The 115,563-nt window shown below is 42.8% G+C and overlaps 3 protein-coding genes and 4 long non-coding RNA genes across 8 annotated transcripts; 4 read left to right on the top strand and 3 right to left on the bottom strand.

Moving 5' to 3' along the window:
• The first annotated feature begins 10,062 nt into the window (after window positions 1–10,062).
• On the top strand, window positions 10,063–20,203 carry LOC138972011 (uncharacterized). The gene is made up of 5 exons (XM_070344855.1): window positions 10,063–10,633; window positions 11,563–11,630; window positions 13,396–13,536; window positions 18,353–18,776; window positions 18,980–20,203. The coding sequence occupies exons 1-5, from the start codon at window positions 10,555–10,557 to the stop codon at window positions 19,327–19,329; spliced, it is 1,062 nt and encodes a 353-aa protein (XP_070200956.1). The 5' UTR covers window positions 10,063–10,554; the 3' UTR covers window positions 19,330–20,203.
• Window positions 20,204–20,830: 627 nt separating this feature from the next.
• LOC138971993 (Wilms tumor protein 1-interacting protein homolog) lies at window positions 20,831–76,047 on the bottom strand. Its single transcript, XM_070344839.1, has 8 exons — window positions 73,834–76,047; window positions 55,181–55,282; window positions 41,629–41,696; window positions 36,901–36,963; window positions 35,856–35,986; window positions 35,196–35,247; window positions 33,849–33,917; window positions 20,831–29,170 (listed from the first exon to the last, which is right to left on the bottom strand). Exons 1-8 carry the CDS (start codon window positions 75,386–75,388, stop codon window positions 28,436–28,438), a joined length of 2,775 nt encoding a protein of 924 aa, XP_070200940.1. The 5' UTR covers window positions 75,389–76,047; the 3' UTR covers window positions 20,831–28,435.
• LOC138972004 (uncharacterized) lies at window positions 66,002–67,413 on the top strand. Its single transcript, XR_011457432.1, has 2 exons — window positions 66,002–67,012; window positions 67,258–67,413. It is a non-coding gene; the product is annotated as an uncharacterized lncRNA (long non-coding RNA).
• A 2,654-nt stretch (window positions 76,048–78,701) lies between the features above and the next one.
• Window positions 78,702–84,208, top strand: LOC138971985 (uncharacterized). Its single transcript, XR_011457431.1, has 3 exons — window positions 78,702–79,365; window positions 80,280–80,444; window positions 81,768–84,208. It is a non-coding gene; the product is annotated as an uncharacterized lncRNA (long non-coding RNA).
• Window positions 84,209–88,405: 4,197 nt separating this feature from the next.
• LOC138971964 (uncharacterized) lies at window positions 88,406–101,845 on the bottom strand. The gene is made up of 4 exons (XM_070344812.1): window positions 101,748–101,845; window positions 93,348–93,514; window positions 91,443–91,557; window positions 88,406–90,601 (listed from the first exon to the last, which is right to left on the bottom strand). Exons 3-4 carry the CDS (start codon window positions 91,538–91,540, stop codon window positions 90,265–90,267), a joined length of 435 nt encoding a protein of 144 aa, XP_070200913.1. The 5' UTR covers window positions 91,541–91,557; window positions 93,348–93,514; window positions 101,748–101,845; the 3' UTR covers window positions 88,406–90,264.
• Window positions 94,110–96,559, top strand: LOC138971975 (uncharacterized). Of its 2 annotated transcripts, none has more exons than XR_011457430.1 (3): window positions 94,110–94,672; window positions 95,181–95,287; window positions 95,724–96,559. It is a non-coding gene; the product is annotated as an uncharacterized lncRNA (long non-coding RNA). The 2 variants fall into 2 exon arrangements; XR_011457429.1 differs by having other exon boundaries at window positions 95,174–95,287.
• Window positions 101,846–110,903: 9,058 nt separating the features above from the next.
• LOC138971956 (uncharacterized) lies at window positions 110,904–113,174 on the bottom strand. The gene is made up of 3 exons (XR_011457428.1): window positions 112,612–113,174; window positions 111,969–112,082; window positions 110,904–111,548 (listed from the first exon to the last, which is right to left on the bottom strand). It is a non-coding gene; the product is annotated as an uncharacterized lncRNA (long non-coding RNA).
• Window positions 113,175–115,563: the final 2,389 nt, after the last annotated feature.

Below are 115,563 nucleotides of genomic sequence, written 5' to 3'. Positions count from 1 at the left end.
GATTGACGCCCTCCCAAAGTCTAATTGAAGCCCTCCGTCGCTTCGCTCCGTCGGGCTTCAATTACCTTTGGTCGGGCGTCAATTACACATTAACATGCTTCCATTTGAAACTTCGAGGTCTTCATCGGGGATTGACGCCCGACCAAAGGTAATTGAAGCCCGACGGAGCGAAGCGACGGAGGGCTTCAATTAGACTTTGGGAGGGCGTCAATCCACGATGATGACCGAGAAGTTTCAAATGGAAGCATGTTAATGTTATTGTAATTCAATCTGACGACGATCTCTTTCCTGCTTTCATGCGATGGTAAACAGACAGAATTGGTTCTGTTCTGTTCACACACTACTTTCAGTCCACCTACCTGCAAGGGTCAAGTCCCAAGAAATATGTCTCTGTATTCCTATTTCATCGCTCTGCTCCTGTTTTGTTTTCTTTCACATACATTTTCCCTTCTTTTTTGACGGGTTTCAGGACAGCAAACTCTAAAACACATTCTTTTCATCACAAAAGCGATCTTTGGAATTGACTGACGTAGTCCGGAAGAATTCATGCATCAACCTACATCACGTATTCGACGTCATCACTTCGCATACCTTATGGTCTCGGTATTTCGTTGGCCTTGATATTTCCTACTTGTAACACGACCCTCAAAGCTAACCGAGACTAGTTGAGGTTGTATCAATGCGCCTCGCCAGCAGGTGGTTAATGGCTTTTTTAGCGAGTGGTTATCGACAATTAATGACCGGTAATTTTTAATGAGTTGTGGCGTAAACTAACGAGCCTTTGTCTTTCAACGTGCAGCAGGTGGGGCTAGTTGTAATGAAAATGTGCTTCCGACGAGTATACGGTCTTGCTGCGTTGCATTGCGTTCAGTTTCATTCTGTGAGTTCGACAGCTACTTGACTAAATGTTGTATTTTCGCCTTACGCGACTTGTTTAATTTTTTTATGCTTAGTATTTTTAATCTGAAGGTTAAAAAAAAAATGTAATCAAACACTTTAAATTTCATCAAGCATGGTTGGTTGACACAAATCTATATTTGGAGTCGGATATCTCATCGTCCTTGTGTTTAAGTGCTGCCATTTTAAAGTTAACAAAATCCGAAACGGAGTGCTCTCAAGCGTAAAGAGGAGATATACCATTTGATATTCTAGCTCTTTGTTTTTATAATGCATGACGCCAAAGTGACAAAGAACGTAAAACGCGTCATTTAAACTACAGAGCTTTCCGAATATTCATACTGACATACGAGCACCATTGGACCTTCGCAATACCAGCGCAGATGCATTGTTGAACCATATCAGGAGCCAACGTGCTAACGTAGGGGAAGGGCTCCTAATATAGACCACTTTTTGTTTCATGCTGATAACTAGCTTGTTTTCTTGCGAAGAAGTTTCATTTTGTGTTTGGTAGTCCTTCTCTCTTAGGTTAACCGTTAGGCCTAATTAGAGTGAAATAGCTTTGATAGACATTCAGCAAAAATTAAATACAGAAAAACTCACAAATGGTCCATAATAGGAGCCTGGGCGCCTAATATGGACCAGTGAAGCGGCCTTCACGAATCACTGTAAAAAGCCCCCTATACTTCAAAATAACATAATACAACTTAGTGTACAAGTCAGATTAATTAAAATATGCTTTAGATTTATCTGTTTCGGGTCGATGAGAGCATTATTTGAAGCACACCAGGAAACTAAAGAAGCTTATCAAAAACAGAGTGAAAATAAGTGAAATTATCAACTTCCACGAAAAGAAGACTTTTTGTTATATTTTTTTTTTAATCTCGAGGGCTAGTTATAGGTTATTTCCAGCAAGCTTCTTAATGAATTAATGAAAATAGCCTTTAGCTTTTATTTTCTTCGATTTGTGTGAAGGTGGTCCATATTAGGGGACTCGCACATACTTTGAGATTTTGCTAGTATGTTTTATTTGCAGGAGAAACTCGGGGTCAACACTGCTAAAATGTAACAAATACCGTCTTAGCTGTCATATATAGCAATTTTTGTGTGATAAAAGCTTTGGCTGTGGACAGAAACGAGTCCGTTTTAGGCGGCAAATTTAGAGTGAACGCTGCCAAAAGTAAAAACAAGTCGCGTAAGGCGAAAATACAATATTTAGTCAAGTAGCTGCCATTTTTCAGCAAGACCGTATACTCGTAGCATCGTCAGTCCACCGCTCATGGCAAAGGCAGTGAAATTGACAAGAAGAGCGGGGTAGTAGTTGCGCTAAGAAGAATAGCACGCTTTTCTGTACCTCTCTTTGTTTTAACTTTCTGAGCGTGTTTTTAATCCAAACATATCATATCTATATGTTTTTGGAATCAGGAACCGACAAGGAATAAGATGAAAGTGTTTTTAAATTGATTTGGAACATTTAATTTTGATAATAATTTTTATATATTTAATTTTCAGAGCTTGTTTTGAATCCGAATATAACATATTTACATGTTTTTGGAATCAGCAAATGATGGAGAATAAGATAAACGTAAATTTGGATCGTTTTATAAATTTTTATTTTTTTTTACAATTTTCAGATTTTTAATGACCAAAGTCATTAATTAATTTTTAAGCCACCAAGCTGAAATGCAATACCGAACCCCGGGCTTCGTCGAAGATTACTTGACCACATCCTCATTTTTCAATAAAATTGATTGAAATTTTGGCCAAGCAATCTTCGACAAAGGCCGGACTTTGGTATTGAATTTCAGCTTGGAGGCTTAAAAATTAATTTATGACTTTGGTCATTAAAAATCTGAAAATTGTAAATAAAAATATTTTGTTATAATACGATCCAAAATTACGTTTATTTTATTTTTCGTCATTTTCTGATTCCAAAAACATATACATATGTTATATTCGGATTAAAAACAAGCTCTGAAAAATAAAAATATAACAATTATGAATAAATTAAATTTCCGAAATCGATTTAAAAACAATTTCATCTTATTCCTTGTCTGTTCCTGATTCCACAAACATATAGACATAATATGTTTGGATTAAAAACACGTTCAGAAAGTTAAAAAAAAAAAAAATAGAGATATAGAAAAGCGTGCTATCCTTCTCAGCGCTACCGCTACCGCGCTTTTATGGATTGTCAATTTCAGTGCCTTTGCCACGAAAATGCAGTGCGTTCAGTTCTGTGAGTTCGACTGAGCTTGACTAAATGTTGTATTTTCGCCTTACGCGACTTGTTGTTGTTGAATTTTGCCATGCACATCTTTCAGTGGGGCTTTTAATCCATAAACATGTATCCCTCAGTACATACAACCAAACACTGTAGTTTCTTTGATACAACTTTCCATTCATACATGAGCATTTACGGCAGTTGGAAAAAATATGACATGATTTATAATCATTCATTTGGATAATAAAATTTCCTAAATTATCCGTGTGGGTTTCTTGTTTTACATGTAAACATATGTTTTTGGTGTACATGGCTAGCTGACAACAGAACACAACAAGTCGCGTAAGGCGAAATTACTACATTTAGTCAAGCTGTGGAACTCACAGAATGAAACTGAACGCACTGCATTTTTTCACAATGTCTATAGTCCGCCGCTCGTGCAAAAGGCAGTGAAATTGACGAGCCTGTTTAGCGCGGTAATGGTTGCGCTGTGCTGCATAGCATGCTTTTCTGTACCTCTCTTCCTTTTAACTTTCTGAGCGTGTTTTTAATCAAAACATATCATATCTATATGTTTTTGGAATCAGGAACCGACAAGGAATAAGATGAAAGTGTTTTTAAATTGATTTCGAAAATTTGATTTTGATAATAATTTTTATATATTTAATTTTCAGAGCTTGTTTTTAATCCAAATATAACATATTTATATGTTTTTGGAATCAGCAAATGATGGAGAATAAGATGAACGTAAATTTGGATCGTTTTATTTTTTTTTAATTTTTTTTTTCAATTTTCAGATTTTTAATGACCAATGTCATTAATTAATTTTAAGCCACCAAGCTGAAATGCAATACCGAAGTCGGGCTTCGTCGAAGATTACTTGACCAAAATTTCAACCAATTTGGTTGAAAAATGAGGGCGTGACAGTGCCGCCTCAACTTTCACGAAAAGCCGGATATGACGTCATCAAAGACATTTATCAAAAAAAAGGAAAAAAACGTTCGGGGATTTCATACCCAGGAACTCTCATGTCAAATTTCATAAAGATCGGTCCAGTAGTTTAGTCTGAATCGCTCTACACACACACACAGACACACACACACACACGCACACACACACGCACATACACCACGACCCTCGTTTCGATTCCCCCTCGATGTTAAAATATTTAGTCAAAACTTGACTAAATATAACAAGTCGCGCAAGGCGAAAATACAATATTTAATCAAGTAGCTGTCGAACTCACAGAATGAAACTGAACGCAATGCAACCCAGCAAGACCGTATACTCGTAGCATCGTCACTCCACCGCCCGTGGCAAAGGCAGTGCCCGTGGAATTGACAAGAAGAGCGGGGTATTCGTTGCGCTGAGAAGGATAGCACGCTTTTCTGTACCTCTCTTCGTTTTAACTTTCTGAGCGTGTTTTTAATCCAAACATATCATATCTATATGTTTTTGGAATCAGGAACCAACAAGGAATAAGATGAAAGTGTTTTTAAATTGATTTCGAAAAAAAAAATTGATAATAATTTTTATATATTTAATTTTCAGAGCTTGTTTTTAATCCGAATATAACATATTTATATGTTTTTGGAATCAGAAAATGATGGAGAATAAGATAAACGTAAATTTGGATCGTTTTATAATTTTTTATTTTTTTTTACAATTTTCAGATTTTTAATGACCAAAGTCATTAATTAATTTTTAAGCCACCAAGCTGAAATGCAATACCGAAGTCCGGGCTTCGTCGAAGATTACTTGACCAAAATTTCAACCAATTTGGTTGAAAAATGAGGGCGTGACAGTGCCGCCTCAACTTTCACGAAAAGCCGGATATGACGTCATCAAAGACATTTATCAAAAAAATGAAAAAAACGTTCGGGGATTTCATACCCAGGAACTCTCATGTCAAATTTCATAAAGATCGGTCCAGTAGTTTAGTCTGAATCGCTCTACACACACACACAGACACACACACAGACACACACACAGACACACGCACATACACCACGACCCTCGTTTCGATTCCCCCTCGATGTTAAAATATTTAGTCAAAACTTGACTAAATATAAAAAAAGAGAGAGAGAGTGAGAGAGCTTTCTGAACAAGAAAGAAGCAACTGATAAGTAATAAGAAAATCATCGATCGATCCGGCAAGATTCTTTAAAGCTTGGTCACAAGAATGTTGTTTAAGTTGCTGTATTTTACAGTTTTCCTTACATGATAACTTCTTAGCTCCGTGTAATTGACTACCCATTTCAATTTCGAGGTGCTGGGACGACGCCAAATTGACTAAATGCCTTACGGTTACCGATTTAACCGGGACTACTATTTCGTTAAACGATTTATTCCTGACACATTTGGGTAATAAACCACCAGTACATGCAAGTACACCCCAACAAGGGAAATGAATAATAGTCATCTATAAATGATTATTCTCAATCGAGAAACAAAATGATGAGAATATGGGTTTGAATAGTTGTCCCCTGACGAGGTGGGAAGGTCGGGTGGAAGGACAAGGATATATAGCACAGGCAGAGGAGCATACAATTAAGACACCGAAGACAGAGGTTGCTTTAACTTATCTTTTATTAAAGCAAAATGTAACTAAGAATAACCACTCAGGTAGCTTATCTAAATCAGAAATGTTCCAAAACAGTTTAGCTAAATCTGGAAGCAACCAGAGACAATGCTATAAGTTATAATTTAGAAACAATGAACAGAACTCTAATACAAGAAATAGCAATGCTTACATAAAACCAGAAATAGCAATTATGAATTCTGATATCTACCAGTACCAGAATCAGCTAGAAACAATAATAGAACCAGAAACAATATATGTAAGACCAGAATTTCTGGTGTAAACCAGAAAGCAGTGAAAAAAAGGTTATTATTCTGGTAGCAACCAGAAAGCAGTGTAAAGAAGGCACTAAAAAGAAAAGAAAATACAATTATAAACAACATGCCTTCTAAGTCACACATGACATAATACAAAGCACAAACCAATGAATGTAACATTGTACAAAATAATCATGACAAATATAGACAAGTAACAATACAGCCAAAATCCTGCAGACACAGCATTCTCTGAAAGATAATCCACAATTATACTGTTCAAAAAAAGAAACGCATAGTTGCTACTTGCCAAATTTGTTTTATTTTTCGAAAAAATTAACAGAAAATCCAATATTTAGATTATTTGTTTGAAATTTGGTATGGACACAGTTGAATGCACACACAGTTCATTTGCATCTTCAAATCAATCAGTCAATCAATACGATTGGGTGCCGAGGCTGTCAAGTCAGTAGGGGGTGTGACTGCCTTGAGCAGCAACAACTGCCCGGCACCTTCTGGGCATGGACTGGATCAGATGCCGGATATCTTGCTGTGGGATGGTGTCCCACTCCTCCTGAAGTGCCTGCAATAGATCGCGGTGATTTGCTGGCGCTTCTTCTCGCCTGCGCACACGTCTGTCCAATTCATCCCAGAGGTGTTCTATCGGGTTCATGTCTGGCGACATGGATGGCCAGGGAAGCACCTGGACATGGTGGTCGGTGAGGAACTGGGTGGTGAGTCGTGCTGTGTGCGGGCGAGCGTTGTCCTGCTGGAATATGGCATCCTGGTCAGCCAGAAGAGGAAGTGCGTGTGGGCGCAGAATTTCCTCCACATATCGCTGGGCAGTTATGCGCCCTTGGACGTGCACCAGGGTGCTCCTTCCAGCGGTATTGATCGCCCCCCACACCATGACGCCTCCACCACCATGAACGGGTGCCTCATCCACACAGTTGGGCGCGTAACGTTCGTTTACTCTCCGGTAGACCCTCCTCCGACCATCATGTCGCTGGAGCAGGAAGTAGGACTCGTCGCTGAACCACACGTGTCTCCAGTGATTCCGGACGGTCCAGCGAAGGTGCTGGTTGCCCCACTGCACTCGGTTCTGGCGATGGCGGCGGGTGAGGACAGCTCCTCTGTGAGGTCTGCGAGCTCTCAAACCAGCTTCATGCAGGCGGTTCCGCACGGTCTGGTCCGATAATCGGTGTGGCCCGGGGAGAGCCTGGACAGAAGATGAGGCCGACAGGAAACGATTCCGGAGGTGGCGGAGCCGTATGAAGCGGTCGTGAGCAGCAGTTGTCGCCCTTGGTCTTCCCGCTCGTGGCAAGTCAGCAACGGAGCCAGTGGCTTGAAACCTGACCCACAGTCTACTGATGGTGCTCTGGGACACGTGGAAGTGCCTGGCGATTGCACTTTGACTTTGGCCTGCTTGTAAACGACCCAATGCAATTTGGCGGTCTTCTCTGCTCAATCGGGCCATCTTTCGTCGCTGAATTGTCGTCTGATTTCTTTGTGGCGAACAATCCGCTTTTATGGGTTTTGGAAGACATGGTGAGAGCTCAATATTCCCCGAGTTTCACGAGATTACACTGAAGCATGACGAGTGGTCATGCCAAATGAGCAATTTTGACATTGTAGCCACTGATAACGCATGCGTCACGTGCAGAGCTCACTTGTGGCAATGGACGAAAGGTCGACGACCAGATAAACATTTTCTGCAGTTTGGTGGATATCCTTGTAGCCATATAACTAAATTAACCAAATATTACAAGCTATGCGTTTCTTTTTTTGAACAGTATAGTTTAACAACTCCAAAAAGCTAATGTCAAGGGAAGTAACCAACATCTTCCCTTTGGCCTAAGCCTTGCATAGGAAAATGCTTTACATAAATTAACCAACTGCATGAACCGCACCTGCAAAATAACTGTTATTATTAAGCATGTTCATCGCCATGAAGACACATCTTCATCGAGTTGAATAATAACGACAAGATTAAGAAAGATAACTCAGGCATGGGGTAAGCGCGCGCTCCCATGCTTCAAAATGAAGCGTTAGACAACAGTCTATTACTTTACAGGGAAGCGCGACTAAATCGTATCGCTTTAGATTAAAAGTCTGTAATGCACCTATGCGACTGCACAAAATGTTAGGTTTTTATCAGTCGCAAAGCTCTTCTGTATGTGTCTTTTTTTTGGCTTCCTTATTTTCATTTTCAAGAAGATGCACCCATGCAAAGGCCTTCACAAGAAAGTATCCTTTTTTGATTATGATAAATAAAGCCACATACATAACAGGGTATGTTACAATGTTCAGCAAAACATCAGCACACACAAGAAAGTTGAAACACATTTAGCGACAAGTTTGGTATTTTGCTGCAAAATTCTCTGCCACTGTCAAAATACAGAAAGCACTGTACCAAATCATGACAGTGCTATACTATCAGGGGGGAGCATCTCGTTACTCCCCCGGCTTAATTGTTACTGTTCATAACCCTAACCCTAAGGGGGAGTAACGAGCTGATCCCCTATCAGGGTTAGTCACTACTCATTGAACTGCCTTCTTTGAGTTTTTTTCTCAAGCCTTTTGTTTGCTTGCTGACCCTTGACATGGAATTCAATTTCTCCTTGAATGTTTTGCACTCATGGTGCACCCTAATCTTAAAAAAAAATAGTGTGACTTTTGAAAACACAACCTCTTTGGTTGTTGTTGAGGCCTCAGCAGTGAAACTGTGAAAAGCTGATGTGATGGTTTCATCAGCTGCACACATTTCCTCAAAATCAGACAATTTGCAACCATTCAGATTTCTAGCACTGCAAACATTTCTCATTTTGATTTCTAAAAGAAGAAAAAACTTCTCGGCTTGTGGTTTCAGGTAAACCAGCCTACCCCTATCCATGGTAGAAGTGAAAAGTTGGTTTTGTGCCTTTTCTTTTGTGGTCAAAAAGTCATCAAGGCATGTTGAAATAGCCTCATTTGTGTCATTTTTGGTAAACTTTGCCAATCTCTGCTTCAGTTTGGAAAGTATATGCCCCCCTATGTAGCTGACAATGTCCCTCCCCTCGACACCCAAATCCTCGCATTCTTGGTCTTTTTCTTGTCTTTCTGTTGGTGATGACAGAGGATAGTTCTCATGTAACAGTGTCTCGAATAGTCTTTGACACAGCCATGTGGCTGCTTGCGGAGATCCTGTTGCTGTAATCACATAAGGCATGTTGGTCACATAGAAAAAGTGTAAACAGGTTTTCTGCAGTAAAACAACAGCACCGTTTTACTGCAGCATTCTTGATTTCAATTTTACTGCAGTAAAATGTTTTGCTCCAGAAAAACCCGTTGCTTCGGCGAAAGATGACATTATGCAGAAATGCTGCAGAAAAGACAGTTTTTCTCCAGCATTTCTGTTTTTCTGCAGAATAACTGAATAATGCCAAAATGCTGAAGAAAAGGTGTAAACAGTTTATCTGCAGTAAAACAACATCACCGTTTTACTGCAGCATTCTTGATTTCAATTTTACTGCAGTAAAACTGTTTTACTGCAGAAAAAAAACGTTGCTCTCGCGAAAGATGACATTATGCAGAAATGCTGCAGAAAAGACAGTTTTTCTCCAGCATTTCTCCAGCATTTCGGTTTTTCTCCAGAATAACTGAATAATGTCATAATCCGCCAAGAGCCAGTACAAAATGCTGCAGAAAACGTGTAAACAGGTTTTCTGCAGTAAAACAACAGCACCGTTTTACTGCAGCATTCTTAATTTCAATTTTACTGCAGTAAAATGTTTTGCTGCAGAAAAAAACGCTGCTTCGGCGAAAGATGACATTATGCAGAAATGCTACAGAAAAGACAGTTTTTCTCCAGCATTTTGGTTTTTCTGCAGAATAACTGAATAATGTCATAATCCGCCAAGGATAGTACTGTTGGTTAGCATTGTCAGACTCCCTCTGCGGGCCCACTGGTGCTGTATTTATCAACAGAATACGATCATGAGATATCAGATCAGATCAGTTTACAAGGTGGCATTGCATGATGTACAGTATATGATATGACCTATCCTCATTCAGTTCTCTTCCGCAAAATATTCAGAAACCTCAAATTGCTTGGTTTTAACAATTCAAGGGAAAGAATCCATGTCGCACATGATCCTCATGATGTCTGGGTACTAGCGATCGTTTACTACGGCCACCATCACGTCTTCGTCGACATCAGATGATGCTTAGATTCATTACTCTGTTCAACAGCACCCTTGCATTGCCACGCTTTTGCTTTTCGTGACGGAGATCAGTCATTTTGCTCTGCTGTGCTATTCGGCAATTCCCGAACACCTTACTTTCGTTTTCGCGTATGCTGGCATTGGAAATGTAGATGGGAATTTTCCATTATGTAAGTGGTCCTGAAACGAAACTGCCTTGATGTGCTCCGTGTGTTCTCCATGAAGTTAGTCATTGGTAATATTACTGCAGCAACACCTTTGCTACGGCAGTGGGGAGCACAGGAAGAGTGTGTGTGGGTAAAACAGGGCACGGTAAAAGAGACACATTCCACAGAGCTGTGTATAATCTACGTACAGATACTGTTCAGTGTGGGAGTCAGGCGAAAAGTGTGAAACATGGCGACGAGCATGCCAAGCAAACTGGACAAAGTCAAAGATATCGAGAAGCCTGATGAATACCTGGGAAAGATCATTGGTATGTTTTCACACTTCTTCTTCTGTTAGAATATTATGTTTATTCCATGCAAAATACACACACACACACACACACACACACACACACACACACACACACACACACACACACACACACACACAGAACTGCTATGAAGATAGTTTTGATGCTAACAGATTATCAAAACACACACACGGATGTGCTGAACACAGAAGCTGAAGGTATTTTGTGTTCCCAGTTTGTGTTGATTGTCTTGGACACATTTACATCGAGTTTTGAGTTACAGAGTCTTGTCGCAAGTTTTTTGTTGTCTATTCTCGAGTCAGTATACTAGTGGTTGTATAGAATACCCTTTCCTTCATGCTGGCTTGTTAAGACTGGGAGGGCCATTAGTGTCTGAAGCTCTGCCCTGACTTTAACTGCGGGCCTCCAGAGAAGCAAATTAAAATCAGAAAAATGTAGGTAAACTTCACCAAAACCTCTAGGTGTGTATTTTAATTCATTCTGCAGTGACAACGACGAAAGTCATATAGCGCAACACGTCTTCATGGGATATGGTAGCGATGGCAATAATAACATTGCTTATCACTTGTTCTATTTCTTACGTTTCCATTCATAAGCACGGCCGAGTTAACTAATCATGAAGGTGAGGCAGTGATTTTCTCCCCTAGCAGAATCAAAACGAATGACTTCAAAGAAGATGGCACTGGCAGATCAGACTTCGTACGTAGTGGGGAGCCAAGTTGAACTGCATAATGAACATTCCTTGTGGCCACTCTGCATAATACCGCTCAATGGAAAAGTTAATGAGGCGATGCATGAGCCGTTAACCGTAATTTCAGATGTACGTGGCCACTGCTTAACTTGGTACTTGTTTATACTGTTTTATGAGACTGAGAGTCATTATAACTATTCTTCTCTTATTTGAATTGTTCTAATTTGCTTGACAGAGGCGTTCAAACCCTTTCTGCTGGAAACACTGCGGGTGTCACATCTCCTGTGTCTGTTACACATCCAGGTGGGTTCCACAGTCTGTACTCTCTATCAGGGTCAGTGGGGGAGGAGGGGGGATCCTGTGTCTGTTACACATCCAGGTTGGTTCCACAGTCTGTACTCTCTATCAGGGTCAGTGGGGGAGGAGGGGGGATCATGTGTCTGTTACACATCCAGGTTGGTTCCACAGTCTGTACTCTCTATCAGGGTCAGTGGGGGAGGAGGGGGGATCATGTGTCTGTTGCACATCCAGGTGGGTTCCACAGTCTGTACTCTCTAACATAGTCATTGGAGGGGGGGACGAGGGTAGAGCTTTGATACTCACCTGTACGTTGATTTAGAATAAGCTTTACTATTATTTTGTTTGTCCATTGGCTGGTACATGTAGTTACAACTGCTGTTTTAGAGGGCAGTCACACACGCGATTCAATCGTGAGATTTACCCTGTCACACGGGCGACTGAGTCGTGGAAAATAGCTATGACAAGTCTGCGACTCAGTCTCATGCGATTCCCTCGTAGCTTTGAGCTTTAGAACTTGATCTATTACTGCGACCCAGTCGTCAGTCAATTGCAGGGGCAGAGCCAATCAGAACGCGTCGTTGCAGCCTTCACGCCGTGACGTAAAATAATGTCGGACAGGGGCGGACAGCGTCTCTTCGTCGATTCAAAACTTTTTGGAAGAACAGTTTCTTACTCAGATATAAAGGAGACGTTTTAGGCGTGTACAGCGGTCGGGAAACATTAATTGCAACTGCAATTAATTGTCTGGAAACTTTATTTCTCGCAAAGGCGAAATGCTGAAAGGTATTTTTCAGAAAGGTAGAGCGATGTTCGAACATTAGCGTCTGCTCTCGCAAAGCGCGTTTGCCGTGTTCACTGTGACACGTCACTTCCGCCCCGCTCGCGTGGAGTTATCGTTCGTCAATCGTTCGTCTATCGTTCATCATGTGACAGGTCAATGGCCTACGATGTGATGTGCGATCGGCTCAAGATTGAATCGCGCGATTGAATCTCAACGATTGAATCGCGTGTGTGACTGAAAATTATGAGCATTTTTTTGGTTTTGTGGGCTTTACCTTAGACTGAACTTGTTGTTATTAAAGGTCCACTCCGCCTCGTGAAAACAGTTCACCTCACTGTCTCAGGTCAGGCCAGGCTTTTACATGGGATAAGACCATCGCTCCACTTGGTCGCAGCCAATAATGAACAGCCTTGGTGCTCTCTGTGCACAGTGTTTTTGTTTTATTTTAAATGAATTGGTCAAAGGCACTGCAGACCTCTGCTTTTTTCAGAAATCAATTCATAAAAAATAAAAACTCCCCACAACAAGCAGTCAGGGTGTTCATTTTTTGTATGTGACCGAATGGTCTTATCCCATGTTACAATCTGGCAAGATCTGAGACAGTGATCGAGGTGAACTGTTTTCACGAGGCGGAGTGGGCCTTTAACCTCACTCGCTTTGTTTTGATCTGTCCATGCATGTATTGTATTTGTAAAGAGTGTGTTTAAAAATCATGCTGCCCACACCAGGACAATTACTGATGGCTTTTATGCTATAATGTATATATGGCAACATAGATCTTATCTTATTTTATCTTATCTTGTTGTCTTCTCTTGTTATCTTATCTTGTTATCTTATCTTGTTATCTTAATAACTTATCTTATCTTCAATCTTATCTTGTTATCTTATCTTCAATCTTATCTTGTTATCTTATCTTGTTATCTTATCATATTATCTCATCTTCAATCTTACCGTGTTATCTCATCTTGCTATTGTTTATTTGGTCAGGAGGTGAAGGACGTGGCGCCTATGGTCCATAAGAAGGAGAATTGCAACGACTTCAGGGGAGCGTCCAAACTCCTGCTGGACGCCATCTCCTCGTCGGACGAGCCGGGCAAATGGAGGATGTTCCTCGACGCCCTCAGAGAGGTTGGTCACACGCACCAGTGCTCTCACTTGATCACATCTTAAGGCCAAACAACAAAATATGTTGGTTTAGGGTAACCCAACCGACCCTATTTTTTCCCGCCAACCCTGAATTTTTTTTTTTTCATTTCTCCAAAAACATTTAAAAAAATGTAAAACAATAAAAAAAATTGGCACATTTTGTGAACCATACCAAGACTAAAAATAAAAAAATAAAAAGCCGACCTACCGACCCTATTTTGGGGGGTCATGTTACCTTAACCAACATATATTTTGTTTTGGCCTAAAAGACAAATTCCAGAAATAACTGTCGGGTTTGTATGGGGTGTGAAAGAGTGAGTAGGATATTTCTCGACGCCCTCATAGAGGTTGGTGACACCAGCGCTCTCGCATGATCACATCTTAAGAGACGAGTTCCAGAAATAATTGTTTGGTGTGTATGGGTTGTGAAAGAGTGAATACTCTTGCTTTTGTTGAGGCAAACTTTCCATTATTGGCTAGTCACTAGCAAGGGATATGTCTCAAGCATGTGGACAAGGAGCATGTGTGGAAAGGTTGACTCAATAAAAGCAAGAGAATTTTCTCACAACATAACACAAACCCGACACAGTTATGTGTGATGCAGGTGTTGTAAGAGCGATACAGGTGTTGTAAGAGTGGTGCAGGTATTGTAAGAGTGATACTGGTGTTGTAAGAGTGTTCTGTAGGGCAGGTGTTGTAAGAGTGATGTGTGGTGCAGGTATTGTAAGTGATACTGGTGTTGTAAGAGTGTTGTGAAGGGCAGGTATTGTAAGAGAGATACATGTCGTAAGAGTGATATGGTCAGGAATCTGTCAAGGTGTCCAAATGCAAAAATCCTGTTCTGGATACTTTTATTACTTTGTATTTTATTCTGTTTTTAAATGACTACAATATAAACAATACAGTTATGAAGTATTCCTCATGCAGATTCTATCCATACCAAATTTATGTCTGTCAGTCGTCTGGATGCTGAGAAAATTGACTTTGTTCAAGAAAAAAAGCACCTTTTTGGGCACACAAGGCGTTACGCGAAACGCATGGTACATTGGGCATTGAATAACCAAGTTACTGATAAGGGTATCATCTCAATCTAATTTTTAATAGGTCCAGAAATGGATGGAGAAACATATGTTAGATTAATGAAAGTTTGATCTGAACATAGGTTTTCGATTTTGAACGTTCTTTTTTAGCTGGTCAGTACGTTACATTTGGTGTAAATAATCATGAAACAAGTCGCGTAAGGCGAAAATACAACATTTAGTCAAGTAGCTGTCGAACTCACAGAATGAAACTGAACGCAATGCAACGCAGCAAGACCATATACTCGTAGCATCGTCTGTCCACCGCGCACGGCAAAGGCAGTGAAATTGTCAAGAAGAGCGGGGTAGTACTTGCGCTGAGAAGGATAGCACGCTTTTCTGTACCTCACTTCGTTTTAACTTTCTGAGCGTGTTTTTAATCCAAACATATCATATCTATATGTTTTTGGAATCAGGAACCGACAAGGAATAAGATGAAGGTGTTTTTAATATGATTTGGACAATTTAATTTTGATAATAATTTTTATATTTTTAATTTTCAGAGCTTGTTTTTAATCAAAATATAACATATTTATATATTTTTGGAATCAGAAAATGATGGAGAATAAGATGTACGTAAATTTGGATCGTTTTATAAAAAATTTTTTTTTTTTACAATTTTCAGATTTTTAATGACCAAACTCACTCATTAGTTTTTAAGCCACCAAGCTGAAATGCAATACCAAACCCCGGCCTTCGTCGAAGATTACTTGACCAAAATTTCAACCAATTTGGTTGAAAAATGAGAGCGTGACAGTGCCGCCTCAACTTTCACGAAAAGCCGGATATGACGTCATCAAAGACATTTATCAAAAAAATGAAAACAATGTATGGGGATTTCATACCCAGGAACTCTCATGTCAAATTTCATAAAGATCGGTCCAGTAGTTTAGTCTGAATCGCTCTACACACACACACAGACAGACAGACAGACAGACAGACACACACACATACACCACGACCCTCGTCAAAGGGAAACTATCTTAAAAAAATGTTTCTGGTCAAACTTACTTAAAAATCATTGCAGAGGAAAGTCATTAGGTAGGATGATTGTATTTTTTTTTAAATTGAGCGAAAAAGTTGTTTGATGTAATTTAATTGTACTTCTAAGTTAAAAATATGCGTTTGGTGTAAATGAAATTGTATCTACTTGCCCAAACAAGTTTTGTCACAGTCTTTAAATAATGCCATAATACACAAAAGTGTGTGTTTTCTTATACCTCAGACACCTGGTAGTTAAACTATGGTCACAGGATTCCTAGTGCTTGCACCTGTTGGCTTGTAGAGAGACTTAAAGGCATACTAACGCACTCCCGTGTTTACAAAGTGTAGTTTGCCCACAATCGATGTCAAACGCACCATAAGACCATATAATGACGATACGTCACCATGCGCGGACCATAATACATGCATTACAGCTTGTTCTAGCCTCTGAAAAAGTGAGGATGTCAACAAAGCCGCGGTGTTCTCTCCCTTGCATCAACGTTACATGTGTTGCCAAATCTATAAATAGGACGATCCAGATCAAAATGAAAATTCAAATATCTCAACATTTAAGGGGTCCTAGACCACAATATTTTGCAGGGAACTTAATTTAGTCTGTCTCCAGCTGTTGGTAAAGCAATTAGCGTGTATAGTCATCGAGTACATATGGCTTTAAGTGAGGCCATCTGACAAGGGTGTAAATGTAACGTACATACTGAGAATACTTGAAAATGACAATGAATTTGTTTTAGAGACAGAAGATAACTTATCAGTGCTTAAGAACAACCAGCAAGACCAAACCTTTGTTTCAACATGAAAACAAGCACACTGAATGACAAAATTTACCTCAGAAGGACCACTGTTGGGACATTTTGGTGTAAATGTAACATACATCACCTTGTTTTTTTACTGAGACCATATGCAGCACATAATAATGCTAAAAACAGCACATCACAGTCTGTTGAGGGTTTATGAGCTAAATAAAAGATAAATTACCCTTCAAATGGACCTGCAGATCTTCGGAGCCTTCTGTATGTTACTTTACACCATACTTTTGTGTAAAGATGTACACACAACCAAAAAGGTACAACCATTAATTTAACCCTTTATTTTGACTTGAGACAGGTAGCTCAGAACAAACAAGTTAGAAATACTGTTTAACTGATGTGAGCATAGCCCATTAAATGTAAATTCAGTACCTTGTACTTGCTGTTTGGTGTAAAGTAACGTACAGATCATGGGTAAAATTAACATTTGGTACCGTAGTGGAGTACCAACCTGACTATTCTATCGTGAAAAGGATTTGTTATGATTTCTTGTTTGTAACTCAAAAAAATGCAGACCAAAATAGTGTAAAAATATTTAAAGAGGGTGATTTGATAATAATTTCTACACCGCTGACCGTGCTTTTTTCAAATTAAGTAATAACCTGATGATTGAGGTTATGGTTTGCAAAACAAATGACATGAAAATTTACTGGAACCTTTTCTGCACTTCCATAGAGAATTTCATTGTTTTAAAAACAGTGTAAATAGGTAAATGTTGAATTGTAACTTTGATTCTGGGCTTTGGTGTAAAGTAACTAACGGATAAATGATTTTGCTTATATTGAGACAGGAGAAACTTTTTTCAAGTGTTGCTTTAGTACAGATCAACTCTACATTCAGCCATCAAGCCATTGGATAGTGAAACAGTTGCCAAAAGCTGAACCTAAGAAAATGACAGCACCTTGAAATTATGTTATGGTGTAAATGTAACATACAGTCATTTGTGCTTTATCTGCAAATATTTGATAAACCGAACACTTGACTGGAAAATAAAATGCTGCAATTGAAGGACAGGAATACTGAGATGTTTATTCATGTAAATTTAAGGAGGTTTAAAAAAGTCTAAAAATTGTAACACTTTTTGGAGTCCTTGACAGATTCTTGGCCATATACAGGTGTTGTAAGAGTGTTGTGTAGGACAGGTGTTGTGAGAGTGATACAGGTGTTGTAAGAGTGATACTTGTGAATGTGATGTAAGAGTGTTGTGTAGTGGAGGTATTGTAAGAGTGGTGTAGTTGTTGTAAGAGTGATACAGGTGTTGTGTAGGACAGGTGTTGTAAGAGTGATACAGGTGTTGTAAGAGTGATACAGGTGTTGTAAGAGTGATACAGGTGTTGTAAGAGTGATACAGTTGTTGTAAGAGTGATACTGGTGTTGTAAGAGTGATGCAGGTGTTGTAAGAGTGATACTGGTGCTGTAAGAGTGATACAGGTATAGTAAGAGTGATGTGTGGTGCAGTTGTTGTAAATGTGATACAGGTGTTGTAAGAGTGATGCAGGTGTTGTAAGAGTGATACAGGAGTTGTAAATGTTGTGTAATGCTGGTTTTGTAAGAGTGATCGACGGGCGCAGTGGCGAGGTGGTAAGATGTCGGCCTCCTAATCGGGAGGTCGTGAGTTCGAATCCCAGTCGCTGCCGCCTGGTGGGTTAAGAGTGAAGATTTTTCCGATCTCCCAGGTCAACTTATGTGCAGACCTGCCAGTGACTTAACCCCCTTCGTGTGTACATGCAAGCACAAGACCAAGTGCGCACGGAAAAGATCCTGTAATCCATGTCAGAGTTCGGTGGGTTATAGATAAAGGTGTTGTCAGAGTGTTGTGTGATAAAGATTTTGTAAGAGTAATGTGTGATAAAGGTGTTGTACGAGTAATGTGTGATAAAGGTGTTGTCAGAGTGTTGTGTGATACAGGTTGAGGACACAGTGATACTGTCCACTCTACTTGAGGAAAAAGGGCGGGAGGATGACGACTGGTTGGACAACCAGGACAACGTCAAGCTGATCGACTGGTTCAGCCAGGACATCGAGCAGCACCTCAAGCTGGAGGAGCTGCTGCCCATGATGGTACAGAAAAAGCTCATCCTGGAAGACGACAAGAAGAAACTGTGCGGCTTGCTGCGGGAGGGGAGTGATCGCTATGCCAATGCGGTGGTGCTGATGTTGATGCACCGCCACACCAGCGACTGGTACAAGGTCTTCCTCACCACTCTCTATGATGCCGATGATCACCACCGCGAGCTGGCCAAGCTGATCGACCCCGGCTTCTGCCAAAAGAGGATAGAACAGCAGAAAGCAGCGTCACAAGCAGTGTCGCACGATGAAGAGGCCAGGAGTGGTCAGTCTAAAATTGTTTTTGTATTTTTCTTTCTTCCCTCTCCCCCATTGTTCATGTATATTGTTGGGATAGTTGCTTTAACTGTATTAATTGGGTTTTATCTGTCTGTCAGTGTGTGTGTGTGTGCTTTGCTATTGTACATCGCGGTTAGCTCTACTGAGAAGAGGGGTTTCCATAAATGTTCATTATTATTATTTTAACAGCAAGGCCGCGGCCAGCAGTGTCCACCATTAGGGCGTCCGGTGGAGTAGCGCCGGAGGGGTCAACAAGCCTTGTCGTCAACATGGGTGGCCGTTCTGGCGCCAGAGAGAAAGACATGGGGGACAAGTCGGTCCTGCAGACTGACCACTCTGACCCCCAACCCTCTGACCAGCGCGCGGCCTGTGGCTGTCGATGCTGCGTCCAGGTCTTGTCAGAAGTCCAGTCCCTCCGCTCGGAGGTGGCTGAGATAAAGACTTTGCTTCAACATGTGATCAAGAGTCAGGGCCCCAACAATGGAATTGGCGCAAACCAAAACTTGACTACAACACACCATCGGCAGTCAGGGCCCTGAACGTGGAATTGGCACAGATAGAGACTTTGACCGATTCGTTGGTTTTTACGTCCTCTTAGGACCAATTGGTCTCTCCTGGGACAAAATGGAGACTTTGCCGCAGCATGCCTTAAGCAGTGTCAGCCTTAAGTGCGGAATTATCACATGTAAATGGAGACTAAGAGTTTTTCTTCATACTGTCTGTAAATTTACCTCTTTTTTGAAGACTGAATTGAGTGAATACTTCACTATGTGTGATCAGTAAACAAAACAAACAAACAAAATACAGTAAAGACTCAACTGTGTCGTATGATAAATAAAAACTGATACAGGTTTACCATAATAATAATAATAATAATAATGGACATTTGTTATAGCGCATAATCATATATATGCTCAATGCGCTTTACATATTAATTTCTGCCGTGTGAGATGGAATTTTTTACACAATATATCACGCATTCACATCGGCCAGCAAACCTCAAGCCTATTAGGGCGAGCATTCACCTTTCACGGGCCTTTATTCCAAGTCACACAGGTATTTGGTGGACATTTTTATCTATGCCTATACAATTTTGCCAGGAAAGACCCTTTTGTCAATCGTGGGATCTTTAACGTGCACACCCCAATGTAGTGTACACGAAGGGGACCTCGGTTTTTCGTCTCATCCGAGTGATAGGACAAATAATAGAGTGAAGACATAACTATGGCGAGTGATACAAAAAACTACAGCGTGAAGACTTTACTATGGCCTGTGATAAGCATTCAGGAACTTGACAAGAGGAACAGAAGAGACCAAGACTTTGCTACACTATGTGGTGAATAGTCAGACAGAAGTAACAGTTGAAAACCTTATTAAGTGTCAAATAAATCATCAAATTTGTACAGACAGAAAGGTGTATCTGTCTTGTTTGTCCTTGTCATTACGTCTAGCCTCTCTGTGTGTGTGTTTGTTTTTGTGTGTGACTGCATCTATCCTTACAACTTTGTGAGCCTTTCTTTATTTGTTCTGTATTTGGTGTTTAACGTCGTTTTCAACCGTTCAAGGTTATATCGCGACGGGGAAAGGGGGGGGGGGGGATGAGATAGAGCCACTTGTTAATTGTTTCTTGTTCACAAAAGCACTAATCAAAAAATTGCTGGACAGGGGCTTGCAACGTAGTACAATATATGACCTTACTGGGAGAATGCAAGTTTCCAGTACAAAGGACTTAACATTTCTTACATACTGAGTATGCTTGACTAAAATCTTTACAAACATTGACTATATTCTATACAAGAAACACTTAACAAGGGTAAAAGGAGAAACAGAATCCGTTAGTCGCCTCTTACGACATGCTGGGGAGCATCGGGTAAATTCTTCCCCCAAACCCGCGGTGGGACTTTGTGAGCCTACTTGTATTCATATCCATAGACAGCACATCTGCACACACACACACACACACACATAACTGGAGCATGTAAGTACAGAAACGCACACATTTGCACACTCAATCTCCATCATTCTCTCTCTGAACACTCCTTTTATGTTCAAAAATATTTATTCCAGAAAATCTGTACAGCTTTTGGCAGAAACTGTACAACACTTGTTTCTTCCACAAGACAAAATAGAAATGTTTAAAAAGATGCTAAAAGTGCAAATCACAAGTAAAAGAATAAAAAGGTAAAATGAAAAAGACAAAACATAACGAGACACCCTTGTACAAAACTGTCAAAATGAGAAGCGTACCCTATCATCCTCATCGCACACATACGGACACACACACTGTACTGTACATTAACATGTAAATTGTTAAATGCTTTTTGTTTTTCTCTTTTCAAGGTTAAAACCAAAAGAACAAGTACAACTAAACTCTGCTATATATTGCTCCACAAATTTAAAAAATGCTGGTACCTAAATAAACACAGGGGCATTTGACGCTTACTTAAAAGTACTGTTCTTCCCGAGTACATGTACTCTGATCGTGTTCACAGCCACAGATCTAACCAGGCTTTCACATGGAATAACAGCACCCTTTGTTTGGACACAAACCCAAAATCACGAGCGTGGCTGCATTCTCAAAGTGCACATTTTTGTCTGAATTAAATTTCTGACTGACAAAGGTGTCATTATGAAATTATTTCAACAAATAATTCTCACTCGGCACAGGAAGCTGCATGATAGTGTTTAATGTTGGCGTATGCTCTTACCCGTGTAAAAGCCCGATGATATCTGTGGTGGTGGTGAACACGATCGCTTTCTTTCTTTATTTGGTGTTTAACGTCGTTTTCAACCGTTCAAGGTTACACGATCGCTTACAGAAGCAGGAATGTACCTGTGAACTGTAAGCGACACACAATGGAACAGAAACCCTGCACTGGGCTGTTGAAGCATGAAGTTTCTCACCAACCCATCGTCACAAAAGCGAGAAGAAAAAAGGGAGAAAGCTGAAGACGACTGGTATGTGGGAACTAGTCCCTGTGAACTCTATGTCAGCATATCATCTCTGGGAGTGTACGGACTACTTCTGGTGAGCAATAAGTCAATATATATCATCTGTGTGAGTGTAGACACTACTGAATGTGAACGATTTGTCAGTACAGTGGAACCTCCCTTTTAAGACCTCCAAAAATCGGTCTTAAAAAGGAGGGAGTCTTAAAATGGGGGTAGATTTACAGAGGCTATGAACAGAAAGTCCTAGAAAAGAGGGTCTTAAATTGGGGGGTCTTCCACTGTATATTATCTATTTGAATGTGCACACAACCTGACCTGTTTATGTGCCTGCGTTTACTATCACTGCACTTGGACAATAGTTACAAGCAGGCGTTTCTTTTAAAATACATCCTCTCTTCTTCTTAGTGTGCGTTTGCATGTACCTCTGTATGTGCATGTGTGGGTGTGTTTAGAGGAAGACTGTATTGTCAGTAATGCTGATGACCAGGGGTTGTAGACGTGCACTGAGCTAGTGTATCTGACTGGAGGACCATGAAATGTGAAACACGTACACATTGAACTTGGTGGCAGTTTGCCTCAGTCTCATCAAACAAGCTAAGATTCTTTCTTTCTTTATTTGGTGTTTAACGTCGTTTTCAACCGTTCAAGGTTATATCGCGACGGGGAAAGGGGGGAGATGGGATAGAGCCACTTGTTAATAAACAAGCTAAGATGCTACAGTGGCCTAGCTAGCTAATCACAAAACACTCATAACTAACTATATTTCAACATTGTACCAGTTCAGTGAGCAAAACCACCCTACAAGGGTGGGGAGGGGGGTGGTGGGGAGGGGGGTGGGGGGGGGTATGTACAAACATCAAAGAGACAGATCACAGCACTGAGCTAAGGCAACCACACTCCGACTGACTTCAGCGTTCCACCCCTAGGCAAGGAGGGCCAGTAACTGAAGGGGGTGGGAGACGGGGTGGGTGGAAAGGGGTGTTTGGAAGACATAAGGGGTATCAATTCTAAAGTGTTATGCCTCATAAAGCCAAAAGCAAGGCACAATATCTCGCGCAATAAAAAAGAAAAAATCTAAACAGTATCTCACAGAAAATACAAAAGCAAAAACAAACCCCTGGAAATATTTGTTTAAATGACAAGGGAAGGTGGGAGTAATAGCACTAAAAGTAAAAGAACTTTGCACTGAGCATATGATGCCCCGACAAGACATCACTAGCTGTTCCTTTCACTCAGGACAGCCGATGCCCGACTAACAAACTGAGCACAACTACAGCTCATCTCACAAGCTGAGCACAACTGAAGTCCAGCTTACAAACTGAGCACAACTGAATCCCAGCTCACAAACTGAGCACAACTGAATCCCAGCTCACAAACTGAGCACAACTGAAGCACAGCTTACAAACTGAGCACATCTGAAGCACAGCTCACAAACTGAGCACAACTGAAGCACAGCTCACAAACTGAGCACAACTGAAGCACAGCTCACAAACTGAGCACAACTGAAGCACAGCTTACAAACTGAGCACAACTGAAGCACAGCTTACAAACTGAGCACAACTGAAGCCCAGCTCACAAACTGACCACAACTGATGCCCGGCTAACAAACTGAGCACAACTAAAGCTCATCTCACAAGCTGAGCACAACTGAAGTCCAGCTTATTACAAACTGAGCACAACTGAATCCCAGCTCAAAAACTGAGTACAACTGAAGTCCAGATCACAAACTGAGCACAACTGATGCCCAGCTTACAAACTGAGCACAACTGATGCCCAGCTTACAAACTGAGCACAACTGAAGCACAGCTTACAAACTGAGCACAACTGAAGCACAGCTCACAAACTGAGCACAACTGAAGCACAGCTCACAAACTGAGCACAACTGAAGCACAGCTTACAAACTGAGCACAACTGAAGCACAGCTTACAAACTGAGCACAACTGAAGCCCAGCTCACAAACTGACCACAACTGATGCCCGGCTAACAAACTGAGCACAACTAAAGCTCATCTCACAAGCTGAGCACAACTGAAGTCCAGCTTATTACAAACTGAGCACAACTGAATCCCAGCTCAAAAACTGAGTACAACTGAAGTCCAGATCACAAACTGAGCACAACTGATGCCCAGCTTACAAACTGAGCACAACTGATGCCCAGCTTACAAACTGAGCACAACTGAAGCACAGCTTACAAACTGAGCACAACTGAAGCACAGCTTACAAACTGAGCACAACTGAAGCCCAGCTCACAAACTGAGCACAACTGAATCCCAGCTCACAAACTGAGCACAACTGAAGCACAGCTTACAAACTGAGCACATCTGAAGCACAGCTCACAAACTGAGCACAACTGAAGCACAGCTCACAAACTGAGCACAACTGAAGCACAGCTCACAAACTGAGCACAACTGAAGTCCAGCTCACAAACTGAGCACAACTGAAGCACAGCTCACACACTGAGCACAACTGAATCCCAGCTCACAAACTGAGCACAACTACAGCACAGCTCACACATTGAGCACAACTGAAGCCAGGCTCACAAACTGAGCACAACTGAAGCTCAGCTCACAAACTGTGCACAACTGAAGTCTAGCTCACAAACTGAGCACAACTGAAGCCCAACTCACAAACTGAGCACAACTGAAGCCCAGCTCACAAACTGAGCACAACTGAAGCCCAGCTCACAAACTGAGCACAACTACAGCACAGCTCACAAACTGAGCACAGAGAGGAGAGGGTGGCAACAGCTTGAATTTGCTTCCAAAAACACAGTAGCACTAGCAGCCTCAAGCCTATCTGACTGGATTTTTCATGGATTTCATCTCTTACACTGACTGGACAGTGGGGTGAGAGGGGGGCAGTGTTATGGAGAAAGCACAAAGGCCAGGAACTGGTCAAAAGTTAGTCCTCTGTGCAGACCTGTTTGAGAAGAGAAAGCAAGCAGTGTACAAAGACAGACCAGCCCAAGAGCCCAGAAAACCGTCACAACAAGTCCAAGGCAAACACAAACCACTGCTCACCCTGCATTAGCAAAGTAGAGGCGACGCTGAACATAGTAAAAGTGTTCATTGCTGCGTTTCAAGTGTTGATACATGTTTGAGACAGAATAAACTATTTCCACTGTACGACTAGACTGAAGAGAAAATACAGACGGCAGAGATTTGTTAAGAACAGATCTATTATCCCTTCTTGACAGAGGACCTTTGTGTGTACTGAACTTCACTCTCCTCCAAAAGAGTAGCTTCTGCCATTGCCACAAACAATGGAACATTGCTGAACACAACACCTTGAAATAAGTACTGAAGACTCTTGTTCCTCAGAATTCTTTCACAATGTTGTTATCAAAACATCGTCAGCTGGTTGAAGAGGCAAGATAGTAATATCCAAGCCCCATCAAACACTATCATCCTCCAGCTTAAAAATATCAACACATGTCTTCTTCTTGTCGTTCGCTGTTAGATCGTCAGTCCGGACTGCAGGGCGAAACGTGCTGTCCTCTAACACATGTCTAACCTGCAACTTACGTTACTGCAAAAATAACTAATAACAACAGTTCACACTAAATACTCCTCTAATGATGTCTACAAGAAAATAGCAAAAACGCAAAAATAATTACTATAATTGCAGAGGATAGTCCATGAATGTTCAACTGAAGTTCAACAATATTGGCCAGTGACAAGAAATTCACGAGAACAGTACATTTTGTAATTTGTATAGAGCATGCACCAGTCCGCACTCAGGTAAGGGGAGACAAAAACAAAAGACAAGAAGAAAAGACGGATTCAGATCTTGAGAACTGAAGGCCCTGAACGACCACAACGGTCCAACCTGGGGCAACAAGTAAGGGAGACAAGGGAAGGGAGACAAACAAGGGAAGCAAGAAGAAAAGGGGAAAACAAGAAGGGAGACAAGCATGGAAGAAGGTAAATTGTGAAGAGCTGAACACAGTGCATTGCATTATGACTGACTATCGCGCCGGCTCTCTACAAGGCCGCACGCCACTCTGAGAGAAGGTGCCATGGATTTAGCAATCAATAAATTACAGTCAATAAATAAACACAATATAAATCAGTAAGCAACAAAGTAGGATCAGCCAGCATGGTGACTATGCCCACAGCAGGGCAATATCAATGATGCACACACTCTGCAGTCTTCATTGCAAAAATCTTTCAACCACTCACACATTCTCACAGGCTTGATCAAGACAATATCAATGATACAGACACACTGAAGTCTTCACTGCAAAAATCTTTCAACCACTCACACATTCTCACAGGCTTGATCCAGACAATATCAATGATACAGACACACTGCAGTCTTCACTGCAAAACTCTCCCAGGCTTGATCAGTCGATCATTCCTGCTCACACACGGATCATGCAATCTCACCGAGTACAACACTCTTTCACCCTCACATTCTTCACAATGACTGTTCATTGTCATAATATGTTGAAGAACCCAAACACTGAGTGTCACTTCAACTTTTAGTGTTCATTTCCAAAACAGCCAGACTGTTTCAACTCTTCACGTGTGGGATATCATTCAGTATTAACCTCATTCACTCGGACAGTACAGACAGTCAGTCCTCCTGGGGTCCTTTCAATCCATTCTGCACACACACAGCTAGCATGGTGTCCAACATGAAAACAAAGCTCAACATATGGTGCTACACAAGAGCTGAGATCTACAACATAGGCTTTATACACAACACTGCTTACCTCACACAGAGAAGCACTGACTGGCAAACACACCAGCCAGTAATGAATCCATGAAAACACGGGGCATGCACTGCACCCTCTGTCATTACCATGTGATACAAGACAGCCGCAACAGATCTACATTTCCCCACAATCTCATCCAGAGCACACACACACACACACACACAGTAGACCTACAAGGCCTACAAAATATAACAGCAGTCATGGCCGCTGTTCTGTTCATGAAGAAAGCAGCATCAACAGAAAGGATGACACAAAATATCAGTGATTATTTTCATACAGGCAAAAATGCTTTTTTTTCATAGATCGATCAAACATTTGATTAAATTAGCTTTTCAACAACTGTACACGTACATCCATCGTACACAAAAAAGTTAGCAACTTTGAACTCAGGCCCCACCCCAGCATGAAGACAGCGTGTGATATTGTTATACCCAGAGGCAAAGCAGCGCCACAAAATGGCCGACTGCAGGCCCAGTGACCCAACAGCTACTTGAGATTCTGGACTGCGGTACACAGTGATATGACGTCTGTTGGTCGCCTGGCTCCCATGATACACTGCTGATGATGATAATGACTGAAAGACTCGCCCCGCTTCCTCCACAACACTCGCCCATCTCTCTAGTAACAAATGCTAAATGCGTAAAGCCTAAAAACAACATATAACTTAGAAGAAGAAAAAAATAGGTTACAAAAACAACAATGAAATGTAAATGTTACAAAATATGTGTGAGAAGTGTACCAAGTGAACTAACTGATGCACGATTTCACACCCCTATATTTTCAAAGTTTGATGTGGCACACTTTCTTCTTCTCGTCATAAAAAAAGCTTTTGATGTGAAGCGTCTCTTTGTAACAGTTGACAGTAATTCAAAGACATTTGTATATATATATATATATACACAACAAAAACAACTTGTTGTATTGTTCAGACAATTGTACATGATCAGAGTCCACAATTCAGCAGTGAGTAAAGCCCTCCCTCATGATGTGACATGCCACCACAAAAAGCACAAACCCAAAGTGACCAAGTGTGACTGGAACTGCGCCATAAGTGCCAGTGAGACAGTTGTCTGACCAGCCAGCCAGAAAATGGCAGGCACTGAATGGCAACAGAAACAATGCAACACAGGATTATGGCCTTGACACAATGTGCAATACACCCACCATAACACAGGATTATGGCCTTGACACAATGTGCAAAACACCCACCATAACACAGGATTATGGCCTTGACACAATGTGCAACACACCCACCATAACACAGAATTATGGCCTCGACACAATGTGCAACACATCCCCCATAACACACCTCTCCTACCCTCCCTCTCAAATGAGCAGCTGCACTTTGGGAGCACAGAAAACATTACTGTTACTGTAATACTCAATAGTAATAGCTCTACCAACCATTTAGGACACCCCGGCCCCAAACATCAAAATCATGACTGTTAACTTCATGCAACACGCAAGACTCCATCCAAAGCATGGATGTTACTGTTAGCTTTTTGTTATTTGTTCTTTGTGTCCATATATCAACCCACTTGCACTGCCCACAGGCAGCCAACAATGAATTAGCAGCGAGCGGAATGATACCCACAGGGCACTACACACTGTGTTACAACTGCACGCACAAACCAGCTCTAGCAAAGACACACATCACCGTTTTACAGGTGAAGGGCTAGCAGGAGAGAAGAAGGGGGAAGGGTGTGGGGAGGTGAGGGGGTTGAATTAAGGGTGGAGTTTGAGACAGAGAGCCAGATCATAGAGACCCGTTGCAATTCAAGATGGCCACTAAAAACACCTGCCTTCACACACACTCACACACATACACGCACACACACTTACACTTGTAAACAGTCACTTGTAAAGCCACACACAGAGACAGAGTGGGATGGATTGTTCAATTCCTCCCCTGACACGCAGAAGGTATAAGACCCAGCACTGGACATGAGCAAAGCAAGCTGCAGACGCTGAGCTCTACAAGTCTGTAATAGTGTAGGTGGCAGGCTTGGCCGAGCTGGGGCGGGGAGGGGGAAGGGGAGGGCCCCCGCTGTACCCGTTCCCCCTCATCCCCATCCCTCCTCCTGTTGGGGAGGAGTAGGGGGGAGGGGCGGGGGGAGAGGGGTATCCTCCATTCTGCACTGCCATTATGCCGTTCCCGTAATGTGAGCCCACTGAGTTAGGGCTGGAGGCATAATGTCCGTGATGGTTGGGGGAGGGTCCCATTTGAGTATTCTGGTAGAGTCCAGATTCCAAAGAAGGATGCTGGTTTGAAGGCGATCCCACGTGGGCATTCTGGTAGAAGCCGGAATCTAAAGAGGGATGAGGGAGAGAAGCAGATCCCATGTGGGCATTCTGGTATGGGCCAGATTCCAAGGAGGGATGATGATTTGGGTAGGAGAAGCCGCTGCTGGTACTGGACGTATCCCCGTTGCTTGAGCCGCCCGCCGAGCCGGACATCATGACCGGGGGTCCGGCCGAGTTGTGCATGGCCACAGCAGTGTAGGAGGAGGGGGCGGTGGCCGGCAGCGACATGCTGTGGCGTGGGTCGCGCGCAGCGTTGTGGATGTTGTGCGTGGTGGGGTCCACGTAGAACGTCTGGTGGGGGTACTGCGCAGTCAGCCGTGCGATGTGACACAGGTGACACAGCAACCGCTCGCCAAGAGGGTAGCAACGCTTATCCGGCTCGTCCGTCAGCTGCAACCCACAGTCCTGAAAGACACAAACACACACCTGTTACACTCACGCCATGGCAACATGCATGTGTTTCATGCACAAGACAGCAACACACACAACTTGTCCATGTCTGTTTTACACGTGTGCTTCACTGCCACCTTTACAGCTGCTAACAGGGCAGCATTTGACACCTTACGTCCTGTCATTTGACATGTCTCACAGCTGCTGTTCAGCCTCAACTCATTGCCCACATTTTTTCCAAAAGCAACATGGTTCTACAGCCAACACTTGCATGGTCAATACACGTTCTGATCTGTCTCATTGACATCACAAAAACATACCTCATTTGGTTTGCTCACAAAATCAACATTTGCATTCTTGAACAAAACTCTTTCATACATTACTGATGTAAATTAACATATATTAAACCCCAAAATTAAAATACAACATTAACATTAAATATGCAACTTTGTGCTAGAAAATCGCTAAAATCAACGACATCATCCCTTTTCTCCCTGCCTCCTGCCCCCTGAGTGTGTTGAGAGCTAGTGCTTTGGTCATGCAGCAGCACATCTTGCGTCTATGTGGGGTCTATGTGGGGTCTATATGGGGTCTTTATCCCTGCCTCCTACCCCCAGAGTGTGGCATTAGTGTAGAGAGTGAGTGCTTAGGTCTGTGTGAGGTTTGTGTGGGGTTAATGTGAGGTCTAGTTGGGGTTTATGTGGGATATTTGGAGAGTCTATGTGGGGGGTCTTTGCAAGGTCTATGTGGGGTAACTGTACCTGACTTAATAACACTGTAATCAGCAGGCATGCTGCAGTTCTATCTCAACAGAACAGTAATCAACCATCCCATCACACAACTATCAACCAGCCACTGCTATACTCCAATCAAACACACTGGCTTTAAGAGAAAACACTGTGGATCTGCTGACATGCATCTGTTAACCAAAAAGTGGAATTTAACACACACACACACACACACACACACACACACACACACACACACACACACACACACACACATCCTCTACAGATCCTGTACAACCCCCCACCCACCCCAACACTCGCACACACTCTCTCTATTCACTGCCCTCTCCTTTCCCCAGCCCAATTCCCATTCCACCCCTTGATACAGCAATGACACTAAGCTGCAGTAACATTAATACTAATAACTTGCTCTTCACGATGAAAAGAGTACCAAGAAACAAACTGAGGTACAGGCAAGATATCAACAAATGGAAGAGAATCAGCTGAGAGAAACAGTCAAGTATAGTCTCTTCACTAGTTTTAACCCGTAATAATTCTCCACTGCAAAGTGTTTCAAGTATGACAGTGGTACAGGTCTCAACATAAACCCACAAACTGAAATATTCCAATAATGCAATAATCCACTAATGCAAAATAAATTGTTGGTATGATGCAAGAAACGCAATGCCATTCCCCTTGATGCCGAACACCCAAACACAATGCAAGTAGTCACTGATGCACAAAGCACCCTCTCACTCTCAGGAGAGGGGAGAGAAGAGAGGGGAGGGAGGGAAGGACGGGGGGAAGGGAGGGAACAAGAAGTGGATTCAAGGACTGATGGGCACCAGAAAGTTACCACCTGGGTGGGAGCTAGCCGCGAGGTCGGATAGGTTGAAATCATAAACAAACCCTATAGTATCAGACTCCACACCTGGTTCCCTCCCACCTGGTTGGTAACTTTCTCATGCACATATCAGCCCAGATCTGGGTGGGGGATTGGGTATCAATCATGCACAATCCAGCATTCCCATGTCTCCACAACCAAGGACAAATAGAAACTGTTTTAATTTTAAACGTGTCAAGCGCAAAGAGCATAATTGTAAAGTTATTATGTTGCGCTACATAAATGCTCATTTATTATTATTATTATTATTATTATTATAAGAGCGTATGAGAAGGTCTCGGGTACAGAGAACCGGGGCCATCTGGTTGCCGTATTAAAACACTGTCTGGGTTGTATGGGCGTAACCCCTGGTGTCACTGTCAGCCATGACGAATCCTTCCAGGCGTTTACATGGGATGAGAGCATCCTTTCCCTTGGACTCACACCCTAACAGCCTGGCTACATTTTGTGTCGGGTGGGGAAGTTTTGCTCAAATCATATTGTAAGTGAGGGGAAAATTGGCACTGTGCGCAGAAAGAAGGCTGGCTGTTGATATTGTGTATGTGTTCAAGTGGAAGGATGCCTTTCTCCTACCGAGAGCTTGGAAGGATTGCGAGGGTTAGACATGACACAGTGTCAAGGGTTGTCTGGACTATTTTCAGGGGACAAGATCAACCAAACCACACACCAATATCATAATGGGCAATCAGTACATGTCTTTCGTTACATTTCACATGTCAGTGTTGACATTGACACAAAGAGGGGGGAGTTGGAAGGGGGGGGTGGTGGTGGTGATGGTGGTGGTGGGGGGGGGGGGGGAGTTCAAACTGAACCATGGACACACAACTGAAGAGGGCAGCGGCAGGTGACAGACAAGAAATAAAATAGGATTATGCCTCAAATAAAAAGAATGGTAACTGAAACAGAACAGAAAAGAACCATGCCTCAAACAGCATTCATGCACATAAATATCTACAGGCACTGTTCAGCAAACGTCCAACTCAAAGTAACAGGGCAAGGAAATCAAAATCCACAAGCTAAAGTAGGTCACACCCAGCATGCACTTGGTCTGTCTGAAAGGGTAAAGGTCAACCAAAGATAAGCCATAAGGTCAAGGTCAAAACCAAATCATTGCTTACGTTGCTCATCGTTTTCCTACACTCTGTAGAAGGAATCACATAAAAACATGGTAAACTGAAAGTCACATTTCATTCAACAACCAAGTACACACTTAAGTTTACTGACAGTGACACGATACTCAACATACAAAAAAACACTGAAATAACAAATGTGAACACACAAAAAGACCAGACAGACAAAGAAAAGAAAAGTATCCTTCAGCATCAACAGTAAAACTGCTGCTGTGTGCACCATTAGCTTTACCAAAACATCTTCAGCAAGGTGTGGCTTTTGATCAAGGACGAAGACAGAGAAAAAGAAAAGAGACTGAAGAAATGACTGAAACAAATGATCAACAAATACAAAGCACTGACGTAGCACAACAAGGAACACTCATTCCAACAAACATCATGCACATACTGCGTAGACTGTCCCAGCAATGACACAGGAACATACTTCATGTACATGTTTCCATCATCAATCAATCATTCACACATACACAATCCAGCGCTAAAGACTTCAGAGGTTCTTTTCATTTATCTGAGACTCTTCTTGCCTCGTCACATTCACTGTGCCCACATTAGGTGCTTGCGACTCAAAATGATAAAACTGAAGCTAATTGTCTGACCCAGAATATATGTTCCTCAGAGCTGATGATCCCTTACCCAGCCCTTCATGTAAACTCCTCAATTTGCACAGCAGTAACATGCGATCAACTACTTGCCTTGCAGTGTTGTTCCCAGCTCTTGGTCTTTGGTTATTTATGCATACTTTTTTGACCAAAGGCATTGTCCTGACTACAGGCTGGTTGATTGTCTGATAGCTTTGACAGGTGGGATTTATTTTGATGCATCCATTTTTTTGCGGTCAGTACATTTTGACCGATATAATTTTTTCTGAATCCAGGTCCAACTGACCTATTGTCTTTTGTGTCTGGGAACAACACTGGACTTGCAGTCAAACATGAATGATTTTTTTACAAAAAACATTGTGGGTAACTTATGGAATTTGTCACCCTGACCCATTCATTATCTGCAGAACAAAGACAACTCTGCAGAAATAATTAATAATAATGAAGGGGAGATGAACTAATGAATGTTGCAAACATATGAGGCATGTTTTTTTAGGTCGCAGGGTGTTTTGTGTGTTAAAAATATATCTACAGATGCATTAGACTAAGATATTTCTGCTCACAACATGCAAGTCAGCAATGAGAGTTGTTAGTACTGTATGATATTGAGATGCCCAGCTGACAGTGTAATGATGCAAGTACGTACTAATGTCCAGACAAACCATCACTGGCTACTGTTGGCTCTTACGTCACAACGGCAATACGTACTATGTTTTTGTGTAATGGTGTGCATCTCATTACTCATTAGCTTCTTTGGTCATAATTCTTATCATGTCAATATAGGATGTTTTACAAAAGTATGAATTCTTTTACTTCTAGCGTATATAATATGCAACTTATCAGTAATACAATATTAATTTATTTTCTAACGATGTAAACTCATTTTCAAGTTGTAGCACTAAGAGTATGCTGGAACAACTTGCACTGCAATCGTCAAGTGCTCGTTCCTTTCAATGATGTCTTGCACCAAGCTGTCAAGACGCCAGACAAGCATGTCACACTGTGACTCACAGAAACACAACTAGCATCACACTCATCTGGAGACAAGCTGTGGAAGGCACATGACTGACTAACAGTGACAGCATACTGACTGACCACCATCACCAGACTTTTGGCATCATGCAGGTACCCGACACTGCTACAACATCGATGAATGCACTCAGGTGACAGTAGAACTCAATGAAGGAGGTGAGGTGGGGGTGATAGGGGGTTGAAGTGAAGGCATCAGGCAGTGATGTGATGTGGGGGTGGGGTGGGGGTGATAGGGGATGGGGTAGGAGACACAAGAGTTGTGAGAGGAGTGATGTGAAGCAAACAGCAGAGAGTACTGACCTCGCAGTGGTAGCAGTCGACGTGGTAATCCTTGTCCATGGACACAACCCGTACAGTCTCCTCCGTTCCCTGACACACAACAACACAGAGAATGTTCATCCCTGCTGGCATATCAACAGCCACTCAAACATCTGTCACTACATCAGCATCACCCACCTCTCTTGCTGCAGGTATGTGAACCTTTATCCCCCGCCACACACCACCAAAGATTGCTAACAAGTGCTGGTACATCCACAGGAAACATTAAACTAACTACAAGTCAGCCTCAACCCCCCTGCTTGTTGCAGACTTGTAAAGCCTCTGTCAGCCGAACAAGCAGCCATCAGACAAGACGTTCTTCTGACCAGCCCAGTGCCCGAGTGTGTTCATCTAACACACCATACAACGGATATGGCACGTGCCCGCTGATAACCAACTATTCTGTCCTGTTCTGTCTGATGGTGTGGTGGACAAACGACATAATTCCCTCCCTTTGCTGTAATGGTCAATTATAGACACTGGTGTTTAACCTAAAACTGTTCATTTCCATCTGTGCATGTGACTGTCTGCATGTGCGTGTATCAATCCATCAGTGCATGTGCTTGTCTGTTTGTCTACATGTTTGCCACCTATCCATCTGTGCATGTGCTTGTCCGTGTGTCTACATGTCACAATGATGTGTGCGTATCTATCCATCGGTGCATGTGCTTGTCCATGTGTCTACATGTGAGTATCTATCCATCTGTGCATGTGCTTGTCCGTGTGTCTACAAGTGTGTGCAAGTGTGTGTGTATCTATCCATCGGTGTTTGCGCTTGTCCATGTGTCTACATGTGAGTGTATCTATCCATCTGTGCATGTGCTTGTCCGTGTGTCTACATGTGTGTGCACGTGTATCTATCCATCTGTGCATGTGCTTGTCCGTGTGTCTACATGTGAGTGTATCTATCCATTTGTGCATGTGCTTGTGCATGTCTACATGTGTGTGCACGTGTATCTATCCATCAGTGCATGAGCTTGTCCATGTGTCTACATGTGAGTGTATCTATCCATTTGTGCATGTGCTTGTGCATGTCTACATGTGTGTGCACGTGTATCTATCCATCTGTGCATGTACTTGTGCATGTCTACATGTGTGTGCACGTGTATCTATCCATCTGTGCATGTGCTTGTGCATGTCTACATGTGTGTGCACGTGTATCTATCCATCTGTGCATGTGCTTGTCCGTGTGTCTACATGTGAGTGTATCTATCCATTTGTGCATGTGCTTGTGCATGTCTACATGTGTGTGCACGTGTATCTATCCATCTGTGCATGTACTCGTCTGTGTGTCTTAACATGTGTGTGCATTTGTGTGTGCATACTCACATCCACGGGAGTGATGGCCTGGCCACAGGCAGCACACTTGGGAGCATACACCCTGCAACAAGACAAAAATCATTACAGTCCGAAGCCTTGTCACCCAGACCAACCATTATTACTTTGCTACACTGACGGAAGCGACTCACAGTCACAAAGCTCAACGCACAGCTTGTCTGCCCCGCAGGCAAACCCTGCGTATTCCTATCATTTTGTTTTTTGACACCGTTTCACTTTACACTGTGTTATGTACTGGTGAATTGCCCTGATATCTTTTCATTACATTCACCATTGTGGGAGTCAGTTGTGTTGGCTGTTCTGACATCACTATGGAATTGGAACAGCTAGCATTTCTTACATCACTATCACCGACAACAGTTTGGAATTGGAACAGTTACCTCCACTGACATCACTATGAAATTGCAACAGTTAGCACCTTTGACAATACTTTCAAATGGAAACAGTTTTTCTGACATTATGGAATTGGAACAATTAGCTTATTGACATCACTATAGAATTAAAACAGTTTGCTTTTCTGACTTCACTATGGAATTGGAACAGTCAGCTTTGCTGACATCACCATGGAATAGGGACAGAATTGAGCTGACCAGAGGAAGACATTCGGCATTTGACTGTCACAAAAAGCTTGAAAGAGGGGGGTGGGGGTACCTGTGATAGTCAGCAACACAGTAGATTTTGTTGTCCACGTCAATAGTGAAGGGGACGCCATCCAGACACTCGTTGCAGATACAACACCGGAAACATCCCGGGTGGTACGACTTGCCCATAGCTTGTAGGATCTGTCACACACAATATCCATTAGTACTAGGTGATTTACACTGACACACACACACACACACATGCAAGCACATGCAGAAGGCCAAAACTGATAAATTGTATTATGAAATAGTGTTTATATCTGTACCTGGTATGGTTAGAAATATAAAAGAATGTTAAATCATGTATTGTCCATCGTATTTTAGAGAATATTTCTCATTGAGAAAGCACAAAAACATGAAAATCGCCAAAAATCGAGTTAAGCCAAAATTCCAGGACAAAGATGAGTAGTCCTCCCCACAATCATGACATACATTTGGCTGTCAATCTTTCTACCTAAAATTGTAAACAGTTATGTAAAAGATACAGCAAGTTGTTGACAAAATGAACTGGTTTTTGTGTAGAACTGGCTTGCACAATGTTAAGAGAAGGAGTGTTTGAGTATTGTTTTGTCCATCCTTGCACACTGTCATTGCATAGACATAAATATCTAAGTCTTCAGGGTTCCTGCAGGGCAGAGCTGATACAATTCAAGGAGTTTTCAAGGACATTTCCAGGACCAAATAAATGCTTTTCAAGGACATGATTTTCCCCAAATTAATGCAAAGCACCAAGCTTACCTTCAGGAAGGGAAGCAACTACAGGTGACTAGTAATAGTTAGTTCGTCTGCTTTTGTTTTTACTCGATCTTTTATTCTCCCAAAATGTGTGTACTGTATTTGACGGAAAAAAAAAGGGGGTTGCATTTTTTTTTTAAATAAGACAAGCTGCTGACGAAATGTATAGGCAACAATTTGGAAAAATCAAGTACTTTTCAATGACTATTTAACAAAACTCTATTTTCAAGCACTTTTCAAGGCCTGAAAAAGGTTTTCCAATTTTCAAGGAGTTTTCCAGGGTTCAAGGACTCTGTACGAACCCTGCTAAGTGCACTGACCATTTCCATGATGAGATGTCCACACATGACACACTTCTCTGCAGTCTGCTGGAAGCCAGAATACTGAAACAGCATACAGTGACATCGTTATCATCACACTGTATTTAAAAACTCTTGTCTACAAAGAGACATGATATGCTGACCATGACATTGTGATTCAATGAGGCAGAGAAGTAACAAGGAACACACTTCACAATTATCAAGACACCATGGGGGCTGGTCAGATCAAATATTGCCATACAACAAAAGCAGGGTCTCGGTAACTCGGAACGTACAACAAAATCTACGTCAGCCGGTTTACTCAGATGAACTGCAGCACTCTAGATACCAGGAAATAATTATGTGCACATATTGAATCACCCTAAAAACTAATCTGAGCAGCTATCCTACAGCTAATAGACATGCACATGAGCAGCAAAAGCAGTTTTACTAGCTGAACATGAATGAAACATACGCAGATCAAGAATTAAGTCTGGCTTAGTGTCAAGCAAAAATAAAAACCTCTTTCCATAAATACTTACAGAACTGGGTTAAGATGGGAGGGGGGGGGGGGGGGATATACACATTGACAAGAGTAGTGCTGCCAAACACACTACAGTTAACTCCCTTTGCATGGGTGAAACTGATCAGAATTGAAAATGAGGCCGGGGTCCAGGGGCCGCCCAGGCCCTGGTGGGGTGCAGGGGCAACGCCCTGCTAGGGGGCCCAGGGGGGCAAAGCCCCCCGGAAGAAAACGAAAAATCAGGCTTTTAAGGGTAAAAGTAGGCCTCTCCTGGTATCTCAAACACACAAATTTGCACATTAAACAATGGTAACAAATGCCAAGCTGTAGCCCGATAATTTGCGCGCTCAGTGAAACAAAGACTAAGCGATGTCCGGTCACTGTGTTAGGGGAAATACGGAACGGATCGCCGGCAAAACAACAACAACAACAAAAAAAATTTTTTAAACATTTTTAAAATAAGGAATTCCTTATTTGACCAATTTCATTTGGCGGATTTCCGCCCTGAGGCGGAAAAGTTTCACCCATGTCTTTGTCAATGCTTATGCTTGAAGTGTACAGTCATCTATATTGTGAAGAACCCTTCTAAACTGACTCTATTTTCGTGGTTTAAAAAATCAAGCCATTTAAATTGCAGTGCAATGGACCAGCTAACTACAGAAAGAGCAATAGGCCTGACAAGACAACACACACAATCAGTTGTGACAGGTGTAACAGCAGTTTGCCAGACATGATGCTTATCAGCAATGTGCAACAGGTGTGTAAACACCACTGACTGACAGAGGCGTGAAAATAGACCTAATAATCAACTATACTTCACAGAGAGCTGAAATAGCTCTAGTAATCCACTGTGTTTCACAGAGAGCAGAAATAGACCTGGTAATCTACTATGTCTCACAGAGAGCAGAAATAGACCTGGTAATCCACTATGTCTCACAGAGAGCAGAAATAGACCTGGTAATCCACTATGTCTCACAGAGAGCAGAAATAGACCTGGTAATCCACTATGTCTCACAGAGAGCAGAACTAGACCTGGTAATCCACTATGTCTCACAGAGAGCAGAAATAGACCTGGTAATCCACTATGTCTCACAGAGAGCAGAAATAGACCTGGTAATCCACTATGTCTCACAGAGAGCAGAAATAGACCTGGTAATCCACTATGTCTCACAGAGAGCAGAAATAGACCTGGTAATCCACTATGTCTCCCAGAGAGCAGAAATAGACCTGGTAATCCACTATGTCTCACTGAGAGCAGAAATAGACCTGGTAATCCACTATGTCTCACAGAGAGCAGAAATAGACCTGGTAATCCACTATGTCTCACAGAGAGCAGAACTAGACCTGGTAATCCACTATGTCTCACAGAGAGCAGAACTAATCGTGGTAATCCACTATGTCTCACAGAGAGCAGAAATAGACCTGGTAATCCACTATGTTTCACAGAGAGCAGAACTAGACCTGGTAATCCACTATGTCTCACAGAGAGCAGAAATAGACCTGGTAATCCACTATGTCTCACAGAGAGCAGAAATAGACCTGGTAATCCACTATGTTTCACAGAGAGCAGAAATAGACCTGGTAATCCACTATGTCTCACGAAGAGTGGAAAGAGCCCTGGTAATCCACTATGTTTCACAGAGAGCAGAAATAGACCTGGTAATCCACTATGTGATCCACTATGTCTCACAGAGAGCAGAAATAGACCTGGTAATCCACTATGTCTCACGGAGAGGGGAAAGAGCCCTGCTAATCTACTTTTCTCAACCAGCACCTAGCCTGTCAGTCATTCTGAATGATTCAGGTTCTATTTGAACAACAGCAAGGCTAGGAATGCTGAGGATGAGAATGTGTGTGTGTGTGTGGATATGTGTGTGTGTGTGTGTGTGTGTGTGTGTGTGGATATATATGTGTGTGTGTGTGTGTGTGTGTGTGTGTGTGTGTGTGTATATATGTGTGTGTGTGGATGTGTGTGTGTGTGTGTGGATGTGTGTGTGTGTGTGTGTGGATATGTGTGTGTGTGTGTGTGTGTGTGTGTATGAGTGAGTTTGTGTCAGTGTGTGTATGTGCGTGTGTGGCTGCTTGCGGCTCTGTCTGTGCAGGTGTGGGGTGAGAGTATGGTACAACAGAAAGCCTGGGAAGCTAGTGCTAGTAGCACAATGACACAGCAGAACCAGGAAAGAAATGCACCCAGCCATATCAATGCTTTGATTCACAGTAGTCACCTCTCACAATAGATGAGCTAAAACAGGAAGAGGATAGGTCAGGACTCAAAGAACAATAAAGACTTAGCAAGACAGATTCAGACAGTTGAAGACAAAAAGAAAGATTTACCCAGGGAAAAAAGTGGCCACACAATTCACGCTGATGACTTTAATTAAGGGGTCCTAATTTTCAATGGGGGCAACTCTTTACTAACCACCAGGAAATACAGGGGCCACAATCAGCTGGACCCTCCCTTTCAACTGGCCAAACAAAGACGGGGTTGTGGGCCTTTAAAGGCTCCCCTCTCCCAGTGCTGGGAGATCAAAAGGCAGTCACATAAACTGTTTACAGCCTCCCCACACACACTGAGTCAATGGGCCCCACACTAACCACGGCCAGGAATGTCCTTCTACCTCATACAGTGGAGGGGTGGGGCATAAAGGGTCTGCTAGCTCTCTTTCAGATACCAGTCAAAAGTTTGACTGTCGACATGTTCAAGCATATGCCGCAGCTGTGTGTTTGGTCATTGTGCCAACAGGTCTGTGGAAGGACTGGTCACAAACTTTTCTTTCTGACTGCACCCCAACAAGTCACACAGCTCAGAGACACTGAATCACACCAAATGCATTCCTCTCACACCACTGTGATCCTGTGTCTGTTCACACCTAGTTCCACTAACATCAGCAGCCTTTCTTTCTTTATGGCTTGGTTCATGCCACCCTTTTCTCACTCCTTGGTTCATGCCACTCTTGTCTCAGTCATCCATTCATACCAGGGATATATGACAAGACTATTCATAGTGAAGCAAGCACTATAACAAATGTGATATGAATAAAGGACTATGAGATGGACAAGTTGAATGAATATATAGGACTACTAGAGGAATACCCGCTTCGCCGGGTAGCCGGCTTCGCCGGGATGAAATACTTAGAGCCGTACGCCGGCTTTGCCGGGTCAAAACAATGGACCCGCCAAGCTTAGGTCCCTCCCAGATTCGTGGAATGGGAACAGCACGAAAATGATTCAGTGGCCATAATGCCATTCCTGACCATATCGAGTCCCATCCTTGTCGACGAATGTAACCGTGTTAATCACCTTTGGAGGCGAACTCCACTCAAACAGGATTGAGCAATTTAGAGCTTATCTCTAAGTCCTTTTGAACTGTTATGGCTTCTCAAAGGAAGGCCAGTACATGCAAATACACAAAAGCCGCCAGACCACATCACAAACAGAACTGAACAATCCACAGGTGTTGCCCACATAGAGAGAGAGACACACACACACACACACACACACACAAACACAGAGAAGCCGTATATATAGAGAGATAGATGACAGTATATTTTTCGCGTGGCTATAAATTGATTCGACCTTTGCACTTTTACAGTGAGGATAATTTACGGGTCCAATTTACGTTCTGGACACTGCGGTGACCTTCTAAAAATAGTAACAGAACGTCGGGAATATCCGAAGATGCCCCCTCATACTATAGTGCACCATACGAAGGAAGGGAGGTAAACGCTGAAAACATGGAGAAGATAAGGAAGAGTTACTGGGAATGGTGAAATGAACAGAAAACCCAAAATCGGTTCAGCGCTGCGCGCTGAGAGCACGTGTTGAAATATCTCATCGATGATATTGTGTCCGGGGTGTAGCTGAATACGGTGTCCAAATTTGAAAAAGATCCACCGAGAACTTTGGCTTTGGTGTGTCGGTATGGGGGCCCGGGTAGCTGAGGTGGAACCAAAATCGGTTCAGCGCTGCGCGCTGAGAGCACGTGTTGAAATATCTCGTCGATCAGGTTGTGTCCGGGGTCTCTGTGAATAAGCCCACCAAATTTGAAGCAGATCCATCGAGAACTTTGGCCGTGCATCGCGAAGACACAGACACACAGACACAAGTCGTATATATATATAGATGGCAAAAGTGGCATCAACAAAAATATGAGACCAGAGCATGAACCAAGGAATGAGACAAGAATGGCATGGACTGGGTGTTGATGTGAAGTGCAGAAAGCTCACCAGGTAATCCTCTTCACAGTAGACCTTGCCGTGAACATTGTAGAATGCCTTCCCTCGTAACGTCCGCCCTGCAACACACACATACATACGTAAACCATTATTGATAGAGAATAAACACATGCATCCAAGTTTATCTTCTGTTGTATTTGGGTTTCAACATAAATTAATTACATGTGAGGGAAAAGACAAGAGTGATATTTCTGACATCTTTGGTCCCCTGTGTCCATGTATACCTGTGTGTGTGAGCTATACCGATACATGTGCTGTGCTGGTACAGGCTGGAGGTTGTAGGGACATTCAAAACGGTTCCCAAGGGGAAGTCTAGTTTCTAAAGTTATCAAACAAGAAGGGTGTGAGGTCCCAAGGCAAGTACACAAGCAAACAATTCAATCTGAGACCCACTCCTCCTATCCCTTTCAACAGAACCTGGTCAGTGCTCCTATCCAAATGGTCAATACTCCAATCTCAATGGTCAGTGCTCCAATCCCCAGTGCACACATCCTTTCCCTGCAGGGAATTGCTAAATGTACAGGTTGAAAGTTACCTGCCCCCAAGACCCCTTTCAGCTCCCTCTTTTCTATACACACATCAATAAATGACTACATTTATGTACATGTACATACTGAAAGTTACGCTGCCCCAAGACCCCTTTCAGCTCCCTCTTTTCCTAGAACACATATCACTATATGACTACATGTACAGGCTGAAAGTTACGCTGCCCCAAGACCCCTTTCAGCTCCCTCTTTTCCATGAACACATATCACTAAATGACTACATGTACAGGCTGAAAGTCAGGCTGCCCCAAGACCCCTTTCAGCTCCCTCTTTTCCATGAACACATATCACTAAATGACTACATGTACAGGCTGAAAGTCAGGCTGCTCCAAGACCCCTTCAGTGTCCCTGCCTGCAGTCCCTGGCTGTTGTGAGGGGTGGGGCTTATTAGGGTGCAGCCAACATACAACCACCCCACTCCAGCCTTTGTTGAGTGATTACAGGGTTCCCTGCAATTTTGAACCCCCCCTCCTTCTCATTCTGTCACATGACCCTCTCCCCTCCTCCCCAAAAACCCTCCTTCCTACACTCTGATGTCAAATGTTCTTTTATTAAAGTGCAACCCCCCCCCCCCCCCCCTCACTCTGTCACAAGACCCTCTCCTCTCCTCCCATAGAAACCCTCCTTTCTAATTCTATACTCTGATGTCAGCTGTTCTTTTTCTGTAGTGCCTGCCCCAACTCTGGTCTGGGTGGCCGAGTGGTAAATGCACTTGCCTCCAAAGCGAGAGGTTGGAGTTCGACCCTGGGTCAGGGCATTAGCAATTTTCTCCACCCTTTCCTAACCTAGGTGGTGGGTTCAAGTGCTAGTCTTTCGGATGAGACGAAAAACCGAGGTCCCTTCGTGTACACTACATTGGGGTGTGCACGTTAAAGATCCCACGATTGACAAAAGGGTCTTTCCTGGCAAAATTGTGTAGGCATAGATAAAAATGTCCACCCGTGTGACTTGGAATAATAGGCCGTGAAAGGTGAATGCTCGCCCTAATAGGCTTGAGGTTTGCTGGCCGATGTGAATGCGTGATAAATTATATTGTGTAAAAAATTCCATCTCACACAGCATAAATAAATCCCTGCGCCTTGAATCCGTGGTTGAGATATGTGCGCGATATAAATTGCATAAAATAAAATAAAATAAACTCACCAGCGGCACACCACACACACACTAGAGAACATTATTTTCACAAAAGCTTAGCTTCTTCCACAATTTAACTTTCTTTATTTGCAGACCTCTACCTACACCCCCCCTCCCCCTCTCCCTCTCTCTCCCTCTCTCTCTCACACACACACACACACATTTTGTGCCCCTGTCCCAGCCTTTATCCTGGCACTGCTGTGTGTTAGCTTGGTGGAAAGCAAGTCCGATAAGGGGGTGGCCTCAGCAACAACCTGGTATGTATCCTCACACAGCAGAGGGTAGGGACACACACACACACAGGATAGATAACAGGCTTGAGTAACAATAACAACCATCTCTTCCCAGCAACCAATGTCCCCCTGTTGTCCCCTTCCCCAGTCCTCAGCACATCCTGCACAGTGCCTGTTGACTCCCCAGAACCTACCTTATCCACTGATTCCTTTGGGACCAGGGAGTTTCTACCTTTTTGTTCTGGCCTTTAGACCTTGGTTTTAACAGGGCAGTATTTTTTTTTTTTATTTTTTTTTTATTTTTTTTATTTTATATTTGCCAAGCACATCATTGTGGGGCTTTTAATCAAAAAATATTCAAGCATCCGTCTACAACGTATCCTCATTCATCCTTCAACATTTACACAATACTGAAATATCTCAATGCTAATTCATATCCTAACATCACATTCAAATCAATAGGTCTACCATATCTATACTTACTGATACACATTTTTGAAATGAGCAAAATATGATTAATAATTTTGTTTATGGGGGTTTGCACTTCTGGAGAGTATCCAAACAATACATCTTTTTCTGTTAATATAATATTTTCTCCCGTATTAACAAATATACATATACAGACGAAAGCGAGGCGCCTGATGTCAGGTCGCGTTTTTTGTAGGCTGCTGAGTTTGGAAGTGTTTTGAAGTGTTTAGTGTGCTTCTCACCCTACAACTCCGGCCTGCAGAACCTCTGAGAGGTTCATTGACAGCCCAGGAGCTGCAAAAGGCTGTCTTTTGCTCCACCTGTTGAGGTATTGTTACATTTTTCGTTATTTTTCTCCGATACAACTGACCACTGAGTGACCGCTCGTTCAACATGGCGGCCGCGGTACGGTTAACCACAACTGTCCTTCCTGTTTTTGTCATGAACAAGAACCTACCAACCTTCAGTGACAAACTTTATACTGTAAACGAGATCTGCTCAGCTTGTGAGAAAAAAACTGGACATGACTCGATCCTCGGCGCTCAAAAAATAGGGGCGTTATGGAGAATTTATCCAAAACAAAGCGACGCTCGTGTCAAGCTCCTCATCGAAGGGTTTTCTCTGAGAGGAGTGTCGGTAACAGTTTGTGACAAAAACCCTTTTGTTGTCATGACACGAGATGGCGAAAGAGAGATCAAAACGACGAAAGTTACAGTCGGCAACCTGCCCATCTCTTTGAGCAACCAGGACATCAACGCTATGTTGACAAAGCTCGGGGTGAAGCCTCGCTCAGAGCTATTTATGGAACGGGCGAGAGACGAGAATGGTGGACTTACCCGCTGGTTGACAGGCAGACGATTCATGTACGTTGAAGTTCCAGATCGCCCTCTGACGGAGAGGGTATCCCTTGGTGTCTTCACTGCCTCCATCTTCCATCAGGAGCAGAAGGCTGCCAGGAATCCTCACAACACGTCTTGTGGCCGGTGTTTACAACTAGGTCACGACACGCCCACCTGCCCTAATGACGTCATCTGCCGGGAGTGTGGGAATCCCGGCCACAAGAGGGGAGACCCAGCGTGCGGACCACTTCGTGTCGACGAAACTGCAGCACAGGAACCCGTGATCGGCACCGAAGTTGTGGAAGACACTGCTGCGCAGACCAACCCTGACGGTGATGACAGCCAACCCCCTTCTGAGGGGAATTCCACTTCCCAAGCCATCGCAGTACCCAAGCAAGTCCCATTACACAACTCGACTAAGGCAAACACACGCAAAGGCCGAACACATCAGGCGACTTTACCCTTTGAAAGGTCGAGGTCGTTATCAACGAAGAGAGACAGGGAATCCCTCGACCATGAAAACAGTGCAAACAAACTGAAACGCCTTGACTGTGGCGCTGCCACGAAGGCAGTGTGTGACCAAGACAGGGATGACCCTGAACGTGACACTCATAGAGAAGAGAACACTCCTGCCAGTGTGTGGGGCTGACTCAGCCCCGTGCACCACGACTGACCTGACGGATTCTGACCCTGCGATGCCCCACGGACTTTACGACTGACGGACGACGAATTTACTTGCAATGCTAGCTCTTGTTTGCCATGGCGGCCTTATCTATTTCTTCTGTAAACATTCATGGTTTACGAAACAAAACAAAGCGAAAAACTTTTTTTTATAATTTAAGAAAACAACAAATTGATATCGTCTGTTTACAAGAGACGTATGTTACAGAGGCAGATGTTGATCAATGGGAAAGAGAATGGGGAGGGAAATTATTTTATTCATCTGCAACGAACCACAGCCTGGGCCAAATGATTTTGGTCCGAAAGAATTTTCCGTATGATGTTACGTGTGTTGAGAAATCTAAAAGAGTACAGGAACTTAAGGTTCACTTGGATGATGAAATTCTGTATATTATCAATGTTTACAGTCCGACAACTGTTAATGAAAGAAGAACATTTTATAAGTTTCTCATGAATTATATGAATGGAAAAAACGATGTTAGAAAAATAGTTTGCGGAGATTTTAATTGTGTGCTGGACAATAATTTGGACATTATAAGTGGAGGAAAACATTGTGAAATAGACGTAAACAATTTTAAGAGTTTATTGAATGAACAAGGTTTGAATGATGTATGGCGTTTGTTTCATGCAGAAGATAAAGAGTTTACGTGGTCTCGCAAGACACCTTTTATTGCGAGGAGACTCGATTATATTTTAGCATGTGATGCCGTATTGAACCGTTCTAATAATTGTAAAATACAATCAGTTGCACAAACCGACCACAGAATGGTAGTTATCTATTATAATTTAACACATATAGTAAGAGGTCCTTCGTATTGGAAATTTAATGACAGCCTTTTGCGTGATTCTGAGTTTGTTGACCAAATGAATGTGTTTTTGGAACAATATATAAATGATCATTCCGAGGACAACCCCCACGACAAATGGGATTTCTGTAAAATTCAGATAAGGGAATTCTGCATACGATTTAGTAAAAATAAACATAAGCAAAACATTGATAATAAATCTATGTTGCAAAATCAACTTAACGAAACAGACAAGAAATTGTCAGTTGATACAAAAAATCAGGATCTGTTAACACAAAGAGAAAATTTAAAGCGCAAACTTGAAATATTCAATATTCAAGAAGCAAAGAGTGCACAAGTAAGATCTCGAGAAAGATTTATTGAACAGGGTGAGAAAAACACTCGCTACTTCTTGAATCTCGAAAAGGTAAGAGCAAACGTTAAGATAATGGACAAATTAATGGATGATTCAGGGAATATGATTACATCACAAGAAGAAATAATGAAAGAACAAACAAAATTTTACCACGATGTATTTGGAAAAAATATTGATTTTGACGAAAATAAAGCTGAACGTGAAGTTGATGGATTAAATATTCCACAGTTAACACAAGAACAGAAAGTTGACATGGACCGTGAATTTACTATTGAAGAAATTGGCAGAGCATTACAGTTATTAAGGAACGGATCATCACCAGGTTTGGACGGGCTTACAGCTAGTTTCGTGAAGTTTTTTTGGCCGAGCCTAAAGACGATGGTTTTCAATTCTCTACAAACATCCTTTCAAGTCGGTGAGATGTCGACTACACAAAAAAGAGCAGTTATTTCCTTACTCCACAAAGGAAAAGATTTACCACGGGACAGCCTAATCAATTGGAGACCAATTTCGCTAACAAATACTGACTACAAAATAATTGCAAAGTGTTTAGCAATTCGCCTCGCATCTGTCATTACTGATATTATCTCAGAAGATCAAGTCGGTTTTATTAAAGGGAGAAAATCAAGCGATGTTATTCGATTGATTGATGACGTAACAGATCTTATGAATCAGAAAAACGAACCAGGCATTTTACTTGCCCTTGACTTTTCACGTGCTTTTGACTCAATTTCTAAAGATTATATGTATTGGGCATTTAGAAAATTTGGTTTCGGTGATAACTTTTTGAATTCCGTAAAAATGTTAACGAATAATACCACAAGTTGCATCAATTACATGGGATGGATCTCTGAGGAATTCGATGTATTAACCGGAATTCGTCAGGGATGTAATTTTTCACCGATGGCCTTTGTCCTTGGCCTTGAACTTTTAGCCATTAAGATACGCAGTGACCCGAATATAAAAGGATTAAAATTCCCGTCATTTCATTTAAAAACCAATTTGGAATATATTTTAAAATTGGCAATGTATGCAGACGACGTAACAATGTTCCTTAAAGATAAACACGATCTCCAACAAGTACTGTTAATAGTAAAACAGTTTTCATGTATTTCAAATTTACATCTGAATGAAAATAAAACAGAGGCAATGTGGCTAGGATCCATGAAGAACAGTCTTGAGCAATACTGTAATATAAGATGGAAAAAACAGTTAAAAATTTTGGGTATAATATTTAGAAACGATATCGCTGCTTCTGACATTGAAGAGAATTGGTCAGTACGGTTTGATAGAATTGAAAGAATTGTTGGAATGTGGTCAAAACGAAATTTAAGCATTAGTGGTAAATTGTGTATAATTAAAACTTTTTTGATATCCCAGTTTGTATATGTTTTGCAGGCACTCTCTGCACCGACAAAAGTGCTTGATAGATTAAATACTATCCTTTTTAAATTTTTGTTGGAAACGGAAGTACTCAAATAGTAAAGCTTTTGAAAAGGTGAAACGAACAGTTGTATGTAGTAACATAGAAATAGGCGGTATTAACATGATAAATATGCATGATATGCAGACATCCTTTTTGTTATGTTGGGCAGCCAGGTTACAACAAACCGATTTTGCAAATTGGCAATTGATCCCAAGACATTATTATGAGGTTCTCGGAAGCCAGCTGTGCTGCTTTAAATCAACTGCCAAACCAAAACAGTTTATTGGTCTGACCAGAGTTAAATCAAAATTTTGGCAACAAGTTTTAAAAATATGGATTGAGAACAGATATTTATTTCCTGTTCAAAAAGAAAGTATTCTTGATCAATGTTTGTGGAATAATGCAGATATTATTTTTAGAAAGAATGTGTTGTGTTTTGATAAATGGATTGAAGCCGGTGTGAATTGTGTACGTGATGTATGGATAGACGAAAATATTGTGTCATTTCAACATATTTGTGCCATTGTCGGATATAGCGCCACAAGGCTGTTTGAGTACAACGCTTTGCACACGGCCCTCTGCGCGCGAGCACTGCGGGACAACACAGACGCGGGTGACGAGCATCCTGCGACCTGTTTTCAGGGCATGCTAAATAACCCTTCCCCGAAGAAATTTCGTGCGATATTAACGCAATCCAAAGCCAGTGAACCCTGCGCTGTAAAATTTTGGTCCCACAAATATAACATTTGCATTGACGAAAAGTATTGGGTCCTGGCAAGTGCATGTACAAGCGAAGAAAGATTAAAGTTACTCCAATGGAAAATTTTACATAATATTTATCCCACAAATATTTTATTGCATAAAATGAAGTTAAAAGAAAATAGTTTATGTAGTCTTTGTAATGAAATTGATTATATTGAACACTTCTTTTGGAAATGTAGCAAAATGAAATTGTTTTGGGAAAATGTTAGAAGATGTATATTTGTTAACAGGGCAGTATTACTCATATTGTTCACTCTAACAGAACTGTGCTTGACTTGCACAACTGTCTAAAATTATCCCCCATCATGGAGCTAGAAAAAACACCTGAATGACTAGCTACGCTCGCTCTGCACGGGGAGCAAGCAGTAGGATCCAAACACTTGCTTTCTACAAAGTTATGATTTCTTCCTGCATGATACTGTCAGTTGAACCCAAATGCAGAAAAAAGATTCCAGGTTTGGAGCAGTTTAAAACAGTCCATTGGAGGGAAAGTCACAGGCTTCAACCATTTAAAGTGTGATGAAGAGTTGTGGCCAAGCAAGTGGGGCAGCCAGCAGGCCAGTGACAATGGCCAGCAAAGTGTGATAAAGCAAAGGGTGAATACCAGGCTTATCATGGTTTGATAAAGTCATGGATGGTCCATTCTCTGTTGACCTCCGGCAGCCTGGCTGGGGTGATAACTCCTTGACCTCGAACAGCCAGGCTGAGGTGATCTCTCACTCACTCACTCACACACTCACACACACTCAAACACACACACAATCTTGACCCCACATGGCCAGGCTGAAGTGATAACTCGTTGACCTTACAGAGAGCCAAGCTGAAGAGAGAGTTCTTAGTGAGCCATTGACACATTCCTCGCAATTCTCTCTCAGCATTCATAGCCATGGAGAACATGTGGAGGAGACAGATACCGAAATGAAGGCAAAGCCAACAAGATAATAACAGAGTGCAACATGTCTCCCTAAGAAACCAAAAGGTGGGTGTCAGCAAAAATGTTTCACCCTGTCAGGTTCACGTCACACACCATTAGACAAATGAACGTCACCAGAGAGCTTGAGGTCAGTTGGCACTGCTCACTACACTAAATCACTTCCTAAAACTTCTTGAGGGTCAGGTCACAACCAGTGATAAGTCTGGTGTTCTACTGTTAGAAATCTGAACCTTCCAGTCGATAAATCGTCCATTGGTTTTACTCAGTAGCCCAGGTAAGAACCATGACACTTGACAAGACCCCCTTCCCCCTCTGCTGCTGTCATTAGCCAACAGTGTCAAAAGAAGTATGCATTCCCGTCCCCCCCCCCCCCCCCCCCCCTCTTGTTTTTTTTTCTTTCAAGGCTGCGAAATCCACACCAGCAATTGTGCAGGATGGTGACATTCAAAAGCCTTCAGAGTAAAGAAAAAACATTTCTCTTTCTCATCCTCTCTCTTTCTGTCTCTCTTACACACACACACACACACACGCCTACTTAACTGCTGGTAAGACGTGTGCAATATGAACGAAAGCGAGTGCCTGTGGTGTGAAAGAAGGTGTACGGCAGCACACGCCAAGCAGACATGGGGGGTGGATTGAGGTTCAAAGCGGAGACTGGAAGGGGGGTTGGTTGCATTGTGATGGGGGCTCAAAGCAAAGCAGCAGCATGAAGATCACACAGTGCAGTCAAGCCCTGGCCCAAGTTGCAGTACCATATCCAAAGCGCTGGTAACGGTAATAACGGAAGTGTACTATGAAATACTGGGCTTGTTATGCTCAGGTAGGCCCAAGTACATCATCCCGCTCAACGCCTTGTTCACTCCCCCTGGCTGTACACTGCTGATAGGATGGCCTCGTGCCAACACCTTGCGCGCCTACATCCTGAGTCTGAGAGAGAGAGCGCACGAAAGAGAGAGAGAGAGAGAGAGAGAGAGAGGAGAGAGAGCGAGGGGCGAAGGAGAGGAACCGGTCACATGATTCAGGCCTAGGTAGTCTAAGGGCAAACTTTGACTACTTTTCTGATAAGAATGTATCCATAGAAAAACACTAAATCCTACCCCGCAGACAAACTACTATAGAACGGCCTCGAGAAACTAGGGCAAACAGATCCAGTAATGACTTGCACAGGTTGCCCGTGCTGATCTCTCACAGGCTACAGAGATAAGACTATTCTCTGTGTGACACAGGGCGCCGGTGGGGGGCCGCAAGACAGTACAGCAACATTTCATGGCGGGATAGGTGCTGGGGTACAGCACCGTGGGGTAATCCTACAGCGGCTTTACTCAAGTGACGACCGTTTACTCCACCTGTAGATCACTCACCCGTGAACCCTGTTCTCACCCACACCCTCCCACGGCCGCTCGCACACAACGCCTTGTCTTCATCCCCTCCCCTCTCGCCCCTTTTCGTCAGCCGGGGTCTGCCCTCCCGCCCCTGTGGCCGTTAGAGAGAAGACAGGTGTAATTACCTGAGCCAGCCAGGCCCACACCTGCCCCCACCTCCCCTGTGGCCGAGGGCAGCGCTCGTAGTCTGCTGTTCTGAAGCCATTCTGATCGCTACATCTCACCTTGATACCTCCCCCCCCCACACTTGCCCCTTCCTTTCTGGTGTGTGTGCGAGTGTGAGTGTGTGTGTGAGTGTGTGTGTGTGTGTCCGTCTGTGTGTTTTTTCATTTTCATTTCATTTCATTTTCATTACTTTATTGTCCCATCGCTGGGAAATTCGGGTCGCTTCCTCCCAGTGGAAAGCTAGCAGCAACGGAGTCGCGCTACCCAGGTGTCTGCGTGTTTAGGTGTATTCAGCCACCTGCACTTATGGCAGAATGACCAAGGTCTTTTACGTGCCATTGTGATGACACGGGGGTGGGACATGGCTTCCGTCTCTGGGTCTGCACATAAAGTTGACCCGTGTCCGTCCCGGCCCGAATTCGAACCTGGGACCTTTCGATCACAAGTCCAGTGCTCTACCCACAGAGATATAGATATCTCTGTGGCTCTACCAACTGAGCTACCGGGCCCCATAGTCGAACAAAACTCCTTCGTATGTCACCAACAGGAACTGCGCAGGAAGGTAAAACTGTAGTTTTGTGTTGCACGAGCCAGCAGAACGCCCTGCAGTGAGACACTGACTGTCAAAACCAGACACTGAAACACCGCACGTGTACTCCAATGTGTCGTGCTGCGTGTTTTCGACACCATCATGAGGCAGCGAACACTGTTCCCCCGCCACATGTCGTGTTGGAGCAAAAGGGTGCACAGTCCTTGGTTTCAAGCATCAAAGCTGCGCCCTGCATGCCCCAGGCTAACACAACAAACCGTGCATGTCGCAGTCCCCGCTAAGTACGACAGACAGCAACAAGAGTCTATCCCCATTCCTTCCCCGAAAAGCAACTATGACAACCACTGCCTGGCTACTACAGTGGAACCCCATTTGAAGACCTCAGAACATCTGAGAAAATCAGGTCTTAAAAAGGAGGGAGTCCTAAAAGTGAGGTCAATGTATAGACTTTTTGAACAGAAGTCTGAAAAACAGGGGGTCTCAAAAAGGGGGAGTCTTAAACTGGGGATGTCTTAAAAGGGGGGTTCGACTGTAACCGGGAGGGGGATGAAGAGTTAAGTTCTGGGGGAATGTGACTGGACCTTATTAGTGCTGTGAGTCGACATCAACAAGATACAATACTGACGCCAGGTAGGGGGAGTTGTGAAAGGCGTTATTAAACATAAACAGACACTGACTACCGTGGCTAATAGCGGGGCAGAAGAGAGAGAGAGAGAGAGGGTGTGAAGTGCCGTGCCATTGTTGTGACAGGCGCCACTTGACATAGCCGTCATACCGATCATTAGTCACCGCGGCCACCAGGGGCAAAATGCTTTGCGATGAGTGATGATGATGCTCACTCACTCTCTGCACTCGTCAATTAGTCACTGCATCTCGGCATGCAAACAGTGGCACAGTGGTTACACTTTTAGTAATGATTACTCTCTGATAAATCTATCAGTGAGAAACAGCGAATGATGAGCAACACTTGTCATCAAACCCAACTACATGCACCCAGCGGCTGGCCGCTACACCACAGTTGAGAGACAAGTGACGTGATCTTGCCGCACACTTTTCTGTCTTCGCACACACGCCCCAACTTGGCAACGGTAACGAGCCGACCGTCATCTCTAACCCCTGACCTCACACAAACGTCTTTCCGAGTGACGGCCCGGCCTTTCACCCCACGAGGTCAAGTGAAGGCGACCTTTGCCCCCGGGGCCCGGCGCTCACACACCTCAGTCAGGACAGACAGGGATTTCCGTCACGTGACCTGGATGCAAGTCCCTGGTTCTATGATCACACACACAGATGAATGTGACAACCTAACCTCTCCCGGCATCTACTAACCTCCCACTACCCGCTCCCGGCAGTGACCAAAGCATGGGATAGACTGCAGTAGGGTGACCAGGGCCGGTATGCAGGAGTCGAGGTTAGAGACATCAGCCCGATAGAGGGACAGTTTATCCCGGACTAAAAGTCTCTAACCTGGACACGTGCATACCGGCCCTGACCACTACACTGCTCTCCACCTCACACTTGATCACAGTCATTCAGACCATGGTCTATGTTCAGACGAAAACCTCTCCACCTTGGCAGCATACGGCGACGCAGCTAGAGGTATGCACAACACGGGGTGGCGTTAATCAACCTGTCATGCGGTGCCGTCATTCTGCGCTAAGACCTCAAAGAGTGTTAGGTGATGATTATGAGCGCCACGCATACCTGGCCCACACACCTGCTGGCACTCGCTGCCAGTCACAACCGTGTTTAGGGTACAATTAGCTGCATACCCCGCATTCACACCTCTCTTTATCTCAAACATCAACACCGACACAGGAGGTAGATAAGACGACTCCTGGATGCATGAATTACGATTACAGACTCTGTCATGTTAGAACGGTGTAACAGTAGACGGATAAAACGCAATCTCAAGTGATCATCCATCTCAATTTTCCTGCAGGAGGAGCAGAGTGAAGAGGTGACAGAACACACTAGTCGAAGCAAAACAGCGCAGTCCCAACACACACACACACACACACAACTATTAACAAAACCTGCTCTTTTAGGACTATAACCAGTGCGATTCTAAGGAAAGCGTGGAGCCAAAAGGGGTAACTTGTGCAACGTAAATAACTGCGGCACCATACAGCCTGCATGACGCAATGTGCACACAGACCCACAGAGGGGAGAGCAGAGCTCAGCGACAACAAGCGATGCTATGCCTGGGGTCAAACGGGGAAGTAGGCAGACTGACAGAGGAAGAAGCGTTGAGAATGTGAAGGACGGAAGGAAGCAGGAAAGAAATGGATAGTGTTATGAACCATTCGCTGCACTGCATAACACGGGCTGTAGCAAGCCCGGCAGGCAATTCTTTGTGCCTTCACTCGTCTCAAACGCTATTCTAGCAATGTATTTATATGCCCTCTTTTGTCTCAAACGCTATCCATGCGATGTTATGTGCCCTCATTTGTGTTGCACGCTGTCCCGACGATGTTATGTACCCTCATTTTTGTTACACGCTGTTCCGACGATGTTATGTACCCTCATTTGTCTCACACACTATCCTGGTCATGTAATAATTATGTGCCCTCATTAATTTTGTCTGACAGTCACACGCTATCCTGGCGATGTTATTGTTATGTGCCGTCATTTGTCTCGCACACTATCCCAGTGATTTTAACAATATCCTGGCAATGTTATGTGCCCTCAATTGTCTCCCACACACACACTATCATTGTGATGTTATGTACCCTGATTTGTTTAACACGCTATCATGCCCTGGCAATTGTATGTGCCCATCTGTCTCACAGAGAGAGACAGACAGAGAGAGAGAGAGAGAGAGAGAGAGAGAGAGAGAGAGAGAGAGAGAGAGAGAGAGAGAGAGAGAGAGAGAGAGAGAGAGAGAGAGAGAGAGAGAGAGAGAGAGAGAGAGAGAGGGGTAGAACGACAGAGGGAAAGAGAGAGAAAGAGAGAGAAAGAGACAGACAGAAAGTCAATGTTTGAGTTAAGACGAGATTTTTGTCTGCAGAAATTAACACACACAAAAAAACTGGAGAGTGAGAGAGAGAGAGAGAGAGAGAGAGAGAGAGAGAGAGAGAGAGAGAGAGAGAGAGAGAGAGAGAGAGAGAGAGAGAGAGAGAGAGAGAGAGAGAGAGAGAGAGAGCGAGAGGGAGAGAGAGAGAGAGTGTAAAACATTGAATTGGTGTGTGTGTGTGTGTGTGTGTGTGTGTGTGTGTGTGCGCGCGTGCGTGCGTGCGGGCGTTTGTGTGTGAGTGACTGACCACAGGAGCAGCAGGTGAAGCACTTGGTGTGGTAGAGGTTGCCCATGGCCTGACACGCCTCACTGGCCCCCGTCACCTTCTCCTGACACGTCACGCACTGACCTGAAACACCAAGCATGAGATCGTCAAGTTGTAACAAAATGGATAACAAACATGTTGCACACAGAATAAAAAAAAAAGGTCACACTTATTGATCTGAAACCCATGACATACAGCTATTACAGTGGAACCCCAGGACTACAACAATCCTAGACAATCATGTCTTAAAAATGTGCGAGACTTAAAATGGAGGTAAATCTACAGTGGTTACGGAGAGAACATGTGCGAGACTTAAAATGGAGGTAAATCTACAGTGGTTACGGAGAGAACATGTGCGAGACTTAAAATGGAGGTAAATCTACAGTGGTTACGGAGAGAACATGTGCGAGACTTAAAATGGAGGTAAATCTACAGTGGTTACGGAGAGAACATGTGCGAGACTTAAAATGGAGATAAATCTACAGTGGTTACGGAGAGAACATGTGCGAGACTTAAAATGGAGGTAAATCTACAGTGGTTACGGAGAGAACATGTGAAAAAGTGAGGTCTTAAAAGGGGCGGGAGTCTTAAAAGGGGGGTTCCACTGGTCCACTGTATTATTACAGGCAATAAGATCCAATTAGCATGAAAACATATTACCTGTAATGAAAGTAAACAAACAGTAAAACATATTACAAGTACAACTAAACCATAACACATTCAACATTCAAACACACTATTGTGTACACAAACGCGTTTTAATCTGTGATAGTGGATGATATCCAGCGTTGTTCTCAGGCCTCAGTGTTCGGTCGCTGACATAGACTTTTTCCATCAGATGCATTGGCCATTGCTCTGACCTCCGGTTGATCAACATGTAGGATATATTTTGAACGAACTTCTCTTTTGTAGCCAGGACATTTGGGACATGAATTTTTTTTCCAATCCAGGTCCAGCTGACCTGTTGTTTTCTCAGTCTGGGAACAACACTGGTCATCATCTACCAGCCCACAACCCCATGTGGGAATGCGGCTAGGACGGGGTATGCACCTGTACATGCATCACATCTATCATGTGACCAGCACCTACCATGTGACCGGTTACCGCGCTGATGGAGTGAATCACCTTGGATCAATCGGCCATGCATGTCTGTGTACCACAAAGCACAGCCCTCAACGTTCAGTCACTCGTTCTCTCCTGACTTAAATTAGACTGAACAATACATCAACATTATCTGTTTTTAAAAGTTGCAGGTGTGCTGTGCCAAATGGTTTGACAACAACAATGTTCCACGGGGTCTCTGTAGCACTACACGTGGTACTAGCAGGAGAAGCAAGAAGAATGGGGTGGATTTTCCACCCAGCAAAACTTCGAGTCACAGTGAGGCCAGAGGAATGCGTTAACAACGGGTAGCCACAGTCAACAGCGGACAGAACCCGATCCTGTGTTTTCACAATATATTGTACCATCAACAGGTTGCTCAGCTTCAGTACACACACCCTTCCACCACACAACACTGCATGCTACTGGGAGTGGGGGACAAGGGGGGGGGGGGTGGGGGAGAGAGGGGCGGGGCGACCGAGACGGACCGAGAACGAAATTAAACTTCCTTTATCAGGGATTAAGGTTTAAACCTGAGTCTTTTCTTCCAGTCAGTCCTTTAAAAACCAGTGAGAGGGTGGGGGAGGGGAAAGGTAGGGGGCTAGGGAATGGCAGCGAGGGGTACGGACCTCCACCAGGCCTGCAGGTGTAAGGGGGGGGGGGGGGGGGGCAAGACTGAGGGGCCCATTATGTTTCCATTAGGACTGACCACAGCCCCACTCGCAACAAAACCACAGCCAACATAAAAAGCGCTTATTAAACCGAGGATAAGATGCCGCGGGGAGGTGGGAGGATCCTTGTTTGATAGTTCAGGTGAGAACTGGTTATTCTCCTACCCGAGCGGAAATGACTAACCAAACACAACCTGGCTGCCCTCGGACCTTCAAGTAGCTCTGAAACCAAACCGTGAAAAGATCAACTGTTTCACAAAATTTACGCTCAAAACCCGCTCAAACGTGAAATAACTCGCGGCAGCACACTTGATGTTAATTAGAAAGCGTTCTCATTGGTATTTGGCTGGATGAGTTTATGGGAAGTTTGACGCTTATATAATTCTGATGGTAGAAACAGCCTTACTGGGCTTCCCATCACCAGAAAATATTTCCACTCTGGCAGAGGAATATAAATAATTTGACCCCCCCCCCTCCCCCCATAAGATCCCTAACATGGTGAGGCCACGAAGACAGCTACCCCGAGTCTCCCAAGGAGGACACTCATACGCCCATCCCACACTGACATTCCCTTACCCCCACCCCTCTCTCTCTCTCTCTCTTTCACACACACAGACACACACAAGCATTCGTCAAGCCTTTTTAACTAAGTTTTGCAACGGGGCCACCCCGTACCCTCTAGTTCACCAGCACTGCGCGGAGAGACAATAAGATACTGACACTGACCATAGCACTGGCAGTACTGCAGTACCCAACGGTATTTGAAGTACTCGACACCACCTCCCCACATTCCACGGTCCGACGCTCAGTGTTAGCCACATGGAACTAATAATAATGGTTTTGAGACAATTGCCAGTGTCTCCTTTCACAGCGCCCACCCCTCCCCTTTTTTCAGACGACCCCCTGTGTCTAGAAAGCGGCGGGAAAGCTAACGGGCAGCGAGCAGCGCCTAGCAACGTTGGGGACCACTCCCACTCATCTGGCCCCGTGACTAGGACACTCACACTCATGTCACCGCGCGCCTCACGAAGAATGTCAGTCGCGCTCCAAACCGCAGTCCTGATCAACCATAACATTTAGTTTACACACTTTACCTCGGGGGAGGGGGGGTCTGAGGGGGTGGGGGGGGGGGGGAGATTAAGGAAGACAACAGGCAAACAACAGAAGCAGAGACCGTCCGATCTCTACCACTTCTGCAAATTCGAATCGATGGTAACTGCACAGACATCTTACGTCAACGCTACATGTACAGTGATCTGTCTGAACACGAAGTGTCTTGTGCTTTACTTTTAGAAACGAACATCTCGGCAAAGACACGGAGACATGGGATTCTGGGCGACAGTATAACGGGACATAAAAACAGCGGAATTCCGACAATCCCCACGTGTGTGATCATAAAGTAAAAACGCGAAAATAAAACCATTGAAAGCCTGACCCTACAATAATCCCCAAATATCCGCCCATAAAGTAAAACAAAGTAAAATAAAACAAAGCAACGCAAACCCCAGCAATCCTAGCAGCGACAAAAAGGCCTCGTGTGACATAAAACCCCTGCAGGCCGACAGTACAAATTCCGGTGTGTATCAAAGTGTTGGAGGGTGTGACAGGGTTTTGACGGCATCACAGTGCACATCGCTGGGTGTCTGACGGAGAAATGATGTCTCGCACCCCGGGGGTACGGCAGGAGGCGGGCGGTGCAGTACAGGAAGCCTGGGGAGGAGGAGGGGGTGTACGCGCCATGCAATTGACAGTGTTGAGTCACACGACAGGTGACAACAGCACCCTCAAGTCATCTCATAGCATACCCCCCGTCACCACACGCTCATTACCACAGCTAATGTATTAGTGAATGCACCGCCACCTCTTCGGTTCAGATTTAATTTCTTCACACCGACAGCAGCACAGTTCACTGGGGGGAACATGGCTTGATTCTGTGTCAGTATGCGCACAATGCTGCACATGCATGCCTGAGTGTGTAGGGGCAGGGGGTGGGAGGGGGGGGGGGGCGGGTTACAATGCAGGCAGCCTGCCAACTTGTTCCAGTGTCAAAGTGTGCAACAGCCCTACAGTTGGTGAAGCCTTAGACTTGTGATCAGGGATTCGAACCCCAGCCGGGGCAGACACAGCTCAACTTTATGTGCAGACTCAGAGACGGTATCCATGTCACAGACCCATGTCACCACAGTACGGGTGGCTGATTACACCAAAACACACACACGAACCTGGGTAGCGCGACTCCTGTTGCTGCTAGCTTTTCCCTCAGAGAAAGCAACCCGTATTTACCAGCACTTGGATAATAAGTAAATGAAATGAAAAACCAACTGGAATAATAAAGAAAATGAAATGAAAACCCTATCATCAATGAAATAGTTCCCTTTGCATCCCTGGTTGCCTGCTGTTTATGCTTACCAAGAGGTGCACTGGAACTGTCAAGGGGGGGGGGGGGGGGGGGAGGAAGATCTGTATACATATAATCTACCATTGTTGTTTTGGTCTTATCAGTAGTATCTGTGTAAATAACTCATTTACATAAACTGATAAAGCCGTGTGGCGGAAAATTCCACAAACAGAATTTTTATAAAAAGTGACAACACAACAGCTCCCCACTAAAAAAAAAACATGCACTCATTGAACACAAAATATATGACCTAATCAAGCAATTGAAAAACTGCGAAAAAGAAACACAACTCCTGAATTGGTTGGGCCTGGCGACACTGTAAAGTAACTAAAGTGATTCTGACATGCAGGGAGAATCTACAAAACACTAAAATATGGTATGGAGTGAGAGTGAGTGAGTGAGTGAGAGAGAGAGAATTTTAGTTATACGTGCAACCTGTAGTTTGTTTTATGTTGTTTCCTAATTATGTTGTTTGTTTGATGTTGTGGTATGTATGCACCACATATATTTCTCATTTGAGATAATACAGTGTTTCTATGTCTTAGGCACTGTGAGTGTGAGTGGCTGCTGTGGTGTGGTTCAGGGTAATGTTCTCTACATTGGCTGCAGTCAAGTGGTTCAGTCCAGTGATGGCGCTAATATTTTTTCAAACTGGTACACAAACTTTTATGATGAAAACAGTCCAGAAAAAAAAGGTAGGCTGGCCATTGGAACCAGTAAGAGTCCAACTTAGAGTACTGGTTTTGTTGTTTTACCAGCGAAAAAAACGGTAGTTCTAAAAATCAACCGGTAGGTTATACCGGCAGCCAATTATTTTCCGGTATTTTCTCATTTCAACCAGTAAAATACCGGTAATTACCGGTTAACGCCAATACTGTCAGTCTACAATTCACTACAACACATTACCTAAACATTGGTGCCACACACAGGCCTGACCTCTGAGTGAACAAGTGCAGTGCGGTGAAGCATAAAATGTCATTAAGACAACCCTTGTATTGCAGGTACATGCAGAACAACTATGGGCATGACCAAGAGTAGCCCACTAACTGTGAGTGCCATACCGCACTCAGAATGTGGGGATTACACTACACTACAGGCACCCACTCTGGACAGAAAGGAAGCCCTCAAGCAAGCACTAACATGACACTTTCAATATTATTCTGTGCCCCCAACGACACCTACTGGATCTGAGAGTCACTGTTATAATTTATAAGCATTCAACCTTTCCCTCTTTTCTGTCAGAATTTAACCCGTAGCTTACACCCCAATCCTTTTCAAGGGTTTACACTTCCGAAAACTGCCTGCGCACGCATACACCATGGCACAAACACCATCTCACACACACAAACACACCATCATGTGCTCGTAGGTACACACACACATACACATCCACGCACACACACAACCACCACTTACACACATGCTGATAAACTGGAGCAAACTTGAAAGGTGACAAAACCCAACAAACTGGTGTACATCACTACTGTCAATCTGTCACACTCGCACCTGTCAGAATGTTGAGCAGTGATGAATAAAACCATCATCATCCTTTGCCTCTGGCCCCCAGGCTTGCCACATAATTATGTTTTTCCACACAGAATTTACACGCCACAAGTAATTTTTTCTTATACTTATCAGGACCACGAAAAAAATGCACTTTTCAAGTTGATATTCAGTGGAAAAATACAGTGACACTGACTACCTCGAAGATTGAAACAGCAATTTGAAATTTACCAATGTATAGAAAAGCTGTGAATTAGTCAATTTAGTGGGGACAACACAGGTGCTGCAGTACTGCAGTACATGTACTGCAAAGAGGAAAGTGATCCTGACCCTGCCTTTCTCAAGTCATAAAAAGGCTTGCAACCGCAGCATCAATAAACAAAGAAAAAGAGACTGATCTTTGTGTAAAAATATGCACAGTCCATTTCATGTGAGCACTCTTTAGTGCTAATGCTATTTCAGTATTTGTATTATGCCTTGTGGATTCCGCATCACTTCCCTCAAATCTAGTTAATAATAATAATGCTAGTGTTAGTAAAGCACCCCAAAGGCCTGTGGTAAACAATAAGGCAAAGAAATCAGTGGAGGCTAACTAGTGAAATATTAGGGGGAAAAGCAGGGCAGAGGTGCAGCTACAGAAAGAAACCTGTCTCAGGTCTAAGGTACTTAACAAGTTCTGCCGGTGTCTTCTTGCCCCGCCTCACAAATCAGGTCAGAGACGTCTCACTTCAAAGCAACCCCAGCTGACTAATGATCCAAACATTTCCCTTTACCTCAGCCAGTCAGCATCATGACGTCACTAACTACACTGCACTCACATAATGGCCCACTTATTTTTAGCTGTCTTTTTATATCACTGAAAGCACACCACTTATCTCAGGTAAAAAAAATTCTTGTTCTGTTCAAAGCATCCTCTGTCCAAAGCTTCTTTTTTTTCACACAAAGTTATTGGAACTGGAGTCTCAGTTTCAAGCTGTTTACAGAATGGCTGAAATGTAATTAACATTTCCTGTGATCACATTCTGGGGCTCAAGGCTGTTTGCAAATTGCAGTATGCCACACATTGTTTTGGCATAAATTACCCCAAAAAGAAAGAATTCTCCCTCTCGTCGAGGGGAGGGAGATTGAATTTTGGTTTTTATATAAATTTACACAGGTGCATGAAATCTTGCAAGCTGTGTCCCATGGATGTCGGAGAAAAGTAAGTTTTCTTATGAAGTCTGCAAATTGCATAATCAATTTTTTTCATTAATTTCATTAATCATTTATTAAAAGGTCAAACAAATTCTAGGGCCGATCGGGGAATCGATAACCTTTTTTCTTCTAGGCCCAACCATTGCTTGGTACAGGCCACACCTGGATCAGCATATATGGTTATGTACAGCAGTCCCTGCAATGTACGGCCCCCGGCGTGAGCGGACACCTGACATGTACGGACACATTTGCTCGGCACCGAATGTTTTCCTTCTATATTTGCCCCCCCTTAAACGGACACCTGCAAAACGTGGACGCGGACACTCATTTTCGGTCCCAACAGCAGGTCATACCTCCAATGTACGGACAGACCATCGTCAAATTTTCACCACAACAAAATCGATAACAGAGCAGTCCGGCTCTTGGTACAAAGATCACAGCCGCAATGGCGTGATGACAGTCACTGATAACTTGAGTGCACATGTACCCATCAGGAAGGGGGGTAGTTTTGGTCAGGAATGGAGTACATGCGAAGATGCCAACATGAAACTGCACTGTGCTCTTTATTCTTGTCTGTTGGACGTAAACAACAGAAACCACAGTCGATGAAGGTCCTGAGCGAAAGAGAGTGAAAACCGGCCACAGCATAGTTCTCAGCATCGTGTGTCTGTGTGTAACCCCATTCATTGAGAAGATACTCTTGTTTCCCCTCAGCCTTGACCAGTGAGTCGGTTGCCTAATCTGTGAACCCTTCAGTTGTCTTGCTTTGTCAAAAGTTACGACACAGTCACCTGGTTTTGCTCTGAGTGAACAGTGCAGCTGTCCTATCTGGTCACAGCCCCAAACAGTACATGGCTGGAGCATAGATGTGTGTGACTACACATCTATGGCTGGAGGGAGTGAGAGAGAGGGAGAGGGGGGGGGGGGGTGGAGGGGTAGCTGGCTAAACTCTGTGGGGTGTCCGGTGTCACTGCATGTCACGGCAGGAAGAGCATTGGAGAGAAATAGAGAGGTGTACTCTTCCACACAATTTCATCAGTTGTCACGGCTTGGGGTAGGAATTAGTGAGGGAGAGTGGGAGCTGTGTTATGTACAGTGTATTTCCGACTGAAGAGTGAAAAGTCACTGCCATGCCACATGATCGGCATGCAGTCAATAAAGCCAGACAAGAAGAAAATAAATTACATGATTATGACATGCATGCAGCTCTATCTGCTGCTATTTATTCAAACTGGTTTTCAAGCTTATTCTTGCAAAGCATAGATCTGCACACGCTCCTCTGTGCTGTGTTTGTGTGGCTGCTTTCGTATGTCAGTGCATGGTGAGTGTGTTCACTGCCTTGAGGATTTATTTTATCTCTTCTTTTCAACACTTTTCATACAAATCATTTTTACAGAACGTTTAAAGAAGTATTAGGAGTTTATTGTTATTGTTTAGTAGCCACAAGAAGTGATTAGCATAGACTCAATCCTGTTGTTTGTGTGTCTCTGTGTGAGTGTATATGGGGGAGGGGGTGGTGTGGTCACCCCTCCCGTGACCGGACACCTGCAATGTACGGACAGTTTTGCTATGGCCCAAGGGTGTCCGTTCATGAGAGGGACTGCTGTACTTGGATTAGGTATAGACTTATACAATAGTACTAGTAGCTAAACAATCCTGAAAGTGGCGAGTATTTTGCTTGCCATGGCGAGTAGAAACATGTAACTGGCGAGTAAAAAAGTTCATCTACCCTGCGAGTCAAGTTCCTGAAAAAAATAGTTGGTTTGGCTGGTAAGGTTTGCTCTCTGGCTAGTAAATTTTCAGAATCTGCACCATTTTTTGGACTTTCATGCCTGCTACATAAACAGTAATAAAATGTTCTTCTGTGGTGATGTTCATTTCCAGTGCTCAAGTTCAACCTATAATGTTACAACAATCAGCTATGTGTTGTGTTCAATAATAATGTGTTAATTGTGTGAGGCACCTCTGTTTACTGTTTTACACAATAGCGTATTATACTAGACCAATCAAAGCTGTCAGCGGTGTGAATAGCCAGTGGGTACCAATGGGGCCTTCCCCCATCACAAGTGACATGACATGAATGCCAACCCTAGTTCCTGGCACCATCATGTGCAATCAACACCCATCTCCCCCTACCTGTCTCACCAGTGAGGAATGCAGTGTAAAACTGCCTTGTCATCCACATGTCATTAATCATTTATGATTTAATGGGGATATCTGCTATTCAATATTGTTGACACCCCTTGGGCAATTCAAGCTAACACCAAGGATGCAAAACTAAACAGTACAGAATAAAACCATTACACTTTTTTTTAAATTGTTGGTAACAAACACTCAGCAATTCGGATGCTGTGTTACGCTGTAAACTTACATAGCTGACGTTAGAGAACTGTGACACAATTATGAATTTGGTCAAGAGTACAACAGAGCGTCGAGTGCCTGTATCACGAGTTGGTCACAAAACTAGCCTTGTAAAGGCAACCATTCTACATGCACCTCAATCAAACCTGTTCTAATCTGTTCAAAATAAGTTGATTTCAATATGCATGTCTTCTTGTGTTCAAATCTGTGTCTGTTGAGTTATATATCTGTGGATTAGTTCGAAAAAGTCGGTTGTCGGCGAAACGCGAAACGTGACACAATTCACACACTACACTTTGAAGCTGCATGTTCGCTTTACCAGAGACAATTTGAAACTGAATCAATCATATCATGTTATGAAAGACAAAACAGTTCAATGCAGGTTTACTGTCAGGACGAACGAATGACCGGCGATGTGTATAATTGCGTTCAAAGGACGGCTGTTTGCGCGTAACCGTCGCGTTAGTTTTTCGTACCGAGTTCGTCTTCATTTTAACAACGAGTTGGAAGTCTCGCGTAGGTGGGAAACAGCATGATTTTAAAGCTTCTGTCGCTGCCTTCATTTCGGCATAGGACTTTAAGCGGTTTCTTGATTCCACTCTATATAGCAGTCCAAGGGAAAAATAATTGAAAACCGCGTAAATGTTATGTTACGCGCATGCAACAAAAAACGATCCCTCACTAGGACGTGAACGAGATTTTGCGTAAGCGGCGGCCATTTTGAATATTGTTTACAAAAGAGCTGGTCACATGCTGTTTTGGTCGAAGCATTGATGGATCATTGTGGCGAAAAAGCATGAGGTAAGTTTTGCTGTTTATGGTTACGTTCATGCAGTTTTATCAGTGAAAGACATGAAATGCAAGTAAAGTGACCAAAATACATTATCATTTTTATGAACAACGGCATGAACGTGAAAACAGTGTTAGCAGGGGTTATCTTAGTCGCATTTGGAATTGTGGAAAATGTTTGTTGATTTGTTATGAGCACATGTTTGTGAGTGACCATGCTTACTTTTGGTGTTACTGTTTTTAATGTTACATGCGTGAATATGTTTGCTTTAGGAGAATGATTTTTACATGTTTTTTAGCGAGAAGACCAATTTTGGACGTAGTGTTGTGAGATCTCGAAGGATTAAAAAAAATTGTTACGAGTTACCATTTTTTTACCATCTTGACGCGTGATTGTAACTTAACACGAAAGTACATATCGTTAACGTTACGTACAAGCAAGTGCTGCATTCATTTTAGATCGGGGAAATTTTAAAGGAAAACAAATATGCAATAATCTGAACATTTGCATTCTCGATGAATGTGGATGGCCCTGGTACGATCTTAAACCCAAGTTTGAATGTTCTGTTCGTACGTAACCTAACGCAATCACAGTGACAACATGCCCGTGTAAAGTTACATGCTAACTATCACCTTGTTGATGGAAACTGAATCTGCAAGTACCTGTCTGATTTTTCAAGATGATGCGTTTTGAATGGCGATCTTTAACTTCAGTTTGTGTTTTCGCCTGCACAAGGGATGTTTTAGTGATATATGTGTTTGTATGTAACTTTACTCCACAAAGAGTGGTGTTAAGTTACACTCATGTATTTTTCATCACACAAGTTTGGTATAGCAAAATCTATTGAATAGGACCTTTTTAATACAAATGAATTGTTTGCTTCATGGTAACATTTGAATTATAATTGTGCATTATGTTACATGCAGTAAAAACGTGCATGCAAGTAACTTAACACGACAAATGCATGTTATGTACCTGCAGTCATACTGACATTTTCAAATGGCATTGCTAAGATGAACTCAGGATTTCATTGACTGGTTCAATCCCACTTTGAAAGGTGACTGGATGGAAACAGTCAACAATTTTGCTTTTCAAACTGTTTAATGCTTCAAAATAGATTAAAGGTGTTTGCATGTAACATGACACCATAGGTTTTGTGTAAAGTTACTTTCAAACGTATCTTGAAGAATTTCACATTTTTGTGCACACTAATTGCACACTATAATGTTCAAAGAGTGGATCATTTAGTACAAGCATTTTTTTTAAACATGTGTTTGAATATCACATAACACAAACATAATCATAGACTAAGGGATTATTCGGTGTTAAGTTACATGTATGAGTAAAAATTGCCGTCAACATAGTTTATTATCTTTTCTTTCTTTTCTGTGGATGCTTTTTTTTTAAGGCTGCTTAACAACCAAGATATGGTTTAATGCAGGTCAACAAACAAACAAAAACCCACTTAATCTATTGCTTGAATGTAACTTTACTCGGTAAAAACAAAAATTCACAAAGAAGGTGAGTGTTTTCAGACTAAGAGTGAATAATTATGTATTAGGATGAGTTTTAACAGTATGTGTTTGAATCACAATGTAACATAACACACACATGATCAACAGCATTAGGAATGCTATTTCAGGACACAAAAAAGTTTGTTTCATCGGTCCAGCATTTAATTTTTTTTAAATTTTCTTCCTTCCCTGGACACTATCAACTGAGACAACATCCAGTGAAGTTTGCAGAACAGAGTGGTGTGGACTCAGCTGACAATACTGTGACCTGCATTTCCAGGGGTAAGAGTACAAGGACTTCAATACATTCAGGAAGAAATTGTGAGAATTGAGGCACTGGGGATTTATCTTTTTTGTTTGTTTTAGTACCGATGATACTAGTTTTTGTTTAAATGTACACGAATATATTAACATGCATGGTAATTTATGTTTAATTCAATCAAATTGATGATTTTCATGAGATTAGTTATGTGGAACTGGTACGCTTTGAATATCACCTCGGAATTTCTTGTTATTTTGTGTTGCAGATTCAAGCCCTCATTGGTGATGGTGCAGAAGTACATTTCCTGAAGAAACAGCGTGAAAGCAAACAGACTTCTATGTGTGGCCCTTTGTTCCCATGCACTAAGATTTCTGAAGCTGTACTGTTGTCATGTATTTGTTTAGCATGAGGTCAACCAGCCTAGATGCATTCCCTCCATAATAAAAAACAAGTCGCGTAAGGCGAAAATACAATATTTAGTCAAGTAGCTGTCGAACTCACAGAATGAAACTGAACGCAACGCAACGCAGCAAGACCGTATACTCGTAGCATCGTCACTCCACCGCCCGTGGCAAAGGCAGTGCACGTGGAATTGACAAGAAGAGCGGGGTATTCGTTGCGCTAAGAAGGATAGCACGCTTTTCTGTACCTCTCTTTGTTTTAACTTTCTGAGCGTGTTTTTAATCCAAACATATCATATCTATATATTTTTGGAATCAGGAACCGACAAGGAATAAGATGAAAGTGCTTTTAAATTGATTTCGAAAAAAAAAATTTGATAATAATTTTTATATATTTAATTTTCAGAGCTTGTTTTTAATCCGAATATAACATATTTATATGTTTTTGGAATCAGCAAATGATGGAGAATAAAATAAACGTAAATTTGGATCGTTTTATAAATTTTTATTTTTTTTTACAATTTTCAGATTTTTAATGACCAAAGTCATTAATTAATTTTTAAGCCACCAAGCTGAAATGCAATACCGAACCCCGGGCTTCGTTGAAGAGTACTTGACCAAAATTTCAACCAATTTGGTTGAAAACTGAGGGCGTGACAGTGCCGCCTCAACTTTCACGAAAAGCCGGATATGACGTCATCAAAGACATTTATAAAAAAAATGAAAAAAACGTTTGGGGATTTCATACCCAGGAACTCTCATGTCAAATTTCATAAAGATCGGTCCAGTAGTTTAGTCTGAATCGCTCTACACACACACACACACACACACACGCACGCACACACACACATACGCACATACACCACGACCCTCGTTTCGATTCCCCCTCGATGTTAAAATATTTAGTCAAAACTTGACTAAATATAAAAAACAATAAAAAATAATACGAGTGGGTGGAACGCTGTTTTGTTAATATTTCAAAACTGTCATTGATTTTCATGTATGCAGAGGCTCTTCTATTCCATCTGTCAGTGCCACATCTGTGGTTAGCAGCTTCATGTTTGTTTTTGAGTTCATGTTGTGCTGTTGTCTAGTTACAATCTGAAAGATAGGAAAGGCTGGTTGGTAGCAAAGTTTGGTTGGTAGGACATTTTTGGTTGTTGCCCAATGTTTTGTCTAACATTTGCTGTTTTGTTTGAGTATTTCTCTTTTGATTACTAAGGTGTAGCTGAAGTAATAACAAAAGTTGAATGGATATGTTTGCCTTTCCCTTATTCGGGATATTTTGTTTGTTGCCTAAAACTGGCTCTGAATCCACTTAAATTCAATTATTTCACTGTCTTAAGCACTCAATAGGTCATTCAATATTAAGAGAATGTTTTCTTCAATTACTAGTACGATTTAAGTGATTAAGAGGCTGTATAACAATTATTTCACCTTCAAATAGCACTAGTTGGTGTAAAGTTACTTGCATACGTCTTTTCTTGTTATTTATTCTTTCCCTTTATCACTTGGACTCACATTTTTGGATGTGAAATATGTTTATATCTATGTATTTACTTGTAGAACATTTAATTCTGGATGGATTTCTTTTTCTGGTGAAAAATGGGTAAGAAAAAGGATAGGTCACAGTGTTATGTTACATGCATGTATTGCTAGGTTTTCTATTTAATACATTAAAACGAGTAAAACAATTGTTGGGATACTTTAACCTTAATTAATACTTTAACTGAAGTATTTCATACCTTGACAATGTAGGAGCCTTTACTACAGTACATTTACTTAGTCATTTTACCTTGAAATTAGGAACGCCTGATGTTGTAAATGCATGGTACATTATAACATAATTCAGAAATTGGAAAAATGAACTTTTTCTTCTTACAATTAAATATAAAGATAAGGCTTAACATATTTGAAGACTTTTTGTTTGTTTATTTTACTTAAATATGTTACTTTTTTAACATTGTGAGTCAAATGTTCTGCTTTGTGTAAAGTTACGTACATGCAACAGTTACATGCAGTTTTCAATACTGTATCAGACTAGAACACTGTTGTTATGATTTAATCATTGAAAGTACACTTGTAGCAGGCTGTTAAAGTTAAATAAAGACCTGGAATTAAACTGGATTTGTTTTAAGTTGATGTTGATTGAAAGGGTCACGGTGTTACCGTTACACGCAAACCAAATACATTTTCTTCAAATACTACTCAGTAAATAGCCCATTTAAAATTTCTTTTGGTAGGAAGTATCAAGATAACTATATGCTCCAATTTAAGTAAAAAAGATTGTTTTATGACAAAATTATATTTGTCATGCTCATGTCACAGAGACTGGACACTATTCTGTACTCTTGACCATTTATGTGAAACAAAACGGATGGCGAGTATTTTAGAAACTGTCACACCACGTTTTATCTATTTTACATGTTATGTTAAGATTTGCCATGGAAACCTGTATTAAGATTGTATGTCAAAAATGTGTGGTCATGTTTTTGAGAACTTGGAGAAACATAAAGTTAACAAAACAAAAAATCAGACTCAAAAGCCAAAAAGGTGAGGGACAAAAATGTCCACTATTTCCGTGTTTCATGCAAATTATTCAAAGAAGTGAAAACTTTCACTTTTAAAATTGTGATTTTCACAAACAGCCTGCCAGCCCCAGCCTCCATGATTTCTGCTCCAGCTAAGTGTGAAAGCGAACCATGCCCCGGCCAGTCAGTAAGTACAGGTTACAAGGCCCCCCTCCCTGCACTTGACTGGCCTTGCTCACCACAAGTGTGAAAAGGCTCCCACTAACTGTAAGGCTTCTATTGGCAGTATTGCCCCCTTGTTTGCACTGTGGTAATTAAAGGTGTCGCTGTTGGCCTAGCAAGATCCAAGTGTCAACTGAATTAGGCAGACAAAGATTTCCCCAGTCGAGGTGGAGCTGGGGTGGAATACAAATTACAAATCTTGCCATATTGTTAACGAACACAAAATCACGCAGCAGACTATGCGAACAAATTTATATGAGCTTCTTCAGTTCTTATGCCTGTTCTGACCGACATCATAATGTGTTTAAAGTTACAGTGCAATTTGCAACCACACAATCTAAATCCTGTACAATTTATGAAGTTTCCATCAGAAGAAACGTTACCCTTCGTTTTTGTCTGGGAGACGTATGACATTATGTTGAAGCAGATCTATGTGGAACACTTTTTTTCTGAGCGTCTCTCTCCCTCGCTTTGTAAAGTTCTTTATTGTGTGTTTGATTGCTCATGTTTGCCTCCCACGTTATAGATTCTGATCAGATTATGGTTTTGGTTATTTATGGTCACAATTCTGAATCCCTTTTTCAGGTAATACTATAGTATCAATACTAAGATTGTGTAAGCTGAAGTGTAGATCTCTATACTTATTACTACTTAGTACTACCAGATGTTGTCAACTGAAACTGATAGTTAAACATGTGGATGCAAGTATTTCACTACCAGTAGCAATCACAGCACGTCTCTCAAAGTCAAAGGACAATCATTATTATCGCACAAACTTATAAAAGAAAAAGCACATGCATGTTTTTCACAGACCTGTGCACTCAAAACGCTCATCAGTAGTAAACAAACCAAATTTCAGTCGTTTTTAAAATGTTTCAGTAGTAAGCTGTAACGACAGTTCAAGACATAATTCTGCTCACAAAGCACTATGACGCAGTGGAATGGGAATTACTATTTATTCACAAGCCAAGGTGAAACATCAACACTGTTGTAACAGTTTTCTTCTTCTTTGGTGACAGAGCTGGTGTCTCCTCTTCCCTATCTGAATCTCGCACTCTTTTTACATTTAGTCAAGTTTTGACTAAATGTTTTAACATAGAGGGGGGAATCGAGACGAGGGTCGTGGTGTATGTGTGTGTGTGTGTGTGTGTCTGTGTGTGTGTGTAGAGCGATTCAGACTAAACTACTGGGCCGATCTTTATGAAATTTGACAAGAGAGTTCCGGGGTATGATATCCCCGGACGAATACCTTTGATGACGTCATATCCGGCTTTTTGTAAAAGTTGAGGCGGCACTGTCACACCCTCATTTTTCAATTAAATTGATCGAAATTTTGGCAAAGCAATCTTCGACGAAGGCCGGGGTTTGGTATTGCATTTCAGCTTGGTGGCTTAAAAACTAATGAATGAGTTTGGTCATTAACAAGAAGAGCAAACGCTCGATCGAGTCACTTTCGCAGTTCTGAATATTATATGAGGCATCAGATGGACAGGAAGAAATTGCTATTCACAACACAATGAGTCACGTTCACATAAAATTTGAGCCCGGTCACTTTTATAGTTTCCGAGAAAAGCCCAACGTTAAGTTGTGTGTTGCCGAACAGAAAAGGCTAGTTATCTCCCTTGTTTTTCTGATAACGTTCGTAAAAGGCTACAGATGTAAATACTTTGATGTAAAGAATAATCCTACAAAGTTTCAATCACATCCGATGAACTTTGTCAAAGATATAAAATGTCTAATTTTTCCTTTGACGCTGACCTGTGACCTTGAAAAAGGTCAAAGGTCAACGAAACCATCGTTAAAGTGTAGAGGTCATTGGAGGTCACGACTAAACAAAATATGAGCCCGATCGCTTTGATAGTTTCCGAGAAAAGTCCAACGTTAAGGTGGTGTCTACGGACGGCCGGCCGGCCGGACAGACTAACACTGACCGATTACATAGAGTCACTTTTTCTCAAGTGACTCAAAAATCGGAAACTTCTAATTAAAATTATTTTTTTATTAAACGATCCAAAAACAATTTCATCTTATTCTTCGTCATTTTCTGATTCCAAAAACATACATATGTTATATTTGGATTAAAAACAAGCTCTGAAAATTAAAACTATAAAAATTATGATCAAAATTAAATTTCCGAAGTCGTTTTAAAAACTATTTCATCTTATTCCTTGTCGGTTCCTGATTCCAAAAACATAATAGATATATATGATATGTTTGGATTAAAAACACGCTCAGAAAGTTAAAACGAAGAGAGGTACAGTAAAGCAAAGCGCAATCGCTACCGCGCCAAACAGGCTCGTCACTTTCACTGCCTTTTGCACTAGCGGCGGACTACGTTCAGTTTCATTCTGTGAGTTCCACAGCATGACTAAATGTAGTAATTTCGCCTTACGCGACTTGTTTTCTTTTCCACACATGTTTCACTTCAATCACAAGTTGCCATGCAGACGCTGGACAAACTAAGTCTAAGAACAATCAATCAATCAATCAATCAATGAGTCTTATATCGCGCATATTCCGTGGGTACAGTTCTAGGCGCTCTGCAGTGATGCCGTGTGAGATGAAATTTTATACGGCCAGTAGATTGCAGCCATGTCGGCGCATATTTACCTTTCACGGCCTTATTCCAAGTCACACGGGTATGGTAGACAATTATTAACTGTGCCTAAGCAATTTTGCCAGGAAAGACCCTTTTGTCAATCGTGGGATCTTTAACGTGCACATCCAATGTAGTATACACGGGACTCAAAGACTCAATGCTGAGAACACGCGCGCTTCCGGTAAATCGGAAAACGTCTTTTCAGCGCAACGGCCAACTAATTGGTCAAAACATCTTAAAACAGAAAAAAAGTACAATGTTGTTTTTTTCTTAGTAAAACTAAAACATCGGAATTTCGGAATTTTAATTTAAAATCCGTAGCACCGTATTCTGCATACAAAAATCGGAGAAATTACGGAGAAACCGTAGATGTGCACAGGTCTGTTTTCAGATACTTTAAAGAGCAGGCCTGAATCTTCTTCTTCGTTCATGGGCTTAAGACTCCCACGTACACTCGTGTTTTTGCACGAGTGGAATTTTACGTGTATGACCGTTTTTACCCCGCCATTTAGGCAGCCATACGCCGCTTTCGGAGGAAGCATGCTGGGTATTTTCGTGTTTCTATAACCCACCGAACTCTCGCACTTAGTCGTGTGCTTGCGTTTACACACGAAGGGGGATAAGCCACTAGCAGGTCTGCACATAAGTTGACCTGGGAGATCGGAAAAATCTCCACACTTAACCCACCAGGCGGCCGCGGCTCGAACCCTCGACCTTCCGATTAAGAGGCAGACGTCTTATCACCCCGCCACAGCGCCCGTCAGAGCAGGCCTGAATGATCCGGAACACTTGAAGGGATTGCATACATGTATAATGTATGTGTGCAAAACATTATGCACACATGTCCACTCATGGCACAGTACTTATCTAGTCTTTTGCCAGACATGTGATGTGCACACAATTACATAGATCTACACAGAAACAGGAACAGATTGATTTATCTCTAGACGAATGACATTTATTTTAACGCGAGGGACTAAAATGAAAGTTGCCTCCGTCTCCTAACTGAGACAACACTCACCCAGCACACAACATACCATAGCAAGTAACAGTGTACAGCAACTCAACCATACTGGTGGTCAACTTACCAAAGTAGTCGCCCTGCGGAACCTGGTCCATTTCGTCCTCCAGTTGCTGGGTTAAAGCCGCCAGCTTTTTCTCCGCTTCTGACGGACCGGAACCTCTGGGTGGTGTCACCTGCCAGTTGAGTCCCTTGCCTCCCGGTGACTGTGGTTGTGACTGGGAATGGGAGGCAGAGATCTGAACTGGCACCCCTTGAACCGGGGCCACTAGACGTACAGGGGCTTTACTTTGCACACCAGACCCTGCTCGCAGCGGCTGACTGGCCACCGATGCTGCTGTCAACTCAAGTTCGTGAGGACCGTGGTAAGGAGGGGGTGGTTCTGGCGGCGTTTCTGGGGACGTTTTGGGCGTGGGTCCCGGACTTGTCAGCCTCATATCCCGTTCCAGCTGCTGGGTCAAGGCCGCTAGCTTCTTTTCAGCATCCGACTGAGCGCCGGGGTGGAGTGGGACACGGGCAGGGATGACGGGGGGAGCTCCACTATGGTTGGCATGCAGACCGACAGGGTGACCGTGAAGACCATTGTGTGTCACCGAACCACCCGATTGCATGCTCACTTGAGGCTGAGCCGGCATGGTTCGCATGCGTGGGTCCGTGTAGATGTGAGGAGGTGCCGGTTCATTGAAACGATTATCACTAAGTAGCGGCACGCTACGCGGACCCAGGGAGGTGAGTGACTGGGGCATCGTGCCAGACATGCTGGAGTATAAATCATGTTCTAGTCCGGCGATAGCTCGCTGAATTGCCATGCGGTCCTGAGGGCCCGCTAAACTCCCACGTGGAGATGGAAATTTATCCAGTAACACACCCGTTAGACTAGCTCTGGGACTGGAATGTTTTGATTCCAGTGACGCTATACTTGATCGTGGACTAGCAGTAGCAATGCTTGACCGAGGACTCCCGAAACGTTGGTCATATGGCGGAGGAGGCGGAGCATTTGTGATACTTGTTCGTGGACTGGAATTCTTTGAGTCACCACCACTACCTAAACTTGATCGTGGACTGGAATAGTTTGAATTGCCACTGGTGCCTTGCAAGTTGGCATAGATGGTCTGTTGGTGTGACTGGTGAACTGAGTGTGCCTGCATCATGTTACTCGTTCTAGGTGCTGGGTAGCGGGTACCGGCAATTACCACACCGCGACTCTCCACGTGGGAATGGTGGGGAGACACGGGTAGCGGCTTACCTTGCAAGGACGCTGCGTTGTTGGCAACAGCAATTCCTCCCGCGCCTGACCCCACCATCGCCCCTGCAGGGATGGGGGGCTTGCCCTCTCGCATACTCATTGCCGACGATGCGAAAGCCGCCCTGTGCTCCGTTTGAACAGTGCCTCCATACGTATTTTGGGGAGAATACCTGACCGTTTGAACTTGACTCCTTTGTTGCTGCATGCTGGTCATGTACATGTTCTGTTTATGTCTGAAATCCTCGCTCGCTGAAGTATCAGACTTTCTCGTCGTCGCCTCTCTCCAGTACGACTGAGGATTCGGCACTTCGAAAAGATTTAGATCCTCACTGAATCGATTTACATCCGACTGCAGTTCGTCGCCGTAGGCTGCCATAACGCCGAAACGCAGCCATACGCACTGACGGTGTGAAATTCCACGAACAGTCTATCCTGGCCCCATACACTCTTCTTTGACATTACCTTCTCTCACAACAACACAACACGACAATGGCCGAAAGTGGCGGAGCGATAAATGAGTCATGTAGCAAAGCAACTACACGCACATGCCTGCACACTACGCGTGAAAAACTAGTTCGATTCACACGAATTCCCACTCAGTGTTGTTCCTCTTGACTTTGGATGTTTTTGTAAGCATATTGAACCATGGAAGTCACCGTTTTAGGCACTACATCTCATGCGCGGACTACTTTTCGAAAGAAGAAAGCCGGAAGCTGTTTCACTTTCAATGCGCGGACATCAACATGGAAACTTGGCGTCTGCTCGAAACAGATTCGCTGGTTATGGGCAGATGCCAAAAAAGAAAAAATAATGTTACTAAAAATAAAAGCAGAGATCTGCGCCTTCAAAGCCACGGCGTTCTCTCTCACTAAACAGAGTGAATGTTTATGAGCTCCGTTTTGCTTCAAACAGTTCGAGATCGGGAGTTCTGCGAGTTAGGCACGCAGTGCTGTGGCGGCGCCGCGAGGGAGGAGGTGGAGGGGAGGAGCCAGAAGGAGCCCCAAAGCACCACTGGTCAGCCTTCTCTCTCTCTCTCTCTCTCCGAGATTTCAAGAAGCGAATTGTGTTTGAGTAAACCCGGAACACTGTCAGTTCTTGATTTCATATTACAGCCCATGAAATGACAGGCACTTGAAAGACGCCGGAACAGTTTTGAGAGAGTGTCGAAAATAATAACATATCGAAATGGGTGTTCGCCGCTCGCGCATGTACCCAGCCAGCATGATTCTGCGTGACGCATGCGTTATTTCTGCGTTTTTCATGCGGGAATGCGTACGGCCTCGTGACACCTTCGCTTCGCGCGCGTTACTTTTCGCCAACTTTTACGCAGATTGTCGCATTCGAAACGACTTCACCACGCAGTGTTTAGCACGCATGGATTCAATGAAAAGGTGATTGCAATTTTTGTTTTTCCTAATTTTATACCGTGGGTTTATGCATTTACTTCATGAAATAATTTATTATATTTTATGTTATTAAAAAATATTTACTTTTAAATTTTGGTTATGAATAGTTATTCTTCTTCAAAAACTTCTTTTTTTTTTTTTTTAGAAAAAAAATTGCATAAAAACTTTCAATCTGTTATTTTTCAGTTTATCTTAAGACAGTTTCGGTTAAAAAAAAAATGCATTTAAAATTTAATAAAATATTTTTACTTTATGTAATGGTTTTCCCATTTAATTTTTATTTAATCATTTTGTTATTACCAACATTTATTTGCTTAATTGTTATCCTGATTATTTTTATCTTAAAATAAATATGATTATTTTAATTTGTATTATCATTATAATTGTTTTAGCATGTAATATAATTATTGTAATGGGGATTTGGTATTGTTGTAGGAATCAGCTTTCCACAAAATAATGTCGTGGAAAAATCTAGGCAAAGCATAATAAAAATATTATATGAACAGAAAAGATAACTGAAATCTATATGAACACCCATAACAAAACGATAAAAACATTTAAAAAATTCAGATTAAACAAAAAAATGTAAACTAAAGTAACTTTGAAACTAATTATCTACTCAAAATAAAGGCTGATGTTAATGGTTACATAACATTTGTTCTCAGCATATTTTCATTTTATTTTATTTTGCTTTGGAAGAAAATCTCTATGAAAGTTCAATTTCAGGGGAGACAGTTACCTTGACTGAAAAGAGCAATTTATTGAAGTTATTTCCCTTGTCTGTCAGACAATCTCCAACTTCCTGTTGGCAAGAAGTTTGTCAAATCCACATTGTATCGGCGTTTTTTTGCTTTTTCTTCATATTGACTTGTATTTTTGACTTGCTTATTGGATGCAAGGTAATCTTATCCTTCTCTCTGAAATGAAGATTGACTTCTTTCAAGAATAGGTAAGTTGATCAACTGAAGGAAAGATTTGGGAATTTGAATTTTTGATAGCTCGCGGCTTCGGCTTCCGAGTTTGATGGCAGAGAGAATTTCTCACACTTTCGATTTTTTTTTCGCCTAGAAGAACACTGTTCTATTCATTCATGTTTGTTTTGTCTGAAAGATGGATGAATGAACTAACTTTTCCAAAAACATAAAGTTGATTGATGCAGTGGTTTGTTTTTAAGGAGTTGTGGAAGAGTGAAAATACCATCCGAATCCCGATTCGCGGGTCGCTCACGGCACCATAAAAACTGAATTTTCGTTTATCATTTTATGTCTCATTGTCTGTTTCTTGGTGAACTTTGGTTGGTTCCTAATCTGGTCGAGTCATTGCGGCAGCAGTTGTCAGGAGCTTTAGTAGTAATACTAATAGGCTCTTCATATATCTGGTTTTTTTTTATTTGTATCTTTTTATTTTTCCACAGATGTTCAACTTTCAGTTCCGCATACTGACATAGACTCATAGTCATAGTGGAATATTCTGTGTCTGAGTCTCGGAAAAGAGAAAAATTACCCTTGTTCCCGAGGCATGCATAGACTAGAGAGGCAGGCAGAGGCTGTGTCAGCGTGTGCAGTGATAAAGTTGAAAAACAGATTTTTTTGAAATAAAAATAAAAAATACATCACAGAGAAAATAAATATATATACTAATTTAGTGAAATTGAGATGCTTATATTTAATAATTAATATTCCAGTTTTGATGTTTGCGTGTTACTGTTACTGTTAGGTTTGGGAATCAATGTGATCCTATTTAACTTCCAAGTATTTATTTTTTCAGAAAGCTTTGACTTGAGTATGACGGTGCTCACTGCTTGTTTGAACTGAAGGTGAAGAAAGCTGAGATGGACAGTGACCTTAACACCGCCACCGATGCCAGTAACGCAGACTGTCGTTCCGTCCCGGCAAGGTGAAGATGAACAGGTATGGCTCGATAGCAATGAGTGTCTCATTCAGAGTCATTGATAGTGACACTGACAGCGTCTTTTTGTTCTGTGACTTTGGCTTATTTTGTGTTTTATTCTTTTAGTTATAACCAGATGTGTCAAACAAATTCAGCTGATCTCTTTTACTGTTTTAGTGAAACAAATGTATTGTTTCCAGCAAAGGGAAAAAAAATCGGGTGGGGGCGGTTGGTCGATTTTATTTTTATATTTAAATTTTTATTTTATTTTAATAGTTTTATTGATGTTTGTTTTTAATTAACACAGGCATCTCATTGATGAGAAAGTGTGAACTGTGCCGCGGGATGCCAGAGAAGAGTAACTTTTCATCCAAAGTCTGCAAAATTGAATTTAAAATATAACCTTTTTTATGAATATTTTTGAATGAATACAAAAAGTTCTAGTGTTTGGAGGAAAAGTTAAGGTCAGTTCAACTTTAAACAAGGATTTTTAGTGTGTGTTTGTTCTTCTGTCTAAAAAAAAAAAAAAAAAAAAAATCTGCTTGAAGTAAATACACACAAAAATTTTCATCTCCAACTGCTGAGTCCCTACATCTTTTTACCCCATCAAATGCCACTCTGTATGCCCCTTTAAAAATTGATTGCAATATATATATATATATTCCTCATCTTCTCCTGAATTCAAAAATATAGAGATGTCACGTTTACTTTGAACATTTGCTCAGATTGTTTTTTAGTGCTGATGGTTTCTTTTCAGGCCGACAGATTGTCTAAAATATGTATTGCTTCATGTAAATGACTTTTTGTTCTTCTTTTCTTCCATTCAGCGGACACAAGACTACGAGCAGAGCAGAGCGGCAAGATAAACATCAGTTCTTGCTGCTGGAGAAGGTTCTACAGGAGCAGATGGACCTGATGCGACTAATTTAGTAATTGGTCGCCAAAGAATCATGGTGGAGCCAGAGCCTGTGCTACTGTTCGATGGAGTCATCTTTTTACTGTTGAGTGTGGAAGATGTTGAAGGCACATGATGGATCTGTCGAAGGAGTGATCACTGGTAGGTGGCTTTGAATGCTATTGTTGAAGCAGACCAGTCATGCCTGTGCTATTTTCCCCAGATAACTGTAGCAAGATCTTGTGAGAGTGACATGTTATTGTTAGACGCTCTTTAGGCTTTAAATGTTACCTTGAGTGTGTGCTTTTTGGAGGATGCCAGATGTCATCACGGTTCACGGGTGTATCTTAACTGTTCATCAGTTCTCAGTCATGACCAGTTTCCCATTATCCTGGGAATTCATGCAAGGTTTATGCGTATTGGTCACATTTGTGAATTTAACCAACACATTTTGATGATAAAACTATGCTTATGGGTACGCACAATGATGGGCCTCTTTTTCTCATGTGGGGTGCGGAAAATGCATGCACCACTTTGTTTTCTGTGATCATTGCATCTGTGAGAAATAATGCAAATATTGCTCTGTGGCCAGAGCTGCCATCTGCTAGGTTTTCAGGGATGTAACAGAAATTGCTACGCTGTTTCCTCAAGTTCAAAACTGCAAGTGCTACACTCAAGCAAATAATCACAAACATGCAACAGTGCCTTCTTGTGAGTTCTGATTCTCACTTTGTGTAGGCATCGGATTATGGGTCAGAAAAAAATTGTCCACACTGAATAGTATCACGGTTGACGCTCTCTTCTAACTATGTTTGTGCTTTCCAAATGAAGATTTGTGAGATAGTATTGAATGATTGATGCAGGTCACCTGAGGTGTGTGATTACATTTTATGACAATGCTACACTCAATCACCATTTGCTCTTCTGAAAACTTTTTTTTTTAAAGCAAGTGCGATTATTGATTTTTTGTTCCAGGTGACAGTATGATGCTTCCAGATTGAATTGTTTGTATGTGAAGAAGAGCTGTCTGAATATTTGATTTTTGGAATTCAGTTGGCTTGTTTTGTTTGTTTCAGATCCATGACCATGAGCTCGGTGTGGTTGGTGGACATGAACTAAAGACGACTACTGATGCTGTGATGACGAAGGTGTTCCATAGGCTACACGGTTGCTGACAGGGGGCTCTGGGGGAGGGCAGGGAAAGAGACCATGGTGTACGCTGCGACTAAAAGCCATCGACAGTGAGTTGTTTTTCATAATTTGTAAAATCATCCTGGTCCTTTTAGGAAGAAGATAAAATCCATGTCTACAAAACAACAAGTTATTTCTGTCTCAAATTTTGTTCTTTGGAATCAATTTTAAATTTGCCATGTTTCACATGTGAATGATAGTTGTCAAAGCTTTTACGCTTAACATTAAATTGCTAGAAGCCAAGTTCCTGAGCTCATTTGTCAGTGTCATGGATTTTCGACTACATACGAAATAAGGATGTTAGCAAACGGTATGATGTCGTCACATATGCGTCTGCACGTTACAGTACATGTATTATGAATTTCCGAAGGCCCCCAAAGAAAAAGTCATAGTAAAGGTAACTTTAACCACTTGACTGCCTTATGACGGGTATACCAGTCATGCGCTTGTGCAGCCGCAGCGCCTTAGGACGGGTAAACCCGTCTTCTCCGTTCCGGGATTTTCCAGAAATGCTACGTCACTGCTGACACACAAATAGCAGCCAATGGCTTGGTAGGATACCTCATTCTCATGAATAAACATAAATGGTGACGCGGTTTTGCGTTTGAAGGCTATTTTCGGCCTTGTCGACAGGGTATGGGAGAGAAATCTCGACTCGTCAAAATGGCTAACGGTGACTGTCGACCGGGCCCTAGTAGGGAAAAACAAAGCCGGACTGACGCTACAGGCGGTGCAAATGATTATGGATACTGACAGGGGAAGGGGGAGATCTTCTTTCGGACAATTCGTTGGAAACAGGTAGATGACAGTGATTATAATCCTTTCTTGGAGCGAGCAAAACAGCCACCTGTGTTTGATCCACAGGCACCGGAAGATGCGCCGGGCTGATTTTTCAAAAGTTCATATTTAAACATCATTATAAGCCAAACTAATTATCATTTCCATGATTAGACACTAAAAACAGATTCTTGGTTCAATTTCCTTTAAAAACAACATAGGTTTTACTTACCTACCTACCTACTGCAAGTTTGAAGCTAGATTTTTTTGTGAATTATTACACCCCAAACTCCAATATTCCCTGGCAGTCAGGAATGCACATACCCAAGTTTTGATTGGCAGCGAAAGGGTTAAAACAAATATTAGGGTAGGTATTTTTTTTTACTTCTCTTCTACAAGGATTACAATGTGTTGTAATTTCCTAACTCAAGTATAGTTGGTGTGTTGTAAAAGCGTATGGTGTGTATGCAAGTTTGTGTGTCTGTATGATTTTTAGCAAGTTTACAGGCGTCAGGAAATAAACTTGAGACTTTTCTCAAATCAGTGATAGTTGTTTGATGATCTAAGTTCATGTTATTTTTTGTTTTGTCATGCAGAGGCTGTTCCGTGAAGCTGTACGGGTGCCACAGGTCAAGACCTTGAAGACGGCCGTTCAAGACTGGTTTTTGGAAGCCTGTGATAAAAGAAAGAGACAACAGGCCATGGAAGAGCCTTCATGATTTGGTTTGCAGTAATTGAACTTTGTAATCTCTGTAGGCTTATTTACAATGCTACTGCTAGTTGCAAAAATTTGATGAATGTAAGATTTGACTCGTCTGAGAAATTGCTAGTGAGTAATTGTATTTCACAGTTCAGGTCTGTGTGGCTGATGGGTAATGTACAGAAGAGTCTGGGGTTTTGTTGGACATTATTTAAGCTAAGCTTTAAACTTCACACTCTTCTACAGATGATGTTCAGACATGATGTACCCTTTTAGGTTGTGTCAGAACGACAGAAGACTAAACTGGAAGTGCTCAACTACCATTACTATCAGTGGAGACGCATGGATGCATTTGAACTTTTCTTGTGGGTATCCCATACTAAAAATATAGAATACATGATTCTGGAAAAGCTGTTCAAGGGCACTTACACACTATATTCGATTTTTAATACACGACTCAAACCTTCAGGCTAAATTAAAATGAATAAAATACAAGTATAAAGAGTTCAGAAAAGAAGAAAACAAAAAGTGAACAAATAGAAAGAAAAGGTTTTAACAATTCCTTGTCATTTATGGGAGTCGAACGCAAACAACCTAGGCAGCTTGAAGGAGACAATGCATGATGCGGGTTTTTGTTGTTCTTTATTATTTTTTGGAGTTGAGTTGAGAATTTAGAAGCGAGACTAGAAATATACTTTTTTTTTTTGTTGCTGTTAAAACCGTTATGATTGGATTTCTATAGATGTAAGTCTTGGTGCACCTGATAAAAATTTAGCCCTTGAATGCAGGCAGTGTAAGGTAAATGAAGCAAAGTTCTCTCCGAAACAGCAAAAAAAAATGCATTTCAATTATATTGATCCTCGCCACCTTATTTTGTTTGCTGAGCAGCTGGCCGCTGGAGACTTGTCTATCATTTTGTGAGTAAGCTGCGTGTTTTACATCCATTTTGAGATGGCAAACCTATGTTTTACGCAGTCTGATAAGTTTTTTTTAATTTATGAGTTTTATGTCATGTTTTTTTTTTAAATTTATGAGTTTATGTCATGTTGGTGTGCTTATACATATCAGTGGAGAAGGGGCATTGAATAAGTGTTTCTTTTTGATATCATTGTTCTGAATTTTGACTATTAGCTGACATTTTACCTTTTGTTTCATTATTGTAGTTGTTACTTTTGTGTAGTGAAACTTGATAACTCACTGCTGCCCATGTCTAGGTTGTGTCAATTGTTTTTTCTTCACTGAACGTACCACTGATTATCAATGATGACATCAGGGTTTTGTTCTGTTTTTTCTCTGGCATTTGAATTTGCTTCAAATCATTGTGAACTTTTTTTTTCCATGCAAAGTTACTGGTATATGTGAATATGTTAACACACTTCAAATCAAAACCTGAAATGTCTCCTTTTTAAAAGTAATTTTTTAAATTTCTTTTATTTAAATGGTACACATTCATATGATTGTCTCCCTTTTTTTCCTTTTTTTTTTTCCTTTTTTTTTTCTCTCTCCTTCTCTTATTTTGGTTTTTTCTTTCTTATTCTTCGGTTTGTTCTTCCTTTTATCTTCTTATCCTCTTTCTCTTGCTTGTTCCTTGTCCCAGTATGCTTTCACGCCGCCCCATCTAATTATTTTGTGCTCCATCCACATCTGAATTTCGTTCAGCTGCCTTGTCCGAAATGTGTGTGGGGCACATATGTATGTTTAATGTCAATGTTCATGTTTCAAGTTCCTTGCTTTGTGAATTGCATACCAATGTTTTATGCAGTCGTGATAGATTCTAAATGTATGTGTTATCCTAGTTTGGTGTACATTGACTGGATTTCGATCCCTGGAGAATGGGCATTAACTAAGTGTTTGTTTGTGATATCATTAGTAATCTGAAGTTCAACTATTAGCTGGCTTGTAGAACTTTTTTTCTCTTTTTGTTGCTGTTCTGTATTCAAACATGTTGATACAACTCACTGCTGCCTATGCCTAGGCTGTGCCAATTATTTATTTATTTGTTTACATCAATGTGATATAGTGACGAGTGTACATCAAAATTCTCTCTTATAAGTTATACTGGATTCTTCACTGCATGTACTACGGCGTATCGATGATGACTATCAGGGTTTTGTTCTATTTATTCTTTGTTCTGCCAATTTGAATTCTGCTTTGAATAGTATTTTGATCATTTTTGTTTCCGTGCTGCTGGTATGTCAAAATGCAGTGAAATTAAAACCTGGAAGTCACAATGGCAATAAGCGAGATTCAAATCTCTCCTTTGTTTTAATCAATTTATTTGACTGCATTTTTGTTTTAGAACTTGTACATAATTATGATCATCTCTGTTATCGAACCTGCACGCTTGACCTTTGTCTTTCTGGATCAATACAATGTTGTGCACTGCCCATTATTTGTTTGTGAGTGCGTAAAGCGGTTGTGTGGTCTGCGTAAAACTGTGTAGGTCAATCGTGACATCTGCGTGGAGAGTGCGTCAAATGCGTGAGAATGCGTAAAGCAATTGTGACATCTGCGTGGAGAGTGCGTCAAATGCGTGAGAATGCGTACAGCAATTGTGACATCTGCGTGAAGAGAGCGTAAAAAGCGCATAATGCCTGAGAATGCGTCAATAATTCGTGACATCTGCGTGGAGAGTGCGTAAGATGATCAGACATCTGCGTCAAGAGCGCGTTAAATGCGTAAAGCAATCGTGTCGTCTGCGTGGAGAGCGCGTTAATAGCGTGAGAATGCGTAAAGCAATCGTGACGTCTGCGTGGAGAGTGCGAATTTGTCTTGGTGTCAAATAAGCGTGCGCTGGAGGTGCGTATGGTCTGCGTAATCTGAGGGAAAACGAGTGTGTCACGCATGTATTTCGCTTTGCAAAATCGCGCGCGTTACGCATGCGTCCAGTGCAGTTGTTACGCAGAGTTTGGCGACTGCGACACGCATTCGCTGCGCAAAATTTTGCTGGCTGGGTATGTGCCAGTGTGTGTACGCGTGTCACGTGCGTGTGAGTGTGTGTGTGTCAGTGCCATGTGAGTGTGTGTGTGTCAGTGTGTGTGTGTGTGCGTAGGTCAGCGTTTGTGTGTGTATGTCACATTGTGTGTCAGTGTGTGTGTGAGTGTGTCACTGTCACTGAGCAGGGCCGGACTAGGGGGGGGGGGGGGTGTGCCCGAGGCCGCCTGTGTGTTTGTGTGTGTGCCGTTTAAATCAAGTTCAACACGATCTATTCTATTACATTTAATTGTAAATCTGTATTACACTCACACGCACACGAACCTTTTATGACATTTAATGATGATAAAATCAAATAACCAAAGGAACGTAAGCGCTCTAAATGCATACGGCATGTGTAATGGACGGTAAGCGAGAGTTATACGGAACCTTTCTCCTGGCACCCGAGGCTGAGAGAAAGCATTGAAATGAACAAGCGACTTTCATCCTATCGTTTATTTAACGTCACTCAAGTTTTGACTAAATATTTTCAAATAGACCTGGAATCAAGACGAGGGTTACGTGGTATATAAATGTGTCAGTGTGAGCTTGTGTCTGTATGTATGTGCGTGCACAGCGATTCCAACAAAACTATCTGACATATTTTCATGAAACTTTAATTACAAATTCTACCACATGATACACCGACACATGTTTGTTTTTTTCTTCATTTTTTCGATAAATGTCTGTAACTGATGACGTCATATCTGGCTCTTCGTGAAAGTTGCCTCAGTTTGACCAAATCATTTATTCACATTTTGGTAAACTTGAAATTCTTTGAGTCATTCCGGACTATTGGAATGCATTCCAGTCAGCTCGTTAGCTAAAACATTTGCTAATTAGTTTGCTCGTCAACATTTTGATTACAATCTAATTGTTGCTAAGAGACTTAAATATGAGAATAAAAAAATATATATATAATTATGGTGTGTTTGGATTGAAAACACGCTAAAAAAAATAAAGAAACAGAAAATGCGTTGTATGCAAATAAGATTCGTTCATTGAACTTGTGTTACCGACACCAAAAGTCAGCGCTTTTCGCGGCCGCGAGGTTTATTTCGGCCAACTTATTACACGGTCTTGGTGAAAAAATGCAGTGAGCTCTACATATTCAAAAACAATGTATTTTATTTTACTGTGATTGTCAGTCATCAATGTCACCTCAGAAACTTAGAACGCTGAACCCAGTCACATGTGTCGGCAGAGGTACTTTGGCCAGATCTGAGATGGTGAGTCCACCTGCTGCTTTCACGTGGGCCACCTCGTATTAAAAAGCTAACAACTAACTTACAATGATGTTACAGGTGTTGGGTTGTTGTTGTTGTTGTGCTGTTGTTGTTGTTGTTGTTGTTGTTGTTGTCTCGTTTGTTTTTATCGTGCTGCTTGAGATTTCTTACAGTCTGTCTGTCATTGTGGTGGGATCAGTACTAGGGAGTAGGCGGTTGGGAGGGAGGAGGTGTTCAGACGATTGCATTTCAAAAGTACGATTGTGGTAACAGTCGGTCTGGGTGCAAATTAGCTATATTACATGTCTTGATTTGACAAGCTGTTCGTCCAAGCAGAAAACACGCCCTAAGTGACGTGAAAGCGACGTGTTTGTTGTGATGAGAACGATGCAGTGAGGGGATATGTTGTCGGCCACACACTGCGAACGTCACAGCAACACCAACACGGCCCGTAGAGCCTGGGCCACTGCACTTCAGTTTCGGGTGTATTTTGTGAACATGTTTTGGGTAAAACGACGTTTTCTATGGTACCACGTGAACATGTTTTGGGCAAAATCTCGTTTTCAAATTATTTGACCACGATTGGGGCGAAAAGTTGTTTGTAGATGTCTCATGCGAACGAATTCATGATTAGGTTCAAAAGGAATTTCTGAATTTGTAAAATATTGTGTCAACGGTTTCAGACAAGAGTCGCCGTTTCTATCAGTATTAGCCTGCTGATGTGCGCATGTTTTGAGCAAAAAAACGCGGTTCCAGATAATTATATAATCTGAGTATTTTGGGGGCAAAAATTCGTTTTGATATATCATATGAGCATGAGCTGGTCGAAAGGTCGTTTCTAGACCTATGCACCATGTAATGTGAGAATGTTTGCGACAAAGAGTCGTTTCTGTGTGAATCATGTGGGCAGATTTGGGACCCAAAAAGCCTGTAGAAAACGTAATGATTCATAATGAGCAAGTTTGGGCAGAAAGAAGTTTTTATGTTGCGCGGTGCACAAAGTCTGGCTGTTAATTTAAGTTCAAGTGTTCAATTGTCCTTTTTCTTTGCAAACAAGGCCTTAGATATCATGACATCATAGTGTGCACATCACACTACGTGTTCGACTGCGCAAGGATGATGACTAGCACGTCTCGTCAGTAGGACAATGAATGTCTCCATCTGTATTCAAATATCAGTTTGGCCAAAATGCTAACAGTCGAACCTGTCTATATAATGATGCCCACTCAAGGGACCGACGAAAAGTGGTCGTTATAGGCTAGACAGGTGGTCTGCGGCGTTATGTCCAGGGTCCCCCCGGCTTTAGGCGAGAGAGTTTTGAAGAATGAAATAGAGAAAGAGATAAATAAAACGTTGACTGTATTTCCTTTTCAATTTGAAAAAATACGTTTACCGCAAATTATGGTTGTTCTTACGAGTGGAGTCCATCATTCTGTTTCCCGGCCGCAGCTCGGACACTTTGCCAATCAGTTTTTACTCTCATCCGGCCGCAACTGTTCCTGGCAGATTGTCGTTCAAAGGACTGGGTTGTGGGCTTGTCTTTTTCTCTTAAGGAGAAGACGGCAAAAAATAATAATCTACACGCTTAATGGGATGAATCTAATCTGGGTAGGCCTATTGTTTCTCTGAGTTTTAATATCTCTTCAGCCGGTATGGCTATCCGAGACCGATGCAAGTTCCCGCCAAAGGCAAAGGTAACTGTGAAGCTAAACACTGAGTAGACGAACGGCGCAAAGACAACATAAAGGAGCAAAGCCAAACGGACCAAGACAGAGTTGAGCGTTGCTCAGCGGATATTACAAAAAGCTAGTCAGTCAAATGAAATGAGTCACCAAACAAAATTGACTGTGATATGAAATTCCCGAAGTATCACGGTTGTGAACCTGCAAACGCCACAACAGATAAAGGGAGTGAAATCAGCCAGCACATAATCCAGTGAATGAAAAGTATTGAAGCCAGTGACGAAGCCATGTAAGAATGTCAGTGTCCCCGACAATGATACGGCGGCCCGACCGCGTCTTTTTATTTGGCCGTTTTATTTCTCCAAACATTTCGCCGTTGCCTGGAAGATAGGAGAGTAACCCCCTACCCGCCCCCTACCCCAACCCCCCCCCCCCCTCCCCACCATTTGATGTGTTGTTAAATATGCCGCCGTGCGTTTTGAACGTTTAAACACTGGTGACAACGAGTGGAGACTGCATGAACCTGACGCAACTTACTGTCGCTGTTTCAATATATATCATATATTCGGGGGGGGGGGGGGGGGGGCGTTGGAATGGACTATTTGTGGAACGGCCCTCTCTAAAACAAGACTACCGAACCAAAACCGCTGTGACTGAATTGAGATCGATCGAGACGGACGTCTGAAAATTCGACAAGGGCCCGGGTTCTGCAAAAGGTCATATTCTCACATTCTTCCTGTATCCTAAAAATACCCAACTATAATATTATAAGTTAACGATAAATTGCGCTAACTTTTTGGCATGGTTGGTTAAAAGACGAGACCATCTCGATAGGCTTTAGCATGGCGATAGTGGGCAAAACTGTGAGTGAGAGATTCGCGTAGTAAACGTAACGCCGAACCATGCACCACATTAGTTAGGCCATGTAGATCCATGTAGTCAAACCCGAAACACAGTGACTGCACCGCGTACCGACACAGTCGTTCCAAAATCAAGATTCAAAGACAAGAAATACTAGGATATCCAGCGTTTAATGAAATACAAAGTCTATCTTGTAGTGCTCCTTTATTAAAACAAATTTTTCATGGCTTTGTAAAGTTGTATTTGAATAAAACACTGTTTAAACCAATGAAATACAATACCAAACCTCTCCTGACTATCGACTCACGGGTCTTGATAATGAAATAACATATACAACAAATAGTAACGAGAAAACCATGATGTTAAATCAAGCATGAAAACTTAGCTTTATTACTTTATTACTGCAAGATTTGATGGCATAGATAAGGATGTCCGTTCGTGTCTGTGTGTGCGTGGGGAAAAAAAAAGAGAGAGACAGAGAGAAAGAGACAAGAAAAGTAACTTTTTGTGACGAGGTTGCGGCATAAATATTCTATGTGTGTGTGTGATTTGATGGCATAGATAAGGATGTCCGTTCGTGTCTGTGTGTGCGTGGGGAAAAAAAAGAGAGAGACAGAGAGAAAGAGACAAGAAAAGTAACTTTTTGTGACGAGGTTGCGGCATAAATATTCTATGTGTGTGTGTGTGTGTGTGTGTGTGTGTGTGTGTGTGTGTGTGTGTGTGTGTGTGTGTGTGTGTGTGTGTGTGTGTTTGAAGAGAGACAGAGAGAGAGAGAGAGAGAAATCATATCGTTATTACAAAATCGTGGCATAAAACATTCAGCCGGCGTAAGTTCAAGTTTTGCACATAAATGTTGTTAGGTTTGATGTTGATTTGTGTGTGTGTTTGTTCAAATATCTGCAGACTGAAGACCAAATAAAAGTCTTCTGAACAAAGGAATACCGCACTGTACATTTTTTTTATAGCCTATATATACATTTTGTATTAAAAACAACATCAAAGTAGAGTTCACGCATAAACACGCTCATAACAGCAGCGAAAGCGAGCACCGCACAAGCGCGCGCGTGTGTATGTGTGTGTGTGTGTGTATGTGTGAGTGTGTATGTGTGTGTGTATGTCTGCAAGAGAGAGAGAGAGAGAGTGTGTGTGCGGTGTGTGTGTGTGTACGTGCGTGTATGTGGGCGTGTCAGCAGTTTGCCAACTCTGTGTGTGTGTGTGTGTGCGTGCTCAAGACTCATGTTGCTTGCCATTGTCTAACAAAGTTCTCAACATTGTCTTCACGTCAGCGAGGTCAGACCACATGCTCGTCACGGTTGATTCCAGACTGGTCACGGCTGATCGCAAAGACTCGTTCGTTGATCTAAGGGCCGTGACTTCTGCTATCAACTGTGCGTTGGTTACCCCCCCTTGTTGCTGGGGGCTGAAGGAAGAGGGACCGACAGCCACGGCACCGCTCACCTCCCCTGCTGCTTGAGTTGTCTCGCTTGGAGGTCGTGCCTCAGCCTCTCGTGGTGGGTGTGTGTTGTGCTCACAGGGATGTGAAAAATGTGGAATTCCATCTCTGTGGTTGTGCCTTGTTGTTCTGCCTGGGTCCGTTCCCGTGAAGCGCGCGCTTCCAGCTTTTGACAGAAGTCGTCGTCCACTAGTCACTTTAGCCGCCAGCTCCCGGTGGTGTACATCCTGGTAGAGAATGGTGAGGAAGATAGCGTACCAGTCGATCGTGGTTGTGGCTTGTCATGGCGGCTATCAGCAGACCGTTGGCGGTCTTCATCTTGCCCTGTTCCAGCTTGCCCTCTACGGCCTGCATGTCGCCCTCCTCGAGCAGGTCGAGCTGCTTCATCTTGGGCAGGAGGGCCTGCAGGTTGAGGTTGGTTTGCAGAGGCTGCGCGAAGTTTGATGACGTCACGGAGGTGCGGGTCATAGTGTCGGGGGTCACTCTCTTTGCCCTCTTTGCCGAACAGGCGATTGAGAATGGCTGTGTCTCCCACCTGCACACACACACACACACACACACACACACACACACACACACACGCACGAACGCACGCATGCATGCACACATACAAACACACACACACACACGCATGTACACACACACGGCACACATACATACACGCACACACAAACATAGGTAAGGAAAGGAAGGTTCCAATACTTCAAGGTTTGAAAGAGATGCTGGTTGTTTGAGAAAAAAAACTAGCTTTAATTACCACTTTTATTCTATTTGTGGGGATGGTGAGGTGTAATGACTGATTCCACAGGTACGGACACTGCGGTAGGGGAAGGGCTCCTAATATGGACCACTTTTTGTTTCATGCTAATAACTATCTTGTTTTCTTGCGAAGAAGTTTCATTTTGTGTTTGGTAGTCCTTCTCCCCCTTTTAAGACCCGGCCCCCATTTTAAGACTTTGATTTGTCAGATCTTCTGTATATAAGTTATAACATCTGTAAATTTACCCCAATTCTATGACTCCTTCATTTTGAAGACCCGATTTTCTCAGATTTGTGAAGGTATCAAAAGGGGGGTTCCACTGTATTAGGCACTGTGCGATGCATTGCGCAACAATGTATCAGAAAAATCCAGATTAAAATTATTGTAAACTATTCATGAAACATCACAAACCATCATTTTGAAATAAAAGACCTATAAACACACCATACTCTGAATTAACTTTCAAGCATCATGGCAAAGTAGCATAAACAAAATCTATGAAAAAATCCGGTATCATTCAGTATAATCAAACAAGCAAACATACAACAACAACTATACAATGGATGTGGTACATGGGACGTATAAAGGAGAACAAAGCAAGTTCTACATCACCCACTTTTTCTGTCGCTTGCCTCTCCCTCTTTCTTCTTCTTCGGCCTCGTGGTCAGCAGTTGCAAAGTCTGAGGTGATGAGGGACTTTGGCAACACTTTCATGGCCCTTTCGTAGGAATCTGAGATACAAACATATAATATAAAACTAACATGCCCATTTCATGCATACAGTACAGGGCCGGACCAAATGAGTTGTAAGGGGGGGGGGGGTTCCTCCTTTTTGGGGGGGGGCAAATCAGCGAAGTGGCGAAGCCACAAGCCGGGGGCATGCTCCCCCGGAAAATTTTTGAAAAACGGTTAAAATCTGTGCAATCTGGTCCTTGTTTTGAGGGTTAAGAGCAGCATTGTTTTGGTGCTAAAACTAGTAAAAGTCAAAGCAAGGTACATGCTTTTTCCAGGGGTGGGGTTCCGGAACCCCTGGGTCCGGCCCTGCAGTATGAATGACCATTGTTATAACTAAACCACACACGACCCCTCCCCCCCTACCTACATAACTTAAATCATACAATTTTCCCCAAAAGGTACAGTTCATGTGGAACATATGGCTTGTTGTGTCATACCGGATTTACACAAGGGATTTTGTTTGAAATGCGATCAAAAGCCAGCTTTTAAAAATTTCAAAAAGCAAAGGGTGTACATATTGCCATATAGTAATATACACAAGCCATACAGTATTAGTAACTTGAGTGTCCCACATCATTTACTTGTCCCTGTGTATGTGTTTATATATATATACCCGGCTTTGCCGGGCGCACCGTACGCCGACTTCGCCAGGCGCACCGTACGCGATTGACGCCACACGAAGGAAGGGAGATAAACGCGCAAAACACTGGAGAAGATAAGGAAGAGTTACTGGGAATGGATGTACAGAAAAACCAAAATCACGTGTTGAAAATTTTCATCAAGCAGATTGTGTCCGGGGTCTACCTGAATATGCCCACCAAATTTGAAGCAGATCCATCAAGAACTTTGGCCGTGCATCGCGAAGAAAGACAGACAGACAGACAGACACAATCCGTATAGATATGTGTGTGTGTGTGTGTGTGTGTGACTTGAGGCGAGAAGCTTTGAGTGTATACTGCTAGTTTTAGTGAATGTATTTTTAAACTTATGCTGTCCAGTGTTGTTTTTAAATTAATGTTCTTGATCAGTTTGTATAAATGATGCGTGTGTTGGTGTATATGGCTGGATTGAAATGTTTTTTAACCGCAATGTCATCACAAATTCCCAACCTTGGGCAATTAAAGATTCTGGATTCTTTATATTATTGAAAGCCTCCAAAAAGAAGACGCGTTTTATGGAACATCAATCTGTTGCTCTTGACATTTTTCTTGCAGATATCAGCTGTCACTCTATAACGAAAAGGTGACATAAAAGTTCACCAAATTCTTCCACAAGACACAGCGAGCCCAAAATTATTTCCAGACAGATGTTTGTCTCGTTGACTTTATCATCTACAGCAGTGAAAAATTATTAACCTGCCAGATTAGCTATCTTCTTCTTCTTCTTCGTTCATGGGCTGAAACTGGAATTTTACGTGTATGACAGTTTTTACCCCGCCATTAAGGCAGCCATACGCCGCTTTAGGAGGAAGCATGCTGGGTAGTTTTGTGTTTCTATAACCCACCGAGGCCGACATCTTACCACCCCGCCACAGTGCCCGTCTAGATAAGCTAACAATGTAGCATTAGAGAAAGTTAGCAACAACCGCACTGTACATACAATGTACATGCAACCGCAGCATTATCAGTTTTACAGGTACTGAAGCCCTTTGTTGCAAAATAAGTTAGCATTGAACAGGCATTTGAGCATCCACAATACAATATGAAACCATGCAGTTTATGAACAGGTAATGTGGTAAAAAATATATGCTAACACTCACAAACAAGGACACAAATCTTACACTTACCTGTACCAGGTTTTCTCTGGGTGCCATTTTTCTTTTACAGCTCGCTGTACAGTTTTTCCATCTTTGTATGGGGGCCATAAGGCACAGTGGTGCCCTTCCTGGTCAACCCAGTTTGATGGTATTATGGCACTTGTTTGTGTGTCATCGAACTCCACTATAAGGTACATCTGATACAGGTGAAGGATATAGAAATAATTTGTCATAAAAATGTATTTATTACTCTACAAAAGACAATAACTTGGATGAAAACAAGAAGAGCAAACGCTCGATCGAGTCACTTTCGCAGTTCTGAATATTATATGAGGCATCAGATGGACAGGAAGAAATTGCTATTCACAACACAATGAGTCACGTTCACATAAAATTTGAGCCCGGTCACTTTTATAGTTTCCGAGAAAAGCCCAACGTTAAGTTGTGTGTTGCCGAACAGAAAAGGCTAGTTATCTCCCTTGTTTTTCTGATAACGTTCGTAAAAGGCTACAGATGTAAATACTTTGATGTAAAGAATAATCCTACAAAGTTTCAATCACATCCGATGAACTTTGTCAAAGATATAAAATGTCTAATTTTTCCTTTGACGCTGACCTGTGACCTTGAAAAAGGTCAAAGGTCAACGAAACCATCGTTAAAGTGTAGAGGTCATTGGAGGTCACGACTAAACAAAATATGAGCCCGATCGCTTTGATAGTTTCCGAGAAAAGTCCAACGTTAAGGTGGTGTCTACGGACGGCCGGCCGGCCGGACAGACTAACACTGACCGATTACATACCCAATAAACATGCCAGAACTGGGCCACTGCTGGCTTTTTGCTGGCAAGTTTGGTAAAGCTGGCCATAAAAAAACCAACACTGGGCCAATTATGGTTTGCCAACAAAGGCCCAGTTATGGCTTGCCATCACTGGCCCATCTCTGGCATTCCAGTAATATTGTCGGCCAGTAAAATGCCTTAATTGGCCCACTGTTGGCACGCCATTGGTGGCCCAGTGCTTGTTTGCCAGCATTGGGCCATAGGTGGCGATTTGCTGGCAATTATAGGTGGGTTTTTGCTGGCACGCCAGCAGTGGGCCAATGCTGGATAATTGCTGGCAAGAAGATCTGCGACAGCACAGCGGTATGACTTTCTCACTTGGAGTGACGTAATGTACAAACAAATGTCGAAATATCTTGACGTCACTCGTGATGATGACGCATTGTCAACTAAATCCGGCCCGCGGTGGTTCTGCAGATGTCCGGTTATTTGTTTTGCATTCAACTTCAAGGAATTTCCAAAGCACCTTCTTCGATTTCAGTACGCGTCCGATCTCCTCCGGCTAGAAGCAAGCGTGGTGAGTTTCACAAACAGTTGTGTGAGCAGGTCGTCGCAACGGCGTTAGATCTAGTATCTTCTTGTTCTTTTCCTCCGTTGTCGGTCTTTTTTTCAACTTTCTTCTGCTGGACGTTTGAGTCAGTTCGCAAAATATAATAGACTTTAAGAAGTCGTCCTCTCTGTAAGAAAGAATCTGCGCGCGCACGCGCGTGTGTGTGTGTGTGTGTGTGTGTGTGTGTGTGTGTGTGTGTGTGTGTGTGCCCGCGCGCGCGGTTGTGTGTGTGTGTGTGTGTGTGTGTGTGCGCCCGCGCGCGCGGTTGTGTGTGTGTGTGTGTGTGTGTGTGTGTGTGTGTGTGTGTGTGTGTGTGTGTGTGTGTGCCTTTTTCCTTTCTTTGTGTGATTGAGTTTGTTTTGTCTCTGTCAAAAGAAAAGCACCATAGGCATTACCATAAGCTTACTTGTAACCAAACAAATTGCATCTTGTGAATGTTGACATTGAGTATGTGTCTATTCACTCCAGGACAAAGATTTGTGCAAGTGTCTGACTGCCCAACTGGATAAGATGCAGCTCGCCTGGGTCTCAGTTCCTGAGAGAAACGCAAGAGAGCTGTCCGAGACAACGTAAGCTTCGCAGGTTAGATCAAAATACATATTCCTGTTGACCCCTTACTTCTGCTTGGCATTTTAGTCAGTTCAGAAAATATGATAGATTACAAGAAGTCGTCCTCTCTGTGAGAATGCCTCTGTGTGTGTGTATGTGTGTGTGTGTGTGTGTGTGTGTGTGTGTGTGTGTGTGTGTGTGTGTGTGCGCGTGTGTGTGTGCGCGTGTGTGTGTGTGAGCGCGCGCGCGTGCGTGCGTGCGTGTGCTGTTTGCTTGCATGCCTGCGTGTATGCTTGCGTTTGTTTGGTTGTTTGGTTGTGTGTGTGTGTGTGTGTGTGTGTGTGTGTGTGTGTGTGTGTGTGTGTGTGTGTGTGTGTGTGTGTGTGTGTGTGTGTGTGTGTGTGTGTGTGTGTGTGATATGGAATAATGAATTAAAACCAACAAAACTCGTTTGCTTTCATGTTTCAAGAGGTGAACGGCAGGAGGACTTGAGAGTTTCAATGGCTTACCGTAGGCTACGACGTCAGGACAAAGAAAAGAAGCGTTATCTCAACGTTGCGGATGCGAACAGAGAAATGACAGAATCAAGACAATCCTACGGAGGTTTACTGGGAAGTGAACAAGAAACATTCCTGCCTTTGGTCATCATGTCTCGAGTGTGAAATTTAGAACGCTGTACAAATAAAATAAAACAGTGAGCAACTGAAAACAAAGCGTACGTTTCTGTAATGTTTCGGTAATGAGTCGTTGCTGTTTGGAAGCTTTACATTTGTTTTGTTTTTAATATATATTACTGTATTGTTGTTGTGCCCGCTATAACTGCGTTGATGACGATATTCTGTCAAAACCACTGCCTTTACTTGCCAGATAAGTTACACGACAAATGTGATTAGCATTTCAATTGCATTTTACTGATGAATTTGATAATTACGCATATGCATATTGCTAATGTACAGCTTGACAGCATTGCCCTTTGCTTTATTTGCGCACGTCTTGCGGCCAGCATGGGTTGAAAAGTCCATTGATGTGCTGTGTTTTGTTATTGTTATTACATTCACAGTAAAAAATGACAAAACAAAGCATATTTATAGACTTCTAACAACCATCTATGGGCTAACAAGACTGTGCAGATCGAGTACATGAATAGAGCCGTCATTCTATCCGAATCAGTGGTATTGGTATATTTCCTGCAACTTATTGGCATTTTGCTGGCAATGGTAAAGACAGAAATATGGCATTTTGCCGGGCCACAACTGGCCCGGTAATTTCAGCAGGTAAAGGGCCATTAACGGAAAATATATGGAAAAAAGTTTTTTTATATGGAACTAAAAACCTGCAAAATGCTGGCAAAATGCTGGCGAAATGCTGGCAAAATGCTGGGTTTTTGATGGCAAGCCATCAATAAGCCATCAAATAAATGATGGGTTTTTGCTGGCAAAATTCTGGCAAAATTCTGGCAAAATGATGGCAAGCCATCAAAAAGCCATCAAATAAATGATGGGTTTTTGCTGGCAAAATTCTGGCAAAATGATGGCAAAATGATGGCAAGCCATCAAAAAGCCATCAAATAAATGATGGGTTTTTGCTGGCAAATTGCTGGCAAATTGCTGGAAAAATGATGGCAAGCCATCAAAAAGCCATCAAATAAATGATGGGTTTTTGCTGGCAAAGTGCTGGCTTGCCAGTGATGGCCCATCAATTTGCCAATGTGCATACGGGTAATATGCCAGCATTGGGCCATAGGTGGGCCTTTGATGGCAGTAGTTCTGGCAACTGGCATTGCCATCAAAACGCCAGCAGTGGCCCAGTTCTGGCATGTTTATTGGGATAGAGTCACTTTTTCTCAAGTGACTCAACAAGATCAGGTGTATTAAAAACAAACTATTATGGTACAGGAATATCAGCAAATTACCAGGGTCAAAGTCATTCAAAAAGGCTGGATGATGCTTATGTCACACGGAGCTGCATGTGTCCATTGGGGAGTAGATTTGTTGATATACTGCTTGGAGGATGAAGGAGGATGAAGGAGGGCACCTGGCCACAGGAATGAGGGTGACAGGGTTGTGGGTATGCTATCTATTTATTAAAAGCTTATGGATAAAAAATATACAAGAGGGTAGATTTGCATTAGCTTGTGATGGGGATGGGACAATAAAGAAATACATCTTTATTTCATAATTTGATATAATTGATACAAATTAGGACCACCTTCTGTTAAAATATAAAATTCCAGAGGGTTGATATACACTATGTGCATGGTGATGATGAATGGAGGGGGGGGGGGGTGGTATGTGTGAATTTGGTGTTATATAATACAATAACTCTCATTCACCAGCCATGAGAATGGCTGAATAAAAAAGTCAACTGAAAACAGGGGGTGGGGACCCCAAAACAGGGGGATACGGAAGTCCCTCCCCAGGACATTTTTTTAAAGATCAAAATCTACGCAATCTTAGGGTTTTTTTGGAAAAAGTTTGGCATTTAATTTCACATAAATATGCTGGTGTTTTAGCTGCAACTTTAAGTTTTACAAATTCTGAACAAAGGAATGTGCATACTTCATGACTTTCTTGCTAACATTTACTGACTGCTCTCACTCTCAATCATACTTGTCAAACCCACGAGGAAACATGTGATAGGATACAGCTCACCTTTAACTTCCTCATACATGATTTTTGAGGGTATTTGTTTTTCTGCTAAACTTTTTTTCCCCGCTGAAACTACTTGCGAAAACCGCTGAAATTAGCGGTTCCGCGGACCATTCCCATGCCTGATTCACACAGGCACAAGACATAAAAAAAATTAATAATAACAATAATTAAAATAAACTGTTTGTGTATGTACAACACGTACAGGTAAGAAGAAATCTAGAACTAAATCTTATTTATATCATGTTTCGATGAAAAGGTAATATTTGCACCCCTGTGTCACCTCCAAGAGAAGCGATACCCTCCCACTGAATGTGCCATGAAGGGGGGCACGCTCGTCAGGCTGCCTCTCACAGGGGGCCTGACAACATGTAATCAGTACAAGAAACTACTTCGAAAGTGGTCAAGGCCGTCGCTGGACCAAGATGCACGCAGCTCTGATGGAATAGTTTTTTGGTTTAAGAAGTCACTTTAAAAGCATGTTAAATTTTCCCCTCGACGGGGTGGATAAAATAATCATAAGAGGTATGTGTTATAAAATAGGAAGTATCGATTAAAATTCTGGAATTAAAGGAGGAACCGGTATGAGTGTTGGTGTGGCGAGTGTTGGGGTATGGTGGGTTAGGGTGATGTATTGACACACTCCCCCGTCCTCCTCGGGTAGGGGTGGAGTGTTGGGGTGGGACACGTGTACCTCTGTACACACTTGGGGATGAGGGGAGTGGGCTTCGTCGGTGAGAGTGAAACGGTAGCAGCGGCTCAGTGTTTAAAGCCCGTCCGCTCTGTTAGGCTGATGCAAAAATGAAAGAAACGGCCACAATCTATGGACGCGGTAACCAACAGAATAGGTAAATTTATCACATTCAACATGAGACTTTAAAAGAAAACCAAATTGTAATTGCCAAACAAATGCAAAGACAAGAGGTCACTTTTAGGAATACACAAACTAGTACTAGTGCGTGTCTCAAGCAGGGGTGCTGAAACCTTTCATCATCAATCAATTGCAATATGTAGAAAAACTACAGTGAATGAAGGAGAGGTATTGCAACAAAACTGCCACGGAAGGGAAGGAGATAATATTTACATACAATATCCTCCAATGGAGATACCTGCATGTGACCGGATGGTCTGTTCACAAGGGAAATACCCAAATCACTTGACTTGAAGGGGCAATCAAAAAAATCTCTCACTTGTGTAAAACGTTCATGGACAACGAAAATGTCTTGACCCTCTGCTTGAGGGACAGAAACAATGTTCTTCAAAAGACAAAAATCATTTCCAATTTTAACACAGTTGTCTCGAACGTCAGCAGAGATCAAGACATCATCCTGCTTCAGCTGACCAAACTGATTGCAAGGAGGGAAGTTAGGAGGAAGTGGACCGAGGAAGTGTTGTTTTTTCAGGGCATTTTCAATTTTGGTTTTCTTCTTTTTTTGCGCTTTCTTTTCAGCAAGTCGGTGGACAACTTGCTGCAGCGGAAGGTTTGGCTTGCGGACAAGCCGTTTGATTTGTCCACGAAAATTTTCAAAAGGAAAAGCCGAAAATGTATCAAGGGGACCAAACACATTCACGTCGTCAGCTACATGAAGAATTCCATGAACGTTGTACACAAGGACATCTTGCCCATACAGAACCCCTGCTTGAGACACAAAAGTGTGGAGTAACGCCCTCGCAATGCCACAATGACTGTAGCACAAGGACGGGCTCACTAGGCAAAAGATGCCAACAGAGAGCAGGAAAAAGTTATTGTACAATGCATCTGGCAGAATGCCCTTCAAAACAACAGGGCCACAATACAAAAGGAATTCGGTAGCCTTCCACCGATCAATCTCTGAAACAGGCCGACATTTTCTGGCAAATTCAGAGGGCACATGGCTCTTCAACTGGAGCAAAGAGTCTGACAGCCGTTGTACCGACATAGCACTAAGTCTCATGTTTTTTTCAAGGGGGCTCTTTGTCCACAGCCAGATTAGCCGACGCATGACACCTAAACATATTAGGTGCATGTAGTCAAGTGGAAACTGCGTGACCATCCCGACAGACAGGGTTTCAACAGGTGAAACACCATGGTGATGCTCAGGATTATTCCGACTGCGGAAGTCGGCGTCAGTCCGCAGGTGAGAATCTGTGGAAGAAAAAGTAACCTTTCCGTTCCACACACCTCTTTGGCAGCACTTTTCACAACCGAAGTACCCAGAGTGAGCCTTCACATTCTTCACGAAAGCTCGTGCTGGGGCATCACAAACAAAACACTGAATATGAATGTGCAAAGGGTGTGGCACACCATCCAAGGCCAGGCCTGTCTGTTCAAGTTCCTTCATTTTCATTGACAAAATCATGAAGGTATGCTTGCAGGTCTGACGGCTTCTTGTCTCCACAAAAAATGCCTATGACAAATGGAGAAGAGCAAAATGGGTGCACAAGTCTGCCAAGTATAGGCCAAAACTGGGTTCTGGAAGATTTTGATAGGAGCAGCCCGTCAATGTTGATCTGAACAGAAACAGATTCTATCTCAGCAATATGAGCATACTGGGAAAGATGCTCAAGGAGGGCAGAGGAAATACCAAAATGATGGTATAGTCCCCCAGCCACATTCTGAGGAACATGAGACCCTTGCTTGGTTTGAAGCAAGGTTCTCGGGTCCTTGGGCAGCTGAGGATGTAACCTTCGCAAATCGCCCAAAACAACCGACAAGGCTGTGTGTGGAATGTTGAATTCCACTGCCCAAGATCTCAGATCAGATTGCAATCTCTGCTCTGGATCTTGAGCATCTTCCAAATCATCATCAGACTCAGACTCTTCCTCTTCGGTCTCAATCAAATGGTAGTTTTGATGATCATCATCAAAATCATCTTGAAAAGCCCCATTATCATGGCTACATGTATCGGAAAATTGTGATGCATCACAAGTTGTTGATACTGAACATCTGCTGGTGCTGGCACATGAATATACATTAAAAACATCAGTTAATTCTTCTTCCAGTACAGTTTCGCAATTGTCAGAATTTTTAAATTTCAATGCACATGCCTCCAAATGCTGTGACACTCGTGCATGCACACGCCGCCTCTTTGCTTGTTTCTCCATGCTAAATAAATGTGGACTAACTCCCTCACAATGTCACAATGACTGTAACACAATGAGGGATCACTGGGCAAAAGATGCCAACAAAAAGCAGAATACTAATGATAATGGGTTTTTTCAAGATGATTATTTAAATTACACCATGCTAAATGAATAATATATTACTACTGTATTCTGACTTAGTCACTTTGGTTTAATAACTAGCTGGCACATCCAATTAAATTTGGTAGACTTACATGACTTGAAGATTTAGAAGTAGGCCTACATGTTTAACCTTTTAAATTACAATGCCTACAAAATGCTCTTAAAGACAACACCAGACCCGAAAGAAAAAAAATTGGACTGTAAGTTATTTAATCACAGAGTACAGATTCAAACAGTGAGGTCCAAAAACACTACATAAGTGCATGTACAATTCATCAAACAAGAACTAAAATATGTTCCTCCCGCCCAAGCTCTCACTGAACTTACTTGCAAACAAAGTCAGTCATTCATTCGAGAAAACATACGTATATCACATGCAGGCCTTATTCATTTTTGACACACCTGATATGGTTCAATGCAAGAACTTTCTATTCATCCAAACTATAGGCTTTGTTTTCATTTTGCCAACGGGCCAAACCAAATCAAATGGTCGACTGTTGACAGATTATATTTTAACACTCAATGATTCATGGTATAAATTTCACCCACACACAAAATTCCCTGTCTTTTAAACACACATAAGAACAGATAGAAACTACAATATTTTTGATCAGATGTACCTTGATAGTCGGTTTGCTCAATTTGCTCAAAAATCGTCTCGTCGCTAGTGTAAACGTTGCTGGCAATTAAACGGACATACACATCAGCAGCAACGAAAAGTAACTTGAACTTGAACTTGAACTTGAAGTTTACTATGTGGTAGGCTGTGTAGCCTTTACATAGGTCCTATTACTAGACTGTAGCATGCGTGGCGGGCTATTTTACAATCTAGACTAGGCAGGTAGGGTTGTACATAGAAGTACTGTGGCGCCAGAAATTGTCTATCCTGGTCTTAAAGCTGTTGACTGATGGCGCTGTTACTGCCTCTTCAGGCAAACTGTTCCAGGTGTTCACTACTCGCTGGAAGAAGTAATTGCTTCGTACGTTCAGTCTACAGTGGTCTTTGCCGAGTTTCAGAGAGTGGCCTCTAGTGTCTCTACTGCTGATGGGCTCAAAGTGGGGTCTGTCCGCTTCGTACATGCCGTGCACATACTTGAAGGTGTCTATCATGTCGCCCCGCAGGCGGCGGTGTTCCAGGCTTGGAAGTTTCAGAGCTTTCAGCCTCTCACAGTAGGGCTCGTCTTTCAGACCTGGAATGAGTTTGGTCGCTCTGCGTTGCACGTTCTCCACTTCAGCACATAGCGTCTTGTTGTGTGGCTGCCACACTGAGTGCCCGTATTCCAGCTTGGGTCGGACCAGACTCTTGTATAGTTGGATGAACATTTCCTCCGTCAGGTAGTCAAAAGTTCTCCTGATGACGCCCACGATCTGGTTGGCCTTTCCAGAGACTATGCTGACGTGTTCTTTGAAGCTCAGTCTGTTGTCGACGTGCACACCCAAGTCTTTCTCCACTTCACTCTCCTGTAGCTCAATGTTGACATCCACTCCTCCCCTCTTCCCCTTCATAAAGTACTTTGCCTCGGACTTCTTGTTGCCGAGCTTCAAGGTGTGGCACTTATCTGGGTGGAAGCGGAGCAGCCAGTTGTCCGACCACTGTTGTAGACTGTCCAGGTCATGCTGTAGTGCCTCTGGCCCCCCCTCTGTGTCGCTGCGAGTGTAGACCTTCGTATCGTCGGCGAATAGGCGGACAGGACAGGAACACACCTCCGGCAGGTCGTTGATGTAGATGACGAAGAGTAGAGGCCCGCAAACACTGCCTTGCGGCACGCCGCTAGTAACTTTAGCTTGCTGTGAGGATGCTCCGTTGACCACTACGCACTGGGTTCTGTCCGTGAGGAATGACTCCACCCATCTTAGGACCTTTCCTTGGATTCCGTGGGCCGCAACTTTTGACAGCAGACGTTTGTGAGGCACCGAGTCGAACGCTTTCATGAAATCAGTGTAGATGATGTCCACACTCCCGCCGTCGTCAAGAACCTCAGTCCAGGCATCCAAAACATCCAGGAGTTGAGTCACGCATGACCGACCTGCGACGAAACCGTGCTGCTCTTTGTGGATAAGGTTATTCTCTGCCAGGTGCTTCATGACTCTCTCCCTCACTAGACCCTCCATCACTTTGCTAGGGAGGCCCACTGACAGTAAGCGTGAACAGACCACAGAAGGCCATTTTTAGAGTGCTGTAAACAGCTTCAAAATTAAGCAATGTTCTTATAGTTCAGGTTTGAAATGTAAAAGTACTTATAGAATTGCTGTGCAAAATTTGAAGCCTGTTAGAATTATACATTTGGAGGTATTGGACTGTAAAGTCAGGCAAATATGCGATTTTTTCACAATTGGGAAGTTATATGTACAGGGCGACAAATTAAAAAAAGCAAAAAGAAATGACCTTTTCGGTTTTATTTTATAAAACAGATTGCAGCAACCACAAATGTATCACAGTTGAACCAATAAATGCAATAAAAAGGGTTTTATAGCCGATTGCAATTTTAGGCTATATTGACGTCATCACACGAAATTTAAGAAACGCGAACAAGCAAATCTTCAGTGGTTTTACAGGTAAAGATGTCATACGATATATCAAATTGAAGATCTCTTTGTGTACAATCTAGCTGTCATACTTTTGATGCTGTATAATCAAAACTTTACAACTTAAGCTTGAAAATCAATATTTTCAAAAATAATAAATTTAAAATAAAAACTATAAAATGTATTAATGTTCCGCAATGTCAATCTTTATAAACATTTGTAACCTCACATTTTAGCATATTTCCACACATTGAATGATAATAATGTTACTTCCAAACAAGAAAACACTAACTACAGCACAAGTTTGCAGTTATGCGTTATATTTTAATCTGCCTGACTGAAAATGTGTGCGTTTCTTCCTTAACCTGTATATCCGCGATTATATAGCAAATTATGTGTATGTAAGTGTGTATATATCCATGTATGCAGGTATGTATGTGTGTATGTATGTATGTATGTATGTATCCTTATGTTTTTATGTGAATCTCTCTCTCTCTCTCTCTCTCTCTCTCTCTCTCACACACACACACACACACACACACACACACACACACACACACACACACACACACACATTCACCAACACACACACAATATCTGTTATCCTTGTTGTGGTGCAATTAAGGTCAGGTATACAGCATGACAGAATCCCCTGCAATGCAATAATGACACAAACAACAGATTTTCCAAAAAAACTGTCATAGCAACACAGAAATTGTCTAATCAATGAAATGTAACAAATACAATTGCATAACAGAACAAAGAAACATTTGAATATAACATCAGGTATTTAGCGCCAAAAAGAAACCTAAGTCAGATCATTAGTTATGAGAACCAATTAAGAACATCAAACAACTCAGCGCCATAAAAGTCATTTCAAGTCATCAGTCACACTTAAATGTCCTGGGACAGGCTGATCTTTCTTAACCCAGTGTGGGATTTTCAGTGGGGCGACCACCCCCAACCCAGCGCGTCCCCGGGTGGCGGATAGGGGAACGATCTTCAGATATGGAGATCAGCCGCTTGCGGCCGCGGACCAAACTGGCTCCGGGTGGGATCCCGGCAAATCCTCCCCCCTGTGCTCTCAGGGTAGGACGTACGGGCCATGAGCTAAGGGTGAGGTAACCCCGACAGAAAACCCCGAATGCTGAAGACGGAGGACCCGGGCCGCACGGCGCATTCTAACAAACCACGGGTACACGCACTTACGCAAATGATGACACAATCAACCAGCACAGATGGAAATGGCGCTCGCCCATTGAGGACCCCCCAGGGTGGAGCAGCGTCGGGTCCCATGCCTCAAAGGGACCCAGCCCCAACTACTGGAGGTCCCTCCCGTCCGTCTTGTCACGCCAGGGGACGCGGGAGGAAAGTGACTGGCACCACCACAACCAGGAAGAAACCCAGTCAGCAGCGACCTTTTCAGGTCATGCACTGGAACGCAGAAAGTATCCTGAACAAGAAGACAGAGTTGGAGCATATCCTGCATGAGAAGAACATCAACATCTGCTGTATTCAGGAGACGCACCTGACACCACAAAAGTCCTTCAAAGTGAGAGGCTACCAATGCCTTAGGTCCGACAGAACAGACCGAAGCAAAGGAGGAATCCTGACCCTCATCAGGAACAACATCAATGCCTGTTTGATAGAAACGCACATGGAGGACTCCGAATATCAGGTGATTCGAATCCAGACGAAGACATCAGAATTCCATCTTGTCAACTTCTACTGCCCCAATGATAGACACCTCGCCCTTGACACGATCCCCGCAAAGGCCTCCAACTTCATCGTGGTGGGTGACTTCAACAGTCATTCACAGAGTTGGGGATATGACCACCTGGATCGGAGAGGAGAAGAGGTGGAGAACTGGCAGGACGACAAAGGTCTCATCCTTTTGAACAGTCCCTTTGACTGCCCTACATTCTACTCCAGAAGATGGCACACTACATCAACTCCTGACCTAGCCTTCTGCACGGAAGACATGCACCAGCTAACCAGCAGAGAGGTCGGAGAACAGCTAGGTGGAAGTGACCATCGGCCAGTCTTTTTGACCCTGGGCATGGAGTCCTGCACTGAAGCTTCCTTCCCACGGTGGAACTACAAAAGAGCGAACTGGTTCCTCTTTAGACACCGCACCAGCGAACTCACCAAAGACATCAGAGTCGAGGGTCGAGACATCAACATGGTGGCGAAGGACTTCAACATGAGCATCCTCAGAGCAGCGCGTGAGTCCATTCCCAGGGGTGCCAGGAGAGACTATAAGCCCTACTGGAGCAATGAATTGCAGGAACTGGATGATGATCTGGCAGACGCCAGAAGGGAAGCAGAAGTCAACCCGTCACAAAACAACAACATCCGCCTCCAGGAAGCCAAAGCCAAATTTCTCAAAAAGAAGCTACAGGCAAGACGGAGAAGCTGGCAAGAGAAAACAAGCTCTCTGAACCTTGAGAAGGATGGCAGAAAGCTCTGGAGGCTCACCAAGCAGTTGAATGATGAGAACACCAGCAGAGGAAAGATCACATTAGAAGAGAACGGGAAGGTGCTAACTGGAAAGCATGCTGCCAACCAATTTGCTGAAAGCTATGCAGCTGAGAGCAACCTCCATGTTAGCCCCGAGAAACAGAGAGAAGCAAGAAGAGAGAAAAGAGAGAGACCTGCCAGACAGTCGACAGTGGACGCCATGAGTCAACCACTCACACTCCACGAGCTGCACTCAGCTCTGAAAAAGTCAAAGGCAAAGAAGTCCCCTGGCCCAGACGGCATCACCAACGAGATGCTAACCCACCTTGGTAGTGCAGCAGAGAACAAGCTACTCGAGGTCTTCAACAGCAGCTGGCAAGAAGGATCGCTACCACAACTCTGGCGAGAAGCGATCATGATCCCCATCTTAAAAAAAGGGAAGGATCCAAAGAAGGCCACCAGCTATCGCCCAATCAGCCTCACCAGCTGTGTTGTGAAGACCTTGGAGAGAATTGTGAACGAGCGCCTCAGGTGGTACCTGGAATCCAGGAACCTCCTCGCCCCTGAACAAGCTGGATTCCGACAGTTCCGCAGCACTGAAGATCAGGTCACTTACCTAGCGCAAGAAGTTGAAGATGCCTTTCAGGAACAGAAGCTGGTCTTCGTCACCTGGATAGATCTTCAGAAGGCCTTTGACAAGGTCTGGAAAGATGGACTCCTTGTAAAACTGCTGAGGAAAGGCGTGTCCAGCAACATGTACCAGTGGATTCGCTCTTACCTCTATAACCGCAGGGCAAGAGTTAACGTCGACCAGACCAAAAGCAAGAAGTTCCTCCTTCGTCATGGCGTCCCTCAGGGCGGAGTCCTCTCCCCCACACTCTTCCTTCTCTTCATCGACGATCTGGTGTCTGAGATGCCCAAGGGGATCAAAGCTGCTCTCTACGCAGACGACCTTGTGATCTGGTGCAAGGAGGAGCACGCAAGTACTGCCACCTACAGAATGCAGCAAGCGGCAGATAGGCTGAACGCATGGGCAGAAGATTGGTGCGTCTCCATCAACAAGGAGAAATCCTCCACCACCCTATTCACACTGTCGCCAAAGCAGAAAGCCGGAACCATTAGGCTTGGTGGAACTCCTCTGAGAGAGGATGAAGAAGCAACGTACCTTGGTGTCACCTTTGATAGACGGCAGACCTGGAAACCACACATTGCACAGGCAGAGACGAAGGCCCGGCGCAAGCTAGCCATACTCAGGAAGCTGGCAGGTACCACCTGGGGAGCGAACGAGAAGATACTGAAGACAGTATACCAGGGAACAATCAGACCCCACCTCGAGTACGGCTCCACAGCGTGGTCAACCTCAGCCAAGACAAACCTGCAGACCCTTGACCGTGTGCAAAACCAGGCCCTCCGACTCATCACCGGTGCAATGAAATCCACGCCCATCAAGGAAATGGAGAAGCTTACCACCATCCAACCCCTCTGTCAGAGAAGAGAAGCCAAGACTATGGTACAGGCCGAGAAGCTCAAGTGCCTACCCGACCACCCCATGAAGCACAGACTGAGCAACCTCACCAAGAACCGGCTTAAACGGAGCAGTTTTGTACACGAGAGCAAGAGACTTTCTCGACAGTACAGGGAAGTCCTTCCACAGAACACTCTACCTCTGACTCAAGAAGAAGAGGAAACCCCCAAGGCAACAGAGAAACCAGGCATCCAGATCTGCACCAGTGTTCCACATGTTACCTCAGGAGAAGATCAGAATGACACAGCTCGACAGGCACTCACCTTAGCCCTGATCGACGAACAGTACCCAAAAGAGGCGTGGATCCATGTATACACCGATGGATCAGCAACTAACGCCGTGCTCAATGGAGGTGCAGGCATTCTTATCCAGTTCCCTGGGGGACATACAGCTACATCCAGCGTTGCCACTGGCAAACACTGCACAAACTATAAAGCAGAAGCAGAAGCTCTCATGCAGGCCGCCTCCTTCGTTCAGGACTCCGCAGACTCTTGCTACCAAGTTGTCTTCCTCTCGGACGCCCTTTCAGTCCTTCAGGCCCTAGAGAACGACAAACTCCCACAGCTGGCCAAAGCATTACAGATGGTCAGACAAACCAGAAGAGTTGTCCTCCAGTGGATACCAGCACACTGTGGGATACCAGGAAATGAAAGGGCAGATGAGCTGGCAAAAGAAGGAGCCGTGGAAGACCAACCTGAAAACAGTGTCAGCTTTAGTGAGCAGAAGACAATCATCAAGGCATTGATGAGGCCAAGGACAAACAGAGATGACTACCACACAATGTCCAGAGAGCAGCAAGTCAACCTCATCAGGCTGCGTACTGGCCACAACAGGCTCAATGCTCACATGAACCGAAAGTTCAAGCTGGCGCCATCACCAACCTGTGCCTGCGGTCAAGAGGACCAAACAGCGGAACACATCTTACAGCGATGTCCCTTACTAGATGAGGAACGAAAAGAAGTGTGGCCGTCACCAACTCCCTTGCAGACCAAACTATACGGCAGTCGACAGGAGTTGGAGAAAACGACAACATTTATCACCAGTGCTGGACTGATTGTGTAACCTCTGCGAACGCCAAGAAGAAGAAGAAGAAGACTTAAATGTCAAAAATCGTCGGGAAATTAATTCAGCATTATAATAATACCATCAATAAACACACAAGCATGAAGATGAAACAGAACAGACGGAAATTGTAGCACCGAAATGAATTCTGCAAACACATCGCGATCAAAGAAGAACACCAGGTGACTTTGTGTATTAAAGCCATCGTTAAACAGACATTACACATTCAATGAGATGTACCTACAGATCAGGTAATTCCGTGCTACAAAACCCAGTGCAGATCATAGTCTAAAAGACATCGAGATATTACTAAATTATACAGTACTTCAGCGCCATATAATAATGTAAGATCATCAGTCACACAAAACCGAGATGTAACAAAAAAAAATCGGGTAATTCGATCGATCAGCACCATATGAAAACATTGCAGATCATTAGCCACACAAACAAAGAGATGTAACAAAAACATCAGGTAATTCGATCGATCGGCACCATATAAAAACAGTTACACAAGTTCTCACTGAAAGTGAAGAACGAAGCGGTTCCGCAGGTTGAAATGACACCTTTTTTTTGGAGTAACCCAAGACACACGCTTGGCTTGGAAGCCATATATTGCAGCCACAAAAGCAACAGGTGTGTGTGTGTGTGTGTGTGTGTGTGTGTGTGTGTGTGTGTGTGTGTGTGTGTGTGTATAATTATGTGTGTGTCTGTTCGTCTGTGTGTCTGTCTGTGTGATTCTGATTAAAAGTGAATGTGCATGTCTATGGGTGTTTTTGTGTAAGTATGTATGTATGTATGTGTGTATGTATGTATGTATATATATATACAGTCGACTCCGGTTAATCGGCCACTTTTGGGATTGACTGAATTATGGCCGATTATCCGAAGTGGCCGATTATCCGAACATCGCATCGGAAAGTTCCTCATAACAAAAATATTGGATGTTGGAAGTTACTTATGGTAGCGGAAAGCGGAAGTTTCGTGCATTGGCATACGTGCTCTACATGTCTCCAAAAAATGTGTCCAGTGCCGTCTGCTTCTGTTTGGCACTGGCACGTTTCCTCACTGCAGCACAGACAACGTCCAGGCAATGCAGTTCTTCTTCCCCGAAGGCATTTTCCAGGGCATATTGAACCAATCAACCAATGCCTCGTCCACTTCATCGTCTTTTCCTCCTCTTTTCCTTTTCTTTGAGACAGACAAGCGTCCACCTACAGCTTCACTCCTGAGATGATCCTCGTCGTTAATCCATCGACAAAGGGTTTTTCTTGGGACCCCTAACTGATTTGCAAGCTGCAATTTTGATGTGTTAGGCGGATATCCTTTCACTTTGTCCAAGAATTCAAGTTTTTCCAAGACGCTGTAATCTTTCCTTTTCGTCGCCATGGTTTGTGCAAAGAGGCTTTCGGCACAAGCAAGTCAGTGTTTGACTGTCAGTTGTTTCGATCACAGTGTGTAAACTCAGTAAACTCACTGGCAGACCTTCCCAATAAACATGCCAGAACTGGGCCATTGCTGGCGTTTTGATGGCAATGCCAGTTGCCAGAACTACTGCCATCAAAGGCCCACTTATGGCCCAATGCTGGCATATTACCCGTATGCACATTGGCAAATTGATGGGCCATCACTGGCAAGCCAGCACTTTGCCAGCAAAAACCCATCATTTCTTTGCTGGCTTTTTGATGGCTTGCCATCATTTTGCCAGCAATTTGCCAGCAATTTTCCAGCAAAAACCCATCATTTATTTGATGGCTTTTTGATGGCTTGCCATCATTTTGCCATCATTTTGCCAGAATTTTGCCAGCAAAATCCCATCATTTATTTGATGGCTTTTTGATGGCTTGCCATCATTTTGCCAGAATTTTGCCAGAATTTTGCCAGCAAAAACCCATCATTTATTTGATGGCTTATTGATGGCTTACCATCAAAAACCCAGCATTTTGCCAGCATTTCGCCAGCATTTTGCCAGCATTTTGCAGGTTTTTAGTTCCATATAAAAAACACTTTTTTCCATATATTTTCCGTTAATGGCCCTTTACCTGCTGAAATTACCGGGCCAGTTGTGGCCCGGCAAAATGCCATATTTCTGTCTTTACCATTGCCAGCAAAATGCCAATAAGTTGCAGGAAATATACCAATACCACTGATTCGGATAGAATGACGGCTCTATTCATGTACTCGATCTGCACAGTCTTGTTAGCCCATAGATGGTTGTTAGAAGTCTATAAATATGCTTTGTTTTGTCATTTTTTACTGTGAATGTAATAACAATAACAAAACACAGCACATCAATGGACTTTTCAACCCATGCTGGCGGCAAGACGTGCGCAAATAAAGCAAAGGGCAATGCTGTTAAGCTGTACATTAGCAATATGCATATGCGTAATTATCAAATTCATCAGTAAAATGCAATTGAAATGCTAATCACATTTGTCGTGTAACTTATCTGGCAAGTAAAGGCAGTGGTTTTGACAGAATATCGTCATCAACGCAGTTATAGCGGGCACAACAACAATACAGTAATATAGATTAAAAACAAAACAAATGTAAAGCTTCCAAACAGCAACGACTCATTACCGAAACATTACTGAAACGTACGCTTTGTTTTCAGTTGCTCACTGTTTTATTTTATTTGTACAGCGTTCTAAATTTCACACTCGAGACATGATGACCAAAGGCAGGAACGTTAACTTCTTGTTCACTTCCCAGTAAACCTCCGTAGGATTGTCTTGATTCTGTCATTTCTCTGTTCGCATCCGCAACGTTGAGATAACGCTTCTTTTCTTTGTCCTGACGTCGTAGCCTACGGTAAGCCATTGGAACTCTCAAGTCCTCCTGCCGTTCACCTCTTGAAACATGAAAGCAAACGAGTTTTGTTGGTTTTAATTCATTATTCCATATCACACACACACACACACACACACACACACACACACACACACACACACACACACACACACACACACACACACACACACACACACACACACACACACACACACAAACAAACAAACGCAGGCATGCAAGCAAACAGCACACGCACGCACGCACGCGCGCGCGCTCACACACACACACGCGCACACACACACGCGCACACACACACACACACACACACACACACACACACACACACACACACACACACACACACACACACAGAGGCATTCTCACAGAGAGGACGACTTCTTGTAATCTATCATATTTTCTGAACTGACTAAAATGCCAAGCAGAAGTAAGGGGTCAACAGGAATATGTATTTTGATCTAACCTGCGAAGCTTACGTTGTCTCGGACAGCTCTCTTGCGTTTCTCTCAGGAACTGAGACCCAGGCGAGCTGCATCTTATCCAGTTGGGCAGTCAGACACTTGCACAAATCTTTGTCCTGGAGTGAATAGACACATACTCAATGTCAACATTCACAAGATGCAATTTGTTTGGTTACAAGTAAGCTTATGGTAATGCCTATGGTGCTTTTCTTTTGACAGAGACAAAACAAACTCAATCACACAAAGAAAGGAAAAAGGCACACACACACACACACACACACACACACACACACACACACACACACACACACACACACACACACACAACCGCGCGCGCGGGCGCACACACACACACACACACACACACACACAACCGCGCGCGCGGGCGCACACACACACACACACACACACACACACACACACACACACACACACACACACACACACGCGCGCGCGCGCGCGCGCGTGCAGATTCTTTCTTACAGAGAGGACGACTTCTTAAAGTCTATTATATTTTGCGAACTGACTCAAACGTCCAGCAGAAGAAAGTTGAAAAAAAGACCGACAACGGAGGAAAAGAACAAGAAGATACTAGATCTAACGCCGTTGCGACGACCTGCTCACACAACTGTTTGTGAAACTCACCACGCTTGCTTCTAGCCGGAGGAGATCGGACGCGTACTGAAATCGAAGAAGGTGCTTTGGAAATTCCTTGAAGTTGAATGCAAAACAAATAACCGGACATCTGCAGAACCACCGCGGGCCGGATTTAGTTGACAATGCGTCATCATCACGAGTGACGTCAAGATATTTCGACATTTGTTTGTACATTACGTCACTCCAAGAGAGAAAGTCATACCGCTGTGCTGTCGCAGATCTTCTTGCCAGCAATAATCCAGCATTGGCCCACTGCTGGCGTGCCAGCAAAAACCCACCTATAATTGCCAGCAAATCGCCACCTATGGCCCAATGCTGGCAAACAAGCACTGGGCCATCAATGGCGTGCCAACAGTGGGCCAATTAAGGCATTTTACTGGCCGACAATATTACTGGAATGCCAGAGATGGGCCAGTGATGGCAAGCCATAACTGGGCCTTTGTTGGCAAACCATAATTGGCCCAGTGTTGGTTTTTTTATGGCCAGCTTTACCAAACTTGCCAGCAAAAAGCCAGCAATGGCCCAGTTCTGGCATGTTTATTGGGTTTGTGCTGTCATGTGAGTAATGATCATGGAACCACTCACAAAAACGTGAAAGTGTGAGGTGGCCGTTTAGCCGATGTGCAAAGTTTTCGTGGTGGCCGATTAACCGAACATTTTAACACATAATATGAAGAAAAGATTCGGTCCCAGGGAAAATAGGCCGATTATCCGGAATTGGCCGATTATCCGGATGGCCGATTAACCGGAATTGACTGTATGTGTGTGTGTGTGTGTGTGTGTCCGTGTGTGTGTGCGTGTGTCCGTGTGTGTTTGTGTCTGAAATTCAGGATCCAACTGTGTCCATGTGCACGTGTGTCTGTGTTTATGTGTGTGTGTGTTTGTGTTCGTGTGTGCGTGAGTATGTATGCATGTGTGTGTGACTTGGAATAATAGGCCGTGGAAAAGTAGGATATGCGCCGAAATGGCTGCAATCTGCTGGTCGATGTGAATGCGTGATGTATTGTGTAAAAAAATTCCATCTCACACGGCATAAATAGATCCCTGCGCCTTGAGTCCGAGTCTGGAGATACGCGCGCGATATAAGACTTCATATAATAATAATAATAATGTGTCTGTCTGTCTTTGTGATTCTGGATCAACATTTATTAGTGTGTGTGTGTGTGTGTGTGTGTGTGTGTGTTTCGTGAGAGAACGTTTTACCGAGAATTTACTTTGCAAAGTGAGTATCTACAGCTAGGTTACTTCGAAAAGGGCTTCTGCGTGCTGATCAGTCCTGTGAAGCAATTCATGTTGCAGTGAGGTAGCTACGTGTTTTGTCCACGTGTTTTTAACCAAAATGTCATTGTCCACCAACAAACCTTCTCCTTGGGTCTGTTAATGTTGCTGGGTCACGGGGTCCTGCGTGTCGTCAATAGCCTGTTTCTCATAATAATACTTGTGGCGAAGGTGAGTCATCTAAGGCCAAAAAAAAAAATAGGTCTGTTTACGGTAACCCGACCGACCCTATTTTTTTCGCCCGTCCCTAGACTTTTTTTTGGCATTTGGGGAAAGAAAAAAATCTTTTTTTTTTTTTTTTGCAAAATAACGTAAAAATAAGGTTTTTTGGGGAAAAAAAAAAAAAAAACCCGACCTACCGACCCTATTTTGTTGGCCTATGTTACCGTAAACAGACCTATTTTTTTTTTGGCCTAAGCATTTGCGGTTCTTGTTAGATCTGTTCACTATAATGGATCTACTCAAGGCCGCGTCGCAGAGACAAAAATCATTTCCACAGCCGGAAGGCTCGGTTATTCTTTTTAAAGATGTTGCTAGTTCGTTGATCTAACTTTGGTGGGGAGTTGAAAAACCTAAAATTGTAACGTATTTGCATGTGACATTTTCACGGCATGCCTTGATTTAGCCTTCGGCGGTGAAACAGTTGAAAAGCGTTTTAATTCAATCGCAAGGCAAAGTCAAACACATTTACATCAGTATGAGAACAGACTTCCGGATAGATCTGTTGCAGAGATCTTTCACTACACAATATATTTTTCTGTTTTAAATAAGTTTTCTTTGCGAGCTCGTGGAAAATAAGCGATAATTTCGAATTTCGGCTTGTCGCGACGTCAAGTTTTTCACTGTGCATACTCTGATACTGAACACTGCGTAACAAACTGATTCAGCTTTTGCATGACTGCGAGAGTTGATCAGCTTTTGGTTCTTCACTTCAATCGCTTGTCAAGGTCAAGCCAAAGCACATACTGATTAGAAAAATGTTACTGAACTTACTGGTAGATGTATCTCTTGAGATCAATGAGAAGAAAGATCGAGCGACTTCCTAAAACGCCTGTGTTTAAAAGAAAACACTGTGTTCAGAATTAACCCTTTCAACAACGTAATGATATTTGTGTAAGTTGCTCTTTTAAACATATAATAACAGAAAGTTGATTGTATCGCACGCAAAATTACACGAATCTGGTTAGAATATCTTTCCTTTGCGAGTCTTTGGAACTGGGGCGATAATTTCGAGTGTTTCAGCTTGCCGCGGCGTCATGCAAATAGCTGTATCACTCTGTAAATGACTAGATTCAGCCTTCGGCGGCGCAACCGTTGGATAATCGCTTCACTTCAATCGATCGGCCCGGTCAAAGTATAGCCCGTATTGATGAGAAAAGATATTCTTCTTGTAGATTAGCCTTTTAAGATTACTGAGAGAAATGGGCGATTTCCAAAAACGCCTGTGTCAAAACAAAAATACTGTGTTCAGAATCAACTATATTCACAACATGTTAATAGTAATTATGAGTCGCTCAGCGGAATACATAATTACAAAGGATTGATCTGATGGTATGCAAAATGTCAGTAAACTGCATCTAATACTTTTTCCTTGCGAGATCTCAGAACATACGCGATTCGGCCTTGGACGGCGCAAAAGTTGAAATATTGCTTCACTTCAAT

The sequence above is a fragment of the Littorina saxatilis genome, linkage group LG1 (genome assembly GCF_037325665.1).
Source record: "Littorina saxatilis isolate snail1 linkage group LG1, US_GU_Lsax_2.0, whole genome shotgun sequence".
Taxonomy (NCBI): domain Eukaryota; kingdom Metazoa; phylum Mollusca; class Gastropoda; order Littorinimorpha; family Littorinidae; genus Littorina; species Littorina saxatilis.
The sequence above is the reverse complement of the archived record's forward strand: the minus strand, read 5'-3'. Positions and strand labels throughout refer to the sequence as shown.

What these genes read in the sequence shown, in the direction of transcription:
- LOC138971993 (XM_070344839.1), bottom strand. Translation starts at nt 75,388, where the DNA reads ATGGCAGCCTACGGCGACGAACTGCAGTCGGATGTAAATCGATTCAGT. An exon ending in TCCGCAGGGCGACTACTTTG is followed by an intron (nt 55,283 to 73,833) that starts GTAAGTTGACCA and finishes TTGGTGTTTCAG; the next exon opens with GTCAGTGCGTGACGTGTCAG. An exon ending in TGTGTTGCTGACTATCACAG is followed by an intron (nt 35,248 to 35,855) that starts GTACCCCCACCC and finishes GTCTTGTTGCAG; the next exon opens with GGTGTATGCTCCCAAGTGTG.
- LOC138972011 (XM_070344855.1), top strand. Translation starts at nt 10,555, where the DNA reads ATGGCGACGAGCATGCCAAGCAAACTGGACAAAGTCAAAGATATCGAG. An exon ending in TCCTCGACGCCCTCAGAGAG is followed by an intron (nt 13,537 to 18,352) that starts GTTGGTCACACG and finishes TGTGTGATACAG; the next exon opens with GTTGAGGACACAGTGATACT. An exon ending in CGATGAAGAGGCCAGGAGTG is followed by an intron (nt 18,777 to 18,979) that starts GTCAGTCTAAAA and finishes TTATTTTAACAG; the next exon opens with CAAGGCCGCGGCCAGCAGTG.
- LOC138971964 (XM_070344812.1), bottom strand. Translation starts at nt 91,540, where the DNA reads ATGAAAGTGTTGCCAAAGTCCCTCATCACCTCAGACTTTGCAACTGCT. An exon ending in AGAGGCAAGCGACAGAAAAA is followed by an intron (nt 90,602 to 91,442) that starts GTGGGTGATGTA and finishes GTGTGTGTGCAG; the next exon opens with GTGGGAGACACAGCCATTCT.